The sequence below is a fragment of the Xyrauchen texanus genome, chromosome 22, assembly GCF_025860055.1.
Source record: "Xyrauchen texanus isolate HMW12.3.18 chromosome 22, RBS_HiC_50CHRs, whole genome shotgun sequence".
Taxonomy (NCBI): domain Eukaryota; kingdom Metazoa; phylum Chordata; class Actinopteri; order Cypriniformes; family Catostomidae; genus Xyrauchen; species Xyrauchen texanus.
This window is the reverse complement of record NC_068297.1, coordinates 35,902,831-36,047,009: the sequence shown is the minus strand read 5'-3', so window position 1 is coordinate 36,047,009 and position 144,179 is coordinate 35,902,831. Positions and strand designations below refer to the sequence as shown.

The 144,179-nt window shown below is 40.6% G+C and overlaps 1 protein-coding gene across 1 annotated transcript; it reads right to left on the bottom strand.

The window, feature by feature from the left end:
* Window positions 1-52,796: 52,796 nt before the first annotated feature.
* Window positions 52,797-143,212, bottom strand: kcnk5a (potassium channel, subfamily K, member 5a). The gene is made up of 5 exons (XM_052154065.1): window positions 142,754-143,212; window positions 55,975-56,086; window positions 55,644-55,810; window positions 55,288-55,456; window positions 52,797-54,831 (listed from the first exon to the last, which is right to left on the bottom strand). The coding sequence occupies exons 1-5, from the start codon at window positions 142,937-142,939 to the stop codon at window positions 53,942-53,944; spliced, it is 1,524 nt and encodes a 507-aa protein (XP_052010025.1). The 5' UTR covers window positions 142,940-143,212; the 3' UTR covers window positions 52,797-53,941.
* Between the last annotated feature and the right edge of the window lie 967 nt (window positions 143,213-144,179).

Here is a 144,179-nt window from a genome sequence, read left to right as displayed (position 1 = left end):
AAACCCTTATCTAGATTATAAAATCTAACAACGTATGCAAAGAGGACCATCCTACCACCATACAGATGTCCTCCAAGGATGCACCTCTAGCCAAAGCCCATAAGGATGCCATGCCACTTTCAGAATGAAATTGAATGCCTGAATGCGAAGGAAAACCATAAGCTTCATAAACGCTTGAAATTGCATCAGCTAGCCAATGATTCAGTCTTTGCTTAGACACCAAAACACCCAGTTGTGGCCACCAAAGCACACAAACAACTGCTTTGACTATGCCACTGTCTAGTATGGTCAACATAAACTCACAGCACCCGAACTGGGCAAAGCATATGCAATCTTTCATGCTCCTTCGACTCAAATGGGGGAGAATAAAAAGCCTGAAAATGAATAGTCTGCGAGCCAAATTATGTAGAAACAAGCTTTGGCAAAAAGCCCAAGCGAGGTCCAGACATCAGCCTTGAACACCCTGGCGCAAAATCCATACATAAGGGTTTAATCAACAGGGCATGCAAATCACCAACCCTATTAAACGACGCCAATGCCACCAGCAGGGCCATATTAAGAGTTAAAACTTATCAGCAAAGTAAGGCTCCATTTGAGCCTTTGGCAACAGCCAAAGGCTCAAATGGAGCACCTGAGAGCCCCTCTAAAACAACAAATAAATCCCATAAAGGAACGCGGACGGGTCGAAAAAAATCAAAGCCTGCGTACCCCACACATAAAATGAGAGGCAGAGACTCCACTGATAAGCGCATGCTCAGCCGCTATAGTGGCAACATTTAAGCAAACCCGGACCCAAAACGCTCTTGCAAAAAAAAGATGGCCAAAACGACGTCACTAACAGAAGCCGAAACCGATCCTCCTGAACTCTCTGCAGAACTGCGTGCAGCAGACTGATCAGTGGAAAAATGAGGCCGAATTCGATCAGGCAGTTGTAAAAAGCAGTCACTCTGAATGTATTTACAGCAGAGGATGCCAGATAAACCATCTTCCCTAGCATAGAATGGGGAAGAATGTGCGAACATGGAGGGGCACTGAGACCAAGCATGCTCGCCACAATGGTTCAAGCTTTCTTATGGGGGGACAATGTGTGGTACTTATGTTCACTGTGTGTTTTGTGTACATTTGTGCTTGATGAACATCGAATTCTGTTATGCATGTCTCGAGACCCTCGGTCGTGGAGACAGAGGCTGAATTCAGGAAGCGTTTTTTTTTTTATAATGTATGCTCCCCAACAAGCTGTGGGGGAAAACTGAACCATATTCTGGTTGTCGGACGTTTGAGGCACGTACAATGGCGATTCTGACCAAAAGGCAAAAAGGAGAGAAACGGATATGTTTATACTGTCCAATTTCATTCACTGAATATGGGCTCATCCTTCATTACACAGCAAGCCCGACAGGCTTGTGTGTAGACCTATTTTTTATCATACATTGTGTATTACGCATGCTCCCTTGGTCATGAGACAGAGGCAAAACTCCAGCTGAAAAATATTCCATGCTTGTTCACCAGTGTAAATTACAGGGGAGACTGAGCTAAATTGGTGTACTGTAAAAGCGGGTTAGAACTATACCGGTCCCAACATATAATGGGGAAACAACGCATACACAGATAGGGCGAAACACCCTCGTGAAAAAAGCATGGCCTTGACCATCTCGTTTCTCAGCACAAGCTATTGGGGAAAAACAAGTGAAATTCCAAACGGAGCCGATATAGCGCAAAGTCATTCCTTAAAGCGATGCACTAGGTTGGACTGCAAAACCATTGTGTGTAGATCCAACAGCTGACTGAAAAGAGCAACATCCATGTCGCCACCAAAAAATCAAGCAGTGATAGCAGACTCTTGTCTCGTCGAACACCCGTGTGGTCCACAAATTATATTTTTTTAAAATACCTTGCATCTCTTGACAGCATCCCAAAAGAATAATGGCACTGACGAAACGCTCACTGTTTACCATCACTTATCCCCTATGCTGCTTTGAATGGGGAGGAGAGATAGAGAAAGGTAGAGGCCACTCCTTCATTACCTTATTCATGTGCATTCTCCCAGAACAACAAAGAAGACAATATGGAAAATGGGGCCATTTTGTTTCCTTACCTTCAAATGATGAATTCTCTAATACAGCATTTTTAATAGTGACAGTTCAAGACGTGCATGGTAACTGTTTAGCACGCTTGTACATCAGAAAATGGCCGCCTCAAAGCTTATCTGACAAGACTTGCACTTTTACTCAAGGGAAGGGCGATATATACATATAAATCACACTTTTGACCCTTATAATGTTTTGAAAAAAAAAACATAAATATTTCTCAGAAATAATGCTGTATGAAACAACGTTGCTTCTTAAATTCCATCCTGTGTTGCTACTCAAAAGGGAGAATAATAATGATCCTCGATTCGACGCAAGTCGTTGGTACAACATGGCAGGGCCGGCCCAAGGTTTTTCAGGGAATGTGAAGTTTTCCTTTATAGGCAGTGGCCCTCTGCTTACCAGATCAGTCCTTTCTGAGTCAGACAGGATAGATGACCACTCAGCTGGGTCAACTGGAGGAGCTGCTGAACCATGGTGTAGGCTGGAAGTTGCTAAGGGGGTAGATGTGACATCGATCCCAATGACCACAGAAGTAGAAGGACCTATAAGGACATTACATTAATAATTATAATTAGAAATATTAATCTCATGATATTCTACAGTAACTGAACAAATACAAAGGCTGCTGTGCTATTAACTTGCCAAATCCACTGAGGTTGAAACAGACATGGAAGGAACAGCAGGATCAGTGGATGTACGTGCTGGGAAGTGCTCCTTGCCTGCAGAGGATGGACCTGATGAAAGATGAAAATAATAATAAAAGCTAGCCATGTTAGATGTCATATTAGAAGGTAATGCATCTGTCTGTCAAAAACAAAAAAAAAAGGTCTCACAAAAGGCATGGTTTATCCATATAAATATATTGATCTGGGCTTGTTGAAAAATCATCATCAGATGTAGCACTGGCACTTGGGGCAGGTGGCGTTGGTTATGCCCCACCTCCAAAATATTTCAACAAAGCTCCTAGGGAAGTTTCATAACAGTACATATTTGACAGAACAGAATGTATTTTAATAACAAATTATTATACTCGGCAGCAAGTCATCTGTACACATAAACAACAACTCTTAATCTATAACTTGCTAACTGAGGCATAATAATATTGGAATATAATAGCAAAGTCCCCAAAATGGTAGACTAATGTAAATAATGTTAAGTTGTTATCAGTACCAAGTTTATGGAATAGAAGCTTATTTTCTTTTTACAAAAATATATACCCAGGAAAGTTATTTTACACAGAAGACAAAAACTTTAATCTAAAACTAGCAAAGTAATATGTTGTACTATAATATATTAAGATGTCAAGACTATTTACGGATGTTTAATCAAACTTTCCTAAAAAAGAAGATATGCTACATAGGCTATGTTAACTAATTAGCCAGCTAATGTTAGCTCATAACATAGCCTAGCTACTTAACATACCTTTATCTTGCTGTTTTATTCTTTTTCCTTTTCTCTGCACCAGAGGGATATGTCCTTTTTTGTGACATTGCTGATTTGCTGTCTGAATGTGCTTGCATCCTGCGTTTCTGTATAATTATCATTGTCCATTGACATAGTATATCACAAAAACAAAAACAAAATCAAGCTGTCATTTCATGTGCTCTTGGGGGACCCCCTGGTGGCCACGGGGGCCCTAAGCAGCCGCTTAGTTCGCTTATGCCTTGGGCCGGCTCTGCAACACAGGCCAGACAAGATCATGCACTGACGAACAGAATATCTAACTTGATTGTGTGAAGCGAGCACCTTTATGGAGCTTATGAATTAGCTCCCTAGGGGCATCACTTATGCACCATCAGCCAATTAATTGGAGTGATTATGTAAGGGCTTCAGACCACGTGACACTCAGTGTGTGTCCCAATGCGATTATGTAGCTCAACTTCCTACAAAAGGGAACCATTCACAAAAAGGGAAACTAAAATTATACAGCTCTCTTTGGCATTTAACATATTTGTTATTAATATCTTTGGGAGAAAAGCACCTGATGTGCATTGCTTAATCGTCAGTCTCCACACAACATCAAGAAATCACACTTCTTGGCACAGGAAGACACTATCTTGCTACTTACACATGCTAACACAGGAAGAAGGGAAGTCAGATGGGCTCTCATTACTAAAACTTCCCCAGTTCCTCCATATCTCAGGAGGGTTAGTGTTAGTTTGCATGTTTTTGCCCCACAAAAATCACTCTGTGACACCAAGAAGGGAGTCAGATGGGCTCTCATTACTAAAACTTCCCCAGTAATTGCTGAGAGGAGCGACCATCTTCACTAAGCTTGACATACGCAGCGCCTATAATCTCATTCGCATCCGGAGGGGAGACGAATGGAAGACGGCATTCGTTACCCCAACTGGCCACTACAAATATCAGGTGATGCCGTATGGCCTGGTCAATGCCCCATCAGTGTTCCAAGGCTTTATGAATGAGGTATTGCAGGAGTACCTCAACCAGTTTGTCATCGTTTACATTGACGATATTCTTGTTTACTCCGCAAATGAAACGGACCATCGTCAGCACGTCGAGCTTGTGTTGGGAAAACTGAGCGATTACCATCTATACCTCAAAGCCGAAAAATGTTCCTTTCATCTGCGGACCCTCCAATTCCTCGGTTACAACATCAGTCCTGAAGGTATCCAGATGGATGTGGGTAAGGTAGAAGCTGTGCGAGCCTGGCCCACTCCTACAATTATTAAGGAGCTCCAACGCTTTCTGGGTTTCTCCAACTTCTACCGCCGGTTCATTAAGAACTTCAGCTCCCTCTCTTCTCCGCTGACATCACTCCTGAAATCCAAGCCCAAGTCCCTTGCCTGGTCCCCCTCGGCCTCCTTTGCCTTCCAACGACTCAAGGTAGCTTTTACCACGGCACCCCTTCTCTACCATCCGGACCCTAACAAACCATTCCTAGTTGAAGTAGAGGCCTCCACCACTGGCGTGGGAGCTGTCCTCTCCCAGCAGCAGGGGAAACCGTCCAGACTCCATCCTTGCGCCTACTTTTCCAAGAAACACAACCCAGTGGAACTTAATTACGATATAGGTAACCGGTAGCTTCTGGCAATCAAGTTGGCCTTAGAGGAGTGGCGGCACTGGTTTGAAGGAGACAAATACCCCTTAGTGCTAACAGACCATAAGAACCTGGAATATCTCCGGGAGGCTCGCCGCCTAAACCCTCGACAAGCACGATGGGTACTTTTCTTTCCCAATTCACACTCCCATTTCGACTTCTATATCACCTATCGCCCAGGAAACAAGAATGTTAAAGCAGACGCACTGTCTCGTCTATGCTCCAGAGGAAGTCCAGGAGGTCCCAGATACCATTCTTTCTCCCAACATAGTGGTTAGTCCCCCGAAGCAACTGTTACCGACCCAGCTCCTCCTAACTGTCCTGTAGATAAGACCTATGTTCCCTCTTCCCTACGTTTAATCCTCATCGATTCTCTTCACTCCTCCTTGGGCACTGGTCATCCGGGGAGTAATAGAATCCTCTCCCTTCTCCAGGACAGATTCTGGTGGCCCCGCATGGAACAAGATGTTCGAAGGTTTCTCCAAGGATGTGTTGAATGTTCCATCTCCCGAACCCCGCGCCGACTTCCTGCTGGCAAACTCCTCCCTCTGCCCATTCCTCATCGTCCCTGGTCACATCTAGGAGTAGATTTCATCACTGATCTACTCTCTTCTGAGGGTTATACCTGCATCCTGGTCGCAGTGGATAATTTCTCCAAGGCCTGCAAACTACTCCCTCTCAAGGGACTTCCCACCATCCTAGAAACTGCTGAGGCTCTTTTCAATCATGTATTCCCGGAATCCCTGAAGACATTGTTTCCGACCGCAGACCTCAATTATCTCCTGAGTCTGGAAGGCCTTCTTTTCATCCCTCTAGGGAAGGTGCCACTCTCCTCTTTAGCAATCTGGCTCATAGTCTTAATAGTGATAGTATTTGACTAACTGGGGCCCAGATTAGGAACCAGACAGAATGGCTTAACCAACAGTCTGCTAGCTGCTAGCTAGAGACACCACACAGGTCACATAAACTACAACACATAGAGACTGTATCACCTACATCATATTGAGACTATGTCTATTCTCCCAACTAAGAAACACAAACCCCTCACTAAATAATTTAGAAAAAATTTGAGTCAATAAATTTGTAAGATAAACATCATACAAAGGTAGGGCTACTAAACTTAAGATTTATTTTAACCAAATAAATTTGTTATTATGTTGAAAATACTATAAAAGTTAGTATCCTCCCAACTATGTTCATTTCTATAGAGAAATGGTATTGCACCTCTTCTAGTGCTTTTATATCTTAGTGCTTCCTTTGACTCCATGGATCAAGACATTCTCTTAGATAGGCTTGAGGACAGGCCCTGGTAGACATTATCAGGAATTGTGGAATAAGTTTCCACTGTTATACTTGTGGCGGAGCTAAAAACAAAACAAACAAGCTTTTGTTGTTGCCACCCTCGAAGAAAATATGACCGTAATTAACGGATGGGAGTTAATGGACGCGTGTATATATAAGGTGGAGTCATCAAAGGAGGGTTGTTGGGAAGTAAGGAGAAAGAGTGCAAAGCGAATACCTGAGTGGAGAAAGACGCCGTCTCATCAGCTGAGTGCATGCGGTGTTTAGGGCTGGAGCGATTGCGAGAGTGTTCCGAGGAATCGTGCTCGAGATTCGAATTCCAGTGCAGAGCGTGGGTGAACTCAAGAGCGGAAGGAATTCATCCCAGATATCCTCACTTTCCTGGTAAACGTTACTTGCGATTTCCCGATCAAAGCTGTGACCCCTAATTATCAAGAGTAGCGGTTCAGCTATGTGGCTTGCTTCACACATACACACACACACACAAACAAACACCAGCGCCACTTCCGCCAACGCATTCATTCATGCCCATCAGTAAATAGTTGCGTGAGTATATGAATTTCTTTTTTTTTTTCCTTAATTACTATTATCCTACCAGAGGGAACAGTACTTGACATTTAATATTGTTGTCTTTTCCTTTTTATTTCTTTTTTCTTTTATGGTTGTTGATGAGATCTGGACTCTCGAATCTACCAAATTAAATGCGGGATTGGAGCGGCTCCTCTGCCATACATTTATTTATTTCTTTATTTCATTATCTTTTTTGTTGTTCCCCTTTTTTTTTATTATTTGCAAGTGTTTAAATCAAGGTGTAAAAAGGTACCTGTAATATGTTGATGTTGGTTACAAAAAATATAACTTGAACTTGACTTGAAACCTATTTCTCTTGCCTTGTTATTTATGTTAGTGTAGAGAGCCAAAAAGTACAAAGTAAAAAGATAAATAATTTTGTATGTATGTAGCTGGTGGCTTTTAGAGTTTATCCGTGGCATCATTTTGTATATTGACAGGCTTACTCCTGTCTGGCACCCGAAAACTTTATTTAGATCAATTTATTTACTTATTTGATTTAAATTGTGCTTCCTGGGAGCTGCCACCGTTACAGAAGTGGCACCCAAACAGGGACCTGAACTGAAACAACAAAAACTCTAACCTTGAACTATTATTGAAGAGAAAAAAAAAAAGAGGAAAAAAAACAACTAATAACTTTAACACTTTGTTTTATTAAATTCTGCACTGCGTTGCAAATTGTCAGTGTCTGCTAAGGTGTTTTTTTAAAGGGGGGAAAGTGTGAACTTGGAAAAAAAAAAGCGTTTGACTAATTACTAGTTTAAGTGAATTCTTTTTGGGTCAAATTCTGTGAGGATTATTATTGTTGTGCTGAGAAAGTTGCAAACATCAAACACTTCCCTTCTGATATTTTCTTTATTTCCTTTATTGCCCAAAAACTTTACACCGACATACTGAACTTCATTTATTGATCTTATTTTTTATTACCATTTCTATTACACATTACAAACATGGCCACTTCCACTCCCCCTCAAACAACTTATGTGGAAATTGATCCCCAGACATATCCACCCCAGTCTGGCCACCTGTGCAACAAGGCCAGCAACAACCAAGACTACTTCCTCCCCCTTATGTTCCCACCATTCACCCCACTCCATTCAGCAGCACACCTTCAAGGGTCCGGGTGGGTTTTGCATCTCCCCCACTTAGTGTTAGATCCCCTGTCCAACTCGATCACATGCAACTGTGTACTTCCTCTGAAGATTCACTGCCATCTTCAGGAGCACAGTATAACCTGCCTGGTTTCCTCCCAACTCCTGGAAAGGAAATTTTTCAGCTTACTGCACATGCACAAGGTAACTGGGATTATTTATTTGACTGTCTGAAGCAGCAGGATGGAGCGGTGAAGGAACTTACCCAAGACATCACCAAGACCATGTCTCTTCATAATGCCGAGCTTAAGACCTTGACTGCAAAAATGGAGTCTAACCATCAGCAACTTCTGAACACAATAACGGCCACTAAACATTGTGAGGAAGAAAATGCAGATCAAATGACCAAGGCCATGAAGGTGATGGTGACAGGAGAACTACAAAAATGTGAAGTTACCTTAATTTCAGAAGTTCGGTTCATGGTGGAACAGCTCCAGCTGGAGCTGCAGCAGGACATTCGATCCACACAGCAAAACTCTCGAAAGGACTGTGAACAGCTGTCTCAGGAGATCAATCGCTGTAGCTCACAAATGAATGCCCTACGAGACCACCTTAAAGAGCTGCAACTGGAAATGAATAACAACCGTAAGACAATGGCAGACCTTAAAAGAAGTCTACCACTATCACCTCCCCACACAATTCCTTCACCTCCACCTCCCGTGAGTGCAACAATCTCACACCCTACACCTGCTGTCAAAAGTGATCATTTAAAATTAACATTCCCCACATTCGGAAAACCATCTGATGATTCTGATCCATTGTTGTACTTGACTCAATGTCAGGACTTTTTGGCCTTGCATCCCCTAGCTGATGTTGATATTTTGGCTACCTTCCGCACCGTCCTGTATGGTACAGCACGTGATTGGTGGGAAGTTGCTCAATCCACCATTACCACCTGGGATGATTTGAATCCGCTTTCCTCTCAGCCTTCCTCTCTGAAGACTATGAAGACGAGCTGGCTGAGCGAGTCCGAAGTAGGATACAGGGAGAAAGAGAATCAATTAGGGATTTCGCCTTCACATACAGAGCCCTATGCAAGCGATGGAAGCCTACCTTAACTGAGAGTGAGCTGGTAAAGATGATACTTAAAAACATCAAGCCTTACCTTGCCAGCCAACTTCGCAGCCGAGTAAACACTGTAGATGAGCTAGTGAAATTGGGTCATCAGCTGGAAAAGGATATTGAGCATCAGTTGCACTACAAAGGACACCTAACAACTCAACCTATACCACAAAAACCCACCCCTAACCGCCCTGCGGAAAAGGCTCCAGTCCAGTGCTGGAGATGTAAAGGACAACATCCCCCTGGAAACTGTCCACGCTATTCTACACATTCTCCCCACCAGCATTTTTCTGCTGGAAGTAAGCATTCCTCCCAACCTCAGATGTCAGGAGGTCCGCCTTCTAACAATGCAATGTCTGTCACAATTCCCTCAAAATCATTCACCGGGTCCGAACACTCCACATTCAAAGCTTCTAACGAGTTTGTTTCCATACCTCAACAGTTAGTTGTTCCCATTAGTATTGGAGCCTGGAAGGGAAAGGCCATATTAGATATGGGAGCAAGTTATACACTCCTTCATGAGAGCCTATGGAAGGAGCTCGTGCCACATGATGACCTCCATCCCTGGTCCTTGGGTCCACTCTATTTGGCCAATGGCGAGGCCGAAGTACCTTTAGGATGGACTAATATACAGATAACCCTTCACAACAAAGGTTTCACCATACGTGCTGCCATTCTCACCTCCAAAGCACTGGCTTATTTTGTAGTCCTAGGGCTGGACTTCCTCTTTTCCAGTGGTCTATAGATAAATGTAGCTGACAGGAATTACTCATTCAAGTCAACCCCCGAAGAAGAGTATCCTTTTAAACCAGGCCAGGCTAGCATTCCGACTGAAAAACCCCCGCATCTGAAAAAGAGACAACACACCAAAAGTCCAAACCAATCCCTCTCTCTACTCAGTTCCCTCCCTCCATCACAGCTCTCACAGGTATCACAACTAATAGATGGCATGGATGACCAAACCGTAATAGAGGCAGCAGTTAACAAGGCACACTTACCGCTCGAAGGAAAACATCAGTTACTTCACCTCCTAGAATCCAACCCACAAGTCTGTACACTTCATCTTGGAAGAACGACTGTTCTTCAGCACTGCCTCTACACCACTCATCCAGTACCTATCAAACAACGGCCATATCGGATAACACCTGAAAAACAAGCTGTCGTGAGAGACCAGTTAAAGGAAATGTTGAAAAATGGTATAGTAGAACCATCTCACTCTGCTTGGGCCTCACCTGTTGTTCTGGTCCCGAAAAAAGATGGAAGCCTAAGATTCTGCGTAGACTACCGTAAGGTTAATGCCATCACAGAGAGGGATGCATATCCTCTACCGACCATCACAGAGATCCTAGAATCCCTCTCCGGAGCAGTCATCTTTTCCACCATAGACTTGAACAGTGGTTACTGGCAGGTAACTATGGACCCAGAGAGTAAGCCTAAGACTGCATTTATCACTTCCTCAGGTCTCTACCAGTTTAATGTTATGCCTTTTGGTTTGAAAAACGCTCCCGCAACATTTCAGAGATTGATGGAGACAGTTTTGGGAGAGCTACGGGGACAAATATGCTTCGTATATATTGACGATGTCATCATATACTCAACATCCGTGACCCAACATTTCCAAGATCTCCAAACTGTCCTCTCCTGATTACAAACAGCAGGCTTGACCATAGATCTGAAAAAGAGTCAATTCTGTCTTCAGGAACTGACATTTCTTGGACATTTGGTAAACCTTAACGGCATTTCCGCAGATCCCAGCAAAGTGGAAGCCATACGTTCTTACCCTGTACCCGCGAATATTAAAGAAGTTCAGCGCTTCCTCGGATTGGCGGGATGGTACCACAGGTTTGTACCCAGCTTCTCACAAATAGCTGAGCCCATCAATGCCTTGAAGAAGGGGTGTGTATTTCAGTGGTCAACGCAGTGTCAGAAAGCTTTTGAACAACTGAAGGCTTGTCTCATTTCTCCTCCTATCCTGGGTCATCCAGATCTACATCTGCCATTTGTGGTGTATACTGACGCCAGCAACACTGGACTGAGTGCAGTCCTGACACAGCGGAGAAGCCAAGGTCTCGAAGAGGTTATCGCCTATGCCAGTAGAACATTAAATAAAGCAGAAATCAATTACTCTGCCACTGAAAAAGAATGTCTTGCTGTAGTTTGGGCACTGGAAAGGTGGCAACATTACCTTGAACCTACACTATTCACCATTGTTACCAACCATTCAGCTTTGCAGTGGGTAATGAGTTCCACAAAGACTACCAGTCGTCTTATCCGATGGGCTCTCCACCTACAAAAATTTGACTTTGTTGTCGAGTACCGCAAAGGAAAGCTCAATGTGGCACCGGATGCTCTTTCTCGGATGCACTCCAGACCAGGATGTAGCCTGTACTCCACCCAAAAGGAGGATCCAGAACTTCCCATCTCGGTTGCTGTCATCTGGGAGGAACAGCACAAAGATCCAGAGATCACAAGAATATTTCTCAAATTAGCAGAAGATAATTCATTGGAGGATCAATATGAGGTAATCGAGGATAAACTATATCACACAACACACCTGCCCAGTGGCCAAGTCCATTACAGGGTATACGTTCTTCGGAGCCTCGTCCCAAATATTCTGGAACACTACCAATCACATCCGTTAAGTGGTCATACAGGAATCTACAAGACATACAAGAGGTTGCACAATGTCGCCTTCTGGCCTGGAATGTGGATGGAAGTGAAACAGCATGTTAAAAGGTGTGTGAAATGCCAGACACATAAAAGTGAGAACCAAAAACCTGCTGGGAAGATCGAACAAGTCACCACCTCACATCCAAACGAAATGCTAGGAGTAGACATTATGGGTCCTCTGCCCTGCAGCACTCAACGAAATGAATACCTCTTAGTTTTTGTGGATTATTTCTCACGATGGGTTGAAATGTTCCCCATGCGGAAGGCCAATGCCCAGACCGTGGCATCACTTCTCCGTAAAGAGATTCTTACCCGGTGGGGCGTTCCTGATTTCATTCTGTCAGATCGAGGTACTCAGTTCATTTCGGCTGTGTTCCAAGAGATCTGTGCAAAATGGAAGGTCACTCAGAAAATGACTACGGCATATCACCCACAAACCAACATGACAGAACGAGTAAACCACACTATAAAACAAATGATCTCCGTATATGTAGATGACAACCACAAAAAGTGGGACCAATACCTTCCTGAACTGCGGTTTGCCATCAATTCAGCAGTCCAGGAGACCATTGGAATGTCCCCAGCCGAGCTCCAGCTGGGAAGGAAGTTACAAGGACCCATGGATAAATTAATACAGGGCCAGGATCTCTCTCCCACCGTTCCCTCCTATGAAATTGTCGAGCAGATAACTCAATTGCAATCCAGAGCAAAAGAGTGCTGCAGAAAAGCCCAGATAATACAACTTAGGAGTTATAACCAAAAACGAAGAGAGAGTAACTTCAAAGAAAAAGACAGAGTGTGGGTGAGAAATTTTCCCCAATCCAGTGCACTTCATCACTTCAGTGCCAAACTAGCGACCAAATGGAAAGGACCTTACCGAGTGATAATGCAGTTGGGCCCTCTGAACTTCCGGGTAGCGCTAGAAGCAACTGGAGAAGATGTCCGCACTGTCCATGTATGCAACATGAAACCGTGTTTTCCCACTGCCGAAGAGTTGGAATCCCGGGAAAAGCAGAAACTGCTTGAAATCTTCCACGAATCCTCCGAAGACGAGGATTTTCAGGGTTTTGAGTAACCCTATCCTCTAACAACCTGGGGTTGTTTTCTCTGGGGGGGGGGGGAAGAGTGTGGCGGAGCAAAAAACAAAACAAACAAGCTTTTGTTGTTGCCGCCCCTCGAAGAAAATATGACCGTAATTAACGGATGGGAGTTAATGGACACCTGTATATATAAGGTGGAGTCATCAAAGGAGGGTTGTTAGGAAGTAAGGAGAAAGAGTGCAAAGCGAATACCTGAGTGGAGAAATACGCCGTCTCATCAGCTGAGCGCACGCTGTGTTTAGGGCTGGAGCGATTGCGAGAGTGTTCTGAGGAATCGTGCTCGAGCTTCGAATTCCAGTGCAGAGCGTGGGTGAACTCAAGAGCGGAAGGAATTCAGCCCAGATATCCTCACTTTCCTGGTAAACGTTACTTGCGATTCCCCGATCAAAGCTGTGACCCCTAATTATCAAGAGTAGCGGTTCAGCTGTGTGGCTTGCTTCACACATACACACACACACAAACAAACACCAGCGCCACTTCCGCCAATGCATTCATTCATGCCTATCAGTAAATAGTTGCGTGAGTATATGAATTTCTTTTTTTTCCTTAATTACTATTATCCTACCAGAGGGAACAGTACTTGACATTTAATATTATTGTCTTTTCCTTTTTATTTATTTTTTCTTTTATGGTTGTTGATGAGATCTGGACTCTCGAATCTACCAAATTAAATGCGGGATTGGAGCGGATCCTCTGCCATACATTTATTTATTTCTTTATTTCATTATCTTGTTTGGTTTTTGTTGTTCCCCTTTTTTTTATTATTTGCAAGTGTTTAAATCAAGGTGTAAAAAGGTACCCGTAATATGTTGATGTTGGTTACAAAAAATATAACCTGAACTTGACTTGAAACCTATTTCTCTTGCCTTGTTATTTATGTTGGTGTAGAGAGCCAAAAAGTACAAAGTAAAAAGATAAATAATTTTGTATGTATGTAGCTGGTGGCTTTTAGAGCTTATCCGTGGCATCATTTTGTATATTGACAGGCTTACTCCTGTCTAGCACCCGAAAACTTTATTTAGATCAATTTATTTACTTATTTGATTGAAATTGTGCTTCCTGGGAGCTGCCACCGTTACATACTGATGATACCCAACTTATATTTCTTCGAAACCCAACAAAATGTCACAATTCTTCAAATTAGCAGAGTGTATCAATAAAAGTTCTTCCTAATTAATTCCGACAAAACTAGGTAGTAATTATTGGAACAAAAACCTCTTAAAAATAAACTGCTAAACTATTCTGGCAACGTGTACCTAGCATGAGAGGTGCTGACTTCTTGTGGATATCATAAAATAGTTTCAGTAATATGCGAGATATCAGCTACTAACTGAAACTCATATTTGGTTTAAGTTAGAGTGTTTATACTCTAATAGGAGCATGGATACCTGTTGTGACAGGACAGAAGTCTAGTTAGTTGCATGCAAGTGCAGTCACCGGCTTTCTCTTAGAAATTTCCACTCAGATAGGGGATCCCCGAATTTAGTGGTCAGTCAGTGATTAAAATAAATAAAAATAGAGATAAATAATATTTTTTTTTTTTATAGATTTAAGAATGGTTACATCGAGATCTGTCCCAAAGTAAATTAGACCATAATTCGATCAGACCAGTGGGCCAATATCATAAGAGGATCTTTGCTAAATCCAATGTGCAGAAGTTAAGCTCTTTTATTTTAATCTTAACTATTAATTGAAAAACGGCTATTGTGAACATTTCCTTTGGGTTGAAATTGTGAATCAGAAATGCCTTTAACCCCCGACGGGACCATCTTAGTATTTTATAGTTGTCATGATTTTATGGTGATGTGTGATAAAATTACAGAAATGTCTGGGACAAATGTGGGATATGATCTGAGTCAGGTTCACAAAGGGCTGGCTGTGGTTGTTGAAACAATAGAAAATAGTAAGACCTATAAAAAAAGCAGCTTTTTTTGCCTGTCCCCTCTGCTCCCGAGCTTTCTTATCAGCTTGCTCAAGTGGTAGCTGCACTGAACACCATCCCCCAGCCAGAAGAACAACCTAAGAGTCTCTATGATAAAGTTATGGCGCTTTTCCACTACACAGTACCAGTTCGCCTCGGCTCAACTCAACTCGACTTTGTTTGGTTTTCCACTGTGTAAAAGTTGTACCTGTACCTGCTTTCGGTTACTTTTTTTCGTACCACCTCCGGCGAGGTTCTGAGCGGGCTGAGGCGATACTAAAATGTGACGTAAAAACAATGCCGACTGCTGATTGGTCAGAGAGAATCGTCACTATTCACTGCGTCATCATTGCGCGCGCCAGACGGAGTAGCCAGAATAACCCCGCCATTTTTAAATAGTTTAAAAAGTAAACACAGATATAGCCTACAAAACTATTATTATGGCAACTCGGAAGAATACGCCGTGGTCAAACGAGGAGGTGCAGACTTTTCTTTGTTTGGTTGCCGAAGAAAGGATCCAGCGAGAGCTTGATGGGGCAACGAGGAACGAAAAAGTTTATCGAGAAATCTCCGAACTGCTGTCCACACATGGCTACAACAGGACTTTCCAGCAATGTAGGGAAAAGTTAAAAAAACTGAAAAGTGACTACAGAGCTGTAAAGGACCACAACGACCGCAGTGGTTCAAACCAGCTGGAAGTGGTATGAACAGGTGGACGGTATCTACGGCCATAGACCGGCGAGCAACGGGGGGGGGGGGGAGGGTGGACTTGACTCGGCCACCAGTTTGTTGGAGTCGCTGATGGAGGATGGTAAGTGTTTTAAGTTTACATTACATTAATTCTGTAGGCGCACTCAGCTCGAGAGTTATGTTTTCTGTAGGCTGGCTTTTGAAAAGCTGAAGCTCACTTATAACAACGAAGACTGTAAACTTGTGTCGCAGATAACAATTGCTGCTACCTCTAGCTAGCTGCTAACTCTGCCATTGCTATTTTCGTATTGTGTTGACTTTTGTATGATCTTTCTATCTAAGATTCATTTTCGACGAGGGAGAATGGTTCAGTGACACCCACTGATGCCACGTTGGCACCAGAACCAGCGGCACCATCGACACCAACAAGATCAGTAGCGTCGACACCGAGACCCGCAGCAGCGTCGACACCGGCAACCGGTTAGTATAATTGAGAAAAAGTAAACCCTTCTAGCCTGTTGTCTGTGAATCCATACACACTTATTAATATATCATTAATCGTATCAATAACTCAATAACGTAAACTTACTTGCATAACAACAGGAAGCATTCCCAGTTATGGGAATACAGGATTCATTAATATACCTGTTCAGTATTTTTATAACTTTCCAGACGTACACAGTGTACACCTATACTGTACACATAGTATTTTAATGTTGACATTTACTAAAATAGTTGGGCTCAGATGTTAAGTCGTTACATATACTATATAAGTAATAGTAAGTTGTGGGCTTGTCTTTTTTTGTGTAGCAGCTGTAATGATAATACATGTGAACAATTTAAAACACACACAACCTTTGAATGAAACGTGACTGGTCCGTTTTTCTTTATAACTCATTCATTGTAATTATTTTTTGGCCAGGACGGAGGAAACGAAAGAGGGAACAGGAGCTTCTGACTGTCCTGAGGGAGATGCAGACATCGGATGTCGAGCAGCTGGAGTTGAACCGGGCACTCGATGATGCAGCACATGCCCAAGAACTCGAAGCGGCTTTAAGGAGAGAGGAGATTGCTGCAATGTCGTCCTTCAACCAGGCCTTTCTGGGAACCCTGAGCCAGCTTGTCCAGGCACTGAACCGGCGGGATGCTGTTCCACCGCCCCTGGACTGAAACCCCTTTGTTTATTTTAATTTAATGTTTGCACTACATGTAACATATGTATATAGTTGGATGTGTGAATTTATATTAATATTATATTTTTTTCTATTTGTATGCGTGTTTAAATAAAACCTTTTTGAAACTTATTACAAACAGTGTTTTTTTGGATGGTTTGCTTTTTACAAGGGTTTGAACAAGTATTTTCAGATTGTATACTGTGATAACCTTTAATGAAAAACAGCAGAGACAACATATTTAATGATAATGTATTTATTTAGCAATTAAAATAACGCATCAGACCCTCTCGTACATCTCTGCCCTCCTCCTCAACACCCTGTGCCACTGGCACCACAGGCTCTGCTGCTGCAGGTGCATCCCAGTCATTGTCATAGTCCTCTCCGTGACTCTCACAAAGGTTATGCAAAGCACAGCAAGAATCATAGATTTCACAATTGTAACATCACAGTCATTTCTTTTCATGAGGCAACGCCACCTTCCCTTCAGTCTACCAAAAGCGTTTTCAACCACTACCCGTGCTCGACATATTTTCTTGTTGTAGATCTGCTGTTCTACTGTCAGCCGTCCAGTGTCAGTGAATGGCTTTAGGAGCCAGTTCTGCAGGGGATAGGCAGAATCTCCCAGGATGTAGCAGCCAACATTCACCCCACCAATATTCCTGGTGTAAGTTGGAAAGTGGTTGCCACGGCTGGCCAACTCCCACAATGTGGACAGTCTTAAAACACGAGCATCATGCAAGCTGCCAGGCAGTCCTGCAAACACGTTCCAGAACAGTCCTTTTCCATCTACAACACCTTGAAGGACAATGGAGTGCCAGCCTTTACGGTTGAAATAGTCACAGTGGTACTCCTGTGGTGCCAAAATGGGTATGTGTGATCAATCAATAGCACCAACACACTGCGGGAGCCCCCATCTGTTCTCAATGTAGGCAGCCATTTCTTCAAACTTCTCCTGGTCTGGGTAACGGATTTGTTCGGGAACCAACAACGTTTCTGCAGCAGCAGTGAACTCTTGAACACACAGGCAAACAGTTGTTATGCTTACTCCGAAAAGATGGCCGATAGTTCTGTACTCTGAACCGGCTGCAAGCTTCCATAGTGCGATGGCCACTCTCTTCTTTAGAGGAACACACTTGCGGAAGCTTGTGTCTTGTCTCTCCATCACTGGACGCAGTTTGTTGTACAAATATATGAATGTTTCTTCCGACATTCTGAAGTTCTGAACCCACTGCGCGTTTGTGAAACCAGGAACAATAACATCCCACCACTCGGTAGCTCGGTTGAAAGCCCAAACAGACGGTCTGTCACGGCGACTTTGCAAAGCTAAACGGATCTGAAACACATAAACCATGCACATTTTAGTACGTAATACTGGTAGCTATAAAGTTGATTAAATACTTTGCATATAGTATAGTATTTACACATATGCAAACGTTAGCTATGTTAGCATAACTTACCCTCTTGCGTCGGCTTTGAACAACCGGATTCGTCTCGTAGTCTGAACTCTGTAGTAATTCCCAAACTCTCCTGTTTTTTTCAGCAGTGTTTCGTTTTGCTGCCCTCAGCCTCTCATGAAACAACGTTTGTCTTCTTGCTGTGAGAAACAGCCACATCCCGAGGATCAAAAACAACATACACTCGATTTCCTCCATTGTCCTGTGTGTGTGGGTAGCGGATATGTGTGTCGCGCATAAGATTACGTCACGGCAGTTTCCTGCGGCGTCGCTATGACGACCGGGTACTATTTGTGGCGGTACTGTCTGCAATGGAAAACAGAGCGAAAAGCGAGCCGAGTTGAGGCAAGCCGAGGCGAGGCAAGCCGAGGCGAGCTGGTACTGGTAATGGAAAAGTGCCATTAGAAGACTGCTGAATGCAGTTATAGGAGAAGCACCTCCGCCTTATGCTGATAAAGTCAAAAAACAACAGACACAATTTTCACCAAAAGGGTCTCAGACAATTAGGAATGTTAAAAAGGCAACAAAATTTTGGCATATGTGATGTCCAGGTCATTGTAGAGTGTCTTGTGCCCCCGAGTAAATTACAGTTAATTCAAGCTGTTGATATTCACCCCAGAGCTGCCTACAAACTAGAAAGGAAGACACCCTGTTGGTGCTACAGCAAGAAATGTTCTCTCCTCTAAGTCTAAAATGTTGATGGGCTAGGTGTTATTGACAATAAATACTAAGTACAGTGTGGAGACATTGGTCTCAGGTGAAACCCACCAAGAAAGGTCACAACCAAATAACTACCATACTTCATAAGTTAGCCTTGAATGTTAAAATGCATTCATGTGTTTGTATTTGAATGTTTAACTAATCTGATTCTGGAACCAGTCTCTTGTCGATACAGATAGCTTACCCATAAGACTTACTGAAGTTGCTAATTCTGCAAGAAGAAATTCGTAGAGAAAGAAGGCTGAAAGTGAGAGGGGTTTTTTTCTGATTGGTCATCCCTCTCTCACTTGTGCTGGAAATCATGGTTGCATTATCATTTCTCATGTGGATTAAAATCTCTCTCTGGATGGGTTGACTTTATACATTTACTGTGAATTGGGATTGTGAGGGTTTAGTTAGCCATCCATCATGACTCAAATATCCATGCCTAAATTTACAAGAGGGTCTAAAAATAATTCCAGTACTATAATCGATCTTTCCTAGAGCCTACTGGCAAACAGAAATGTTTTCGTTTGAACGGCATTAGCATGGTGACCTATTGGCTTGGTCAATCCCCAAATTTTCCAGAGAGTACCCTCATATTACAGAAAGGCCGGTGGGAGAATGAAAAGTATTGTATGTGTTGCGAGTAATTTCAACTCACTTAGCTGTATTACTCTAACGATGGCTCATGGAAATTACAGTGCCTGTCTTTATCCTGTTGAAAGAACCAACAGATATGTGCTCCATCAAAAACCTCCCATAGAGGACAGGAGGATGCAAGGGGCTGTGACGGTCTCGCAAGACAACAGGTGCGATCTATCACGCTCTGTACACAGCAAAAACAAAAACAAAAACAGACCAATCTACATTGAACACTACTATTACAACTTCCATCATTCTAATACCAGAACCGGATCAAAACCCACTGTGGAAACCTACAAAAAGTTTATAGACGACTACTTCAGCAGACTGACCAGCATGCCACAAACACAAAAGGAACAACCACGCCGGGAATACTCAGCAGAGTCTGAGAACTACAACAATAAAGGTAGGTCTCCTAGAATCAATTAACAACAAACTGGCAATTCCTGAACTACTCCATCAAGATATCAAAGATCTTAAGACAGCCTTGAATTTAGTCAATTCCAGATAGATTAGTTGCAAAAAAACTATGTAATGTATACAAAGATATCAGAACTCACAGCAACAAACAACACTCTCACAAATGACAACAAACTGCTAAAAGAGTCTTTAAGGGTACACCAGAACAAATCCAAGATAACCTGGAACAAGCGATCAAAGATTTCATGCATTCTACTTTTAAACTCCCAAAAGAGACTGTAAACAATATTACCTTTCACCGTGTCCTCCGCCTCAGATCTAACAACAATAAAAATGGTGACACTAAACGTCCACGTCCCATCTTTGCCAAATTTGAGCACTACACACAGAAAGAACTGGTCAAGAGCAAGGGTAAAGAGCTGTGAGGAACTAACAATTAATTTCCACGGGAGATTCAGCACCGACTAAGAATATTGATCCCGATCATGAAACAATTTAGCCAAAATGGAATGAAAGCGGTCCTCACTGTAGACCGACTATATGTAAATGGCCAGCTTTACAGAAAAGATGCTATATACTGGTTATAATCCATTACGAATTGACAGAACGTTAAAAAACATAATAATAAAAACATTTCGGCAATAAATGCAATACAATATAAGAAAATATATCTGCAGACTTTTTGGTTTGGGTGAGCATGTGAAAGCAGCGTTGTCTCAGGCTCCCACAGTGGTAACTTTGAAAACTTAATTTTCCTCAAACCCCCAACTAACTGAGAGTGCAAGAATTAACATTAGAACTTTGAACACCCTAAGAAATGTCAAAAGCATCAAAAGCGTCTAAAAAGACTGAAGCAGACGCCTCTCCTACGGGCAGCAGCACATCGCTAGCTGGCATAGCTAGTATGCTAGAAGACCACAGAGCTAGTATTGCAGCCGACTTCAAAGCAACATTCGCTGCTCTGGAATTGAGATTCAACAAAATCCAGACAACGATAACAGAACATGGTCAGCGAATGGATTCATTGGAATCCCACGCTGAACTGCAAGCCAGTTATGTGGTGTAGACTGTACCAGTTTTTTTGTAGACTGTAGTGGTCTACACCACATAACTGGTAAACTGGTAATCAGAAGATCACTGGTTCGAGCCCCACAGCCACCACCATTGTGTCCTTGAGCAAGGCACTTAACTCTAGGTTGCTCTGGGGGGATTGTCCCTGTAATAAGTGCACTGTAAGTCGCTTTGGATAAAAGTGTCTGCCAAATGCATAAATGTAAATGTAAATGTAAGCCCAACGAATTCAAGCTCTGGAGGAGAGGTGTGTCGCATCAGCAGATAACAACGCTAAGCTAACAGCGAAGACTATCGATCTGGAGAGCCGCAGCCGCAGAAATAATATTAGAATAATCGGCCTCCCAGAATCAATCGAGGGACTCAGGCCCACAAGCTTTTTCGCCAAACTCTTGGCTGAAGTACTGGGCGACCAGATCCTTCAGGGTCCTCCTGAATTGGACCGAGCGCACAGAACGCTCACCGCAAAACCACAACCCGGCTCACGGCCCAGACCGGTTATACTTCGCCTTCATTGCTATCAGACCAAGGAGCTGATCATTCGGGAGGGTCGTAAGAGACGTGGGAAACTTCAGTACCAAGGGACACCAATCCAGATCTTTGAGGATTACACACCAGAAGTCGCCGGGGAACAAGCTAAATATCGAGCAGTGATGGCCGATCTTTACAACCTCACTTTTCGGCCAGCGCTTCTCTTCCCGGCCCGGTAACAGATTACTCTGGAGAGCGGAGCGAAGAAGAGATTCTCATCCCACGAGGAAGCCACCACCTTCGCAGCCAAATATCAACAGGCCCCAGTGCCCGACTAGCTTGACTGCTATTTTACCCACTCTTTTGGGGAACATGACAGGGGTGCCCGCTATCCCCGTTATTATTTGCGTTAGCGATTGAACCATTATCAGCTGCTCTAAAAATGGAGGAGGGACTTGGGGGGGATTGAAAGATGGGGCATAAGACATCAAGTTTCGTTATATGCAGATGATCTGCTTCTCTATGTAAGTGACCCTTTGACAAGTATCCCACGTATCCTGACTTTGTTGAATTATTTCGGTCGTCTGTCGGGATATAAGCTAAATATCTCTAAAAGCGAATACTTCCCAATCAACCAATTAGCTGTAGCCATATCACCATCAACTATACCCTTTAAAATAGTCAACACAGGATTTAAATACCTTGGCATTACAGTTACACGATCCTTGCAAACAATGCGAGAGCAAAATCTTACTTCATTAACAACGACAGTCAAGTCCGATTTACAAATATGGAATTACCTTCTGTTGTCCTTGCCCGGTAGGATACAAATGATAAAAATGAATGTGTTACCAAGATACTTGGTTTTTCTTCTTTTTTTAATTTTTTTTATTAAAGACTTTCAAATAATAATAATAACATCAAAAACAAAGACATACAGGCAAACAAGCCAACAAAAAAATAAAATGTACATTGTACAAATGTGTCTGTTTACAAAAAACACAAGTCAAAACAAGAGAAGCCAAAACCTTCTCAAAATAAACATTTCAAAATTTGTATACGAAGGATTGGAGAGGATCCCAAAGACTCGTAAATTTGTCCTGTTTGTGGTTGAGGTCATAAGTTAGTTTCTCCAAAGGAAGAAAGGCTGACAGTTGAGAAATCCACATAGAAATAGTAGGGACCATTTTAATAGTATACATTTCTTAGCCAGGAATATAAGGGTTGTAAACAGAGGATTGAAGCCTGAGTCAAGCAGGTCTTTAGGAATGTCATTCAGCAGAAAAAGTGAGGGAGATAAAATAAAACGTTTTCCTATTATCTCCTGAATTGCAGAGTGAACCCCTTTCCAAAATGGTTGGATATGAACACATGACCAAAATACATGAAAAAATGTGCCCTTACAAGTCCTGCATTTAAAACAGAGGTCGGAACAATCTGGGAACATTTTATGCAGACGGACAGGTGTAAAATAAATTCTGTGAAAAAATTTTACATTTTGTTCATGTATGGAAATCAAGGTGCATTTTGGAAAAATACCATCACAAATCCTGGTCCAATCTTCGGAGTTAAATATAACTCCTAGGTCCCGTTCCCACAGTGTTTTCAAAGAATCGTAAACTGAGGAATCAGAGTAAGCTAGTAAGGTATAGAATTTGGAAATAAGCCCTTTGAATGAATTAACTGACATTATGGTTTCTTCCAATTTTGATAATTTGAATCGAAATTTGTTTAGCTTTATAAGAGACTCTATAAAGTGCCGGATTTGAAGATATTTAAAAAAGTCTTGGGAGGGTATACCAAACTCTAATTCTAGTTCTAATTTGTGCAAATGATCTCAAGGTTTCAGAGGTAAACATTCCTGAGAAGTCAGACAAACCTCTAAAACTCCAGTCCAGCAACCCAATGCTCCTTATCTGAATGGGAAAGTCCGGGTTCAAAGCCAAAGGGGAGTGAATGGATATATTTGGAGGGATATTCAGATGTTTTTTCACGTCCTTCCAAACCAGTAATGTGTTATAGACCATCACATTATCAGTGAGAGAGTTTATCTGAGTTGTACTGTTAATAAAGCACAGGGAGTCTAAACTTCTTGGATGACAAAATGAAGCTTCAAAGTCAATCCATAGAGTGTCCTGCCTATTCATATCCCAGCTTGTTATCATTTTGATCTGAGCAGCCCAGTAATAAAGCTGGAAATTGGGTAAGGAGAGACCCCCGAGGTCCCTTGGTTTACAAAGTTTAGAAAAAACAACTCTCTGTTGCTTATTGCTCCAAATATATCGAGTTATGACAGAATTCAAGGATTTAAAGAACGAGGAAGCTAAGTAGCATGGGAGATTCTGAAAGAGATAGTTTAAACGAGGAAGTATGTTCATCTTAATAACGTTAACTCTCCCAAGAAGGGAAATTGATAAAGGTGTCCACATTTCTAAATCTTTTTTAACTTTTTGAATTAAAGGAGAATAATTTGTTTCAAATAAATTAGTCAAGTCAGGGGTGAGGAAAATGCCCAAATATTTAAAGCCTTTTTTAGAAACCTCAAAAGGAAATTGTTTCGGGGATTTATCGGAGTAATTATAAGACATAGAAACAGACTTTTCGATATTGACTCTATAGCCCGACACTGAACTGAACGAAGCTAAGGAATCCAGAACTGCAGAAGCAGAAGTCCATAAAATCTCTAAATATAAAAGAACGTCATCTGCATACAGAGAGATGACGTGTTTTTTCCCTCTGATTACAATTACGGATATATCAGGATTGGTCCTGATAGATTCTGCCAAGGGTTCAATGAATAATGTAAACAATAAGGGTGATAAAGGGCATCCCTGTCTGCAACCTCTTCGCACTGGAAAACCTTCGGACATCAAGCCGTTTGTGTTGACAGAGGCAATAGAGTCTGAATAAAGAAGCTTAATAACATTAGTAAAATTAGAGCTTAGTCCGAATTTTTCCAAAACCAAAAACAGGAAAGGCCACTCCACGCGATCAAAAGCCTTTTCGGCATCCAAGGATAATATCATTGATGTCTTTTTTTGGGTGCGAAAATAATGTATAGCATTAAGAGCGCGGCGTACATTATCTGAACCATGTCTGGATTTCACAAATCCTGCTTGGTCAGGATTCATCACCGTGGGAAGAATAGATTCCAGTCTGTGGGCCAGAACTTTTGCTAATATTTTATAGTCCACATTAAAAAGGCTAATGGGCCTATAAGATGAGCAATCCAGAGGATTTTTATCTTTTTTTAGAAGTAGGCTAATTGAAGCATGTCTCCACGAAGGGGGGACTTCACCTTTCCAGATATCATTGAACACAGGCATGAAAATCGGATGTATATTGGGCCAGAATTTTTTTTAAAAATTCCAATGGGAAGCCATCTGGACCGGGACATTTCCCGTTCGGCATAGATTGAATTGCTGGCCAAACCTCCTCTACTGAAAACGGGGCGTTTAATTTAAGACGGTCTTCCCCGGAGCATAAAGGTAATGTGACTACTTAAAAAGGCAACAATGCCAGAATCTGTCGCTTTTGATTCAGAACTATATAGGGATTTATAGAATTCCTTGAAAGTGCTGTTTATGGTTAAAGGGTCTCTCGAAGGGTCACCATTTATATTTCGTATCATATTAATTGAACGGTTATTGTTTTGATTTTTTAGTTGGTATGCTAGTAACCTACTAGATTTATTGCCAAATTCGTAGTATTTTTGTTTAGTAAAGAGCAGAAGCTTCTGAATATGAGAAGTATGATCCATATTAAGCTTAATTCTTGCATTCGTCAAAACTTTTAAGTTCGACACAGTAGGAAATTGCTTATGTATTTGTTCCAGTCTGGTTACCTCATTTTCAAGACTTTTTCTATTACTGTCTTTGACTCTTTTTAGATGGGAGGTATAAGAAATAAGGTGACCACGTAAAGTGGCCTTGGCCACATCCCAAATCATGGCAGAGGACACAGGAGAATTCCTGTTGTCCAGCCAAAACTGAGACAAACTATCTGAGACAAAAGATGAGAAAGGATCATTGTTTAAAAGAGATGTATTAAACCTCCAATTTGAGGTTCTAGGAATGCTAAATGCAGGGTCAATCTGCAAGCTTACTGCTGCATGATCTGATAGGGCGATGGAGTCAATATGACAAGACTGAACTGCATGCAAAAATTGTTTAGGAAGAAAGAAATAATCAAGCCTGGAATACGAATTGTGAGGGTGAGAATAGAATGTATAATCTTTCACTTTAGGATTTAATTGACGCCATACGTCTATTAAGCCAGAATCTGAACATAAATTGTTGAGCACCTTAGATGATTTAGGGTTTGAAACATTTGCAGATGAAGATTTATCTAGAGAAGCATTCATTATACAATTTAAGTCTCCTGCTAGAAAACCTAAGCCTTTGCAATGGTAAGTGAACAGTAAGATCATCTGAGATATAAAGTTGGGGGAATCTACATTTGGAGCATAAACATTGAGAATAGTTATATTCTCATATTCTCATATAATATATTCTTATATATAATAAATCTCCCTTCAGGATCTGTTTCCTTATGTTCTAAAATAAAAGGTACATTTTTATTAAAAAGAATGGCTACCCCTCTTTTGTTCTGCGAGTAAGAGGAAAAGTAGACTTGACCCACCCAGTCTCTTCCCAGCTTCGAATGCTCAACGTCGGATAGTTTTGTTTCTTGAAGCAGTACTATGTCGGGTTTTTGTTTTTTCAAGTAAAAAAAAATGTCCTCTTAATGACATGCCCAATCCCCTGAACATTCCAAGTTACAAGTTTAAGTGAACCAGCCATAAAGGTTGCAAATTAATCGCGTAGATAAAATGAGAATGTTTGGCATAAAAAGATGGCAGAGAGTTGACTTACAACAGACAGATAAAACATCGAAAAACAGCTTGCAGTGCACACCCACCCCAACTCTGTCCCCAAACGACAGAGTAACATCCTCCAAAATGAAGTCAGTAATAATAATCAAATACAAATCCAAACTCAATTCAAAGACCACTATAACAGTTCGGACGTCAAGAACAGTGGCCAAACCACGAGATGAATAAAAACATAAAAACCCAGTCACATAGGAGTAAAAAAAAAGAGTCACATAGGAGTAAAATGAGAGCTATATTACAAACAGGGAACTATGTTTAAAATCAAATCAAACCTTGCTGTATGTACCTCTTCAATAAGGTTAGCTCTGATAAATATAGTCAAAAGGAAGTAAAAGATAATAACAAGGACTCACTAGATCAAAACAATATTCCTGTAATCATCTCAACAACAGAAAACAAACAAGAAAGAAAAAGAAAACAAGAGTGAAATATCTCAAGTAAGAGTTTCCAGGAAGGCGGCGGCCAATTCAGGGGTATCAAAAAGACGAATTTGCCCGTTGTAAAGACAACGGAGCCGCACTGGATAAGTGAAACCGCGATACATATTACGACGGGCCATCAGCTTCCCCACAGAATCAAACTCACGGCGTTTGCGAAGAACCTCCGCTGAAAGGTCGGAGTAAAACCTTATTCTGGATCCACTGTAGAGGATGTCACGCTTCTTCAAAGCTGCCCTGAGAACCGCTTCTTTCTGAGAGTATCGGAGAAATCGCACGAGGATACTTCTTGGCGGCTTGCTCGCGTCCGGGCTAGGGACCAGAGCACGGTGGGCACATTCAATCTCCAGAGAAGGAAAGTCCGCAGGTAGGCCAACCAAAGTTGGGATAGTCGTTTGGAGAAAGACCGTGAGCGAATTGGAACCCTCAGCTTTTTCCGGGAGATTGACAATTTTTAAATTTTTCCGATGCCCACGGTTCTCTAGGTCGTCAACCTTCAGCTGTAGTGTATCAACTATCTTTTGCATAGCTGTTATTTGAGCACCATGGTTGTCGCAACTATCCTCCACAGTAGAGACCCGAGTCTCGGCTTCATCCATTTGCCCTTCTAGATCTGATGCCCGGTTGGACAAATTGGAGAGAGAGAGCTCGACCGATGCGATGGATGTTTTTATATCGCCCAAAGTACTGTCTATCGTGTCCAAACGGGATTCAACAGATTCATCCATGTTATTGACGCGTGAGGCTACGGATCGGATTACCATCAAAATCCGATCCGTAGTTGCCGTGCCGATAGCCGTGAGGCTAGTTTCACCATGTTGATCCTCAGTTGTTGAGCACGCGGTAGGTTGAGTCTTCGCTTTCTTCTTCCCGATAGACGGGTCGGGTGTTGAAAATATAGGAAAATCTTTGTCACGGGAAGGTTTAGGCATACTTGAGATGAAAGATAACTGATAAAATGATGTTTGTTTTGGAAAAAAGGGGAATATAATCCGTGGTTTAGCAAGGAGCGAAGTCTCAAGCGTCCATCCTGCTCTGGGTCACGTGACCTCCCCCCTTGTACGTTTTTCAATGTCTGCCCATCTTCCTTCCCAAGTCCTTTTTCACAGCTATAAATGACATTATTTCATCATTCATCTGGGCCGGTAAATGGCCAAGGGCAAGTCGTACACTGTTTTGTAGGGATATATCGGCTGGGGGACTGGTTCTGCCCAATCTAATGGGCTACTACTGAGCAGCCAACGTGCATAAGATAGTATCTTGGTTTACTTCCCCTCAATCCAGTTGGTGCCAGAGTGAATCAGCCTCTTGCTCCTCGTCGCTGCTAGCTTTAACATGTAGCACCTTGCCCTTCTCCCCTTCAAACTTTACCTCTAATCCGGTTGTTGTTGGAACTCAAAAAATTTGGACGCAAATAAGACGCCACTTCGGATAGCTCACCCCCCCTCTAGCAACTCCTGTTTGCAACAATCACCTGTTCATTCCAGCAAAGACTGACTCACGAGTCTCAGTTTTGGAAAACAAAGGGCTGCGTAGTTTGGGAGACCTGTACATTAATGGTATATTTGCTAGCTTCAACCAATTAATTTCTATCTTCAATCTACATAAATCAGACTTTTTCCGGTACTTCCAGTTGTGGGACTTTGCGAAAACACACGTCACGTCATTCCCACAGATACCAACAGCCAGCGGGATGGACCTGGCTTTTAAGGCTAGAACCCTGTCAAAGGGCCTCATCTCCTTTTTTTTATAATTTATTGGCCTCAGCCAGTGAATCTATTTTACATAAGATCAAGATGAACTGGGAGTCAGAACTCCAATTTAATCTCTCTGATAAATTCTGGGAGGGAGTCATGGGGGTTGTTAACTCGTCATCCAGCTGCACAAGACTGTCATTAATACAATTTAAAGTCTTCCACAGGTTACACTATAGTAAGGACAAACTATCAAAGCTCTATCCAGACAAATTTTATGAGAATTGTAGTAGATGCACTCAGGCTCAATGCAATCTTACCCACATGTTTTGGGCATGCCCCAAGTAGTCTGAATTCTGGCGACTATTCTTTAAAACAATTTCAGATATATTAGGCATAACTTTAACTCCAACCCAACATATCACCATTTTCGGCAAGCCCCCAGACGGTCTCCGTACCACAACCATTCAAAATAACGTAATTGCCTTCGCCTCTCTTATTGCTCGCAAGAGAATTTTGTTAATGTGGAAGTCTCCTCAACCACCATTAATCAAAGTCTGGCTGCACGACATTTTAGGTCTTCTGAAACTGGAGAAGATCAATTTCTCACTGAGGGGGTCATCTGGCAGGTTCTATACTCAGTGGAGACCACTACTTAACTATCTAGATAAGCTGCCTGCTCGGGAAGTCTCTTTATAGAGTCCCACTGTATGGTTATACACTCACCTAAAGGATTATTAGGAACACCATACTAATACTGTGTTTGACCCCCTTTCGCCTTCAGAACTGCCTTAATTCTATGTGGCATTGATTCAATAAGGTGCTGAAAGCATTCTTTAGAAATGTTGGCCCATATTGATAGGATAGCATCTTGCAGTTGATGGAGATTTGAGGGATGCACATCCAGGGCAGGAAGCTCCCATTCCACCACATCCCAAAGATGATGTATTGGGTTGAGATCTGGTGACTGTGGGGGCCATTTAAGTACAGTGAACTCATTGTCATGTTCAAGAAACCAATTTGAAATGATTCGAGCTTTGTGACATGGTGCATTATCCTGCTGGAAGTAGCCATCAGAGGTGGCCATAAAGGGATGGACATGGTCAGAAACAATGCTAAGGTAGGCTGTGTCATTTAAACGATGCCCAATTGGCACTAAGGGGCCTAAAGTGTGCCAAGAAAACATCCCCCACACCATTACACCACCACCACCAGCCTGCACAGTGGTAACAAGGCATGATGGATCCATGTTCTCATTCTGTTTACGCCAAATTCTGACTCTACCATCTGAATGTCTCAACAGAAATCGAGACTCATCAGACCAGGCAACATTTTTCCAGTCTTCAATTGTCCAATTTTGGTGAGCTCTTGCAAATTGTAGCCTCTTTTTCCTATTTGTAGTGGAGATGAGTGGTACCCGGTGGGGTCTTCTGCTGTTGTAGCCCATCCGCCTCAAGGTTGTGCGTGTTGTGGCTTCACAAATACTTTGCTGCATACCTCGGTTGTAACGAGTGGTTATTTCAGGCAAAGTTGCTCTTCTATCAGCTTGAATCAGTCGGCCCATTCTCCTCTGACCTCTAGCATCAACAAGGCATTTTTGCCCACAGGACTGCCGCATACTGGATGTTTTTCCCTTTTCACACCATACTTAGTAAACCCTAGAAATGGTTGTGCGTGAAAATCCCAGTAACTGAGCAGATTGTAAAATACTCAGACCGGCCGTCTGGCACCAACAACCATGCCACGCTCAAAATTACTTAAATCACCATTCTTCCCATTCTGACATTCAGTTTGGAGTTCAGGAGATTGTCTTGACCAGGACCACACCCCTAAATGCAATGAAGCAACTGCCATGTGATTGGTTGATTAGATAATTGCATTAATGAGAAATTGAACAGGTGTTCCTAATAATCCTTTAGGTGAGTGTATATATACTATTCTCTCTGATCCGGTCCACCAGCGGCAGATAGCCCCCCCATGATCTGTTCACCCTAAGACATTCCAACATAACAGATAACAACAGATAACTTGCTTTGGTGAGGAGTGAGCAGCAATTGATTGATATTTACTTTGTACAGTTAATGTCTAGCACCTTACATTGGTATTTTAATTATTACTGTGTAGGTATAGGTGTATATAATTGTATGTATGAGTACATATATATATATATATATATATATATATATATATATATATATATATATATTTTTTTTTTTAATGTTTAAGTGGATCATGGGAGGGAGGGTGTAATGACTGCGGGAAGCAGGAGAAGGCAGACAGGGGTTTAGGATCCAAACGCAGTTTATTCGTGATAACACAAAGTAAACAAACTCAGGAACAAATTAAAAGATCCACGATGGGAAAAACACAAACTAGAAATACTGGATTTAACACAGGAGGGGTGCAGGAGTGACTGGGTAGAGAACATCCACAGTGGGCAGGGTAAACCTGAAACGACAGACAGCAGGGTAACCTCGGACGGAACAGACAGGGAACAGGGGAACCACGAGCGAACATGAATGACACGGAGTAACATGGGCACGGACATGAAACATCACATACAATCAACGAAAGACAGGGACTAAACCAAAAACCAGGATATATATACATGAACATAGAACTAAGGGGCCAATGAACAAACAGAACACCAAACAAGATAACGAGGGAAGAAACAGAGGCAAGTGGCAAGTTAATGACGGACAGGTGAAAGCAATGATGGAAAACACGAACGCTAACAAAGAGACTATGGAGTTAGATAAGGGACAAAAGTGAAAACTAAGGAATGCAAAAAGTGACGAAAATGGTAAACAAGAGGGAACAGTGAAACAAGACAGGGTAACCGTTACAGAGGGAGGGGAGAGGGAGGCGGGGGGTTGTTAATTTAAGTTCATAAAAAAGAAAAGACATTGTATTCCTGTATGCACTTTATGTCTGTTTTTGTACTTGATAAATAAAAGCTATAAAAAAAAAAAAAAGAAAATATATCTGCAAACAGGAAGGTTGGGGTTAAACCCTCCCGATGGAGGAATTCTAAAAACTTGTCTTTCTGTCTGAATCCTAAACGACAAATATGGCTGTGGCTGGATTTGAACCTCTGACCCTTCACTTACCAGCACATCAAGTTAGCTATTCACATTGCTGAGTATTTCTGCTTTCAGTTTCTGTATAATAAAATAACTAGTGGCTAGCATTGTCAGATTTGGAACAAGTTCATACAGCTGTAACTCAGTCATCTATTGAAATATCAAGGTGAAATTTTGCACGGTACTTTAGAGTGATGTCATCTTGAAGAATTTTTGGTTTGAAAAACCATCAGTCAAAATGACATTTTATTTATTGACACAATATATTGAGCCAATGTGGACATTTACATGAATGCGCCCCTTTCAGCCATTTTGTGTTGTTTTCATTTCTGCTAAGTTAAAAATTGAAAGACATCGATTCTACACATTGGTACCAAATTTCAAGTGAATTGAATCTACGGTTCGAGAGAATAAGATTTTTGTAGGTTTTCCCAAATTTTCAGTGTACAGAAAAATCCATCATGGTGGATCCATTATGGGTCCTTTAGGCTTTTTGTTCCCCATGAGAAATGAGGCATGTACGCCATGTTTCAGAGGAATTGGACAAATGGGGTAGAAATGACATCATTTTGAAAATGGGACATTTGGGCATGGCCTAAAGCACCCCCTAAGGGCAAATGTAGGCCATTCTTGGTTTAGGGGTTCCCGTTGGCCTGTAGTATCAATGTACCAAATTAGAAAATTTTTGACAAGAAAATGGGACTTTTGGGCATGGCCTTTAGCACCACTTAAGGGCGAATATGGGCCATTCTTTGCACAGTAATTCAGAGTGATGTCATCTTGAAGCATGTTAGGTTTGAAAAACCATCAGTCAAAATTAAACTAGATTTATTGACAGATATATATTGAGGCAATGTGGACATTTACATAAACACACCCCTTTCAGACATTTTGAATTGTATTCATTTTAGCTAAATAATAAATTGAAAGACATAAATTCTACACATGGGAACCAAATTCAATTGGATCTACGGTTCAAGAGAAGAAGATTTTTGTAGGTTTTTCCAAATTTCTACTGTTCAGGAAAATCCATCTTGGCGGAAATTATGGGTCCTCAAGGCTTTTTTGTTCCACATGAAAAATTAGGCAAGTACACCAAGGTTCAGAAGAATTGGAAAAATGGGGTGGAAATGGATCACTTTGAAAATACATTTTTGGGTGTGGCCAGTAGCGGCCCCTATGAGTGGGCCATTCTTGGTGTTGGGGTACCCGTTGGCCTGTAGTATCAATGTGCCAAATTAGAAAATGTTTGACCTGTGACTTTTTGATATATTGGGGCGCAAGGAGAAGAGGAATGATACTACTAATGATCAAAATAAAACCATCAATAAGAATAGATTTCCTCCTACCAGAGGAATCCAATAATAATAATAATAACAAAACCATCAATAACAATAGATTTCCTCTTACCGGAGGAATCTAACAATAATAATAAGTATAGCTACAAGAAGCAATGAGGATTCCTCCTTAAAATGGCAAATCATTTCAACTGGATCATTATAGGTTTGGGGTTAAACCCTCCCGATGGAGGAATCCTAAAAAACATGTCTTTCTGTCTGAATCCTAAATGAAAAATGTTGGCTGTGGCTGGATTTGAACCACTGACCCTTCACTTACCAGCACAACATCTTAGCCAAGTTAGCTACGGTTTAGGAGAAGAAGATTTTTGTAGGTTTTCCCAAATTTTCACTGTACAGGAAAATCTATCATGGTGGAAATTTGGGTCCTTGAGGCTTATTGTTCCCCATGAGAAACAAGGCATGTACATCAAGTTTCAGAATAATTTGACAAATGGGGTGGAAATGCCATCACTTTGAAAATGGGACATTTGGCTGTGGACTGTTGCGCCCCCTAAAGGGGGAATGTGGGCCATTCTTGGTTTGTGGGTACCTGTTGGTCTGTAGTATCAATGTACGAAATTAGAACATTTTTGACCCAAAAATGGGACTTTTGGGCATGGCCTGTAGCGCCCCTAAGGGCGAACGTGGGCCATTCTTTGCACAGTACTTCAGAGTGATGCCATCTTGAAGAATGTTAGGTTTGAAAACCATCAGTCAAAATTACATTTGATTTATTGACACATATATTTTGAGGCAATGTAGACATTTACATAAATACGCCCCTTTCAGCAATTTTGTGTTGTATTCATTTTTGCTAACAAATTGACATCAATTCTACACATGGGTACCAAATTTCAAGTCAATTGGAGCTATGGTTTAGGAGAAGATGATGTTTAGGTTTTCTTAAGATCTTAAGAGTAGGTTTTCCTAAATTTTCACTGTACAGGCAAATCTATCATGGTGGAAATTATGGGTCCTTGAGACTTTTTGTTCCCCATGAGAAATGAGGCATGTACACCAAGTTTCAGAAGAATTGGACAAATGGGGTGGAAATAACGTCATTTTAAAAATGGAACTTTTGGGCGTGGCCTGTATCGTCCCCTATGGGCCGTGAATGTGAGCCATTCTTTGCAAAGTACTTCAGAACTAGAAAAAAAGTTTGTCAAGACAAAATTTGATGTTGGCTTGAGAAGGCCGAACCTTGAACCAAGACTGGAACTCGATGATGACAATAAAACAAGATCACAGCAAAAATATGAAATTACTTGAAAATTATTTAAGCTCTACATGTCATTATACCACATACATAAGTAAATGAGAAGTTGTGAGAAACAGATCAATAATTAAGTAATTTTTTACTATAAATCTTTACTTTCACTTTCATAAGCGCTTTTCTCTCTTAAGAGTTATTTTTCTGTTTTTGGTGAGTTACATAAGCATATCACCCCCTACTGGACAGGGGGGACAATTTATAGTAAAAAAAATCTATATTGATCTGTTTCTCACCCACACCTATCATATCATTCTGAAGACATGGATTAACCCACTGGAGTGGTATGGATTACTTTTATGTTCCATTTATGTGATTTTTGTACCTTCTGAGTTCTGATCACCATTCAAGTGCATTGAAAGGACCAACAGGGCTGAGATATTCTTCTAAAAAGCTTAATTTGTGTTCAGCAGAACAAAGAACGTAATACACATCTGGGATGGAATGAGGGTGAGTAAATGATGAGAGAAATTTATTTTTGGGGTAAACTAATTTTATTTGAAAGACTATCTAGGCACATAATAACTCTGTTTAGCTGTTACTGTTTATATCTCTTTCAAGATGTACAGGCTCACACTTTAAATGGTCAGTGCTTTGTATTTTAGATCATTAAAATAACAACAGATTAAGTGAAACAATGGAGGTTGAGTGATAGTTTTTACATTTTACATGCCATTCAAAACCGTGGCATTTTACAACGTAAGAGTGAAAATTAAAATCTGTACTTTTCATTTACTTGGAATGTCAATGTTCAGGACGAAGGCTAAATTGTTACTGTCTCTTTAAGAGGGTTTTATCGCATGATACGACATTCAAGGCACAGTCTGTGCAGTTTGTTTCATTGAGTTTAATCTTTTGAGAACTGTGAAGTCTCATTATTTTCGTACTGTGTCGTGCTGTTGCATCTGTATTCCTTTTTTTTAGATTAATTGATTGAGATTGTGAGACTGCAGTCAGTATTAAACTTGTGATGATGTTGAACCTGAAGCACATTCAGCTATTTGTAGTTTATCTTTTCTCGATGGATCTTCCGTGATCCTTCATTAGTTTCATCTCTCACACCCTCATTTTTTTGGGTGTGAAGTGATAAAATACAGACTGCGTGAATGGTATAATATCGCTTGAATATTCAAAATGGCAAGCATTAAAACACATACAACAGACAAATCTTTGTGAAGACGCAAGCAAAAATGATCTCGCCTCACGAATTGCGTGTTGTCAGAGACAACCCTGATACAACATCATTCTCGGAATTATTGATAATTTAGGATCGATCCGCCCATCCCTACTTTCTTTAGACATATGTTTCATGTTTGTGTGATAGTATTTGCAGTTTCACTTGATATTTTTTGACGTGTTTCAGAAAGATGCTCGCGAAGACAGAGACGGCGCACCCTGTTTATTTGCTTTATTTTACAAAAGCACAAGGTTTTGTTGTTATTGTATGTGTACACAAATAAAAGTAGACCTTTTATAGTTTGTAATGTCTTACATGTATCTGTATGGGCAAAAATGACGCAGTATTTTAATTAAGTTTTTTCGCTGTTTTGAGGGAAATATCCAGCAGGACATCTCACCGGCGCGTGGATCGACCCCTGGAACAATGCCAGAATTCAATATAATGATACCTGATTTCTTTCTCAGCTGTTTATGTTCAATTGAGACATAACAGACTCCCCAATATATCATGTATTTTGACACTTTGTTGTATGCATTTGTCCGATCAAATGAAAGAAGCGTAAGAGATCTCTCATCGGGGTGCATGCGTTAGACGCGACGTGGCTCACTGTGTCACACAAACTGCTCGCAAACATTTATTTGATTTGTTTTGCCCTTTGTTGAGTTGAATAGTGTAACATCGCTTGAATGTTCAAACTGGCAAGCATTAAAACACACAATTGACAGATCTTCGTGCATACGCAAGCGAAATTCATCTGGCTTCTAAGGTTGGAGCTCCACCCACTAGTAGACAGAATTGTTCCATTAGAGAGATTGCTCCAGTAGAGGTGCATTTGGTAGACAGAGTTACTCCAGTAGTGGGAGCCTCTTTGCTCAGCCAATGTAAGTGAATGGGATTTTACTTGTAGACCGTATTAATCCAGTAGAGGGGGCATTTTTGCTCAACCATTGTAAATCGATGGGATTTTTTACATTTATATTGTTATACATATTGTAGCGTTAAAGCTCTTGGAGGTAAGGGTGTTGAAATTTTAGCCTCAGAAAAATACAAATAGTATTAATAATAATAATAATAATAATAATAATAATAATAGGTTTACGTAACATAACAATATATTGGCTTTGTCAAGCCAATACAGTTGGCCAACATACAATTCTACACATGTGTACCAAATTTTAAGTCAATTGGAGCTACGGTTCAGGAGAAGAGTTAGTTTTTCCCAAATTTTCACTGAACAGGAAAATCCATCATGGTGGAAGTTATGGGTGCTTGGGGCTTTTTTGTTCCCCATGAGAAATGAGGCATGTACACCAAGTTTCACAAGAATTGGACAAATGGGGTGGAAATACCATTACTTTGAAAATATTTGTTTTGGGCGTGGCCTGTAACGGCCTACCGGAGGAATCTAATAATAATAATAATAATAATAAAACTGTCAATAACAATAGATTTTCTCCTAGTTTGTATTCTCAAATGTAATCACTTTGAAAATAAATGTTTTGGGCATTGCCTGTAGTGCCCCCTATGTTCGAATGTGGGCCATTCTTGGTGTCGGGGTACCCGATGCCCTGAGGTATCATTGTGCCAAATGAGAAATGTTTTGACTAGAAAATGATAATTTTTGGCTTGGCCTTTAGTGCCCCCTTAAGGGCGAATGTGGGCAATTCTTTGCACAGTACTTCAGATCGGTGTCATCTTGACATTTGATTTATTGACACAAATATATTGAGGCAATGTTGACATTTACATAAATACACCCCTTTCAGACATTTTGTACTGTATTAATTTTTGCCAAGTAACAAATTGAAAGACATCAATTCTACACATGAGTACCAAATTTCAAGACAATTGAATGTATGTTTCAAGTGAAGAGGATTTTTGTAGGTTTGCCCAAATCTTCAGTGTACAGGAAAATCCATCATGCTAGACCTTATGGATCCTTGAGGCTTTTTTGTTCCCAATGAGAAATGAGGCATGTACACCAAGTTTCAGAAGAACTGGACAAATGGAGTGGAAATGACATGTGGGCATGTCCTATACACTAGAAAGTCTTCTTGGTGTAGGGTTTCCCATTGGCCCAGGGTATCAATGTACAAATGTAGAAATTTTTGGGACATTTGGGCATGGCATGTAGCGCCCCCTAAGGGCGAATGTGGGCCATTCATTGCATGGTACTTCAGAGTGATGTCATCTTGAAGCAAAAAATTTCATCTGTGGAGCATTCTTGGTGTGGGGTACCGTTGCCCTTTAGTATCAATGTGCCAAATTAAAAAAAAATTTGACTAGTGAATTTTTGGATATTGGGGTGTAAGGAGAATAATAATAATAATAATATTTATGTACACATTTAAATTCCACCAGTTTAAAAAACAAGATATATTTGAAAATTATAATTTGTCATATTGTCATGTTCTGTATATTGCATATATCTACAGTAAATAATTGACGTTTTTATATCAGTAAAAACATTTATGAACACTTTCAGCATACAAGTGTTCAGCATATATTACCATTTTCAGATCTGTTGCCTACAAGAGCACGGGGCAGAAACTAACACATGGTTAGTTGTCTCACACATGGTTTAAACATTTCCACACACACTGGTTAGAAGAAACTTCATCTGTTTACTCATTGCCATATCAACACTGCAGGTAAAAAAATAAAATAGGGATTTTTCAACGTCTGTTAAAAGTGACACTTCCTTCCACCAGTTGGTGGCGCTACACTTTAGGAAGAGCTCCCACCCCTGATTGTTTGTAAAGCTGCATATCACAGCAACTACAGCCCGAGTAAAAACAGCATGAAAAAGTCAATTTCTCACAACATCATATTGGAGGTTGACCGCACAGCCTGACGCATGCTACCTAGGTCAATACCCAAATGGATGGCTAGGCTTAAATGGGAGAGGTTTTGGTGCCTGTGAATCGATGTCAGAGTACAGAGATAAGAAACAGAATCAAGGAAGCGTTTATGCTTTCTAACTGACTTGGGACCAGTGTGAGAATGGCCAGCCATACCCCAAAAAATAAGAGTAACAGTGTTAGTGTTTCTGTGAGAATCAGTCATATGAGAAATAGAAACAAACAATACATACACATTCATACATAACCAGTTTAGGGCTGCACGATTTTAGCCAAAATCATAATTGTCGATTATTGCACTTGATATTGTAATCGTGATTATTTATGTTGATTAAAATATTAAATTACCGTGATGTCACAAAGTAAGCAACCCTGTGGATCTTCGGAATAGCAGATTTCAATGGTGGATATGAACTGTGCTCCAGTTTCTTTTAAGCATTATATTGTATTGTATTTTATATTGTAATAATGTTTGTTAAAATAAGGCAAATATATATATATATATTTTTAATGGATATCTATGATATGGAATAAATTAAATTATTGCTAAATTACTGCTTAAATTATTAGTTCACGTACAGTAAATAATATGGCATATTCAATATTCAAACTTATAACAGCCAATTTAAATCGACCAAGTTACTCTGTTCAGTAAGACCTCTGGTGGCGAGAATGGTGCCCATTGATCCCGTTAGATCTTCAATGGTGATCTTGTTTATGTAAGATCATCGTTAGATCATTTTTGCTATCGGAGTTTGTGCGATTTGTGAAAATTTTCAATCTGCCAATACCAGCTGCGTATTAGAGCAGGCATGATTACAATGACGGTGATTCCTGACATATGCTATTCCGAGTGGTGGTGGCGTAGTGGGCTAAAGCACTGAACTAGTAAGCAGAAGGTTGGTGGTTCGATCCCCACAGCCACCACCATTGTGTCCTTGAACAAGGCACTTAACTCCAGGTTGCTCTGGGGGAACTGTCCCTGTAATAAGTGTAAGTCGCTTTGGATAAAAACATCTGCCAAAATGCAAAAATGCAAAATGTAAAATGTACTTTATTGTTATTTTGTACAAATCAAATTCATATTGGCCTACTTAATAACATGACAAAACAAAACTGTTCGAACAACGCAACAAACTCTCCCATCACAATGACTGCTGTCACTCACTGCAGGTTTACACTGTTAGAGATCTGCTTTTTGACGCGAGCTCAGTGATGCTCCGCATACTGTTCTGAACTCTCACGAATGCTCTCATTAAAAACAAAGTCTAATCAGCATAATAAATCAATTATTTACACCGAGTCTGTGCCTTGATTAGAACGGGAGTGTTTTAGTTTTGTTGTGTTGATCATTTTCTGTGTATTTAACATCTACATTCAATGCAATGAATCCAAAATAAATACAAAGTGCTTTTCGACTCTTGTTCTACAGCTTATTTTCGAGTGTCAGGTGATGTTTCTTCAGTATTAATTTTCGTGTGCCACCACGAACATCTGGGCATTCAGAAGGTTTAAAAAAAAAAAAAGCTTAAAATATTCTGCACAGCGTCAAATAAAAGGACTGAACGTCTGCTCTCTGCCTTCAGGTAGATTTATCACAAACGACAACATTGGCAAAAATAAGTTATTGATATTTAGTTACATAGTATTGCTAACTAATGTTTATTTAGCAAGTTTCACAGAAATGTGCTTAATATAGAAGCTAGCTGCCTTTCTGATGAACGCAGACGGTCATGTCATTTTTTCCAGAAATAACTAGCATTACTCATACAAATAAATGCTTCGTAACACAAACGATTTTCAACAGACAATATTGAAAAAACATCTTAAATAATGTATCTTACCTCGAAAGATCGCCTCAGTTTTCAATTTGAAGCAGTAAATCCAACACTGGAGTAAATCTCCCGGGATATCCCCTCTGTCTCTGCCCAGGCAAATGAAGGATGACGATGATAATGATACATTTATTATTCACGTCCAGTAACCCCTTAACCAATAATATGTGCCTTTAGCTTATATTTTCATGATTATCTGGCAGTTTTCAGAAATAAAATCGGTGATTAGATGGCGAAGAAACTGAGACAGGAACCATTGGAATAATTGTTCCCAAATTTGAACACTCTGAAAGGTTCCGATCCATCCATATAAACTATATGTTTTATTTCACAAAGATTGCATCTGCACCTGAGTTGATGTATATATATTGAGTGGAGACTCATTTGTTTGCATTTTTCGATGGGATTCGACTGGAAAAGAGCTCAAACTTAAACACATCTTTAGTTTATTTTTTGAAGATCTCATGCAAGGTTGCCAGATTGATTAAATTGAGTATGACAAAAGGCGAAATACTTCCCATTTGAACAAGTATAAATGTCTGCTTGGGGTGTTATCTGGCAACCCTGAGAGAGAGAGCCCAGTGTTTGGAATTCATTCAACAATGGAGCTTGGATGCCCTCTATTTGACATTTCTTGTAATTGCCAGTCAGAGAATTACAGACAGTGGATTAGAAATGGGTTCTCTTGTATTTTTACATTTCAGTTGATATTTTTACTATATTTTATTTATATAAAATGCTAGCACTTCAGGCTTGAACCCCTAATAATAATACTAAAAATACTAACAAAATCAATAGGTTTCAAGGCCGTCAGGCTTGAACAGCTAAAAATAAAAAAAAATAAAATAGGTTTAGCCCTTCGGGCTTGAACCCCTGACAATAAAAATCCTAACTAATACAATAGGTTTTAAGGCCTTCGGGCTTGAACAGCTAATAATAATAAAAATAAAAATCCTAACAAATATAGTAGGTTTCTAGCCCTTAGGATTTGTATTATTATTATTATTATTATTATTATTATTATTATTATTATTATTAGGGGTTCAAGCCCGAACCAAAAACAATAGGTTTCTAACCCTTTGGGCTTGAACCCTTATTAATAAAAATTCTAACAAAATCAATAGGTTTCTAGCCCTTTGGGCTTGACCCCCTAATAATAAACATCCTAACAAAAACAATATGTTTCTAGCCCTTCAGTCTTGAACCCATATTAATAATAAAAATCCTAACTAAAACAATAGGTTTCTAGCCCTTCGGGCTTGAACAGCTAATAATAATAAAAATCATAACAACCACAATAGGTTTCTACCCCTTCATGCTTGAACCCCTAATAATAAAAATCCTAACAAAGACAATAGGTTTCTAGCCCTTCGGGCTTGAACCCCTAATAATAAAAATCCTAACAAAAACAATAGGTTTCTAGACCTTTAGGCTTGAACCGCTAATAATAAAGTTCTCAACAAAAAAAAAAATAGGTTTCTAGACCTTCGGTCTTGAACCCCTAATAATAATAATAAAAATCCTAAAAAAAAACAATAGGTTTCTAGACCTTCGGTCTTGAAACCCTAATAATAAAAATCATAACAACTACGATAGGTTTCTAGCCATTCATGCTTGAACCCAAAATAATAAAAATCCCCAAAAAAAACAATAGGTTTCTAGACCTTTGGGCTTGAACTGCTAATAATACATTTCTTAACAAAAACAATAGGTTTCTAGACCTTCGGTCCTGAAACCCTAATAAAAATAATAATAAACCTAACAAAAACAATAGGTTTCTAGCCCTTCATGCTTTAACCCCTAATAATAAAAATCCTAACAAAAACAATAGGTTTCTAGCCCTTCGTGCTTTAACCCCTAATAATAAAAATCCTAACAAAAACAATAGGTTTCTAGCCCTTCGTGCTTTAACCCCTAATAATAAAAATCCTAACAAAGACAATAGGTTTCTAGCCCTTCGGGCTTGAACCCCTAATAATAAAAATCCTAACAAAAACAATAGGTTTCTAGACCTTTGGGCTTGAACCGCTAATAATAAAGTTCTCAACAAAAAAAAAATAGGTTTCTAGACCTTCGGTCTTGAACCCCTAATAATAATAATAAAAATCCTAAAAAAAACAATAGGTTTCTAGACCTTCGGTCTTGAAACCCTAATAATAAAATCATAACAACTACGATAGGTTTCTAGCCATTCGTGCTTGAACCCCTAATAATAAAAATCCCCCAAAAAACAATAGGTTTCTAGACCTTTGGGCTTGAACTGCTAATAATACATTTCTTAACAAAAACAATAGGTTTCTAGACCTTCAGTCCTGAAACCCAAATAAAAATAATAATAATCCTAACAAAAACAATAGGTTTCTAGCCCTTCATGCTTTAACCCCTAATAATAAAAATCCTAACAAAAACAATAGGTTTCTAGCCCTTCGTGCTTTAACCCCTAATAATAAAAATCCTAACAAAAACAATAGGTTTCTAGCGCTTCGTGCTTTAACCCCTAATAATAAAAATCCTAACAAAAACAATAGGTTTCTAGCCCTTCGGGCTTGAACCCCTAATAATAAAAATCCTAACAAAAACAATAGGTTTCTAGACCTTTGGGCTTGAACCGCTAATAATAAAGTTCTCAACAAAAAAAAAAATAGGTTTCTAGACCTTCGGTCTTGAACCCCTAATAATAATAATAAAAATCCTAAAAAAAACAATAGGTTTCTAGACCTTCGGTCTTGAAACCCTAATAATAAAAATCATAACAACTACTGATAGGTTTCTAGCCATTCGTGCTTGAACCCCTAATAATAAAAATCCCCCAAAAAACAATAGGTTTCTAGACCTTTGGGCTTGAACTGCTAATAATACATTTCTTAACAAAAACAATAGGTTTCTAGACCTTCGGTCCTGAAACCCTAATAAAAATAATAATAATCCTAACAAAAACAATAGGTTTCTAGCCCTTCATGCTTTAACCCCTAATAATAAAAATCCTAACAAAAACAATAGGTTTCTAGCCCTTCGTGCTTTAACCCCTAATAATAAAAATCCTAACAAAAACAATAGGTTTCTAGCCCTTCGTGCTTTAACCCCTAATAATACAAATCCTAACAAAAACAATAGGTTTCTAGACCTTCGGGCTTGAACACCCAAAAATAAAAAAATAAAAATAGGTTTAGCCCTCCGGGCTTGAACCCCTAATAATAAAAATCGTAACAAAAACAATAGGTTTAGCCCTTCGGGCTTGAACCCCTAATAATAAAAATCATAACAAAGTCAATAGTTTTCTAGTCCTTTGGGCTTGAACAGCTAATAATAATAATACAAATCCTAATAAAAACAATAGGTTTCTAGCCCTTCAGCCTTGAACCCCTAATAATAATAAAAATCCTAAACAAAAACAATAGGTTTAGCCCTTCAGGCTTGAACAGCTAATAATAATAATAATAATAATAATAAAAATTGAACTCCTAAAAATCTTAATTACAATTGGGTTTCAGCACCAAGCGCTTGAACCACTAATAATAAACAGAAGAAAGTCAGTACGAATACAATAAGGTTCCTGCACCTTTGGTGCATGGACCCCTAATAATCAGTATGAATACACTAGGGTTCCTGCTCCTTCTGTGCTTGGACCCCTAATAATAAACAGAAAAACAGTACGAATACAATAGGGTTCCTGCACCTTTAGTGCTTGGACTCCTAAAAATAATAAAAAAAAATCAGAACAAATACAATAGTGTTCCTGTGCCTTCGGTGTTGAACCCCTAAGAATAATTGTGAAAAACATAAAAAAAAACAGTTCTCGGGTCCTAATAATAATAGAAATCTTTAGATGAACAATAGGGCCTCGCACTTTCAGTGCTTGAGCTATAATAATAACTGTGTAAAAACATTACAAAAATAATATGGATTTAGCAGCTCCAGTGCTCGGGCCCAAATAATAATCCTTAGAAGAACAATAGGGCCTGACACTTTCAGTGCTTGTGCCCTACAAATCTTTAGAAGGACAATAGGGTCTCACACTTTCAGTGCTTGGGCCCTAATCATTGTGAAAAAGCATTCCAAAAACAATAGGCCTCTCGGCCTGCACCTCCAGTGCTCGGACCCTAAGAATAATAATAATAGTTTTAAATAACAGTAAGTTTTAAGTAGTAAACAGAATCACTGTTTAAATGTTACAATTGCACCAGTCCAAGGCTCTTTGACATACATTTTTCCATCATACAATACATACAATGTCTTGTCACCCACCCAAGCCTTTTGATTTCCAAACAATTTTTATGTCTGACTTGTCAGGACCAAGTTGTTTGATGGCCAATTTGTCTGAATTTGCAATAGAAATGCTATTGCACACATATTTAGCGATAGTGCTCACCATGTTCACAATCGGTCACATAGCTGCAGTGTTCTAATATTGAAGTTACCTTTGGTTTGGCTCTACCTTTATGGGCAGATTAATTTCTACCCCAGTGCGTCTAAATAGGCCCTTTCCCACTGCAGGGTCTAAAGACCATTTTACACACCTGAGGAACTATACTTCCTCATAGCTGTTTTAAGGAAAATTTAGATCCCACTCCGGGGAAGGTACTTTTGGGTGTGTAGAGGGACCGTGGGAGATTCTGCAACCTGTGATTGGTCAAAAACCTATGACGCACAAAGCATCGAGTCCACAGCTACCATTTGACAACAAACTTGTAGCTTGTAGCAGAAAATAAAATAATTTCGGGATTACTACATTAAATTTTTCCTGGTATGACATATACAGGTGAAACTCTAAAAAATTTGAATATCGTGCAAAAGTTCATTAATTTCAGTAATTCAACTTAAAAGGTGAAACTAATATATTATATAGACTCATTACAAGCAAAGTAAGATATTTCAAGCCTTTATTTGATATAATTTTGATGATTATGGCTTACAGCTTATGAAAACCCCAAATTCAGAATCTCAGAAAATTAGAATATTACATGAAATCAATAAAAAAAGGATTTTAAATACAGAAATGTCGGCTCTCTGAAAAGTATAATCATGCTTATGTACTCAGTACTTGGTTTGGGCCCCTTTTGCATTAATTACTGCCTCAATGCGGCGTGGCATGGATGCTATCAGCCTGTGGCACTGCTGAGGTGTTATGGAAGACCAAGATGCTTCAATAGCGGCCTTCAGCTCTTCTGCATTGTTTGGTCTCATGTCTCTCATCTTTCTCTTAGCAATGCCCCATAGATTCTCTATGGGGTTCAGGTCAGGCGAGTTTGCTGGCCAATCAAGCATAGTAATACCATGGTCATTGAACCAGGTTTTGGTACTTTTGGCAGTGTGGGCAGGTGCCAAGTCCTGCTGGAAAATGAAGTCAGCATCTCCATAAAGCTTGTCTGCTGAAGGAAGCATGAAGTGCTCTAAAATGTCCCGGTAGACGGCTGCGGTGACTCTGGACTTATTAAAGCACAGTGGACCAACACCAGCCGATGACATGGCTCCCCAAACCAACACAGACTGTGGAAACTTCACACTGGACTTCAAGCATCTTGGATTGTGTGCCTCTCCATTCTTCCTCCAGACTCTGGGACCTTGGTTTCCAAATGAGATGCAAAATTTGCTCTCATCAGAAAAGAGGACTTTGGACCACTGAGCAACAGACCAGTTCTTTTTTTCTTTAGCCCAGGTAAGACGCTTCTGACGTTGTTTGTTGTTCAGGAGCGGCTTGACAAGAGGAATACGACATTTGAAGCCTCAGTCCACTCCTTGTGAAGCTCCCCCACACATTTGAATGGCCTTTTCCTGACAATCCTCTCCAGGCTACGGTCATCCCTGCTGCTTGTGCACCTTTTTCTTCCACACTTTTCCCTTCCACTTAACTTTCTATTAATGTGCTTTGATACAGCACTTTGAGAACATCCAACTTCTTTTGCAATTACCTTTTGAGGCTTTCCCTCCTTGTGGAGGGTGTATATGATGGTTTTCTGCACAACTATCAGGCCAGCAGTCTTCCCCATGATTGTGAATTCAACTGAACCAGACTGAGAGACCATTTGAAGGCTCAGGAACCCTTTGCAGGTGTTTAGCTGATTAGAGTGTGACACTTTGAGCCTACAATACTGAACCTTTTCACAATATTCTAATTTTCTGAGATTCTGAATTTGGGGTTTTCATAAGCTGTAAGCCATAATCATCAAAATTATATCAAATAAAGGCTTGAAATATCTTACTTTGCTTGTAATGAGTCTATATAATATATTAGTTTCATCTTTTAAGTTGAATTACTGAAATTAATGAACTTTTGCACGATATTCTAATTTTTCCGAGTTTCACCTGTAAGATGTTTGTCGAGAGAGGGTAATTCTATTATAAACTAAACCGTTATGAAATCTAGTTTACATCATGGAAGCATTGCGTGCCGGTTACTGCATGTCAAGTCAATGAATGACTATTTCAGAACAGTAGTTAATGCTGAGTCATAAAAGCCTTTATTGTAAAAGATTGTGTAGATAAATAGATTTATGGTGCATTTTCAACATGTTTTCTGTGGAGTTCAGCATGCGCTTCATTGTAGGCTGACTGTCTACTCTCTCCTCTCACTCCGGTGGCAGCACGGATAACGCACCCCGTAAAATGTATCCTGAACACAGGCTGCATCAGAAAACTGGTAACTGCTGCAGAGGCTGTATAAGGAGGTATGATGAAGTAAGGTGCTCTTCAAACTGTTCTGAAACCAGTTAAAGGAGTTACAGTACATTCTTCCAAAAACACTTTTGTTTAAACCATGAAATGAACAGGCAGAAAAGCAGCTGCTCCCATTTTCAGATGCAGCCACAGTTTGTGCAAGACAACCCTAACAAATGTGTAGATCTGATCCTAGTGTCCTCTTTCTGTGCTGTTGATTTTGTTGTTGGCCACTCCATTGGGCATTATCAATCATGGCATCCTACTTATCCCCGTTCCTGAATTGGCTACATCACTCTACTCTACTCTCTCCAAAAATAGCTGGTGTGTGGTGAAAATACTGGCACACTATGGCTGCCATCGCATCATCCAGGTGGATGCTGCACACTGGTGGTCGGTGAGGAGATTCCCCCTATAATATGTAAAGTGCTTTGAGTGCCTAGAAAATTGCTATATAAATGTAAGGAATTATTATTATTATTAAAACAACAACAACAAAAGCTTAGGATGGCAGAAAATATGGCATCTTTAAAAGTTTATATTAAGTTTTTACATGACCTTTGTGCTTGCAAAAGGTTGACTGCTGACTGTTCAGATCTTTTACGCCCACCATTACGCCCTTGAGCAAACCCTTAATTTTGTTCTAATGGAATGATCCCTGCTGAAAGCTGTCCTTTAATTAAACATGTCTGTAAATTACCTAGCTAATCAATTAATGCTCTTCATTTGAATATCAATGAGGATTCACAGAAGAAATCACAGACATGCAGTCTACATGACAACACTACTATAATTATTAAGACACTAACTGTTACTGGTTATGTAACGCCCTCACCACCTGATGAGGGGAGAATTTGATGTGAAATAAAACAAGACACGGAGCTGCTGCTTCACCAGTGTATTATTTGAGCAGCGTGCCCCCTCCCCAGTGAGGTGAACACTCTTAAGGCAAAAGCAATCAATGATTGACTGATCATTCAAGGCGGAGAATAGACAAATGTATTAGAATTTATAGACACTGTTTCTTAAAGAACTATTTAAATTTGAGTGCATTCCCTTTTTTTTATATTTCAATTACACATATTTGTTTAATATGATTTATAGTTTTCACATTCAGATTGGGAGGCAGGCTCTTAAGAAAGACATTAAGAGCATAATTCTGCAGAGGTTACTAGACCTTAACGTTCTCTTTTTCCCTCTGGTTTCATTATTAGTATGTTCTTTGCATAAAATGTAAACACCCTATTCAGTTACCTTTGACTTTTGTTACAGTGGTACAACTCAGATTAAATTACCTTTTTATACCGTTTACTTGCCTGGTTGCTTTTTGTCATTTGCCAACCCAACACACACCTTAAATCCATTTACATAAAATGTCACCCCCTCATATCCTTAGACTACCCTAGGGGTCGTAACATTTATGGGGTTGTCTAAGGGTATGAGGGGGTAACATTTTATGTAAATGGTTATTTACATAAAATGGTTATTTGTACTGTGATAACTTGGATTGCTTTTGTAAGTCAATACTTTTGAGATCAGTCAATAAATGCTTCTGGTATTGACTTATATGCTGCCCACATCTTTATATTGTTGCTGGACATATCTTTTTAAAAATGTGTCCCGTTTAGCTAATTTACATCACACAACATTGGATTAATGTAAGTAATGAATAAGTGGAATAATTAATTGTGGAGCCATGTAATTTTGGCTTATGAAGGCTCCTGGATGCTAATTTCTTACATGGCTTTCCACCTGTAACTTACGTAGCTAGAGGGGAAATCTGTACCATTGAATAGGTCACCTTAATCATTATCAGAAAAATTGCCCCCCGAGAATTTTTTCAGGAGCCGCCACTGGACAGGGATAATAATAATTGAGCGTTTGAAGCAGCATGGGATTTCACAATGCTCCAGTGATCTATTGAAGATCTGTGTGAAGATGGGGGCCAGTTGGTTAGCATAGGAATGAAGGCCGCTGGTGAGTCGCCATCTGGGCCTGAAACCTTCCTTGACCTTTGCTTCCGAAAGACATGGCACACATCGTCTTCACAGATCTTAAGTGCAGGTTGTGTAGCAGGAGGGGGGTTGCAGGTGGTGTTAATGTTTGTGTGAAGTGAAGGTCCGAGTGCATGTGGGGTGTGAAATTGGGCCTTTTGAATCTGTAGAACACCACATTCAGGTCGTCAGCCAGTCGTTGGTCCACCAGTGTTGGGGGTAGGAGTCCTGTAATTAGTAAGTTGTTTCAGGCCACTCCACACTGATGCAGGGTCGTTAGCTGAAAACTTGTTTTTCAGCTTCTCAGAGTAAATTCTTTTAGCCACTCTGATTTCCGTTTGTCGAGGGGCCTGTATTCTACATTCAACTTGAACAGAAGTATGTTTTGGCACATTGACTCTTTCTTTTGTGGTTTTGACTACAAACTCACAATGTGCTTCTGCATGACTCGCTCAATGAATGCTTGAACCTTGTTTCCTTCAAAATTAGAATTGGCTGTCACCACTAATCCACTGATATTAGGCTGGGTCAACATGCTCCTGTTTGCTATCTGTTCAATCACATTGTGCCCGATGATGGGATGATACAAATGCCTTCCTCTCATCACCAGCACAGGTATGGTGAGTTCCATGTCATTCTGCTTGTTAGGCACTAGTCCAAAGGTGACTTCTATACATACCATGTATGGTATATCCTGACAATTTGCAGCTGAGACGGAGTTCTTCAGGTGCATCGATTGCCTCTGAAACATATCTTATTCTCACATTCGGCAAGTGCTCATTTTTCCACATCTCACCAACAATGCACACTTGAGAGCCTGTGTCCCAAAATACATCTACTAGTAAACCCTGAAGGTAGCATTGCACAAAGCACTATTTTCCTACGAGCGCAGCACAAGTGGGTTTGTTTGAATTTAGCATCTTTGTAGTCGAGACAGGGTTCACGTTTATCTTTGAATATGGCCTACACTGTTTCCTATGATCTTTCCAATTATCTTCTTGGCATGCTTTTGGACAATACAACATCTGCTTACAAGTCGCACAATGTCTTAATAGTAGATCATAACAGATTATGCCACAATATGCACAGCTTTGAAGGGACTCTTCCATAGCACTGGTCACTGCCTGTCCCATGGTCATGACCCAGCCTCGTTTAAAGGACCATACCAATGTGTCATGGGCATCCGTGCTCGACATCCAGCTGTCACTACCACCACACTTGTAACAGTGAGAACAGTAGACATATAATCCACTTTGTTGACATGCAAAGCATTTCCTTATACGAGATGCAGGAGTGTGATAGCGTTGTGATGGAAACCATTGTGGTCACGGAACTGATTCTCTCCTCTGGTTGTAAGGCTGCCAGTGGCATGGAGGTGGGTATTGAATCTGTGGCAGGGATGCACTGGTTACATCCCTCACTGGGAGATGACACTGAGTGTATATTACTTGAGGTTGTTTAATTGACTCTCTAATTTGAGAAACCTCTGGCACTGAGGTCTTTCAACAGAGCCATGACTGAACAAATCTCCCTCAGCTCATTTAAGATCTCAAGTTCAGTTTTCTCTGGGTTTTTCCTCGATGGTCACTTCGCTGGATTGGACTGGCTACACTTTTGCATGGCATGGTTGGACAACAGGTTTCTTTTTGGTTTGACACTCAGTTTCGTGTGCACATGCAAAGTTTACTTTATCGTAGAGCAGTTCGTCACTTACATCAGCTTGTGTCAGGTAAGGTCGCAGATCGCCTCTTATACTGTAATTTTGTAAGCCGGTCAGAATAGTGTGGAGGAACATACTCTGTACTAGTTTCAGCTTCCTGTGATGCGAACAGAATCTTTTGTCATAGATCTAAACAGCGAATAAGGTAAATGTGTGGGGTCTCTTTGCTACTTTGCACTTGTTAGTTGTTTATACAGCTCAGACACCTACTTTTCTTGGAAATGAGCTTGGACTATTCATCTTAACGTGGGCAAGGTAAGATTTGACACAAGACACGGAGCTGCTGCTTCACCATCGGAGTCTCTGTATAATTTTTTTAACATTAAAACTGGTTTACATTTTTTTTTTTTTTTTTTTTTTACATAAGTTTTACATGCATCAGCGTTAGTAGATTTGAATAAACAACATGTCATTTTAACTCAACCAATAAAAATTTTCTATTGTCATTTCACATGCTGGGATCTCATATCAAACTCGTATACTTAATACTAATCTGCTAGTAAACAATAAAATTTTGGTGAGTATTGGCAAAAATGACTTCTTGCAGGTTTAATTTCTGTGGAAAAAGTCCACCAGTTAACATACGTTTTGTAAAAAAGGGCATGGTGCATGTAAAAATGGAAATCCAAATAATCTATGTATGCGTTATTTTCCTTGCAAAATAATAATCATAATAAAAGGCACCTCAAGTTTAAGATTGAGTAGAAAGTTGTCATTAACATATTTCCCACCAACAATAATCTTGTTCAATCGTTGTTTGCCTAGTTGTAATCCTCTAATGCTCCTTGGAGTTATAATTATCATTCCTGGTATAAGTTTTACCACTCTGTTTGTGAGCCCTTATCAATTAGGAGTGTCTTTATGAAGCAAGACCGTTTTACAGTTCTATGAAGCAGAAGTTCTATGACCTTAAGTCCCAATACAAGCAAAACAAAAAGCAATCTTTATTCTATTTAGACATGTTTTCGATTTGTATTTTAGTGAGGAATGGGTCACAAACATAAACATTCAGGAGACTATCGGTCCAACACACTTCCTGAATTGAAAGTTTGTGATCAGTCGCTCCTAAATGTTATATTACACAAGCATGTGACTATTCAGTACTTATGACCACCTTCAGAAATAAAAAAGTGGCCTTTGTTTCTTAGCGATAGAATTAATGCATAAAAAAGGGACAACATGCTGACGTGGACAGACAAAGCTTTATAACTTTATGAGGCCATAAAATAGCAAACTATTGGCTCTTTTGCGAGATAGAGATGTTTTCCACTGCTGTTGCTGCGGAGATAAAATTTAATAACTTTTTTGCTTAATACTTTACATAGTCAAAAAGTAAAGTTTTTCAGACATGCCATAATATCAGTAAAATAAGCGAATAAAGTAATAATGCTGGAGTAAAATTTACCCACACACGATGCCATTTTGACAAATTCCTTCAAGAGGCAGATGTACCTTTTGCTAAGGCCAAGTGCACATTTTAAATTATTGCACCAGTATAAAAATAAAATAAACAAAATCAACAAAAGATTAACAAGACAGTTCATACTTTTCATTCATCAGGATAACCAATATTCAAATTCAAAGCGATCATCTAAACAGAGCAAAACAGCACCAGCAGAAAGGAATTGAATTAAATTGTAAAATGAAAGCAGTATTTCAGTTACCATTTCAGTCGAGAACATGTTGCCTTCAGAAAATATCAAAGGCACTTTACCCTTTTACCTGATTTACTGCACAAGAATAAAATGTATTGCTTTGTGGTAGAATTGGGAGAAATGTTGCAACATGACCAAAACAATACCCAACCTGACAGGCGCTCCTTTCAATGATCTGACAATAAGGAGTACAGTAAGTTACACGTTAACATGTTTTTGTCATTCATGTAATTTAACTCACAACAAATTCAACAGACTACAAAGCTATGGCCTGAACAAACCCACCAGTGATGGCTACTGACAGGCCCTTTTCAAATGTTTACATAGCAAACACACATTCTCTCAAGTGAGAGTGCCTATGCATAAAAAAACTGAAGGAATCCATGGTTAAAAAGTAGTGTGGAAAACTAAGGGTGGGTCTTGTTTTTGCTCGGGCTGTTTGGTTTGAGTTTATGCTAAAATCCTCTCTAAAAGAGTGCTCTCGAATGAACTGGATATATTAAACGCCCAATGGAAAGGCAACTTTTACAACTTCTGAATGATTGCAATATACAATATACATTGCATATAACACCTTTTTAATAGTTACATCATAAAGACAAACAAAAAAATAGGTAAATTGGTACAGAATTCATCAGAACTGAATATTAGAATACATAACTATAGGGGTGTTTTCGATGTTTACATTTTTGAAGACTGAAAAACCTTTCTACAAGAGACATATACAGGTTTGATTTTGAGAGCTTGTCTTTATAACACCCTTGACATGCAAACAATATAATTACAACTACAACAGGAAATTGACCCAGGATGCAGGTCTCTGAACAATACGGTCATTCAGTGATGTGAGACAAAGTCAGTGTGAAAAACACATTGCTAAGATTTAGCAGTGGGGAACTACAACCAGGATGTCAATTTTATTTTTCATGGGACATTAAAAGTACAGTGAGTTAGCCACTTCCATGTAAAACATTTTAAACATTCAAATGAGTCAGACACTAAATCGGTGGTTAGTAAAACTAAACCTCGCAGACTACAAACAGAGGGGAAGTTTAATTTCCTATCATTTCACTTACCACAAAAATATTAAAGTATCTTGGTTGAATCAACAATGGTCTTCGGTGACTAAACAGTCCAAGACATCATACGTTTTGAGATAATCCTTCTAAAAGCATGACAGGAACTCACAAACACAACTGAGGAGCAATAAAAATAATGCCTGAATAAAAAATAAATAAAAAAAAAAGTAATTAATTCTCAACCTTAAAAAAAGCCAATGCTGCAATAAGATTAAGCTTTGACAAAAGTTAAATGGCATATATAATCTTAAAAAAAACAAACAAAAAAACACCAATATGGTGGAAAAAAAAAAAAAAAACATGCAAATGGCCAGTCCATATAGTTTTTTTTCCTATGAACCAGTTCAGTGTCAATCAGAGACATACAACGACCAATCCTGCAGTTCAGACAATTTAGAAACACAATTGTTTTTTTTTGCCATACAATAAATAAAAAAACCTGTTAGACTAGAGCAGCTAATATATTAGTTTATTATGTTTATGGATAAAAATTCTCTATGCCAACAGTTGCCTATAGTTTATTTATTTATAAGTGAACATTTTTGTCAGGATAGACATTTTGAAGAAAGACTCATGCGTCTTTTGTTCTTGTTGCAATATCCAATGTGGCTTGGCATAACACTAACAAAAAGTAATTTCACAGAATCTAATTTGTACAATCATTTTTAAACTTGCTTGAAAAGACTAATAAGATCAAGCGTCAGTGTTGTCCTCTTTGAAATATTCTTCCACCAGTTGCTCATAGGAATGGCCGTGGTCCGACCCATCTGTGGTGAATACAGAGCTCTCTGACTCAGAGCCCAGTTCCTCTTTGGAGTCCGTCTCAGATTCAAAGTTCTCATCTGAGGTTGAAAACCTAGGCACAGTGTCATCTTTACAATCCTCCAGGTTGTGGTTCAGCAAGTTCTCCTCATCAATGAAAGTGATGTTGGCATTGGGAAACATGATGCAGCCTCCAGATCTGAGACCTCTGTGGTCCTCTCCTGCTTCCTTGTCCAACTGATTCTCAACAAATTGTTCCAGGTCAGTATCTTGCTCTCCTTCCCCATGAATCTCATTCATGAGAAGACATTCCTCTCGGACAAGAAGGTAGTTCTTGGATTTTGAGAGGGCCACAGTAACTCTATCACTAAAGCTATAACGGCGCTTCTGCCGAGGTGAGCGATCTAAATGGAGGATGGCATTTCCATTAATGGAAAAAGCATCACTACAGCTTTTTGAGCGGTTTGGTGCTTTAGACTTGTTACCAGTAATGGAGCTGACACAATGCCCTTCTCCTTCTTTCTCAACACCTATCTGCTTAATGTGGTCATTGTAACCCTCTTTTTTCTTGGATAAAAAGCTGAATATGTTGACGTCATTGGGGGTTGGTGGCAGAAGGGACTTATGGCTCTCCTTATAGTGCTCTAGTTCATCCAAAGAAAGTTTGCGCCTTTTACGCCGCTTCTTTAGAGCTTTATGAGCCTCCACAACCATGCGAACCTTCCAATTGAAGAACAGAGAGAGCCATGCCAGACCCAGATAAATCCACACCTCCACAAAGTAGCGATAAAGAGTAGGGTAATCAGCATTTGGGTCAACACCTACAAACACAAGAGAAAATAAGGAGCAGAACTAATTAATACTATACAGATCAGATGAAATTTTATATACTTATCAAATCTGATATGTGTTTTTATATACCCATGAAAAAAGTATTTAATATCTGTGAAAGATGCAACTTAACATAACTTTGACCATATAGGTCACACTGGTAAACACATACCTCAAATCAAGCATATCTGCAGCAGTTTTCATACAGTATGTTATTATCAACAAGGTGGAGATTACATTGTGTATTATTCCATCTATTATATGGGTGTAACTTATTTGAAAACACTTCACAGTAACTTTGACATTTTTCAAAATTGCTTGGCCACTGTTCAGCATTCAATAGCAGCGTGTGCATATCTATTTTCAAGAAAAAAATATAGACCTCTTAGCCTAGAAGTTAGTGATTGGTAGTGAAAAAAAAAAAAAATTAGAACTAAGATACCCACCTGCTACAAGATCACCAAAACCAATAGTTGTCAAAGTTACAAATGAAAAGTACAAGCCCTCAATGTAAGTCCAACCTTCTTGAGACATGAAGACAAATGGAGGGATCACCAAATGGACCAACATGCCCCACAACAGAAAAATGGCTGTGCAGGTGAACTGTGTTTTCCGCTGCAAGAGTGAAGCACAAAAATATTTCAATGTAAAAAATGTTTTATAAAAAAACCTCACAGAAACCATAATGGAATTGCAAAATGTAGAAGTTATACTGTTAATATAGTGATGTAAACTAATTCTTTGTACATACGACCATTCACCATATTAACAGAACACAATAGAGGAGTGCATTCTTTCTTACCAGTGTTACCCCCTTCTTAGTGAGATATTGCCCAAGGTGTTTAGCTCGTCCTCCAAAAAACTTTCCAAGTTCACTGATCCAAGTAAAACACAGCGGCACTCCAAAAAGCCCATAAAAAATACAAAAAATTCTCCCAGATGATGTTTTGGGGGCAATATTTCCGTAACCTGTGGGGGAATTTTATTTTGTTTTACATGTGGGACTGTAAATATTCCTCTTTTAACAATTTCCTGTTTCGTCTTTGCCTAAGATAATAAATATTTCCTTTATTTATCAAAAGATAAAGAGAATCTCTAAATTATTACAGTTATGAAAAAGAGCAGAGCCTTACCAATAGTTGTGATAACTGTAGCCGCGAAGATGACGGCATTGGGCCAATTCCAGTTGTTAAAGGTTTTATCCCCTGTTATAGTGACGCCATGTCCTGCAGCATCAGACACCACCTAGTTAAAAAAGAAAGAAAAGAAATTGATCAGAATGGCTGCATACATACCAACTTAATTTACTATCATTTAAATTTTCTATAGTATGTGGATTTTTTGGTATCCGAGGCTACAGCTTCTACCACATCCTCTATGCATGTCAATAATGTTTTCAGTGACCCCGAAATGAGCTTGACATAGCCAAACAATCACCTCTGGGACATCGGTCGGCCATCCCTCACCTAAAGGGTTATTGACATTGGTTCAGAGCTCGAATCATGCTCTCACAGAGATACAGTAAACAAGGCGAATACATCCCAAAACACTTGTACGTACACTCACAGATAAAAGGACGTGGTGAGAGCAATTATTCAGGATTCTCCTCTACACAGAAAAATGTTCACTTGATCTCAAGAGTGGACTGATTCTTCCAGATAAAAACTGCAGAATCACTCACCTGAGACCTTGCCTTACATGAAAATCTAGAGATTAAATTTGACACTTTCACAACAGTTTGCTTACGGACTCAGTGGTGATAATTTTTCTTCAAAGCAACAATAGACAACTGGATGATGTCAAGCTGTACAGTCTAACCAATTCAACAATGGGGAAAATCCATCTATAAATAGACATAACCCATAGCTCTAAATCTACTTGGTTACATTTAAAGATCCTTGTTAGGGCCCAAGCACTGAAAGTGCAGAGCCCTATTGTTCTTCTAAGGATTATTATTAGGGATCAAGCCCCGAAGGGCGAAAGACCCCTATTGTTCTTGTTAGTTTTTTTATTATTAGGGCTCAAGCCCCGAAGAGTCAAAAGACCCCCATTGGTTCCGTTAGTTTTCTCATAATTATTATTATTAGGGGTCATGCCCCGAAGGGGCTAAAGACCCCTATTGTTTTTCATTAGATTTCCTATTATTATTCTTCTTCTGCTCGAGTCTATGGCAGCCCATAGAACCGCTTGCAGGAAAGTTATGAAATATGGCATACAGATAGAGGACAGTCTGATGCGTCACCAGAGCAAAATTGGCATCTCGACCTCAAATCCTCTAGCGCCACCAACTGCCCAAACTTCCACTCACATTGAGTGAGTCCAAGAAACGAAATAATTTTTTCCTCTGATTCCATTTCATCCTATGACATAATTTTCCGTCATGAACATTCTTCCACCATTTTGAATTTTCTGAAAAACCTACTTTTTCAAACTCGTCCTAGGCTGTTTGCCCGATTTGCACAAAAATTGGCCTGAGTCATCTAGGAGGCAAGCACGACAAAACGTTATTCACAGAATTTCATCCAATGGCACTTCAATGAATTTGACAAAGAACATGCAAAATTTAACTTGAGGCTGTATCTCTGCAATGCTTTGAAGGATTGGGACAAAACTTGGTACGTGTCATCACCATTAGGCCCTGAGGTTACCTACAGCATTTTGGCACACTGCCCCTACTGGTCAGGAGATGGCAAAAACTTGTTATTTTTGGCTTACAACATTTGAACACACTTGCTGAAAAATAAAGAAAATTGTCTCTTTAGATCAAGTGCTACATACTGAGTCGAACGATACCACATTTTCCTATGTCGGCTATTTTGGATGTCTGCCATTTTTAATTGAATCATAAAATACTGCATTTTACCAACAACTTGGTGTACAGTTATGAAACTCGGTATGTGTCTTTGGCACCATGCTCTGAATGGACTAAAAAAGATTTGAGACAGCGCCGCCTTGTGGTCAAAATTTATACCGCTATTTCTATAAATGCTAATAGCGATTGAATCCTTTTGCCTACCTGTAATGAGACTGGTCTTGATAGATTACACGGTTCATGCCGAGAACAATGATTCCAATTATGTCATGATCAAGCTAACTTCCTGTCCGCCACTTTTAAATGTTTTGAAAAGCTACTTTTTTGAACTCCTCCAAACCGGTTTCTCCGATTTGCACGAAAATTGTTCTGCATCATGTAGATGCATTTACGACAAAAAATTTTCACATTTTGATAAACGATACAATTTTCGAATGACTCTACAATGAATTCTATGAAGAATGCTGAAAATTACACTTGAGGCTGTATCTCCACAATGCTTTGAGGGATTGGGAAGAAACTTTGTACGTGTCATCACTATTAAGTCCCAAGTTTACCTGCAGCATTGGCACACTGTCCGGATACTGGTCAGGAGATAGAAAAATAGCGGTTTCTTGACCGCTTTCTTTCATAACCATCATGCCCAGATAGTACCTCAGCAGTTTCAAAACCGAGCCAGATATTGGACAAAAGGGAACTAGTTATTTTTAGTTATATTTCAAACAAATTGGGTTTTTTATGATTGAAAGTTAACTTTTTCTGACTCCTCATACACGGTTTATCGGACCAAAAACATATCACAAAGCTTCTTTTGCTGCACATAGTGCCGATAATTGGCTTGACCACGTTATCGCTGCTTACAGCTATATTTATTTTTATTAATATTCCACTTTCAAGGTTTTCGGTACTTTTTGGGTACTAACATATGTGAAAACTCTTGAAAGTTTGCACACAAATCAGAGTCGCTGACCATTAGGGCATGTAAAATACATGCCAAGCTCCATGCATGATTCCCAATTAACACTTTGAGAAGAATTTTTGGGTCCTGTCTAGAAGAGATCACACATTCGTCCATAATGTATATGAAGTATGTGTATCTACGTTCTTCAGTTAACTATATTTCTCATTTCATGAGTTAAACATCTCCAGTTCTTGAGTTGGAGTTTCTGTTTAATCTCATCTGTGTATGTTTTGTTTGCCGATCTTGCGCTGGAATGTGTTATTTTGAATTTATGATAAATGTTTTTTTTGTGGCTGTTATCAATGTCGTTTCGTGTCAGCAGTTTTTTCTGCAGATCATTTTCCAGGTAATAGAAAAGCTAAATATATAAAGTTCCCCATTGTGATTGCCTTCTCGTCCGTATTGTTTGTGTATGTAGAGCATGAGTTTTTTCTTTATCTCTCTCTCTCTCTCTTAATCACTCTCAGGTGATCTGTGTTTCATGAGAATGATGTTTTTATTTTGCTAGCCATCTGAAACGTATCGGTTACCTAACGTAACCTCGGTTCTCTCTAGATGAGGGAACGAGTATTGCGTAAGCTAGCTTACGCTACGGGAAAGATTCATCTTTTCTGAGATATTGAAGCCAAAAAATATCCTTAATTTTTGTATCCATTGTCAACGCAGTGCGGGCTATCTAGCGAGCTCATAGGTTGCTCTGCGGCAACTGCTGCAGCCTATAGATGAGCTTGGGCGAACTCGCATCCAATGAGAGGCGTCCGCGCGCTCACTGCATCAAAGCCCGCCAAAATGGGCGTGACTAGAGTGCATATAAGCGTAGTTCGTAGGCTGGAACCCTGGTTTTCATTGACTGAAGCTGAAAAGTCGCCGTGGCGCTGAAGCACGGCCGGCTACGCAATACTCGTTCCTCATCTAGAGAGAACCGAGGTTACGTTAGGTAACCGATACGTTCTCTTACGAGAGGTTCTCTCAGATATGCGTAAGCTAGCATACGCCACGGAACCCATTGTCAACGCTGTGCGGCCAAGCATCCACTGTATGAGCCCCAGGGAATTAAGGGGGACCCGGGGAGCCCTTATGAGTGGGGAAATAATATTTGGCCGGCAAGAATGCGGGTCATTGATTGTGTAATACATAAGCACATAGTGGGAAGGGAACGACAGAGCGGCGGTGCCGGTCTGTGTGGAATGTGACCCATCAGTGCAGCTCACCAGGGGAGCTGTAGCGTATGAACCCGCTAGTAGTTTTGCCTGCAGAGCGGGCACTTCCATATTGTAAAATCTGACAAAGGTGGAGGGGGAAGTCCATCCCGCTACCACACATATGTCGTGAATGGAAATCCCGCTGGACCATGCCCACGAGGATGCCATGCCTCTAGTGGAGTGAGCCCTAATGCCCAACGGGCATGGCAGGTCTTTTGACGCGTATGCAGCAGCAATAGCGTCCACTATCCGTCTAGATAGTGTCTGTTTCGAGGCGGCGAGACCTTTGGTGCGCCCTCCGAACGAAACAAAAAGCTGCTCAGAGCGTCTGAAAGAGGCGGAGCGCGCAGTATACAATCTCAGTGCTCTGACCGGGCAAAGGAGATTGGCGTCGCGTTCAGCTATCGGAAGCTGGCAGCGCCGATAGGGAAATGACCTGTGCTCTGAAAGGAGTACCGATCACCTTGGGAACATAGCCGTGTCTAGGCTTTAAAATGACCTTGGAGTCACTTGGTCCAAACTCAAGACACGCATCACTGACAGACAGCGTGAAGGTCTCCCGCGACGCTTGACTGATGACAGGGCAGTCAGAAAAACGGTTTTGAGTGAAAGGTATTTCAAATCCACGGATTGAAGTGGTTTGAAAGGGGGGCTTTCATAGTTTCGAGAACTATAGAAAGATCCCAGATAGGAACCGATGGGGCGCTGGGGTTCATCCTTCTAGCTCCCTGAGCAAGCCGGATGACCAGCTCGCTTTTACCCCATGACTGGCCGTGCAGGGGTTCAGCGAACGCCGCAACGGCCGCCACATACACTGAGCGTGGATGGGGATCTGCCCTTATCCAGCAGCTCTTGTAGGAATACGAGCAGCGACTACACCCCACATGTCCGCGGGTCCAGGTCTCTGTCGGTGCACCATTTTGAGAACACAGACCATTTTGACGCATAGAGTCTTCTCGTGGAAGGGGCTCTAGCGTGTATGATGGTGTTTATTACTCCTTCTGGCAGTGCGACGGGTAGTCGCTGATCACCCACGCATGCAGCGCCCAGCTCTGGGTGGGGATGCCAGATTGTGCCGCGAGATTGAGAGAGGAGATCTGCTCTCACTGGGATGGGCCACGCGCTGTCAGTGACAGCTGCGTAAGCTCCGGAACCATGTCTGATTCTCCCAACGCTGGGCTATGAGGAGCACTGAGTGACGCCGCTTCCTGATCCTCTGCATTACCTGTGGCAATAGCGCAGACGGGAGGGAAGGCGTAAAGCGGGCGCCTGGGCCAGTCCTGGGCCAGCACGCCCTCGCTCGAGAAAAATATTGGGCAGTGAGAGTTCTCTTTGGACGCAAAGAGGTCTATCTCTGCTCTGCCGAATAGGTGCCATAACGCCTGGACTGTTTGAGCTTGCAGGGACCATTCCCCTGGGGGAATATTGTCTCTGGACAGTCTGTCCGGGCCGCCGCTCAGGTGGCCTGGCACGCGCGTCGCCCTCAGCGAGCGCAGGTGGCACTGGGACCAACTCAGTATGCGTTTCGTCAGATGGAAGAGGTTCCTGGATCTGACACCGCCCTGACGGTTTAGGTAGGATACCACAGATCTGTTGTCCGAACGGACCAGGACGCGGTGACCCTGAATGACCGGGAGAAAGCGCACGAGCGTGCATCGACCGCTATCATTTCCAGACAATTTATGTGAAGGAGCTTTTCCTGAACTGACCATAGGCCGAAAACCGGAGAGCCCTCGCAGACCGCGCCCAACCCGTGTTGGACGCTGCCTGTCGAGATGACTTTTCGGCGAGATACAGCTCCCATTGTCACTCCCCGCTGATACCATTCGGCCACTGTCCAGGGCTGCAGAGCTGATATACAGGTCTGAGTCACCTTGATGGGCTGGCGCCTGTGGCCCAAGCCCGGCGAGACGCCGGGTGTTAAGCCAATGCTGAAGCGGGCGATGTGCAGTAAACCCAGCTGAAGTACTGCTGCGGCTGAGGCCATGTAACCTAGCACTCTCTGGAATTTCTTCAGAGGCGTGAGGCTGTTCATCTGAAAAGATGCGGCTAGTCGCTGAACACGGCGCAGCTGTGTAGATAAGCGAGCCGTCATTGCCACGGAGTCTAGTTCTATTCCAAGGAAGGAAATTGTCTGACTGGGCTGTAGTGAGCTCTTGGTCCAATTGACTGCAAGACCCAAACTGTTCAGATGGCTGAGGAGAACTGCTCTGTGAGACAGAAGCTCCATATGTGACTGCCATAATCAGCCAGTCGTCCAAATAGTTCAAAATTCGCAAACCCTGACTCCACAGGGGTGCGAGCGCCGCATCCATGCACTTCGTGAAAGTACGGGGTGCTAAGGACAGGCCGAACGGGAGGACGGTGTATTGATAAACCTGGCCGTCGAAGGCGAATCTCAAGAATGGCCTGTGACGGAGATTTATCTGAATCTGAAAGTATGCATCTTTAAGATCGAGAGAAATAAACCAGTCCCCCTGGCGAACATGCGCGAGGAGTTTCCTGATTGTAAGCATTTTGAACGGTCTTTTTGCAAGCACCTTGTTCAAAACCCTGAGATCTAATATGGGTCTGAGGCCGCCGTCTTTCTTGGGAACAAGAAAATAACGGCTGTAAAGCCCCGACTCGCTCAGAGAGGGTGGCACTTTCTCTATGGCCCTTTTGCACAGAAGGCTTGCTATTTCTAAACGAAGCATGCACGCTGCTTCCGTGTTCACAGTGGTTTCGAGCCAGCTCTGAAGCGAGGAGGGCGGCGATCGAACTGTAGCAAACAGCCCTGTTGTATTGTGCTTAACACCCACTTGGATATCCCTGGAATAGCTTCCCACGCTTTGAAGCGTAACGCTAGAGGGTGAATGGCCAATTCGGTCTGACTGCCGCACACAGAGCTGAACAAAATGTGTGAGCGCGTTTAGTGTGTTCATGCATGATTGCTCGCAGACAGCATGAACAGGCTGTTTTGTGAGTGACTTCCGATTGGAATGAATGGGGAAAGAGTCACATCTGTTACGTGATGCGCAAGCATAGCCATGGGCACGGGACTTACACACAGAGGAATGTTTGCTGGCCGTGTAACAGAGCGGGCAGAGAATGGGCGCACGACGTATTCGTGGGCGCATTTATTGACTCTAGCGCCGAGTGGTTCAGTAATCGCTTTATGTGAGCGTGCTCTGGTGGGGACACGAGACATGCAGTGCTTGTGTGCAGAAGTGAACACTGGATTGTGGGCACATTTTCTACACATAGGGCTGGTCGTGTGACAGAGCGGCCAGAGAATGGGCGCACGCACGCATTTGTGGGCGCCTTCATTGACTCAAAAAACTTCATTGTTTGAGTGCAGGCAAGCGGGCAGTGTCACCGGCTTGTTGGCTGCTAAATTCACCACTGTAGTAGCCTGAGAGAAGGGGACTGACAGGGGGCAAAGCTTTGACGGTGATCCGGCCGCGGCGGACTGAGCCGTCGTTTGTTCAACAAAGTTAGGAAGACTTCGGTTGCTCTTGTTTCAGCGTTACCTTAAATCGAGGCCCGCGGGGGGGCGGCGGTCTGCGGCAGCTGTCTGAGCGCGATCGAGGGCGGCCGCCCTGTCGACGCTGAGAAGTCTGAGATTGTTGAGCTGGGCGCTGTGAAGAGGCTCGTGCAGGAGGCTGATCACGTGAGCGGCCTGCAGAGGCGCTAGCGCGACGCGGCAGGAAGAGGTTCATGGCTTGAGTGGCTTTCTGGACTTCTGAGAAGCGGTCAACAATGCCACTCACCGCGGAGCCGAAGAGACCGGTCAGAGAGCGGTGCGTTGAGGAACGTGGAGCGCTCTGCTTCTCCCATGTCGGCTAGCGTTAGCCACAGGTGTCTCTCGGTCACAGTCAGCGAGGCCATGCACTTCCCTAGGGCTTGAGCTGCAGCTTTGGTAGCACGAAGGGCGAGGTCTGTCGCGCTTCGTAGATCAGTAACAGCCTCTGGGTGCCTGCCTTTCTCATCCCACTCCCGAAGAAGGTCCGCTTGTAGGATCTGTAAAACGGCCATGGAGTGCAGAGCAGATGCGGCTTGGCCGGCGGCGGAATAGGCGCGGCCAACATAGGCGGAAGTCGCTCTGCAGGCCTTAGACGGGAGCACAGGCTTAGACCGCCATCTCGCGGAGGGCGGGCAAAGGTGTGCTGCTACCGAGTCCATACCGGAGGGATGGAGGAGTAGCCTCTCTCGGTGGCGCCGTCCACCGACGCGAGAGAGGTGGAGACGTGGGAACGGGTCCTGGCCGAAAAAGGAGCGTTCCACGACTTTGCAAGCTCCGTGTGTAGTTCCGGCAGGAAGGGAGCGGCCCGGGCCACGGGTGTAGAGCGGCGATGGCTTTGAAGAAAGCAGCCGTCGAGTCTGTTGGGTGCCTGCTCAGGGGGCGGTGACCACTCTAGCCCGAGGCGGTCGACGGCCTGTGTGAGGAGGTGTGTTAACTCCCCTTCGACTCCGGCGCGGGTCCTGCTGGATTCCTGGGCCGAGGAGGAGGCTTGGGAGCCTGACGACTCCTCGCTGTCCGAAGCCATGATGGAACAGCAGGCCTTATCCTCCGCCTCGTCATCCGAGATGGCAGCAGTGCGGCCGCTTGGCGGCAACTGCGCGTCCCGGGGGGGCAGGGAGGGTGAAAACGATGCTCGAGGGAGAGGCTCCGGCGAGGCAGTCGCTTCAACCACAGTTTCCAGCAGCCTTTGGGAGCGGCGCTTCTTTCTGCGTGGCGGAACGTAAGGCGGCGCGGCGGCTTCTGCTTTGAGCGCTTCGAGTCGAGCCCGCAGGGTCTACATCGGTAGCTCCTCACAGAAATCGCATCCGCCCTCAGCGAGGGCGAGCTCTGCGTGCCCCAGTCCCAGGCAGAGAGCGCAGATGATGTGGCGGTCTCCGGTGCTGAGAAGGGCGCGACATGAGGCGCAAGTGGAACGAGGCATCTTGAAAAAGACACTCGTACTCTTTTGTGAGTAGTTCGTAAGAACTAGCTTGCTGAATAAAAAGGATACGTCGTCGGATGGCGTAGCTCGCAGGATGGCTGAAGGTGGCTGAGACGGCCGGCTTCTCCTAGCGCTGTCCACGCTTGCTTGATGCCCCTCGAACGGCGACGTGGCTTCCAGGTCAGCGATGCGAAGAGCTTCGCTGAAGAGATGAAAATCAGGGTTCCAGCCTATGAACTACGCTTATATGCACTCTAGTCATGCCCATTTTGGCGGGCTTTGATGCAGTGAGCGCGCGGACGCCTCTCATTGGATGCGAGTTCACCCAAGCTCGTCTATAGGCTGCAGCAGTTGCCGCAGAGCAACCTATGAGCTCGCTAGATAGCCCGCTCAAGGTCTGCAGCTGCCGCACTGCGTTGACAATGGATACAAAAATTAAGGATAATTTTTTGGCTTCAATATCTCAGAAAAGATGAATCTTTCCCGCAGCGTAAGCTAGCTTACGCAATACGAGAGAACCTCTCGTAAGAGAACTGATCATTAACTTCATATGTCGTTCTTTTGATAAACACAGTTAACTGATTAACAGTTACATATACTTAGACTATACATAAGAGTTTACATGCAGATGGATTCACAATTTATATTATTTATAAATTTATTTTAACAAATAGCATCAAAACATTTACATACAAGCTTGTCCTGCCTAATAAACTTCTGTTAAAAAACATTTGGCATAATATTAGCGGACATTTCAGGTGATTAAAGCTGCCAAATAATCACATATGCAAAAATAGTAACAGAACTTAAACTAGAAGATAATAATGCTACTTAACCAATCTGATGTGGTTTTAGTATTTTTATCAGTTAACCCTCACAATGAAATGCATGCTGTTTTTTCTTCAGTCATTGGATCAATTCATAAGCAGACAACATGAAACAGAAGTACTGACCCTCACACGTTGCATGTTTTAAAAATGCACCCTTTTAACATTTTAATACGTTTTCACTGTAATGTTCTGATTGCAAAATAGACTGCAGAAGATGAAAGAGGAGTTTAAGCTTTAATTTGATTCAAAGTTTCTGAACATTGATGACATTTTTTATAATCAAACAAAGCACTCAGAGACAGCCTCCGTAGCACCCAATTTTCACCTACGGTCACCAAAATTGTTACATATGTAGTTCTCATAAACCAGGACAACGTCATCGCTGCTTGCAGCTACATTATTAATATTATAATTACGGGTCAAGCACTGAAGATGCTGCGGCACCTATTGTTTTCATTGGTTTTCTTATATCATTATTATTAGAGGCCAAGCACTGTTCTTATTCATCCCAATGGAAGTCTATGGTAGTCCATAGATCCATACAAATGTAAATTTGGCACACTGATTATGGGTGTGATTATGAATAGACCCATACCAAATTTGGAGTCTCTAGGGCCTACTCTATAATGCCATCACCATGCCAAAAATATACTTTTCTTTTGTGTGTATCTTTTGAATGGTTTCAAATTTTTGACACAAATTTTTTTTTGTCTGATTACTTTCCTCCTGATGATTCAAATGGATCCCATATAATAAAATGTTGCCCATTACAGTGGCAGAATTCTTGGATTATGATGTTTACAGTTAAAAAGTTCCATGTCCTACAAACGTTGTCTGATTTTTCAAAACAATGCCTTGAAATATTCTCCAGATCGAGCTGCACAGAAATCACATGAATGAATTTAGATTTTTGGCTTTTGAATAAAAGTTACAGCATCACAAATTTAACGAGGTCCATGTGAAATGGATTTGAGGCTGTATCGAAGCTTGGTATGCTTCATGAAAACCATGGCCTGAGGGCACATTTAGAGTTTCATGATTTTTTTAACCATAACTTTTGAACCCTATGTCTTTAAATCATAGGATTCGTGTGTGTGGATTCCTTCAGTCATGCAGATTTCACCGCTATCAGATTTTCCCATATTTGCCATAATTGATTCCACCATATTGCAGTGTAACAAGGTTCTTCAGATGGGAAAGGAGGAGGCAGGAAAAGGCTGAGCAGTCAACTTAAATTTTAAATAAACAAATTAACAAAAAATAAAACTGCTTTCCAGCAGAACACAAAACACAGATTTGTGCATTTGTCTCTCTCTCAAACTGGTGTCTCCAGCTCGTCCTTATCCCCCTCCCGGCTGATTATGACGAATAAGCTCCATGCGTGCATCCTCAAGGCCCGGCCATGTCCTCCTCCACCACCAGATTCAGTGTGGGGAAACCTCCAGCTTGATGTACACACCTCCCCTTCTTTCCTGGAAGGGAGGTGTTGCACTTCCGGCTGTCCTTCTGCCGGCAGGTCTTCCCCACCTCTTTGGGCCCTGGGAGCGACGAGGGGAGGGAGAGGGGAGAGGGAAAGAGTGAGGGGGAGAGAGAGAGAGAAAGTCGTTTGCGATCCCCAGACACACTGTTGCCTGGTCCACAGCTACTCTTCGGACCCATGGTGGACGGCAGTGGCTCCTTCGGCTCCCAACAGCGACGGCGGATGGCAGTGGGGAGGACTCCAAGACAGTCCATCCCTCCTCCTTCCCGGGTATCGGCACCATTGCAACGAGGTTTTTCAGTGGGGCAAGGAGACGGCGGGAACCGGCTGAGCAGTCAACATAAACTTTTAATAAACAAAATATAACATAAACCTGCTTTCCAGCAGAACACAAAACACACACAACTTTGCTCTCAAACTGGTGTCTCTGGGTGTGTCCTGGCTACGCCTTCCTCCTAGTCACATGCATTTAAACAAAATTTGATCCTATATATATATATATATATATATATATATATAAAAACACACTGAATAAGGAAATCAGAGTGGCTAAAAGAAGCTACTCTGAGAAGCTGAAAAGCAAGTTTTCAGCTAACGACCCTGCATCAGTGTGGAGTGGCCTGAAACAACTTACTAATTACAGGACTCCTACCCCCAACCCTGTGGCAGACCAACGACTGGCTGACGACCTGAATGTGTTTTACTGCAGATTTGAAAGGCCCGACTTCACACCCCACATGCACTCGGACCTTCATTTCACACAACCATTAACACCTCCTGCAACCCCCCTCCTCCCCCCTCCTGCTACACTACCTGCACTCAAGATCTGTGAGGACGATGTGTGCCGTGTCTTTCGGAAGCAAAGGACAAGGAAGGCTCCAGGACCAGATGGCATCTCACCAGCTTGCCTTCGTTCCTGTGCTAACCAACTGGCCCCCATCTTCACTCAGATCTTCAATAGATCACTGGAGCAGTGTGAAGTCCCATGCTGCTTCAAACGCTCAGTTATTATCCCCGTCCCTAAGAAACCTAAAATCACCTGTCGCCCTGACATCTGTGGTCATGAAGTCATTTGAGAGACTGGTGTTGGCCCACCTGAAGGACATCACTGGACCCTTTCTGGACCCCCTTCAATTTGCTTATCGAGCAAACAGGTCTGTGGATGATGCAGTCAACATGGGTTTGCATCATATCCTGCAACATCTGGACAGACCGGGGACATACGTAAGGATCCTTTTTGTGGACTTCAGCTCGGCTTTCAACACAATCATACCAGATATACTCCGGACTAAGTTAAACCAACTCCCTGTTCCCACCTGTAGTGGCAGCAGCTTGTGAGGCAGGGAAAATTCACTTCCACCACCTGTACCATCAGCACTGGTGCCCCCCAGGGATGTGTGCTCTCCCCACTACTCTTCTCCCTGTACACCAATGACTGCACCACCAAGGACCCCTCTGTCAGGCTCCTGAAGTTTGCAGATGACACCACTGTCATCGGCCTCATCCGAGATGATGATGAGTCTGCATATAGAAAGGAGGTTGAACGGCTGGCTTTCTGGTGCAGTCAAAACAACCTGGAGCTGAACACGCTCAAAACAGTGGAGATGATTGTGGACTTTAGGAGGAACACCCCAACATAGTCCCCCCTCACCATTATTAACAGCACTGTGGCAGCAGTGGAGTCATTCAGGTTCCTGGGCACTACCATCTCACAGGACCTGAAGTGGGAGATACACATCGACTCCATTGTGAAAAAGGCCCAGCAGAGGTTGTACTTCCTTCGCCAGCTGAGGAAGTTCAACCTGCCACCAGTGCTGCTGAAACAGTTCTACTTAGCAGTCACTGAGTCTGTCCTCTGCACTTCAATAACTGTCTGGTTTGGTGCAGCTACGAAATCAGACATCAGAAGACTACAAAGGACCCCCCTGCCCCCTCTTCAAGAACTATACACTTCCAGAGTGAGGAAAAAGGCTGGTAAAATCACTCTGGACCCCACTCACCCTGCCCACTACCTTTTTGAACTGTTGCCTTCTGGCCGGCGCTTCAGAGCTCTGAACACCAGAACCGTCAGACACAGGAACAGTTTTTTCCCTCAGGCCATCCATCTAATGAACAATTAAATTGCCCCATTGAGCAATAATTATGTGCAATACACAGTTTAATTTTAATTTTTATTATCCAACATATCCACTTCTGCCATTACTTACATTGCTCTGTACATAATATACAGGTTTTTGTTCTTTATATAACAAGATTGTATTAGATTTGCACTACGTGTGTGTATGTGGGTATGTATGAAGGTGAGTGTAGGTACGTATATGTATAATTATTTATTTTGTGTTCTTTTTTGTTTTTAATTACCTATGTCTTGCTGCTGTTTTTGGTATTGGTGTATTGTTGTTGACTGGAAGCTCCTGTCACCTAGACAAATTCCTTGTATGTGTAAGCATACTTGGCAATAAAGCTGATTCTGATTCTGATATATATTGACGGATTTGAAAGGAAATATGCATGCATCATCGACATCATATCTTGAGGACACTTAAGCAGTTTGGATAGAGCACCACCTATAGTTTGAAAGAACCCACACTTGTGTGCTGAAGTTTGAAAAGTCCTGGGTTCAAACCCTCATCTAGACAAGCATACAGTTGATTTTATTGTATTACAGGTCTTTGTATTGTGCTTACTGAATAGTTTCAGGGCTTATACCTGACCATTTCTGCTTGCAGATATTTTTTTTCTTCTTATTGTTCTCCTGATATGAATGTTTTTTTAAACATATCTTTTGAATGCATTGTTGAATTTAAAAGACAACTCTTATGCATCAAAATTATGTCCTGAGGACACATTTACTGTTTGGGGACAGTAACACCAAAGGTTAAAAAATTAACCCACACTTGTATTCTGACTCTAAAATTGGCATGTCTCTTTACCATAGCCCACTATGTCGGCTGAGTGACAGTGTGTAAGGTTCTTGACTATAGTTCCAAGAGTCAACGCCACCTATCTTTTAAAAGATAATAAAATGTTCTGTGCATTTACCCTAGCATTACCATGTCTCTTTGACACTGGTCAGTTAAGCTATAAAGCAATGTGTTCAATCATATCCTAAACAAATAGTCTGGATTACATTTGTAATATGAATTCCTTTCATTTCTATTGTGCTTACTCAACATTTGCTGGGCTTTTCGCCAGTCTAATTGTTATTTTGATCTTTGATGAAGTCACATTACATTTTGAATGGTGACTACTGTGCTTGTCTGTAAAAAAAATTCTTAGCCATGAAATGTCAATTTTCTTGGTTCAATCCAGAATTGGTTCATCTATGGTTAGATGAATGTTGGTGCTACTTTGGTATGCATCTCATATGTTTTACTTGGGTTTTGCTTAGTGTTGTGAAGTGGTTGCCATGCTGGTGCTTGGACCTGTAATAGCTTCCTGCAGCTATATTTATTTTTATTATTATTCCCCAATGAGATTCTATGGCAGCCCAATGAAAGCCCCACAGGAAAATTATGAAATTTGGCACAATGTTGGTGTGGGCATGAATAGTCCCCATAGCAAATTTAGGGTCTCTAGGCCAAATTCTATAGTTCAGTTCTATAGTTCAACAATACCAATTTCTCATATCAACCCTACTGTCTCTCCACCATATTGCTATGAAATACAAAATGATATATCTTTAAAATACACTCAGATTTCAAAGAAAATTGGTATGCGTCATTGACATCATGTCCTGATGACACGTGAACCGTTTGGAGACAGTGCTTCCTATAGTTAAAAAGATAAACTACACTTGTTTGCTGACTTTAACCTCAGGATGTCTCTGTCACTCCATTCAATGGGCATTCCAACGGAGTGTCTCAGTGTGTTAAAACACTGATTTATAGCTCAAAGAGTATTGGTTTCAAATCCCATTTGAACCAGTGTTGGAGCTAGGGCTGGGTATTGCTAAAACAAATTGGATATCGATATATCTTGACTTCGATACCGGTTCATAAATTATACTATATTCAATACCAATTTTATGAAATCCGTTTTAACAAAATTACAAACATTACCTAAAAAAAGTCAACAAACTGAAAAGATCAAACCAGACTCGGACTCAAAAGACTCATCTCCTGAGCATTCTGGTCTCCTCATGCCAGGGTCTCCTCGGCAGGGGCGGAGGCAATCAAATTAATGTGAAGAGGAAAAAAAAAACAAACAAGAAAGCTAAACTGTTAATTCAGCCAACCCAAAGGATAAGTAAGGGCCAGGGGTGGCTCAGCAGTTAAGGCTCTGGGTTACTGACCGAAAGGTTGGGGGTTCAAGCCCCAGCACCACCAAGATACCACTGTTGGGTCCTTGAGCAAGGCCCTTGAACATATCTGCTCCAGGGGCGCTGTTTCATGGCTGACCCTGCGCTCTGACCCCAGCTTAGTTGGGATATGCGAAAACAGCTGCATTCAGATTAAGATTCAACTTTGTCATTGTGCATAGTACAGGTACAGAGTGTACCTGTACTCTGCACAATGACAATAAAGTTGAATCTTAATCTTAATGAGAGTTAAAATTGATCAGTTACCATCAACCTTAAAGTATTTTTAGCATTGATTTAGCTAGCCATTTATAGCCATACAGCCAAACAATATCTAACATTATGTAGGTCCCAGTTTATAAGACTATGTCACCGCACACAGAAACGTTAATTTAACAAGTACACAATCATACAATGTACAAGTTAGCCGATTTTGTTAGTTAGTTTGTTTGCTAAACATTAACCTACCTGTCGGAGTCCCAGTCATAGCGCTGCTGAATTCATCAGTAGTTTTGGAGGAGGACTCGTGTAGTGGGCATGAGTACGCTGACTGCACCGGCTCGGTCTCGATTCGATGCATCTTGTCCTTCAATATCTTTAATTTTTCAGTTTCTTAAATACATTTTTTACTCTATTTTTTTTCCCTATCAGCTTTTTATTTAACAGCCGTTTAAAAATCTGAATGAGTCACATTACATAAACTGGCCTTTTACATTCAGTATAAGCTGTGAACAAAACATGGAACATCCACAAGATTAAATAAATGGTTCTAAAATTTAAAATGGTCAGTTTCTCAGTTTTTTTTTCTTTAGAACCTTTTAAAAAAATCTCTTAAAAAGCACACACAAAAACAATATTGGTTCTCCATCAAAATTCATTACAATTAAATTAAATCATCACCAACATCTCCCGAACCACTGCCTCGTCATTATTTTCTTCAGCGTTTTTCCCTGTTGTGTGCAAATCAGTGCAATTATGGGTGCAAGCTCATCTTATCACGAATAAACACTCCCGTTGCTATGTGCGTGGGTTTGTGAAAGAATTGAGAACGTAGTTTCATTTAGGCACAAAATCATGTGTTTGATACAGCTGGTCTGCAAACAGTCGTGTTTGTGCACTTGACTTTAGTGTATGCACTTAACTCATGTTTCCACATCCGTCTTTGGTGCGCACCACTGCTCTGCCGTGATTTAAACTTAACTCATTACCGATTCTGATTCTTTTTAGAATTGATTCAGAATCGTTTGAGTAGCCGAAAGATTTTTCCAACAGCTCTAACACACGCGCATGTTCAGCACACACATGCCTGTCAATCAAACAGGGTGCACCTTTTACTAGATTGCTAGCAACTTTAAAAAATTACGTGCTCTGGATAACTTTCAACAGCATAAGAATATGAACTAAGTGACAGGCCTAAGCTACCACAAATATGACCGGTTATTCTTTCGTTATTTACGTTCTAAAAATTCTACAGAACACCACTATCCCACATAGGATAACCATTGTCAATGTTTTTCCTTTTCAAGAACTTGTCCATGTGTTCTGTCCATCTTAGTAGCGTGTTTACATGTAATGTTTGAAATTCGGCTATGCAAAAAAAAAAATATATAGGTAGGCTACGCTGTGTGAGGTCACAGGGGGCAAGAGTGCTAAATGGGTAATGAAAAACAACAAATTTACTTATGTTCTAATTTGTAGATTTGTTCTTGCAATGCAACAACAAATTACAGGGATGCACACTCATGAGGGGAAAAAAAAGGTAAGACAAATCACTGGTCCACAAACTTTTTTTTTTAAATAATAAGCTAAAAGCACCAATTCTGCTAGTTTAGTGAAAAGACCACAATAAGACAAATAATAATAATTGAGTTTCCATAATGTTCTTTTGTCATTGTAAAACGCATTTCACATGAGTTGAGTCGAGGCGTCAACACCATCGTCAAGGTCTTGCCCCAAGAGTTGCAGAAAGCATCAGAGGTTTTACGAGTTTGCCACGTAAAAAAGCAGGTGGTGTGCACAATAAACATTGAAAACATGTATTTGGAAGAGAGAGAAAAAGCTTGCAGTCGCTTTGATCGTAGAATAGAACAATAACTTGGATCTCTGATATTCGTAAACAATAAGGTAATATTTAATTAAACAAAATTATGAGATATTCAATGTCTTCACAAATTTTGACAGTTTTTAAATACTTCTCGTTAGTACTCTCAAAGACATTATTGGTGAAGCAAAAACGTGTGTAAAACACTTTGGTGTAAAGTGGCGTCACTTCATAGACTTCAAAGTATTCTGCAGCGCTGACGTGAGTCATGTGAAAGACCCTTAACGTGTATAAATATAAGTAACTTTTGCACATTAATCATTGCTCTTCACAAATCATAATTGACCGATTATGGTTTAAAAATGGCAAATTTCTCAGAAAGTTGAGGAGTTTAGATCCCTTATTTTTTTTCATGCATTTATTTATTTTGTGGAATTTAATAACTTTGGTAATGGTTGGGAAACACTGCTCTAAAGGGTATCGTAATAAGCAAAACCTATATTATTAAATTCTGGTTATGGTGGCACTTGTGTGAGGCATGTAAGACAGAGTCTACTTCAAAAGGTATTTTATATCACACAAGAATTTTCTTTACTGCAAGACATGCAGTAAACCAAATGTTGGATAGATTTGAGCATGCCGGCTTCAAGAAAAGCGGACAATAAAAACATTGTTGTATAAAAGTATCCATTCGTCATGTAAAGACACCTTCATGGAATTGAGAAGTAAAAGTTGCTCATGAGAAAAAGACTATTAATTTTACTTGATGATCTTGAATCTACTTGGGTATCAAATGTCAAGTAAATCACATTAATTACAGCACAGCCAATTATACCCATGGCAATTTAGTTGAGTGGTGGTGCCATGCTGGAGTCTATTTTAGGAGGAGTTAACTCAAGAACTGCTTTGATCAAGTAAGCGAGTAAATGTTCTACACATCTGATGCAAAATAAACAATAGAATTATTGGTGCATGATGTCGGAATGATCATATTTACAAGAGGAGCACAAATGAATGGCACCATAAAGCCGTAATAACCAGTGGGATTTTCTTGGAGCCCAAGTATCCGACTTGAGGGAGTGCAAGTAAAAAAAATCATGGCAAGAATCAAGAAAATTGGTATCGGACATAATTTTGTTTTACTAGGATTTTGACTGAATAGTTTAGATTGCTTGCATTTTTGTACTGCTGATGAAGAATAAAGCTTGCCAGAAAATAAGACTCATTTAGTTGGTTTATGAGCTGACAGGCATGTGCAACAAAATAACATTTCCCATCATTAATGTGGTGGCACAAAAATGCTCAAATAAGATATATAAAGCATCAATTAAAATTATTAAATCATGTGAATCATTTAATTTTGTTGCATTGGTGCTAAATGAAAAAGCGAATGAGAGAGAAAAAACAGGAAATTGAAAAACAGGCCTTTTCTACTAAAATCACTTGAACGAACATTTCAAACGAACACATCACAATTATGACTTCTGAACTCGTAAGTACGAACTTCCCAGAAGGACTTGAACACAGCATAAACCACAACATAACTGAAATAGTCTTTATACTAGTTATGTGTTGAACATATTGAATATGTGTTGAATATGTATTTGACATTAAAATGAAGAAAAAAAGCAGTTCATAACAAATTGGAACATTGGAGGGGGGACCGGAGCTTTTTTTTAATAGTGATAATGAAAATAGAGACTTGTGGGTGGGCTCTTTCCATTTGGGCCAGTAAGCAACCACCCACCCCAAAAACTGCACAGCAATGTTCTAAAAACACAACTTAGCAACAACCTGGCAACCACCCAGAACAGCCTAACAACTGCATAGCAATGTGCTACAAACATGGAGGACAACATAGCAACAACCTGGCAAATACCTAGAATACATTAACAATCATATACTGTAGAAATGCGCTAAAACATATAGGACACATTGGCAACTCTATAATATGCCCCAGCAACCACCCAGAACACCCTAGTAACCACGTGATAGCTAAAGTACTGAGAAGGCCTTAGCAAACACCCAAAACACCCTCGTTATGCTTAGGCAAGCACCATTCACATCATCTTGAGAAAATGTAGACTAAAAATAATTATTCTCCTACTATCTGTTTCAGGTTAAATGCATTTTACAAATGTTATTGCTAGGCATGTATTAGACATGAGCCATAAGTTCATTATATACACATCTTACCTTGGTTTAATGCAAAAGCTAACTGCATCGATTCACTTAATATGAACAGGTCTCTTGTAAAGTTGGGAGACAGATTGCACACTTCATAATTTCACAATGTTCATAATGTTTAAGCGAAAATGTATCAAATGTATCAAAGTAAAAAAAAATAAATAAAAAAAGAATAAAACTCACATGAGCGTTTTCTTCTCTTCCCCAGCAGAGATGACATAACATGCGTTATTCGGTACAGGTTTCCCTGTGATTGTATTTCAGATTTGTGATTTGCAAAACAAATCATTATTTTTGACCTATTCAAAGAAATCAAATTTAAAAGATTTGACTCAAATTATTTTGTGAATCAGACATTACCATCACCGATAAGCATGCTATTTACACAAAGAGCTGTTATTTTTTGCAGTGTTTAGTCACAAAAGTAACAAAAGGGTTGGGAGAAATGTATTGGGGTAAAAGTACAAATTTTCTCTTTAAAATGTAGAAGTAAAAGTCATCAGAAATATTTATACTCAAGTACAGATATTCAAAAACTGTCCTTCAGTACAGTGACAAAGTATTTGTACTATATATACTCTATTCTTATAAATATACGCTTCTAATAATCTCTGCTCTGATGCTGGCATACAGAACAGTCACTGGGTCTGCTCCAACATACCCAAAATCATTTCTGCAGAGCTACACGCCCACTAGAAGCCTGCGGTCGGCTAAAGAACGTCGCCTTGTACAAAAACAAAGAGGCACCAAAACACTTTCTCTGACTTTCAGCTTCATCATACCACGTTGGTGGAATGACATTCCCAAAGCCATCCGTGAAGTCTTCAAAAAATTACTTAAAACGCATATTTTCCAAGAGCACTTAACTAGGCACTAAAAGATTTGTACTTTGTACATAAAATTTGTACAAATATTTGCACTTGTATATGTTTTGAATACTATTCTGATGCTAGTGAAACTCTGTAATATGGCACTATTTTACCACTGTCTCCATAAGATGATTCGCTAATGTTTTCCTCTTTTGTAAGTCGCTTTGGATAAAACCATCTGCCAAATTAATAAATGTAATAAAAAGGATGGAAATCTGAAATACTCTTGCCATCGCTGGACCTGCCGTCATGGTTTCATGCAGAAATAGAGAGGGGTTTTACGAGAATCTAGGATGGAATTCATGAGCTGGCTTTACGAGAATCTAGGATTTAAAAAATCTCTGAACAAGATCACAGAGTCCATAGAGAAAAATCAACAACAAATAGCAATGAAACTAAAGATGGTGGACTTTGAAACCATGGTAGAGGACATCCAAAAAGACATTGGTGACGTTAAAATGGCTAACGAGGATGAAACAAAACAACAAAAAAATAAGATGGATGAACTGGAAAATCATTCACAGTGCTCAAATCTACATCTTGTCAGGTTTTCAGAAAGAGTTGAGGGCAAAAACCCCATGGCTTTTTTTTAAAGGAAAGGCTGCCCAAAATGGAAAGTAGGGTGAAGTACACAAAACTAAATCAAAACATATAAATTAGTTTCTCTAAATAAACTGGGAGAAATAATTTCAATATTTTTTTATATATGCACTTTTATTTTAATAATTCATATACAATGATTCATAGTAGCGTCATAAAAAACATTATTTACCTTAATATGGTTTTAGTTTGTGAACAATGTGTGCACAGCTACTTCACTGACTTATTTTGAAACCCAGTTGAACATTGCATAATACAAAATTATCACTGTGGGTCAAGTCAACTTGATTATTATAATAGAATACTAAATTATCATTATTATTATGAATATTAGATTTGCGTTAAGTAAGGCTGTGTGACAAACATCTTTGTTCTCCAGTTCTGTGAGATAGAAAAATAAGACATTGAGAAAAAGGAGGGCGGATCATTTTGTTTTTGATAATTATTTGTTTAAGGTTTATTGATCTACACACCCTGAACTAGTAGAGCGCAGTGATTCCATTTCTTTGATTAGATTTGCGTTATACAAAAGTGATATATTTTTGTCCTTATTACTTCACCTGGGGCTTTTATTTTGACACAGAAAAGGCAGATTACTGTTTGACATTTTACAATATTCTGTGTTTCCTGAAACGCTAATTGAATGGCAAGCCACAAGCTGTCTTGATGCGTTTGCTCAGTTGCACAGGTATGTGGACACTAACAAAATTCTTAATTCTGTGAGAGAAAAGGGCCAGCTCACCTGCGGCAAATCTACCATAATGGTATTCCATGATATGTTGTCAACATTGTTCAAGAATTCACTGCTCTCAGGAGAGAACTCCATGACAAAAGTGTCACCTACACCATGCAACGAACACCACACTCCCTGATACTCAAGATCCATCTACTGGAGGGACAAAAGGTCTTTCAGCTCTAAACACTCCACAGAGACTTCCCTTCGACAGCATCATCCAAACTTTGTCATGTCCTAAAAGGAAGGCCCAAGCTTGGATATATCACAATACAAATAAGGACTTTGATAACCTTCAGGGACTTTTAGTGGAGGTTAGTTGGCTGACTGCATATTGTCGCCCTCTGGATGAGTGTAACTGCCTGAATGACTATTACATTTGTGATATGGTGAATACGTTGAAAGTTAGTTATACCAAGGTTCCTTTATCAAATGTTCTGATTTTAGTGCGATGCATTCCCCCTACACAGTTTGAACAATTTAATTGTGAAGATTGGTTAGACTAATATAGCCATGCTGGCAGACAGACGCATGTGGAAGTTCACACTTAATGGGAGTTCAATCAAGCATTCTTGTCTCTTTTTTTCGTAGGGTTTTGCGACAGGAATTGACTTCGATGTCATATGTTGTTTTGCAAGTCACAGTTATGTTGAAACGGTTAAGAAACATGAAAAAGGGAAGTCGAGTTTGACTGCATGCTGCTAAAAATGATCAGTCCTGATGGTTTAAAGTTGCATACTATGTGCAAGGAAGTGGTGGGATTAAAAAGGGATATTTCACCCAAAAATGAAAATTCTCATTATTTACTCACTCTCATGATATCCCAAGCATGTATGACTGACTTTCTTCACCAGAACACATTTGAAGAAAAATTGAAAAATATCTTAGCTCAGTAGCAGTGGTTGCGTTAGACTCTTTCATCGTCTGTCATTTTGACGGACAGGATTGTAAAAATTCCATCATAATCTATTATTACCAGTCATTTAAATTTTCATATTTTAATGATAACACATTTAATAGCTTTTATTTTCATTCACATTTTAATCATGAACTTACAGGATGAGCATATAGGAGATTATCCATTTATTTATTTATTAAGAGAACAGATGAATAACAGAGACACAACACGAAGCAGATGAATGTTTTTTTCCCACTGTAGTGATAGTGGAGGACACTAAAACACAACATATGAACAACGCAATATTACAAAAAACAAGTATGATTAAAATATGAACAAACCAAATAAAACGTAAAAAAAAAATAATAATTAACTGAACAAAACTTATTCGACAACTCAAACCTGCCACACTGGAGACTGGAATTACCAGTGCCACTTAAGCCAAAATTTTGAAGTCGGGAAACATTTATCCCAGGGAAGCGATTAAAAATTTGCAGGACTCTCTGAATGTGGGATTGTCACTCACTTCACTGGGAGGAAATCCCACAGCATGCACTCCTTCTGCACCAGTGGCGCAGCCGCACCCCTCTGTGACCCATAGTGGTGAATGTTTATGAGGTAGGGACAGTCATTCTGACGCAGCTGTGGTGCAACTCCGGCATTTCGACCCACCAAACTTGCTCCATCACTTCCCAGTCCAACTACCCGAGCTCACACCACGGGCGGTCAACACATCTTTTTGTTTTGTTGCTGTGATGCATTCTGCAGTGCCATTACATGATTTCCTATTAACACAGTTTCAGGCTCCCCTCTCTGCTGAAGTGTCAGGTATGTGATCAGCATTTTCTCAATCGTGATATTACTGGTTTCATCTACTACTATCCCAACATATCTGCTGTTGGCGAGGCGGTCATCAACTGCGCTGGTTCTGGTCATTGCTATAGCCTCGTCCATCTGACTGACAGTGTTATGGTGGGTGTACGTGTGTGCACTGTTCAGGTTTGGACAACCAGCAGACTCTAAGAGGTGTATTAGGTTAGGATATAGGTGGCTCAGGGTTTTTGTATTTGCCATATTCAACAAGCTTAAGTTGTGTTTTGAATGCCTAGTTACAGGCAGCCTGTGATTTCTCTACATGCTTGACCATTGGCACGCTTTGGTTGACCACCAGTGAAGCTTCGAAGTGGCTGTGGCTACTTTTGTAATCATTCAAAGCTGATTTCTGCATCGTCGTGTACCCTCGGACAAATCCGTTACTCATGTTAGCTTTTATTCAGATGTCACAGAACATTTTGCCACCTTCCCTCCTCAACCACGTGCACTCTTGCTCCCACTGAACCCAGCACTCTCTCCTGACCTCCTTGCTGCCACTTTCTTGCCACGTAACATTAACTGCCGGTGATTGATAAACATTGTCTGTTGTTTGTCCATCATCCACTGCATGTGCATCAGCCTCTCTTTTTTCACCTCTTATCAACATCACAACTATTTGGCCGTTTGAAGAAACTTTTCACACTCAGCTGCCATGATATTTTTACAATTGTATGTAGCGGTGACTAAAGCTATATGGGACAAAGACGTCATGCACTGAGATCAAAGAGGAGACAATACTAGATAGATAGCTAATTAATGTGCACTTGTCACCAACTGGACAGGGGTGGGAATTACAGTTACAAGTTACAACAGATAGCCCTCCATGTAATCCGTCAAATTGTCAGACGGCCTTCATATTTTTCCGTCACTGATAACAAAATAAATAAATCTGTAAATGACAGAAAATATTCGGTTAACACAACCTCTGCTCAGTAGGTCCTTAAAATGTAAGTGGACGGAGATTTCTCTTTTGAAGCTCCTTAAAAATAAAACAAAAATTTAAATAAAAAAAGATTCCAGCAGTTAAATTAATGTCTTTAAATAATATGATCACTTTGTGTTAAGAGATAAATATTTAAGTACTATTTAACTATAAACCAGAGATACAAAGATTAAACAGATTTAAACTAAACAGATTTTATGAACATGGGGATAACATTGGGAAAATATTGGCTTGGCAGCTTAGAAAATATGATCGTCTGAAAATAAGATCACATACCCCAAATTAATTAATCATGAGTTTTTAGACTTTTACAAATTACCACTTCTCAAGAAGTAGATCAAAATTTAATTAAAAACTTTCTAGACAAATTGACCTTTCAAACTCCGTGATAATGATCGGGATGATTTGGAAAAATAAATCTCAAAAGGAAGAAATTCAGACATTAGTTTATCTATTGCGCTCTATGTACAGTTGAAGTCAGAAGTTTACATACATTTAGGTTGAAGTCATTAAAACTATTTTTTTAACCACCACAGATTTCATATTAGCAAACTATAGTTTTGGCAAGCCGTTTAGGACATCTACTTTGTTCATGACAAGAGTAATTTTTCCAACCATTGTTTCAATGGTTGGACATTTGTTTCACTTTTAATTGACTATATCACAATTAAACAGTAAAGCATATTTCAGCAAAAAGACATCAGCAAGTTGAGTGTTACATTTTTTTGATGAACTTACAGCATAAATTGAGTTGTTAACAAGACACACACTCAACTCTCGGCATACAAAAAGCAACAGTGGTGACAACAAACAAACCTTAATGTAAAAAAGTAAATGCTGAACATTAAAATATAAGTAACTGAGACTGCAACAAAAACAATGCCAAAATAAACAAGTAAATAGTAAAGAAATCTAAGTAATTTCTTCATGTCACAGTGCATGCTGGGAACTTAACTGTTAATTTCAACAATAGTAGATAGTATGTAATTTGACTATATGCTATATGCTGCTAAATTACAGATGTATACTGTAGCTGTAAAAACAGTATCTAGTTGTTAATTTCAGCAACAGCAAGACACCATTAATTTTACAGTAACTTGCTGGCAACCCTGCTGCCTGTTCTTTACAGTTATTTTTTTAAGGGAAAATCTATAAATGAAATTAACTGGGCCATTAAGCAGCTTGGAAAATTACAGAAAATGATGTCAAGCCTTTAGGCAATTAGACAATTAGCTTCTGAAAGTCTAATTGGTTAACTGGAGTCAACTGGAGATGTACCTGTGGATTTATTTTAAGACTAGAGCCCAACCGATTTATCAGTCAACTGATATTATCCTTTCACAGATGCAGTGCATCCGGAAAGTATTCATAGCACTTCACTTTTTCCAAATTTTGTTATGTTACAGCCTTATTCCAAAATTGATTAAAATTCATTATTTTTCTCCAAATTTTACAAACAATGCCTCAGAACGACAACGTGAATAGAGTTTGTTTGAAATCTTTTCAAAATGACAAAAAAAAAAAAAAAACACATGTACATAAGTATTCACAGCCTTTGCTCAATACTTTGTTGAAGCACCTTTGGCACCAATTACAGCCTCAAGTCTTTTTGTGTATGATGCTACAAGCTTGGCACACCTATTTTTGGGCAGTTTCTCCCATTCTTCTTTGCAGGACCTCAAGCTCCACCAGGTTGGATGGGGAGTGTTGTATGGTAGAGTTGCCAGACGGAAGTCACTCCTCAGTAAAAGGCACATGACAGCCCGCCTGGAGTTTGCCAAAAGGCTCTGACCTTGAGAAACTAAATTCTCTGGTCTGATGAAACAAAGATTGAACTCTTTGTCCTGAATGGCAAGCGTCATGTCTGGAGGAAACCAGGCAGCCATTTTCAGATCTCTCCAGAGACGTTCATTCGGATTTAAGTCTGGGCTCTGGCTGGGCCACTCATGGACATTCACAGAGTTGTCCAGTAGTCACTCCTTTGTTATCTTGGCTGTGTGCTTGGGGTCGTTGTCCTGTTGGAAGATAAACCTTCGCCCCAGTCTGAGGTCCAGAGCGCTCTGGAGCAGGTTTTCATCAAGGGTGTCTCTGTACATTGCTGCATTCATCTTTCCCTCAATCCTGACTAGTTTCCCAGTTCCTGCTGCTGAAAAACATCCCCACAGCATGTGCTACCACCATAACAAAATGTGGAAAAAGTGAAGCGCTGTGAATACTTTCCGGATGCACTGTATATCGGTATCGGCGTACATGTTTTCCAATATGCTCCGATATTAAAATGTTTTTACCAGAACATATAATACAGAAAACAATGCTTGGGTGATTTAAATTGTGACATTACATAGTTTGTCCAGCAGAGCACGCTCCGACTCCATCGTTTACAGAGTTGAACAGACGTGGTTCTGCAGACAGTGCAGAATTAAGCAGTGTGGACTTAAGTGGTGTCTTCTCTGTAAGTTGCTAACTAGTTTGTGAAAAGCATACTAGAAAGTAAATAAACATCCATCTTTTACTCTCCATGACAACAAGCTTATAGCTAACTAGCTAACCACATAACTACTTTCATACCTTGTCAGCTGAGTGGAAGCTAATGTGTAAACATGTATTCACCAAACTGTTTTGTTTGGGTACAGTTTGGTACCCCCTTCATCCGAACAATTCAAGTCATTGCATTTACAAAATGTAATATTTAAAAGTCTGTTATTCCACTGGAATACGATGCAACACTGCAGCCGCTGTGAACCATGAGTTTTTATTTGTGACCGTTTTGTTATACATTAACAGCGAAATATTGCTGATGATGTTTTGATAAGCAAGAAAGCTAGATGCACCGATCGACCGGCCGGTCAGCCTCAAGTCTTTCCGATTCCAAGCCGGTCCGTTTTGTTGCCAGCGGTGCAGGCAATAACGTCACAGCCGCACGTAAACATGTCATTGGCGTGGAAGATCTTCACTGTGAGTGAAGAATACATAAAGTTCGAAATGTGTAATAATTGTAAGGCCAAAGTAAACCGTGGGGGAACCACCACAATAACTTTCAGAACAACAAACCTAATTAGCCATTTAAAACACCATAACCCAGCTGAAAATGCCCATTTTAAAAAAGAAGCTAAAAAGGGAAAGCGGCTAAAGCTAGCAAGAGCTTAGAGCCATCCGCAAGTCAGCAGCCTCTCCTATCATCCCTTGGAATGAGCAGCGAAAAGACCAAAGCAATTACGTGGAAAATTATGGAATTCATGGCCCTGGATGACCAGCTGTTCTCCATAGTTGAGGACAGAGGGTTCAGAAATCTGATAAATTTCCTTGATACAGAGGAGGAGGTACTTTCCGAAGTCGCGTTGCTCAAGTTGTTTAATCTCGTGTCATGTCACACACGCAGCCTGTTATCTGTCAACATTTGGGTACACAAATCCGGGTGAGGGGAAGTGGGGTGCTGGATGGCAGAGGCAGGCTAAATACTATAGAAATTGTGCCGTTGTGATTTAATGTGCTGAGTAACGTAATTTTTCCCACTGTGTCGATATTAAAATCAGTGCGACACACATTGCAAAAGGCGTGGGCATTGTCGATATGGCTTCGGGAAATTAAATTAAATTCTTAGATGTTCATGTATATTTAGTTTTTCACCAGAGCACCAGCTGAGTCTTCTCCTCCCATCTACCAGTGATGCTTGATTTAACATCCCGCGTCTACTGCCTGCGCAGATCTCAACAGCGCAACTGGGTTGCAGGTTGCCAGGTTGAGATCATAAATGATTTGTAATGTGTATGATGTGTCGATTGTGTGAGTAGGATGCTTTTCATACAAGATCTGGCAACTGGTCCACCTTGGAATAATATATTGATGTGATTATTCATATATATATATATATAAAACGTGGTTTGGGCCATACAAATTACGGGAGTTTTTTTTTGGGAGAAATAACAAAACGGGAGACTCCTGGGAAAAACGAGAGTGTTGACAGGTATGGTTACAAGCCGTTCCCGAAGCAGTGCTCAGTTTTACAACTGATATTTGGACATCTAACGTAAGTTGAGCGTATTGGACACTTCAGTTTTTCAGATCTTTGGAATTGTTTTGTTAGACGAGTAATAAATAATGAAAAACCCCAAAATCAGTATCTCAGAAAATTTGAATATTGTGAAAAGGTTCAATATTGAAGACACCGGGTGCCACACTCTAATCAGCTAATTAACTCAAAACACCTGCAAAGGCCTTTAAATGGTCTCTCAGTCTAGTTCTGTAGGCTACACAATCATGGGGAAGACTGCTGACTTGACAGCTGTCCAAAAGACGACCATTGACACCTTGCACAAGGAGGGCAAGACACAAAAGTTCATTGCTAAAGAGGCTGGCTGTTCACAGAGCTCTGTGTCCAAGCACATTAATAGAGAGGTGTAGGGAAGGAAAAGATGTGGTAGAAAAAAAGTGTACAAGCAATAGGGATAACCACACCCTGGAGAGGATTGTGAAACAAAACCCATTCAAAAATATGGGGGAGATTCACAAAGAGTGGACTGCAGCTGGAGTCAGTGCTTCAAGAACCACCACGCACAGACGTATGCAAGACATGGGTTTCAGCAGTCGCATTCTTTGTGTCAAGCAACTCTTGAACAAGACACAGCATCAGAACACAAAAAGGACTGGACTGCTGCTGAGTGTTCCAAAGTTATGTTCTCTGATGAAAGTAAATTTTGCATTTCCTTTGGAAATCAAGGTCCCAGAGTCTGGAGGAAGAGAGGAGAGGCACAGAATCCATGTTGCTTGAAGTCCAGTGTAAAGTTTCCACAGTCAGTGATGGTTTGGGGTGCCATGTCATCTGCTGGTGTTGGTCCACTGTGTTTTCTGAGGTCCAAGGTCAATGCAGCCGTCTAACAGGAAGTTTTAGAGCACTTCATGCTTCCTGCTGCTGACCAACTTTATGGAGATGCATATTTCATTTTCCAACAGGACTTGGCACCTGCACACAGTGCCAAAGCTACCAGTACCTGGTTTAAGGACCATGGTATCCCCGTTCTTTTGGCCAGCAAACTCGCCTGACCTTAACCCTATAGAAAATCTATGGGGTATTGTGAAGAGGAAGATGCGATACGCCAGACCCAACAATGCAGAAGAGCTGAAGGCCACTATCAGAGCAACCTGGGCTCTCATAACAACCGAACAGTGCCACAGACTGATCGACTCCATGCCACGCCGCATTGCTGCAGTAATTCAGGCAAAAGGAGCCCCAATTAAGTATTGAGTGCTGTCCATGCTCATACTTTTCAGTTGGCCAACATTTCTAAAAATCCTTTTTTTGTATTGGTCTTAAGTAATATTCTAATTTTCGGAGATACTGAATTTGGGATTTTCATTAGTTGTCAGTTTTAATCATCACAATTAAATGAAATAAACATTTGAAATATATCAGTCTGTGTGTAATGAATGAATATAATATCCAAGTTTCACTTTTTGAATGGAATTACTGAAATAAATAAACTTTTTGATGATATTCTAATTATATGACCAGCACCTGTATAAAGCAACTGATTTGCAGTTAATTGTTATTTCTACCTCTTTCCAGTCACAGAGCACTTTATTTTGAGAGTTGTTTAAGTGAGAGAAGATCCTGTAACTTAGTGCAGTTTGGGGGAAATTGTAATGTTTAATAATTTATTTTATTATGAAAATAAAATGTTGCATTGAAGAAAGGTAGATTTTGTTTGTATATGCGGCCAAAAATAGTTCTTAGAAAGAAAATCGGGAAAAAAGCAGTTTTTCCAAAATTGACATTGTATAATAATAAATGTCAAATATTCTTTAATAAAAATATTTGTTTAAGAAAGCACCCTTCTGAGTACCTTTTTATAGTCCTGTCGGTGCACAATACACATAGAAAAGGTCAATTTTCATTCCAGTTCAATTCACTATATCGGCCACCATATCGGTAATCTGTGAATTTCCCCCCTCTAAAATCTGTATCGGTCTTGCAAGGCTGGTTTAAGATGTCATAAATGTCAAAGAACTCTGTGAGAACCAAGTCATATAAACTCTTAAACAGATGAGCATCTCCACCTGAGTCAACATCTGCTGAGAAAGCATCATAAAACGAAAATCTGTGCCCATCCCGTTTTCCTTCAACTCATGACACCTCAAACTCACCCAAGATCTGCATGTTACAAAATATAATATCTGATGTATACAAATAATGTTACTAGGCATGTTTGGTACCATTTCAAATATCTCCCTTTCCCATGTTGATAAAACTAATGGTAACAAAGTTATAATAAAGTTACATAAAGTTATGCCAAATGCTGTATAATTCTGGAGGTCTGTCCCCCTCCCTGCCTGTATGTTAATAAGGTATGAACCCAGGACTTCCAAACCACCTAAAATTCCCTTTGTGATGTTTTCTCTGGTTTGGATATTTAAGGAAATGTGACACATTATTCACGGTTTTGTAGTCAGACAAACCCACACATTGATGTGTGTAATTTGAATAATGGGTATCTGCATTCAGATCTCCCTCACAGTTGCTGTTTGTATTAATGTATTATTACTATTACCTGGTAAAATAAATAATAACCATAAATAAATAAATTGACTTTTTTAGTATATTTCTTATTAACTACAAATCTATGGTCAGAGTTGGCTTAATTAAGCTACTTCAGAAGAAACCCATTAGTTAAGTAAAAGGCTAAATGGCAAACCGAGAACCTGTAAGGACTTAAAGTAGAATTAAATGGGAAAACTAAGAGTAGGAATGAGAATCTGTAAAACAGAACTTAATTGACTGGGGCTAAATGATGTGTCGAGAACCTGAATAAATTGGCCAAATAAGACTAAAAGGGTCAAACAGAGAACTAGGGCTGAAAGATTAATCGAAATCGCAATTTGAAACGTTAAAGGCTGCGATATGAAAAATATGCAGCGAGTCTGGAGCAAAAGCATAACTGCCCTCTTTGTGTGGCAGTCTTACTAACCAATTGTGTGAGCGCACCTCCGTTCTCCCCAATCAGCGCTGCCCTAGCCAACTACGTAAACGCCCACCATTAAAAAACAAACAGGAAAGCACGGTGGAGTGGGATTATGGAGTCTGCAGAGTCAGAGCGATCATTAGGCGAATTAATACCAAAGAAAATCAGCACTTCGGTAATATGGGATAATTTTGGCTTCGAAGTGACAGACACCGAACAAAAAAAAAGGTAATTTGCAAGAGCTGTCGTGGAACTGTTGCTACAACACGTGAGAATACAACAAACCTCCACCAGCACTTGAAAAAGCACCACAGGCGGCTTATTTGAGGAGTGCGTTGTTAAAATGTCCACTGAAAATACTTCCAGTGACACTCAGTCTAGTAGCAAGCAACAACAAAGAACAATTTCAGAGTTGTTTGCGGCTGTTACACAATATGAAAAGACCTCACGAAGGCACCAGAAGATAACTAACGCCATAACCCAGTACCTCACTAAAGACATCATGCCTTTTAATGCAGTGACCAAAGAGGGGTTAAAAAAACCCACATCTGAACGCAGGATAGGAGATATACAATTCCCTCTCGCACATATTTTAGCAGAGTTGCAATCCCACAGCTGTACATTGAACGTAGGAATAAAGTGGAGACTGAATTGACACACGTGGAATATTACGCCACAACAACAACAGACTTGTGGTCAAGCAGGACGACCGAACCGTATCTTAGTCTAACGGTGCACTTTATCAATGATGACTTCAAGCTGAAGACTCGCTGTCTGCAAATGGCATACTTCCCTGTAGACCACACGGGACAGAATATTGCCCATGGACTAAGGGAGTGTTTATCCAGTTGGCATTTGAACGAAGAGGCACAGACGTACATAACCACTGATAATGCAGCAAAATTGTCAAATCTGTGGAGTTAAACGAATGGACCAAACTTCAGTGTTTTGGCCACAGGATGCATCTTGCCATTGGTAAGTAGACCTCTTCCTACGGGTGTGTAGCTAGAAGCAATATGCTTGTTTATTATCTTTTAAGTGTTGCTTTTGTCTTTTAGATGTTATTGTTGAAATATAACCACTGCATGAAATTGTTTATATAACTTAATTACCTGCTTTATGATTTATATTTCACTTATTGTTAAATGCATTGCTTTCTGTGAAGCACTCTGCTCTTGTTAAAAAAATATATACACGGTTTTAATTATTATTGTTGTTGTTAAATACATTAAGTCTGGAAAATGCAAAACTGTACCATACACAATATTTTGTTCATGTTTTTTTTTTTTTTTTTTTTTTAAGAAAATGCTTTGAAGCATGATGTAAGGGTAAATCGGGCAACATGACTTTGTAAGCAGCTGGTTGGCCATTTCTCTCACAGCTGGAAAAAGAAAAATGCACTGAGTGAGGCACAAAAACATTTGAATCTGCCAGAGCATTCCTTAATCACAGAGTGCCCAACAAGGTGGGGCTCTAGACAGAAGATGATAGAGAGGGTCTTGGAGCAGAGCCAGGCTTTTTCTCAGGTTCTGTCTGAAGACAGGAAGACACGTCACTTGGTCCCCACCTGGCAAGACACAGAGGTCCTCGAGTCTATCAATGCTGCCCTACATCCTCTCCAGGACTTTACAGATGCACTTTCTGGTGAATCATATGTCAGCATATCCTACCTGAAGCCAGTCCTGCATCTCCTGAAAACAGCAACCCTGGCTGAAAAGGATGATGACACTGACCTAACGAAGGCCATAATGTCAAAGGCACCTGGCTATATGGAGGACAAATATAGTGACCAAGTCACACAGGAGCTTCTTGATGTAGCTTCATTCCTTGATCCACGATTCAAAATGGACTACATAAGACAAGCGAGTATTCCAGAAATTAGAGCAAGAGTCAAGTTTGAAATGGAACAGGAGCCACAAAAGGTAACTTGTTTTGATTTTATGTACGTCGATATGCAACAGCAATAGAATGTGATAAAAATGTGAGAAAATAACATAAAATAGCAGCAGATGACAACATTTAAGTAGCTCTAAATTACACTACATACAATATGTTATAATAGTTTGTTATTAAAATACATGCAACCTAAGCCATTTTGCTTTTTACATTGACAGGCAATTTTAAATGCATACAGAAAAATGCCCAATTGCTCAAAATGACATTAGACTGAAAAAGACAGTTCTCTGTTTTTCAGGAGAAGAGGGCTCGTCTCAGCACCACAGGTGGCGTGCATCAAAGTGCAGCCGAGGCAGAACCATCAACATCCACAGTGAAGGGCAACTCCTGTGCCCCCCTGCTGCTTCTGTGCAGTTGGAGGACACAATGGAAGCAGAGCTAAACAGCTACCTCATGACTCCTGCTATTGATGGAGAGCAAGATCCCTTGGCTTGGTGGAAGGTACATAGGGTTAACTTTCCAAGGCTGAGCATACTGGCTCGCAAATACCTATGTATACCAGCCACAAGTTCCCCATTGGAGAGACTCTTTAGTGCTGGCGGAAACGTTGTGATATGTGATCACTCATACTCAATCAAGTATTGACTTGGGGAGAAGAAGAAATTTCAGCAACTGATTGTAAGGCTTCGGTTGGAGTCAAGATTTGTGCTGCACTTTATTTTGTAATGCCACTTACTGGCAGCCTTTATTGTGTGAAGAAAATGTAATGGTATTTGTACTTGAACGTGTGCTGTTCAATATTTTAAATACTGGTTATCAGTCCTGACTGTTTTAGTTGATTGTGAATATTTTATGTAGCATTTGTGATCATTGTCTTGTGTTTAGTTAATATAAGCCAGACCTACCCAATTCAGAAAAGCTTGTTTACAGAAAGGTAAGGTCACTATTTGTTCTAACTAGAAATTGTTTGCACTGGATATTTAAAAAGAAATGGTAATACATGTTGAAATCAGTTAATATCTTTTCTGTTCTATTTCTTGTATTAGAATGCATTGTGTAGGCAATAGTACTGACTGCATTTTAGCAGCAAGAAGCTAACCATCTATTGGATAGAAAGGCACACTGCATCTGCTAGACTACAAGGTAGTGGAGGGGTCTACAGTTAAAGGCATGTTGTACTCCAATTTAGAGTGTGTGCGCTAAACACTACTGAGAATATTGAACTGAAGCTTGACTTCACAAAATTAAAATCAAATTGCAATATCTGTCAGAAAAATCGCAATTAGATATTTTTGCCAAATCGCACAGCCCTAATCGAGAACCTATTGGGACTTAGTCTAAAACGTACTAATATCTGAAATTGATGAGTTTCTAGTTAAAGGACCTGCGTCCAGCCAGCACAGGACCCAAATAACGTTGAAAAAACAAATGCAGTCTAGAATAGAGAATTACTCAAATAATCAGATACAAAACTTAAATTCAGGGCATAGGTACATCAAGTTTTTTTCATAATTGAAGTCAGATGAAATAAAGAAAAGAATAAAAGATTAATAAACCATGGAACTCAAATCAAATAATCAAAGTATTTAATGCACATGATAAGACGGAACATGCAGGAGACCTTCAGCCATGCCATTGGATACAGTCCTTGGGCCAGTTGGGTGCCTTACCTATTCCTTCTTTACCTTATTCCCCTTCCACTTACGGTCTCAAAAATCCCATATCGGTCAGGCTCTATTTAAGACCTACCTTCAAACTCAGTGCCTCTTTGCTTGACATCAATAGAACATCAAAAGAAATCAGAAAATCCCAAAAGATTGTGGACCTCTACAAGTCTGGTTCATCCTTTGGAGCAATTTCAAAATGCCTGAAGGTACCTCGTTCATTTTGAACAAATTGGCCTGGGATTTTACATAGCAACTTGCCCAAACATTATTGAGAGGGGGTTGGGGAGTGTTCCCTGTCCTTTTCTGCATATCGCAGCACCATATTGTGGTTCGTTCTGTATAACGCTGCGGCTCATTTTAGATTTTCGCAGCCGACCCACCATCCCGCTCTGTTCTCACGATGGACAGTCCACCCCTGATCGCCCCAAAAGTGAGTCTGCCCACCGGGAAAATGCCCGGTATGCCAGATTACCTATCCAGCCCTGATAGTAAGCACGTATAAACACCATGGGACCATGCAGCCATCACACCGCTCAGGAAGGTGATGCATTCTGTCTCCTAGAGATGAACGTAGTTTGGTGCGAAAAGAGCAAGTCAATCCTAGAGCAACAGCAAAGGACCTTATGAAGATGCTGGAGGAAACAGGTAAACAAGTATCTATATCACAGTAAAACTATATCAACATAACCTGAAAGGCTGTTCTGCAAATTAGAAGCCACTGCTCCAAAACTGCCATAAAAAAAGCCAGACTACAGTTTGCAAGTGCACATGGGGACAAAGATCTTACCAAACACCCTCTGGTCTGATGAAACCAAAACGTACCCGTTTGGCCATAATGACCATCGTTATGTTTGGAGGATAAAGGGTGAGGCTTGCATGCCGAAGAACACCATCCCAACCATGAAGCATGGGGTGGCAGCATTATGTTGTGGGGGTGCTTTACTGCAGGAGGGAGTGGTGCACTTCACAAAATAGATGACATCATGAGGAAGGAAAATTATGTGGATATATTGAACAACATCTCAAGACATCAGCCAGGAAGTTAAAGCTTGGTTGCAAATGGGTCTTCCAAATGTACAATGACCCCAAGCATACCTCCAAAGTTGTGGCAAAATGGCTTAAGGACAACAAAGTCAAGGTATATATGGAGAGGCCATCATAAAGCCCTGACCTCGATCCGATAGAAAAGTTGTGGGCAGATCTGAAAAAGCGTGTGCGAGCAAGGAGGCCAACAACCTGACTCAGTTTTACCAGTTCTGTCTGGAGGAATGTGCCAAAATTTCAGCAACTTATTGTGAGAAGCTTGTGGAAGGCTACCCAACATGTTTGACCCAAGTTAAACAATCTAAAAGGCAATGCTACCAAATAATAAAGTGTATATAAACTTCTGACCAACTGGGGATGTGATAAAATAAAAGTTGAAATAGATAATTATTTCTATTATTATTATGACATTTCACATTCTTAAATAATGATCCTAAATGACAGGGAATTTTTTCTATGATTAAATGTCAGGAATTGTGAAAAACAGATTTGGCTAAGGTGTATGTAAACTTCAGACTTCTATTGTATACTGAAGCAATAGACAAACAAGAACCACCAGGAACTCTAAAACAACCATCAATAGCTGTTTTGTTGAAGCCCAGTAAAATTATTTGCCTCATACAGGCCAATTTAATTGCTTGTCTGCAATTATAAAATCTTCAAATGTTTGACTGGAAGCAAACATTTTTAGTTAAAGTTTTATATATTGATCTGTTTCTTAGACACACCTAGCATTTACCTTCAGAAGACTTGAATCCACTGGAGTCGTATGGATTACTTTTATGTTGGCAATAAGTGCTTTTTTGGCCCCCATTCACTTGCATTGAATGGACCCTACAGGGAGGTAGCTAGCTGAGGTATTCATCCAAAAATCTTTGTGTCATAAACATTTTGACTCAAGATGGAGCCGAGTATGGCTGCTGCGTTGCGAACTCAGTTACAACACTGTGGTTTATTGTTTGTTTTGTTTACAGTTCTTTGTTTTTTTGTCTGCGATGTTGTCTGCCTTATTGTTTACGACAGACAAACGCTTTTGGGCATTGGTTCTACAATTACACATCGGAAACTGGACTTCAATTCCAAATACAACTGCAAAGCCCTGCAAAGGGTGGTGCGAACTGCCAGAAACATCATCGGAGGTGAGCTTCCCTCCCTCCAGGACATATATACCAGGCGGTGTGTGAAAAAAGCTCGGAAGATCATCAGAGACTCCAGCCCGAGTCATGGTCTGTTCTCACTGCTACCATCAGGCAGGAGGTATCGCAGCATCAGGACCCGCACCAGCCGACTACATGACAGCTTCTTCCCCCAAGCAGTCAGACTGTTGAACACTTGATCTATCAGGATCAATAATTAGCACTGAACTTTATTCATCTATAATCTCACACTGGACTGTCAACATATTCTCCTCAATACAACTACTTGTATATATATATATATATATATATACACACACACACACACACACACTTCATATACCCTTTACTTATTGTATTGTATATTGTGTATTCTATATTGTGTGTATTGTCTACTGTACATTGTATATAATTATTGTGCTGTGTAAGTATGTGTAAATTTGATAGTTAAATTATGTTGTGCAAGTATGTTGTTTACTGTAATTGGTATATGTCTCGTCACTGTCAAGACTGCTATGTTGCTCGGAACTGCACACAAGAATTTCACCTACTGTTGCACTGGTGTACATGGTAGTGTGACAAAGTGATTTGATTTGATCTGGGATGGCATGCGGGTGTGTAAATTATGACTGAATTAAAATTTTTGGGTGAACTATGCTTTTTAGCTTTTATTAATTACCATATTTATCTTATTGGTAGTGATCGAGCGTCATCGATATCGCCCAGAATGCTAGATCAGAGATCGGAGGTGAGAAAAAACTAAATATGATCCGATACCTATCCAACACAAACCATGGGAAAATCTAGCTTAAACCATCGCCTAAATGCTTGTATATTAGCATTTCCCGTGCTGCCACATCCAGTTAAGCGGCACAGCCTGTCACGTGATAACAGTAGTAGCCAATTATAGTCACATGAGTATGATAGTTAGCTAACTTACAGAAGTCATGTCGGTGGTGTGGAAGTATTTTAACCTTATAGGAGGAAAAAAGTCCAATGGTCGAATGCAAAATTTGCAACGCAAATATTTCGAGGGGTGACAGTGCTGTTTAACACCACAAACTTATGCATTTGGAAAAAAAACACACGGAACAACACCGGGAATTTCTGCAAGCAACGGCTGCAAAGAAGAGCAAAACGCCCCAACAGCAGACATTGCTGGAATCAATAAAAAGTCGAGAGAAACTCCCCCCATGCAGCAACAAGGTGAAATTGATAACGGAGAATCTAGTTCAGTTTATTGTCCTGGATGACCAACGCCTTTCAGTGGTAGTAAATGTGGGGTTTCAACGCTTAAGAGCATATTGAGCCTCGCTACACTTTGCTCAGTCGCCATTATATATCTGAAAAGGTAATCCCTCATATGCACAACGAAGTTCGCGATTTCATCTCCAAACTTTTGGAGAATGAAGGTACGGTTAGTCCCCCAACAGACATCTGGAGCTCAGACGTGAGTCCAATGTCCTTGTTGAGTCAGACCGCGCAAACGGATAGATTCTGATTTTACCTTGAAACAAGCTGTGTTGCATGCCCAAACGTTTCGTGGCTCACACACACACACACAGGTGATTTCTATTACGGCAGCCATTGAGGAGATGCTGCGTGAATGGAAGATTAATAAAAACATCTAGGTTACGTATGTAACCTCCGTTCCCTGATGGAGGGAACGAGACGTTGTGTCAGAGAAGCGACACTAGGGGTCTCTCTTGAGCGCCGATATTCACCTCTGAACTATGAAAATAGGCCAATGAGAGTTGGCAACCAGTATTTGCATGTCCCGCCCCCGGACATACGGGTATTTAAGCGGCGCAAATACGGGAGTTCATTCAGGATTTTTCCTGAGGAGCCGGAAATGGTCCGGCCACAACAGTGGCTCGGCTCAGCGACGTGGCAGGGAAGACACAACGTCTCGTTCCCTCCATCAGGGAACGGAGGTTACATACGTAACCTAGACGTTCCCTTCTGTCGCTCTCTCCACGTTGTGTCAGAGAAGCGACACTAGGGGTCCACTTATAAAAGCGCCATGCGCTGAGCCGTGTACGTGAACTGCTGATACAGGAGCGAGCAGGTATTCTTACGTGCAGGACGACCAACTGTATCAGGCTGCACGTACCCTTCCCCAATGCCCCATTTAAGCCATCAGGGTTCCTTATCGTTACCCTGGAGGGGGGGAACAAGGTGCTGGCCGCCAACCTGGGAACGGGCCAAGCCTGGCCAGGCCACTTTTCTCTCTATGTTTCTCGCATAGAGCAACTTAGGCCCTTACACGCATTGAGGGAAGGGGGTCTTAGCCCTTATTCAGGGCAGAGAAGACCCTGCGGAGGCCACGCCTACCCGAGAGGGGAGGCAAGTTTAAGTGGCAAAACCATCAGAGGCCTGATTTAGGGCCTATGTGGAAAAGTCGGTGCGGTGGTGGATCCAGCCTATGGAGGGGGGAACATACAGCACGGCAACCGAGGCAGCCGTGGCTGCCTAAGGGAAGCACGGGAGTCCACTCACCAGAGGGGACAGAACCGTGGCGTTACACAAAGGGGGGGTCCGGCGAGTTCCTCCGCTGAACTGCGACCCACGAGGGCTAGGGAGGAATCAACCAGTGTCCCAAACCGGAGATCTCCTGGGAATGAAGGCGCACTGTTTCCCCTGGTTAGGGGGAAGGGCGCTAGATGCAAGCGATTCACCCGGTCAGATTGTGGGCGTGCCACCAAGTTCTACGGGCTCGATACTGACTCAACTCGGAGATTGTAGAATCTCGCGAAAGTGTTAGGTGTTGCCCAGCCCGCTGCTCTACAAATGTCTGCTAGGGCGGTGCCCCTAGCCAATGCCCATGAGGACGCAACACTCCTGGTGGAGTGGGCTCGGACCCGCAAAGGGGGGGGGGCACGGCCTGGGTGTGATAAGCCAGGGAAATGGCGTCGACAACCCAGTGGGCGAGTCTCTGCTTGGAGACAGCATTCCCTTTCTGCTGTCCCCCAAAGCAGACGAAGAGCTGCTCAGAGCGTCTAATGCTCTGTGTGCGGTCCAGGTAGATATGTAAGGCACGTACTGGACACAGCAGTGAAAGGGCTGGATCTGCCTCCTCCCGGGGCAGCGCTTGCAGGTTCACTACCTGATCCCTGAAGGGTGTGGTAGGAACCTTAGGCACATAGCCCGGTCGCGGTCTTAGGATCACGAAAGTGTCTGCCGGACCGAACTCCAGGCAAGCGTCGCTAACAGAGAACGCATGCAGGTCCCCGACCCTCTTGATGGAAGCGAGCGCGATCAGCAGGGCGGTCTTGAGAGAGAGGGCCCTGAGTCCAACTGAGTCAAGCGGCTTGAAGGGGGGTCTCTGGAGTCCCGTAAGGACGACCAAGAGATCCCAGGAGGGGAACAGGTTAGGCCGGGAGGGAGTTATCCTCCGGGCACCTTTTAGGAGCCTGACGATTAAGTCGTGCTTACCAAGAGACTTGCCATCTATCGTGTCGTGGTGGGCCGCGATAGCGGCGACATACACCTTGAGGGTGGAGGGGGACAGCCTCCTCTCCAGCCTCTCCTGAAGAAACACGAGCACTGACCTAACTGCGCACTTCTGTGGGTCTTCGGCTCGGGAAGAACACCAGTCCGTGAACAGACGCCACTTTAGTGCGTAGAGATGCCTGGTAGAGGGGGCTCTGGCTTGGTTGATTGTATCTATGACGGTCGGTGGTAGGCCGGCTAGATCTTCCGCATCCCGTCCAAGGGCCAGACGTGGAGGTTCCAGAGGTCTGGGTGCGGGTGCCAGAGCGTGCCCCGTCCCTGAGAAAGAAGGTCCTTCCTTAGGGGAATTCGCCAGGGAGGGGCTGTCGTGAGGAGTGTGAGGTCCGAAAACCAAGTCCGGGTAGGCCAGTAGGGGGCTACCAGAGTGACTTGCTCCTCGTCCTCCCTGACCTTGCATAGCACCTGTGCAAGAAGGCTCACTGGGGGAAATGCGTACTTGCGCAGCCCCGTGGGCCAGCTGTGTGCCAGCGCATCTGCCCCAAGGGGAGCCTCTGTCCAGGCATACCAGAGTGGGCAGTGGGAGGTTTCTTGGGAGGCAAACAGTTCTACTTGGGCCTTGCCGAACCGGTCCCAAATCAGCTGGACCGACTGGGGGTGGAGTCTCCACTCTCCGCCGGGCAAGCTTTGTCTTGACAGCGCGTCCGCCATCACATTGAGGTTGCCGGGAATGTGAGTGGCGCGCAGTGACTCCAGTCGCTGCTGACTCCATAGGAGGAGACGACGGGCGAGCTGTGACATGTGGAGGGAGCGTACTCCGCCTTGGCGGTTTATGTACGCTACGACCGTGGTGCTGTCTGTCCTGACTAAGACGTGTTTTTGCCGAATTAACGGAAGAAACTTCTGCAGGGCCAGAAAAACAGCCAGCAGCTCTAGGCAGTTGATGTGCCAGCGCAGCGGGCCTCGGTTCCACCGGCCTGCGGCTGCGCGCCCGTTGCACACGGCACCCCAACCCAATTTGGAAGCGTCGGTCGTGACCAGAACACGTCGGGACACCTGCTGCAAGGGTACTCCAGCCCTTAGAAAGCAAAGGTCTGTCCAGGGTTTGAAGGTCTGGTGGCAGGCAGAGGTAACTTTTACGTTGTGCGTGCCGCGGCGCCATGCTCGTCTCGGGACTCGAGTCCGGAGCCAGTGCTGAAGTGGTCTCATATGCATCAACCCCAGCGGCCGCGGAGGATGCCATATGCCCCAGGAGCTGTTGGAAACGTTTTAGCGGGACCACGGCGCCTGGCTTGAAGGAAGCGAGATATTTCAGCACTGACTGAGCACGCTCATTGGAGAGACCTAACTCCAGACCGAGAAAAGAGATGCTCTGGACCGGGGAGAGCTTGCTCTTTTCCCAGTTGACCTGAAACCCCAAACGGCTGAGGTGGCTGAGCACCTGGTCTCTGTGTGCACATAGTAACTCTCGGGAGTGGGCCAGTATGAGCCAGTCGTCGAGGTAATTGCGTAAGGGGAGGACTTTGTACTGATACACCTGGCCGTCGAACACGAACCTTGGGAAGGGGCGGTGTCGAGGGCGAATTGAGACGTGGAAGTACGCGTCCTTCAGGTCTACCGCTGCGAACCAATCTAGATGCCGGACGCCAGATAGAATTTGTTTCTGGGTGAGCATTTTGAACAGGAGTTTGGACAAGGTCCGATTGAAAACTGGCAGGTCCAAGATCGGTCGTAAGCCGCCGCCTTTCTTGGGTACAACAAAGTAAGGGCTGTAGAAACCCTTCTTCGTTTCGGTTGGAGGGACAGGCTCTATCGCGTCCTTTAATAGAAGGGAGGTGATTTCTTCGCGCAGGGAATGGGCATGTTGGCCGTGTACTGCGGAAAAATGTATGCCCACGAAGGGGGGCAGAGACCTGGCAAACTGAATTGCGTAACCGAGTCGAATGGTCCGGTGCAGCCAGCGTGATGGGTTGCGCAGTGAAAGCCATGCCTCTAAACTCCGTGCTAGGGGCACCAAAGGGACGGGTTTTTTGGACGTACCCGGCGGGGCTTCGCAGCGGTGCGGAACAGGTAACGTGGCGTCGGGAGGCAACGTGGCATCCCGAGGCTCCCGGTGCTGAGAATAAACTCAAAGCACTTACCTTGCTCCGCGCACCCGGCGGGGGGGCGGGTTCGTGACTGAGGAGGAGGTCTGATGCTGGCGTCCTCTGGACTCGTCGAACCGGCCGGCCGGGGAACAGTCGTGGGGCTGAAGGCGGGGACACCGCGTCCATGGAGCCGGGACTGTTGAGGCCTGAAAGCAGAGTGCTGTGAGAACGGCATTTGCGGGCCATATGCCCCAGAGACAAAGGAAATAGCTCTTTCATTGAGAATTTGGGTACCGCAGCCCCCGTTAAGGGGTGCGGCAAATGAAAAAACAAAGGATTCTCCTCCCGGCCCTCCACCGGGGGACGGAGTGGTCTTACCACCTCCGGAGCTAACGTCTTGGACTTTGGGTGCGTTGTCTCAGGAGTGCCTGGGAGCCTTCCGGGTCCTCGAGGGGGTCCGTGAGACAGGGGGCGTGCGCTTCCCGCGGTTTGCTCGACGCTGGGGCTGAGAGCTGGGCCCGGGTTGAGGCGGAGCAGGAGCTTGTCTTCTGGCCGCGGGAGGACGCCCTCGGCGAGCAGACGGGGCATGGGCAGTGGTGGCAGGCTTGCGGCGAGGCATGATGTGAGAGATGGCCTCCGTCTGCTTCTTTACCGTGGAGAACTGCTGGGCAAAGTCCTCGACGGTGTCGCCGAAGAGGCAGAACTGGGAGACAGGGGCGTTGAGGAAGTGAGTCTTGTCGGCTTCACGCATCTCGACCATGTTCAGCCACAGTTGACGTTCCTGGACCACTAGCGTGGCCATCGCCTGCCCAAGCGCTTGCGCTGTGACCTTCGTCGCTCTCAGGGCGAGGTCGGTCGCTGAGCGCAGTTCCTGCAGCGTGTCGGGATCAGGGCCACCCCTGTGCATGTTGCGAAGTGCCTTGGCTTGGTGGACCTGCAGGAGAGCCATGGCATGCCGGGCGGAAGCGGCGCGTCCGGTGGCGCTATAGGCCTTCGCTGTCAGCGAGGAGGTTGCTCTACAGGTCCGGGAAGGGAGTACGGGGCGACCTCACCAGGCGGTAGGGGTACTGGGGCATAGATGGATCGCAACCGCCCTATCCACCTGGGGAATCGTCGCATACCCGTGGCGCACTCCGCTGTCGAGGGCGGACGAGCCTGTGGCGGTGTGACGAGTGGAGAGGGGTGCTCTCCACGAAGACGTCAGCTCGTCATGCACTTCCGGGAAAAATGGAACCGGGAGGCTGTGAGCGCGCGCAGAACCCAGGAACCAGTCATCCAGCCGTGATGGCTGTGGGGAGGATGGAGGGTTCCAAACCAAGCCCACGCTGTTGGCTGCCCGGGAAAGCATGTCGGACATCTGTGCATCAGCCTCAGCCTGGGCGTGCAAGCCCGAAGGCGGCAGCCCAGGGGAGTCCTCTGCATCAGAAGCCGTGCCCTCCGATGTCGCGGCGAGCTCATCGGCTTCCATCGCAAGAGGGTCGGCTGACTGGCTGTGAGGCGAGTCGCCGCCGCCTCGAGCACTGATGGGAATCAACGAGCGTGCAGGGGCACGGGTGGTCCGAGGGGGCGTATCCGGCGGAGCTGCACCCGCAGCCATCCCCAAATCGCCTCCATTGCCAGCCACATCGTCCTCAATCCCGTGGGAAGAAGGAGCAATACGGAGGGCGGCTGGAGTGGCTTGCTCACGGTTGTAAGCAAGCCGCGACTGCAACGTTGTCATGGTCATGTTCTCGCAGTGAGAACATGAACCATCCACAAACGCAGCCTCAGTGTGATCACTACCCAGACACACGAGACAGCGCCTGTGGCCGTCGGAAGCGGAGAGCACTCTACCGCATCCAGAAACAACACAGGGGCGGAAGGGCATGTTTATAAAGACGCGTCCTTAAAAGGACGTTCAATGCCGCTCTGTTTTGCTCTTTTAGAGGAAATTACTCTTAAATAAAATCACTCTTTTAGGGAAAAAACTTGTGAGAGTTTTTAAATCTGCACTGTCGATGCGCCCAGGGGCAGGAATGCACAGCCGTGCACACAGGAGAAAGCCGCTGTTGTGCGCCGTGGAATCCAACAGCATGCAGCAGAGGGATAACAGGAACTCGGTGTGTAGTATGCAGCAGTTGCAGACACGACCATCGGCTCTGAAGAAATTTTCTCGTCCGGGGGAGGGACATGCAAATACTGGTTGCCAACTCTCATTGGCCTTTTTTCATAGTTCAGAGGTGAATATCGGCGCTCAAGAGAGACCCCTAGTGTCGCTTCTCTGACACAACGTGGAGAGAGCGACAGAAGGGGAACAAAGTCTATGTAGTTTTAAGGGACAATGCAAAAAACATGAAGGCCATGGATCAACTTGGCGTGGTGAGTTTAGTATGCGCCGCACACACTCTAGCAGCTAATTGTACACGAGGGACTGTTGTAGCAGCGCAATGTAAGTGACGCATTGGCCAATGCGAAAAAAATTGTAGGCCACTTTAAACACTCACCCTTGCCTATTCACGGTTAGAAGACATCCAAGTAGAGCTAAATATTCAGTATAAGCGTCTGCAGCAGGACATCCAAACTAGATGGAACAGCAACCAGTACATGATTGAAAGCCTCATTGCGGAAAAACAGACACTATCTGCATATACAGCTGATTACGACCTGCCAGCCACAGTGACAGCAAACCAGTGGGGGCTGTTGGAGAATGTTTCCATTATGGAACCTTTTGAGGAGATGACAAGTGAGGCAAGTGCCTCCTCCGCATCTGTAGCTGATGTCATCCCCATTGTGTGTGTCCTGAAACATGTTCTCAGTCAGGAAATCAAGGTTAATCAGGGGATTAAGACAATTAAAATTACCCTCCTTTACGCGGTCAACAGATGTTTTAATGACGTGGAATCTGAGCCATTATACTCGGTTACAACTCTGCTGGATCCACATTACAAAGACAGGTAAGGGAATTTGTTAAGTTTATTTAGCCCTATCTGATTCAATTGTGTGCTTGTGTGTGTGTGTGTGTGTGTGTGTGTGTGTGTGTGTGTGTGAGAAACAAATCCCTCAGACCTCTGTATGGAATTAGCACTACCATTTCATTATTTTCACAAATCACATGTCAAGTATAAGTCTTCCGAGCAGACAAATAACTTGATATTAAGGAAATACTAGACTATTAATTTATTATAGATTATTAATATTTGATATATTTTATCACACCAGGTACTTCACAAATGCAGACACTTTGAGAAATGGCAGAAGTAGGAAAGATGGTGGAAATGTTGAAGACTACATCTGAAACTACAGCTTCCAAGCCAGCAGACAAATCTCCACAGATAGAGGCTTTAGGCACAAGAACCAGCAGCTTTGGCAGCATCTTTGATTAAATCCTGGAAGACAGCCAAGTATTACCTGTTCCTAATCTGTGCTCCCTGCACAGGTGTAGAGAGTGAGAGGCTCTTTAGCACAGCCTCGAATGTTATTGATGAAAGGAGCAGGCTGACATCGGAGACCGCTGAAAAACGAATCTTCCTAAAGAAGAATCTACCCCTCATGCTTATGTGATCAAACAAAAAACATGTTCAAGAGCTGTGCTACAGCATCTGTGAAAGTGATTTTTTTTATTTTACTTATATAATTGTTAAATATAAAGCAGCTAGGTCAGTAAGGTTAAGGTTTAAACTGTTTAAGGTCAAGGTAAGGTTTAAACGGTTTGTTAATGTTATGTTATTTCTTTGGAATGTTATACATATTTATGTCTTACAGTGCCATTTTGTTATTACTACTGTGCTTTGCACATAGCCGCACTGTAAGGGATAGTTTTGTATTTATTTGTTTATTTACAATAATGAATGCTGCTGTCTAAATTATTTTAATTTTAAACCTGTTGGTAGCTTTAAGTACTGCAGTACCTGTTTGTGTTTTTGTAGTGTTTGAATAAAGGGTGTCAGTCTTTCATAATCAATTTTGTTGTAGACTACTCTGGAGAAATATTTGTTCTCCATTTGAGTGAGATGTTTTTAGGTGGCTAATTGACCAAAGTGCTTCCATATATTTTATTATTAATTCAAGAATAAAACAAAATATCATATTGATATCGGCCGATATCCTTGGCTTCTTTTTGAGATTAAATATTCAAGGACGATAGCAACAAAGAAATGTATTGCTGTACAGTGGAAGTCTACTGAACCTCCTAATATAGTCATGTGGCTTAGAGAAATATCCTCTAATGTTCCAGTTGAGAAAATAATATTTAATCTCAAAAAGAAGCCATCGCAGTTAAATAAGAAATGGGGTAAATTTATTGATTATATTGAAAGGAACTTAATGGCTGTATCATGTTTGGAAGGATGCGTTTGTCGGCCGAATAATTGTGGATGTCTCATTTCAGAAAAGAGAGTAGGACACTTCGATTACAGCCTTCGAATGATGCCAATTTGCCCACAAATATGTTCAAATGCAAGGAATGTTAATTCCCAAGTTGAAGTACCTCAGTATATGGGTGCAGAGTATATAATGTGTATAATGATATTAATATATAATTAAAATAAAATATTAGACTAAAAGTAGACCTGTAATGTTTATTTTATTTTCTCTTTACATAATTATGTCTCTCCTAAAATGTACCTCATACATTCCCTTCTAAAGATACTTTAATCCCTTCTCACTCAAAGTGCTCATGCTTGTTAAAGAGTGGCGTGCTGTCATAGCAACCATGTTACCTTCCGTTTTCATTTGTCCTACGAAGGCTGTCTCATTTAAACAAGGCCGCTCTGTATACTGCAGCCTTCAAAAGGAAGTGTCCTACCTAGCATGCAGACTTCCAAACAAGACAAATTGAAATATTTAAAAATAATAAAAATCGCATTGCTGAATCTGGTTTTTGTGTAGACCAAAGGCGATTTTAGTATTTCAATATTAGGGGGCTCAGCCCCAAATTACACTATATGATGTGCATATTTAATGTATTGTACTTTGTTGTATAGATGGTGTTTTGTTCATAAAACTGTTTCCATTCAAGTATTGTCATTTTCTATAATAAACACTTAGTTATTTAAAATAACAAAAATCGCTTAAGGAATATGCACAAACCATATATTATTGTAACTTTATATTTATTGGCAACACGTTTCTCTGTCTTAATCATTCCTTTTTTTTTTGTTCTCCATTTATTAACCAAATTATAGAACAGGGGTCGGCAACCTATTACACTCATGCCAATGCTGGAGAGGTAATCACTGGCACAGCAGCAATGGCAAGAGAGGAGTACACTATTTTATTTATATACAAACCGCTCCTGCATTTCAGTCTACATCTTGATGTAGTCCTAATAGGCGTTCACAGATTTGCATGCTAATTGAAGAGTCACACATGTTTAGGGGAGTTGAGATTAAATTTGAAGCCCCCTTAAATAGGGTATAGCAACACCTGGTGTTGACAGACTCGTCTATATAATAGAAGGAATCTTGTTTTGTGCAAACTAGATTTGTTTTGTGCAAACCAGAGTATGTTTTGAAAAACAATTTTAGTGTCGACATTATATTGTCTCCTAATTTATTTCAGCAATAATACAGAATAAAATTAATTGTAGTACCCTACATTTTTCCCCTTTTTTAATATTTCAACACAAGTTCTTCAGCAGTGAAAGTTCAATAGAGCATGCAAGTACAGGCTTAGTGTTGTGCAGTGCTTTGATAAACAGTGTTTGACAAAACCAAACTGACAAACTCCAACTGTTATCAGACAGCAGACTCTGTAGCCCTGTGATCCTTGTGCCGGTATTTTTCCATTCTATCACAGGACCTGTCGCTAAAAGCATTTAGGAACTTCAAATAGCTACTAAATGACAGAACCATGGGCAGTTTACTTCTCAGCAAACTGATCTACAAAACCAACAAAAATCAATGCAAGTTTAATGATTAATTTGTCAACTTGATACCTTGCCAGTTAATTTACCCAAGTGCAGGTGTTCTTTATAACACTGTGTTTGGGAATTTCAATCAAGCAAATGGAAAATGTTAAACATTTAACAGCTCAAAATATTTAAATAAGACCTTATGTGGTTTACAGAATCACAAAAACATGCATTAAATAATTTGTCCTGCACATAATTACTATAAATGTAGTGTTTTCATAGACACTGTAATGTAGCCATCTCCCATCCTGTCAGGCTTGTGATATGTTACAGATTATCAGTTTTTTTTTATAAAAACAAATGACTGGCTTTGATTTGGAATGACTACCCTCTGCAAACTGCCACTGTTAGGATTTTTAAATGACTAATTGTGGGTTTAAGACTTAACATGTTTTCTCAAATCAATGACAAATCTTATATGTGAAAGTTATAAATGAAATGTGTATTCACATGTTCATTTGAGAATGACAGACAGATTAATCCATAGTATGTAGGCTACTTATTTACTTTAGATTTAGAAAATGAAAATATATGGACAGTAAGGCGTTTTGTATCACCATTATAAGAAGGACAGTTTCTAGCTATAAGCAGCCGCTTAGGGCCCCATGTGCTCAGACACGGCAAGTATTCCAGCCAGTGTTGGGTCCAAGCTAGTGTTGTCACGGTACCAAAATTTCAGTAGTCGGTACCAATACCAGTGAAATTTCACGGTACTCGATACCATTTTCGGTACCAAAGCAAAAACAGGTTACTAAACAACACTCTTTTAATAACAAAGTCTACAAAACTTTAGCAGCAGAACTAGAACAAAAATATGCCATTGAGCAACACTATTTTAAATATATCATTTTTTGAATTATAACAAAACTGAACAATGTATGCTTAAAGTATTTTTGAACACTTATATAAGATTTTCTTCAACTTTTGCAACTTAAGTTTTTACCAAGTACAAAAAAAAAAAAGCCTAAATAAACAAGCATAGCCTACAATAGAATTAATAAATAATTTCCAAACTAATGTGCAAAGTGCTCTCTTATTAATAAAGCTGCATATTGCCAATTTTCTTCATGATAAGAAATGCACAGTGACATATATTATGATTAAATAAGTCGCGAGTAAGTTCTAATTTAGCTGCATTTAGCGTGCGCGCGCGCGCGCGAGGGAGGAGTTCCCCGAGGCAGAGTCTCTCTCAGCCGGTGATGTTTCAATCTCTCCCCCTTAGATCGGGACATTCGCGCAATTTTTTATTCGCGCAGAGTTCTCATAGAAGAGGCACCGACCACACAGAGAAATGGCAGTTTCTGAGTTTATAGTTATTAACATGGCCTGCTTCTGTATTATTTGAACTTTAATAAAGCAATTTTACTGCATTTATACGGAAGCTCAAAGAGGCCTTGCGTTATTATTATTTTTCTGTCTCGTTTTCTCAACATAACAAAAAGTTGTTTTCTCGTGATCTCGACATAACAAAAAGTTGTTTTTGCCTTTAGTTTTCTAGTTTTTAATTGACCTACAGGATTTACAATTAAAAGTTTATTACAAGGTATGAAGGGTGTAATGATGGTGTAACAATGAGAGATTCTTGGCAGAAAAGTACAATTTATTATATGTAAATGTAAAGTTATTTTAATTAATTTAACTTTGGTTATAAAATATTCACCTGCCCCATCCAAGAGTATTCTAACCAGTCACCTTTCTCATAGGCTAAATCAAACGTATTAATAAACACCAGGCAGCACGTCACAAACACTTAATAAACGCTTTTTCATCAATAGAGTAAGACTCGCTTTCTTCTGTAATCAACAGAACAAGAAGCACGTCTTTCTGTGCTTTCCGCAAAGTACCGTCATAACTGCAAAATGCGCGCACTCGGATCTAAATCGCGGCTGGCTTGCAGACGTTCCGGTCCCTCAAGTTGGCTGGCAATGAAATTGAGAAGATTAAGTCACGATCACGAGAAAACAATCTTAGTTATGTCGTATGTTACATAACTAACAATCTTAGTTATGTATATTATTATATACAGAAAAATAATAATAACGCAAGGCCTCTTTGAGCTTCCGTACATTTAAGATGTTACGCTGTGATGTTTCCTTTAAAGAGCTCCGCCTCCGCTTATTCCACGACGGTACATGCTTCGGAATGTACTTTTTTTTTTTTAATCATTCCCTAATACTTTGGGATCTACATAAAATAAACTGTGAAAGTTTAGAGTGCATCTGGACTGAACGGTGTAATTCTTCCTCCATCAGGCGTGAATTGCTGCGCTCACGCGACATCGTTACAGTTTAATGTGATTTCATGTTATGTTAAATGAGATCAAATGACTATTCAACAACGAACAATTTTCTCATCAATTTTGTATTTTCGACGATGTCGATAATGGGGGGTAGGCCTATAGTAGGCTGTGTTATGTATCCTGATTGACTTTATGATTAGTTAAATCTGTTTTGCACATGCATCGCCACAGAGTTAACCATTTCAGACAGTACCGGTCAGCCTCTGTCTCACACGTTCACTTCACGTCTGTGGGCGTTACGCACAGCTCAGTGTGGCCGCTCCAATTTACCTTCAATGAAATCTAACCTTAGTGTAATTGACAGAATTACAAAAAAATATTTTGCTACCTAAATGTTTAAGATTTTTAATAAAACTCAAGAGATGGTGGATGTGTGAAATTTCATGATTTATGAGTGACGTAGTCTAGTAGAATTTTCTAAAAAATATTTTGCTACCTAAAAGTACCTAAATATTAAATATAAAACGCATGTGGACTGATATTTTTCCAATGTCTGGACTCCTTTATTAATGGAGTATATAAACAGATGTTTCAATATATTGGTATTAAATGCATTTTCTGAGAATTTATATTTCAAGTTTTTACTGCAAATGTCGAAATGCGCGCTCTTTGTTCCATCAGTGCTTGAGTCTATCGGAAAACATTTGGAATGGGTCAGACATAATTCTGACCACTTATTGTTTTGTTTTAAGTGAATTTCGTTTTGTATAAATTGTATCTTCATTTTAATCAATGTTTTCATCAACAAATTGACTGGATTAATAAATAAGAAGCAAATATAGTAGACAATATAATTAGGACACGGAGGCGCCGGCGCGTGAACTGGAGCGCGTCTCATAAATGAACCGAAAACTGACAGAAAACACTAGTTTATTAATAAACAATTTAAATGTTTAATGCATAATCCTTACTTTGGCCGGTTCTTTGTGTCAAGCTTTATGCGTGCGTTGAGATGCGGAATAGGCAATATAAAAATGCTGTCATTATAAAAGGTTTCTAGTGTCAATGTATTGCTTGTTTATCGTTATTTAGAACGTGTAACTTTATGGTTTCCATGGTGACGCATCATTGCTTGTCACGTGACACACCGCAGCAGGAACAGCGCTGAATGAATGATGATCTGCTTTTATGTCATTTTTCCTTTTTTAGTCAGAATATTCACAAATATGTTAGCTATGGCATGAAATATCTGATATTCCGATTGTCAAATACATGCAAGTGGAAGTGTATTGTTGTTTAAACACCTTTATAACGATCGCGTTAGTTCAGCTGTATGCGCGATGGGTGCCGCCATGTTAGTTTGTGCCGCAGACGCAGTTCAGAGAATCGGATCTGTTGGATTTACAACACGTGAATTCATCCACTCCCGAAATACTTAAAAGTAAGTGGCTGGGGAACTGGGAGAAGAATAGAGTAAACATTAAAGTTACTTACACAATGTGTATCTGATATGAATAAAACGCGTCGAATTATAATGGAAAGGATTATTATTACCTCTTACATAGACAACATCAGTCTGTATTTTACAAACTCTAACGTTAAATGTATTGTTTTTTTAGTACTTGGGTGAATTTAGGGAGCGGCCGCCCCCCGCCCCCGCTGTTCCAACGTCTATGCTTTCAGGTGCTTTATTAAGTTGTATGCGTTTCCTCCTTTCGTCAGAAAATTGTGAAAGCAGCGTTTACAAATAGTTTTTTCTGATCTATGATGTTTCCCTTTTCATCAGCCTCAAATTACCTGGCTTTTTCCCCACTTTTCATTTCGACATGATTCAGTTGAGACTGAGCAGCAGCTTTGCTTGCCGCAATCTTTTGCTTGTTGTGAGCGTTCGAAAGTTCCCGCCTCTGCGTGGGTACTGGGTAGACCCGGTACTCGGTACCTTCAGAAATTCTGGTAGGCTACGTAAATCATTTTTTGTTTGAGTACCGACTTGGTACCGGGGTACCAGTATTTTTGACAACACTAGTCCAAGCTACTTTGAAGTTACAAACTAATGTTAAAGTACAATTTACTACAGCCAAAGCTACCCATTTTTCAAGGGTCACGGAACACTTAACTACATGATCTAAAAGCTTAACAGATATGAATATTGCACATGACAGAAGCCAACATTAGTATCCATTAAGAATATATTTTTTTAATTTTGGGACTGTTTAACAAGTACTGTTCATTAAAGTGCAAAATGATCCATCAGGGATGGATTCAGCCAAGCACAGGGCAAATGGCACACCAGAAATATTAAAATATCTACCCAGGTTATAATACAGAATTATACAAGATACTTGCTTGCATACACACAGTCACTAATTACATACATTTTAAATGTTTAAATTATTAATTTTCTGTTTTTAAAATAGAATAGTTACTGATAACATAGGCTACTTCTACTAATATATATATATATATATATATATATATATATAGAGTAGAAGTAGCCTATGTTATAACTATCTATATATATACATATATATATATATATATATATATATATATATATATATATATATATATATATATATATATATATATATATATATATATATATATATTTTTAATGGCAGTGTTTGTTTATCCAGTAAAATAATTAGGGATGCACCGATACCACTTTTTCTCTTCCAATCCGATTCAGATATCTGAAATCTCAGTATTGGCTGATACTGGCCTGATACCGGTGTTGTTTTTTTGCATAATCAGATTACAATATCTTAACCTCATTGTTTAAAACTAATTGGGGGTACTCTTTCATGTACAGAAACACAAACATCTAACTACACATTTAAATATAAATGTACATAGCACAGTCTACTGGATAATATAGCAGCAATATTAACAGTAATTCCAGTCCAAGTCTTCAGTAGAAAAGAAGCCAGTGTAGGGTATTACATAATTTAGAGATGTGGACGGGATCAGTTAGAATGACCACATTCTCACATCATAATATGTAGAATACTTTGCACGCATACTACTACTACCATTATATGTATTTTGCACGCATTCTACCACCATTATATGTAAGGATATTTGGTATGCTAAACTTAGAAGAGAATTTAGGGTCTTGAAATATGTGAGCTATGAACTAAATTAAACTGTCCTTATTGTACCTTATTAGGTAATGAAATGTTTAGTCACGTTCGACAACCATTATAAATTAGATAAATGACAAATAATTAGATTATTTGTCTTAATAGATTCTCCACCATTGAAATCAAAATACAACATCTAGTTGTATCAGCTCACAATTTCTACTACAAGGAATTAGCTTTAATAAATTAATTATGATTAATTCACTTAGTGGAGTGATATTATTCTCATGGCTTATTAAATATAATATAAAATGTATTTAGGTACAGCTTTGAAGCGAAATCTTTTAGAAACAGGGATGAGATTAAAAAAAAATATTTAAAAAAATACACACCTGTGCAGGCAAGTGAAAGCACCGATTACAGTATAATTATTGTATTTCACTACAAACACACAGACGTGTGTGTGTGCGTGATTATACAACAACAAAATCCATATCAATAAAACATCTTACCTGTTTAGTAAGAAAAAAACGCATCTCTGGCTCGCTTTTTTTATCCTTTCATATCTCGGAGTTGTCGCCACCTCTGAAAAGCCAAGCCGATTTTTATTCGGGTTTTATTACGAAATCTGTCGCTTTCCCCTTTTGCTAGTAGATTCTGCTCTGTTTGGGGTTTCTTTGTTTTTACAAAGGGATTCATTTAGAATTATCCATGGTTATCCTTTGGTTTTTCTCGTTCGTTGTTGACAACAAACTTTCAGCTTCAGCTACTCCCTGCGTAGCAGGATCCGTACGCGTTATTGATGCTCGCACGCACGATAGAGCCACGTGAGGTATAGGGTTACAGCGATATACCGGTTTCACGGTATACCACGGTTTGAAAATTGAAGGTTATCATACCATGTACATTTTCTTATCTAAGGTATTGCGAAAAAAAAAATGCAACCGGAAGGAGATTCTCACATGCGCATCTCCTTTCCTTCGCGACTGTCTGTCAGAGTTGTCATCTTGCACAGACACACATGCAGCAGATGTCAGAGAGAAGCGAGGTGAGGGGTCTGACATGAGGGTGTGTGTGTGTGTGTGTGTGTGTGTTAAAGCAGTGTTTCTCAGCTGGTCTATTCGGACTGGGTCGCAGACAGCAGGGAAATAACAATGCCATGGTACCTTCTCCCATTGAAGATATTTCGGCGGCCGCTCAAGTGATCCGAGTATTTAGCTAAAGACTTCTCATCTGCACTTTTGCGAGTGTAACGAGCTCGCGCTAATGATCTGCTCTTCTCTCTGGCGCGCGCGTTCAACAACTGGGCTCGATATTGCGGAGCGCAGACATCAAAACTGTGACCAATTTGAATTCTAGCGAGACTTTTGTAGTTTAAAGGGCACCTATTATGGCATTTAAAATGTTCCTAATATTGTTTTGGGAGTCCCCAACAACAGTTTTACATGCATGCAATGACAAAAAACACTTTTGTTGTCTTATATGCATTTATGTTTACCTGATTTGCTCACCGACTCCCAAATGATTCGTTCAACGACTCATTTTTCCAAACCCCTCCTTTGCGTGACGCTAATCTGCGGTGATTGGTCAGATGACCCAGTCAGTTGTGATTGGTATACTCTGTGCAGAGATTGTCGGAAACAGAACGCCCATCACCGCTTTGTGGTAAAAAAAAAAAAATCAAAATCAGAGAAGGAATTTGAGTTGATTTATGTTAGCGATCATAGCCCAAAGTTCGGTGGTAAACACCCAATCAGTTATTGTTTGCGTTAGCCCAACGCATAAACATGTTGGTAAAGCACTTGCATTACTACTATTGCTCTATTCTTTATGACAACTCCAATAACATCGACAAACATTTCACACATTTCAAAAAAATTGACATTGGAGACCTAGAAGCTGCGCTGAGCGTAACTTACACAACAACACACAAATACTTATATTAAGCATGCTAAAAACACATAAAAAGCAACAATTATTAATAATACTTACAGGTTGTGATTCGGAGGAGGAAGCTGATCCAAATAAACTTGGTACTGAACCTTCCTTCAGTATCAACCGGCTCGCGAAACCACACTTGAAAGCATTCATGTTCGTAAAGCAATAGTCATTAAAATGACCCGAACACAGCACAAGGTTCGGGCTATACTTGTGTGGTATAGTTGTAAATATAAACTCTAGGCACTGATTCTTCACATGCTTGTCCCTGGGCAGTGAAAAAAAGGTCGCTTTTGATATGCACTTCAGAACACAGCGTCTTGTTGTCGACATGATGTTTTCAAGTTTTCCCTGGTGTTTGCGCGCGCAATGAGTGGGCGTGGCCAATTTGATAATCTTTCGTCTTGACGTCACAACGAAAAGGAAAATGACTCGTTGGAAATACGATTCATTAAATTGACTCAGAGTCGACTCCTACTTTTGAGAGACAATAACTTTTTTTACGGTGAACTTTCATATATAAAACTTGGCAGGATGTTTTTGTTCACTTAAATCTATGTTACACGCTACATGAAAGGTAATTTTCAAAATTCCATAATAGGTACCCTTTAAAGTGTTACGGAGATTGTCAATTCGAACCTCTCAATCAGTAGCAGCCCTGACATGCCAAACAGCACTGAGGAAAAGAGCAACACTGTGCTATGCGCCAAAAAAATAAATACATTTTTCATAAATGCATGAATTTATTATTATTATTGGTATTACTATTATTTAAGACTAGCACACTGACATAACCATGGTAATGAGGATCCTTTCCTTCTTTGTAATATGTGTATACATATTTAATATTAGGTAACAAACAGGATAATAATGGGCACCAAGTAAATATGCTCTTCAATTTTTAAAATGAGGAGAGACAACTTCCTGTATATTTTGACATCAACAACAAAAATAATGTCACTTGATGCATGTCCTTGTACTGGAAAACCAAGAACAAAACTATACAACATAAAAGGAAATGCAACCCAGGATACATTAAATACAGGTTATGTTTAATCCATAGGTCGACACTTGATGTCCAATGTAAAATCTGCCCTGAAGCAAAACCAGTTGATAAGCACAGAGTCTGGCTGTGCTGTCATGCACCTACAGTATATATTAACTGTTAATAATCATAGGACTTTACTTTAAAAGCTCACACAGCTGATGTTATTTTTCATTTAGAAGTTAATTTAACATGCTATGCTAACATGCTTTAGTTATATAACATGTTATAGTTACATGCTATTTTTTTTTTATCATGTTTATAATTCTGTTAGCTTTCTTATTTTTTCTATTTATTTTATTTTCAAAAGGGAGACTTTTTTTACACATATGTACTAAGAGTGGACGCCGCATCATTCTTAAGTGTAACACATACTTCAATAAAATAAATGGTTTCAAGTTTCAATTATAATAAAGTGTTTGCTCAAAAATAAATAGATAAATAAAATAACCCTTTTGTTTTCACTGATAATAGTAATTGTGTAATACCGTGAAACCGTGATATTTTCCGAGACGTTATCATACCGTGAAAATATCATACCGTTGCAACCCTAGTGAGGAAAAAGGAAAAACTTGCGTGCATTATTGACACTTGCGCATATGGAAAGCCATAATGGTCAAAATTCTCTTGTTTTGTATCGCCGTATTAAGCTTTGAAACGCTGTTTTCTACACGCCATAAGGCATTAAGTATATGGCGTTAGGTGTTATATAAACTACTTATGCCATGACGCCCAAGTTAACGCATGTTATTTTAGCGCCTCACATAACTTAATTAGCTCATTAATTTGCTCATGTACATAACTCCTCCATCGCGTTTGAGGGATCTACGGCAAGTCAGAGGATTCAAATCATTAACCGCAACGAGAACTTTTGTTTCCGATTTACTAAATTTAATTCACAAATTGGTATTTACTTACTGCAGTGTGTATGTGTGTTGTTATTACATAAGTATTTATTGTTTACAGACATAATTGTTATTGCATGAGATATTCAGATTAACATTGAAATCTTATCAAGATTGTTTATTTAAAAGTTTAATCTGCTGCTCTACAGACAGTCCTGGACATCGACCATTGCTGATTTGTAGTGGATACATAGTTTGATTAGGGGTTCAAGCCCGAAGGGCTGAAACCCTATTGTAATTGTTTATTTTTATTATTATTCCCCCATAAACCTGATCGTGCAGACCAAACCGTAAGGCCTAGAGACTTGAAACTTGGTCAGATTGTAGTAGCTACTCAGAAACACTGACTCGCTACAGCGATCAAAATTCGTAAATGTTCATAACTCCTAGACCATTTGTCGTAGACTCAAGTGCTTTATATCACTGGAATCCTTGGCTCAAACCAATCAAAATGTATATATCCATTTCGGTCTATAAAAATTTTCCGTAAAACCTAGTTTGCAAAATAAATTTCCATTTCAAACTTTTTTCGATACGTTTTGATCTTTCGACTCGTGATGTATCAATAGTTATCAAAAATATCTTTACCCTTTGGATAGCTATAAAAGTGTCATTTAGAAACTGGGTTTGGCAAAATATACTGAAAAGCCTATAAATCCAAAACGAAAAGTAAAAACTTCACGAAAATAGGCAAGCACATGCCTATAAAGAAGAATACAATACTTGTATGGAGTAAATTACCTGTATTAGCTGTAAATTGTCTTTTCCATCTATGATCAAGGTGATTACATACTTGCTAAATAAATCGAATACCTTTATGCATGTGCTTAAAAAGGCCATAAACCGCTTGAACCCCGTTAATTGTTGCTTGCAGCTATATTTATTATTTTTATTATTATTCCCCCATAAACCTGATCGTGCAGACCGAACCATAAGTCATAGAGAGCTGAAACTTTGAGGGAAAGTAGTCCCCCCAGAGAACTAGAGTGTAACATTTTCGGAGATTTTCGGCCCCATCAGCCTCTAGGTGGCGCTATATTGATTAAGTTTATGTTTTGGCCTATAACTCCTAAAGCTTTTAATCACACACTCAAGTGTCTTACATTGTTGAATTCCTTGGCTCAAGATGAACAAAAAACGTGTATCTCCAATTTAATTTCCGTCATGGAAATGTTTACACTAATTTGCATAATTAAAAAAACTACTTTTTCTAACTCCTCCTACTCCTTATGTCAGATTCGCACCAAAATTGCTGTGTCTACAATGTACCCTCCTGATAAAAAGTTAAAGGGATTTTGATTTGAAGCGTTGCGAAGATATAAGCTAACGAATTGGTCAGGCGTCTTCCATTTTGTACGTATTGACCAATATCAACCAAGGGAAAAGGCTAAATGTTGCGAAACTTGATAAACAGACAACAGGACATTGAGGATGCATGCAAAGTCGCAAAAAATGTCACCTATAGGGGTGCTACAAATAAATAAATACTAATAACTCCGCAAACGTACGATCAATGCATTTGAAAATTGCAATGCATCTTGTAGGTGCCAAAAGGCTAACATATCCTACAATATCAGTAGGACAAATAAAAAAATAATATTCATCAGCTAATAACATCAAATATGAATGGCCGACCATTACTAAACTTGAGATATTTGTAGACAGTGAGGCTCTGTACCATGTTTTATGAAAATCAGCCACAACTTGGTTCTAAAACAAGGACATTTACGTTTTCAACAATAAATCCGCAACCAAGTTGAATAATCTCAAAGTTCTTTTTTTCTCTAATTCCTTGCACCGAGGCCAACAAAATGTATATCTTTGTTTTATGGCATTTTATAAAATCTTTCCGCTATTCACATTTCCTAAAAAAGCTACTTTTTCTAACTCCTCCAAGGCCGTATATAACCCATTCTCACAAAAATTGTGTTTACTATGAACCCTCCAGACAAAAATTTATCAAAGGAATTTTGATTTGTCGAAGTGTTGTGAAGATGTAAGCCAACGAATTGGTCAGGCGTCATCCATTTTGTGTGTATTGACCAATATCTACCAAACCAAAAGGCCAAATGTTACGAAACTTGATACACATGTATAACAGCACATTTTGAGTCTGCATATAAAAAAAAGTCAAAAAGTTGAAAATTTTTATTCTTCTTGAATGGGCCAAATACTTACATATTCTACTATGAGTCAGACAAATAAAAAACATGGCCACCAGCAGCCAATCATATTTCAGCTAAATGGCTGTATAAATGGTGTGTAGATTATTGTATATTATTCAATGTTACCTACTATTGTGGACTACATCTTGGACTCCCTAGGTCAATAATTATCAAATAAAAGTTTAAATTGATTTATTTAGGGGTTGCATTTATCATGTGGGTTTGACCAAGTGTATCCAAAAGCCTATAATTCCTAAAATAAATATTCAAACTTCTAAAACCTTTTTGGAGAGTGCTTAGAGGCTTTATAACAGTTAAAAAGTAAAAAAAAAAAATGACCACCATAACAATTATCCTGTTTCAGGATCGTTGAACACAAGACATCAGTAATATTTAACACCACTTTACAAATTCAGCAACTTAAAGTACATATACATATGCATTCATTTTTTGCATACTTTTGAAGTTCTTAAAAGGCTTGAACCCCATTAATTGCTGCTGGCAGCTATATTGTCTTCTTGTGATTGTTCTGTAACACAGATATTCTACAATATATATTTTTTCTATTATCTTTTCTATATTTTTATATAATTATCTGTAGTCAAAAGATGCTTAAGGTAGTTGTGGTTATATTATATAGTGATATTTCATTGACCACACACTTTAATACTTGTATTTAAGTATTAAAGGCTTTATTTGTATTTTGTCCTAGGTGATACAACAGTGGTCTACGACTTGCAACATTAGCGTAAATGCAGCATCATGCCAAAGCATTCTTTTTTGATTACTGATGCCATTTTAGCGAAACTGTATTTTTGTATGTTATATTTTTCTTTATTTTACTTATTTTTTGTAATTTATTGTTATGATGTGGAGATTGTGACGTGTAAATGAAATTGTAATCTCAGTCTGTGTTTGTAAATCTTTCAGGTATGACTGCCTTTGTTGATGTTCATACAAGAAAAAAAAAAAATTCCGCAATGACATTTTAGTTTACAATCAAAAGAGCAAAGGTCACCCCACGACTGCCAAAAATAAAAGTGCTGAGCGAACAAAAAGAGCAGATGATATTTGATTGAGCGGGAGACTTTGGGAAATTGTCTTGCGTGTGCTGTTAGGCATGTCCTCACGTGTAAGATCTTGTATTGCGTGCACAGGAGATGTCATGCACGTGCGGGATCCTCCCATTTCCTCACGCGGCAATGAACTACTGTGCACAAGTGTTAATGCACACAAGGGTTTAAAACGTGCCTGCAAGTTATTTTTCCCCGCGTGGCTTTAATCTAAATCGCACGTGCCAGCATCAATAACGCGCACGGATTAATGGTGTTGAAATACCTTCATAATAATCATTATTATAGGTTTATCAAAGTGTATTTGGGTAAAGTAAATACATTGTTTGGAAGATGGATTTTTGTTGCACTCATTAAATGACATTGTTATTTTTTAACAAAAAAGTTACATAGTGTAGCTTTAACTTTAAAAGCCTCGTGCTTTTATTTTGACAATCCTAACACTTCAGGAAGTCCTGTAAGCAGGGCTCGACAATAAGAACTGCCCGATGGCCCTGGGCCAGTGTGAGAAAGATTCGGGTCAGATGCTGCATTTATAACATTACTCCTCTTTAGGACAACAATGCCCAGAGTGCCGCTTTGTCCACATCCAGATGTGTTGGCTTACATGTGCGTGACCACATATCAGAGGTTGGGTAGTTCTACATCGTCAGTGTATAGCGTGCACGTGGATGAGCGGAGTTTTCTGTTGGATAGATGAATACCTACGTGAAGTTGGCACCCCATATAATTAAAATCACCAAAACGATTCCACTCGTTTGTGCACCAATAATGCATTTATTTGATCCAAAATACAGTAAAAAACATTGTGTGAACTCATTTTACAATTTAAAAGAACAGTTTTCTATTTGAATATATTGTAAAATGCAATTTGTGATCAAAGCTGAATTTTCAGCATCATTACTGCAGTCTTCAGTGTCACATGATCCTTCAGAAATCATTATAATATTCTGATTTTCTAATATGGGCATATTTATAGTGCATTGTACTCATTTACATCTGAACAGATATTTGCAAGCACAAGCATTGATGATAATGAGGCAGCATAAACACTAAATAAAATATATTCTAAACATTCATATCATTTTATATCATATTTATATCATACAATTTAAATACCTGCTTTAGCCGAAACAACATTTACATGTAACTAAAACTTGCTTGTATTTCAAATGTCAATTGAATCCTGGCTGGCATGTATGGAAACAGTCCCATTAGTAAAATATGTACATGTTTATATAAAATAACATGTCAACAAAAGAAAACTAAATGACTTACTCATCCAAAATTGTATCCTTGGCTGTATCAAGTCTCTTTTCAAAATACAAAACGCTCATCGGAGTCCCGCTTTTCTTCTGAGGAAAATGTTAACTTCCTTACTATCCAGGAGTTTCCTCGCCTGTGTATCGTTACAAACGCACACAAAAATGAACGGACTTGTTGTTTTTAAGGCACTGTCGGGGCGTTCACCATTTGCATTGATCGTCTCAGCACATTAGCGTATAAATAGCGTGCTCTGCTGGTGGGTGCGATCACATTAGCTATAATTAGATGAACCGGTAAGAACCGGTAAAAACTGTACATCGCTTGGTTTCATACAGATTACATTGCAGGAGAATATTTGTTTTAAATTTGAATTGTTTTATTTAAAAGTAGAACTCTTAAGCTTTCTTTAGACATATGTTTTAGGTTTGTGTGATAAGTATTCACGGAGTTTCAGTTCATTTTTGTGACGCGTTTCAGAAATATGCTTGTGAACACTGAGACTGCTGAAAGCTCACCCTTTTTTATTTTACAAAAGCACAAGGTTATGTTGTTATTGTGAGTGTACACAAATAAAAGTAGACCATTTATAGTCTCTAATGATGTTTTACACTTATCTGTAAGCCCCAAAATGACAGAGTATTTTAAGTTGTTTCTGCTGTAATGACGAAAATATCCAGCAGGACACGCCTGTGATCCATCGACCCCAGAGGGTTAAATGAGTATGTCAATAGGCTAATAGAAATCAAATGGGAATGAAATGGTCTATGGACTATTTCTGTTATTGACCAACTTATTTCTGCAGAGGCCATAACAAGATACTGATTAACAAAACTTTTTAGTCCTCTTTAGTGAACAATATGATGTGGGGTTGTGTTATGGTTTTTGCTTATACTGTTGTGACGCAGTCACACAGGTCATCATATTTCTCCCAGCCAACAGATTTTCTCCTGCAGTAAGCCACAATGTCCAAGAGAATCCCTTGTTGGTCCTGGAATGAATTGTCCAGATCCATGTTCACAGGGAGTTCACACAGTGGATGGTTTGTACCAGCACTTGTTTCAACACAAAGTAGTAAGACATCCAGTGATGCAGCTGTGTATGACTGATCCATTGCAGAGGAATTTCATTGATGAAACATCCTTTAATTTCAAGTTATCTAGGCACTCTTGAGACTTCAGTGGCTTCAGACACTTGGACCTATTGAGGTGTAGTCCATCTTCCAGTGCTGCTTGGAGTTTACCCAAACCTTTAGTTTGGAGAATATCCACATTGACTGGTAGGAGAGAGATGGTCCTTGAAAATGTTGTATTTTGACTGCAGTATGGAGAAGAGCACTCAGTTGTAACTGTTGCACTTGATACTGGTTTCATTGTTGATATTACCATGTTCGTAACATTGCACTCAGCATTGACCTGCCTCACACCTGATTTAAGGTGAACATCTTGAAACATTCCCAATGGCATTTTTGCCCTCTTTGCACAAGCAGCTACTTTTGTGACAATGGTCTTCACCAAATCAAACATTTAAGTTTTTGTGTGCTCTTTGTTTAGATAATTGCAGAATGATCCACTGTCACAGCAAAGGTACTGGCAAAATGAGTCAAATGTAAAAGTATTGTTGACACATACAAGCATTTTGTATAATCTAAGCCTGGTAGTTTCCATTTTTTAAGAGATTAATTTTGGCCGCATGCAGTCACTCTGCACAAGGGGTCAGGTAGGACCTTCTTCCAGTGATTGTTGTTTAGTCTCTGTATCCTGCTCAATACAGTCAGTTTTTGGCTCAGTCTTTGTCTTGGTGTACCCACATGGCTTCCCTGGAGCAGAAGAAAGCCTTCTGTATGGTATGCATGGCAAAGCAGTCAATTCGGATAGGGAGGCTTTCATGTTTGAAGAGACAATGCTTTATGTTTTTAAATTCAGCCTCAACATTTGCAGAGCTTGCTGTATTGTGTACACTTTTGAAGTGTGGAATCACAGCGGTCCTGAGAGGTAGGTAGTATGCCATTCTTATTATATTTGGGACAAGCTCTGGGAGGAAATGTAGATTGTCTCGGTCGCCATGATGTGCAGCAGTCATCTGACTCTATGCACAGACTTCCGTTACCCATGTTTTCAGATCTGTGTGAAGTGTCTCCTCATGCTCCATCACCTCTGTGAAATTGTCATCTTCATCGACACATGGCAGCACCCCCTCTGCAATTAGTCTCTTCAGTTGTGCTTTGCATGTTTCAGAAACAACAGGTATGCCTTTTTCATTCTGAGTCACTGAAGGAAACAACAGTAATTGAGTGAATGAGCCATCTTGCATCTTCCAGTGAATCAGATTGTAAAAGTTGTGCCATTGCTCTGAGGTAGAATTCTCTAATTCTGTTTCCTCTTTTCTTAAATCACTCCCACCAGATAATGAGGCTGATGCAGTGTGCAACATCAACCCTTATAAAGCAAGGTGGTAGCTTTGAGTCATTCCTCGTCAACAATCCAAAGCACTAATTTATGTATGTTTTCAAGTCTGAATAAGGAGTGAAGGTCTTAACTAACGCTCCAAGCAAAGCCAGGGAGAAATCACAGACTCTTTGGGCATAGCAGCACCTGCTCAGTTTCATTCTGTGAGCCAGTATGCAATGGAATTGATGGTGTGCTTCTCAGAAAGCATTTGCACTACTGGGACATAATCTCCCTGTGAACACAAAACTCCTTGGCACAGAAACAAGTGTCCAGAACTGGCACAGGGTCTTCTTGGTTTGTTAACGCCTGTATCAATACTCACAATGGAGCCTGAATGTTTGGATTTTTTTTATAAACTTGTATCTGAGTTGGAGTACAGTAATGGCAAAAAAAAAAAAAACGTATCAAGGCCTTTGTCATGAATGTTTCCATTGTGCACACTATTTCAGCAGATGCAATGACATTATTGGGTCCCTGTCGCCAAGCTCTTTGTCACCCACCCTTTTGGCTTTTCTTAGTGTTGCCAGATTTGGTAGGTGGCTAGGCTGTGGGTCACCAACATCCATAATTTTGTAAGCCTCAGCTGCTCGCCATACATTTGCTGGTTTTTGTCCTTCCCAGAGTTCCTTAGACCCCTGTGTTCTCAGATCTCCAGATAACTTGCATTTTGCTTTCCCAGTATGGAAACTGTCATCAACTTTCTGGATAACACATTTAAGCACTATTGGTTCGTTAGCCACTGGCATATCTTCAACTGTTATAGACAGTTGTGTGTCACATTCAGTGCAGTTCCCAAATATGTCTGTATAGTGAGATGTAACAATTGGATAGATTTTTGCTCTCCTAAATCTAAGAGTGCACGAGGTCTTGATATTTTTTCATATCTCTTCATACAAAATATGAGTCCATACACCACGTTTCAAGATGGTGTATTCTCGTTTACATGTGTTGAGTGATTTGTTGTAAACAAATTTATCAGGCCAGATTTCTACCCATCTCTGAAGAGAGACTAATCTCAAAATTAATGTCATAGCATTGACATTGCTGATTTGTGACATGGGTCACAAGTTTGAATTTTAACATGGATAAATGATCTTCTGAGCAGTCTTCAGAGTTGTCACTGTTTGGATGTTCATCTTGGATTTTTTTTTCTTTTCATTATTGCAAAAGGCCAAGGACTTGCCATATATTGAGTTTCTGACTTAAATGTACCCACACCTTGTCTGAGGGAACTGCTATGTTCTGCCCTGTAATAATCTGATCTTTTGGAGCACTGATAACTTTGATGATATTATCCTCGGCATCTAATCAAAACAAGAATTATTTTTTAATGTATCCCTAGGTCAAGGGCACCAACACATTTCTAACATGAAATGCTGAGGTTACATGCTTATTCTTAAAGTGTAATATACAATTTTAGTTGTTGAGAATGACTGCCTCATTTAGTTCACTTTCACTGCATCTTTTTCAAATCAATGCAAGTAAATGGTGGCTTTCAGTTCCTTATATTCTGCCTAGCATCCACTTTTGTGTTCCACATAAGAAAGAAATTCATGCGAGTTTGGAACGTCATGAGGGTGAGTAAATGACAAAAAAATACAAATTGTGTCATAATTTACTCACCCTCATGTCAGTCCAAACCAATATGACTTTTGTTCTCCCATAGACCACAGATTAAAGTACATGTTTGAAGAATATCCTGGCCACTTTTTACCCCATATAACGAAAGTAAAGTGGACTGGAGTTGTCAAGTGCCAAAAATGTTTTTTTTTTTTTTTTTAATAAATAAACAAGCCATATATTATCATATTTTAACTTGTGCACTTTATTCCAAGTCTTATGAATGTTTTGATAGCTTTGTGTGATAAACAGACTGAAATCGTGCCATCCGTCTAGATCAGTTTGCCATTTTCACAAGTAGCAATGACTTTTTAATAAATTGGTTTATTCAGTTCACAAAAGCAGTCTTAATGATTTGTTCATGAATAGAGGTCGACCGATATTGTTTTTTTCAGGCCCATGCCGATCTTTTGAATTCCGGGTCGGCCGATGGTCGATTAATGCTGCCAATTTATTTTGGCCGATATGTGCTTGTTTTTATCCTCTTATTTGAACCTTTTATTTGAAAGATAAAATGTAACAAATAATTACTTAAGAGACAAAATTCCTCAACAAATACATTTATTTAACACTTGACCAATCTGCACTTGTACACTTAAATTAAAAATGTATAATGTAAAAACATGTTGTATAAATAATGTATAACAAATATATTAAACAAAGCAGGTGTTACGAACTGCTCCGAGACACGAAGGTTGAGATCCAAATGCAGCTTTAATTAAGGGGCAATCCAGACACGTAATCCAATATTCAGAGCATCCAAGAGAAGCACAGGCATAACTAGGGATGGGTATCGTTAAGGTTTTAATGGTATTACTATCCTACCGATACTGCTTATCGATCCGGTACTTCAACAGTATTCTTAACGGTTCTTTTTGTTATATATATATATATATATATATATAAATAAAACAAAGATAAACAAAAGATAAACAATTACACAAAGATAAACATTATATAGGCACAGGGATTTAATTTCAGGAAGGTCTACTAACATTACTGTTCAGGTGTGGTCTAAAAAGAAATTAATAAAGTAATCAATTGTAAAATAACACTGCATAGTTTATCATAGATAGATTAATGCTTATTAATGCAGAAGTTATTCATTCAAGAGCTGTAAATGATTTTCTCTTTGCCTTTTGTTGTTTGATTCGCAGTAATGGCTCAATCGTCAGCATGTTCATTAGACAGCTTCCCCTTTAAAACCGAGTTCAGATCTAATAGGCTCCTGATGCACACTATTTCCATAACTACGTCCATTTAAGACATAAACTGTGTTTAAGTGAATCTCCAAGCCGGTCGTTTTGACATATTTTTGTGTATAGTTGATCATTTAGACGCACACATGAAACCCAAAGTAGCCTATACTTTGCTTGTCTCGTTGCTGTCTGTATCGGAGCGCGCGCCGCCTTGGGAACGGTATCTCTTGCGCTCTTTTTATTATTAAACTCGCCCCGCAATTTAGCAACAGTAGCTAGACTGCATTTTAAACAATCACCGATCGTGCTGATTCTGACGTTAAGTTTGAGTTTTAGGGAGAAATGTCAGTGCACCGCTGTGAAGGGAAGGAAGTTGTGCTAGACAGAAAATCTAAAGGCGAAATCTAAAATAAAATCAGACTAATATCACAGATCTAAACCAGGCTACGTTTGAATGTTTAGTTCTGTCACTCATTATGCAGGGCTCGTGTTGTGTTCGCTGTGGCACCGCATGAGCGATAGCGCTCTCTCTCTGACTGCGAATAGCTAAATTGCATCACAGACAAATGGTTTAATAGAATTATTATACGTAGGAATGGCTGGCGAGATAAAATAACTTTCTCTTTATAGCAATAATAAATTTATCTTCTTAATTTCTCCAGTACCGACAGCAAAACCGATAACGTCCGAGCTTACCAAAGCCAGTCCTTCAATAGCCTATAGTGCTTTGGTATCTTTTTATTACTTATTTCTCTGCATTGAGTGACAACCCTCTCAAATATAAGACACACAAACAGAACAAATAAGTCTCAGATTCACTGTCTGTAATTGCAAAATTATTGCTTACTTATTGTGACATGATAGCAACCCTTCTTCTGTGATAATGCAACTTCAACTACGCTATCAATATCTAAAGTAGCCGAACGTCATGTCGCGTTTTTTCTCGAAGTTGGCAGTAACATATCAAAAGTTTTTAATTAAATAAAGAAGTTATACAAATTTAATCCTTACTGTTTTCTCCATGGAACTTAGCTCCTTCCTTAGGCAGTGGATGAGGTCTGCTCACTCTGCTGGAAAATGACTCTAGGGGCAGCGTGCCTCGAACACGTGTTCCACAACAACACTAGGCTGCCCACAGATGCGCCTGCCTAATAATCGGCTTGATATACTTGGATATTAGAGGAGGATGTCCTGTTTTGCCAGCCTCTTCAGTCGCACACTACAGGAGAAGCCATTTTCAATGTCCTTGATATTTTTATCCGTGAAAATGGTTTGGCTTGGGACCGATGCATTGGCCTATGCACGGATGGTGTGCAGGCAATGACGGGGCGTGAGCGTGGCCTAGCTGCTCGCGTTCAACAAGTAGCTCCACTTGTGAAATGGACACATTGCATGGTCCATCGCGAAGCACTAGCTGCTAAAAAAATGCCAGTTCTCTTTGACTCCGTGCTGAACCAATCAAATCACGGCCACTAAACTCTCGCTTGTTTGGGGTCCTCTGCCAGGAGATGGGGTCAGGGCACAAACAGCTGTTCGCTGGCTCTCCAGGGGCCGGGTGTTACAGCGGTTGTATGAGCTGCGAGAGGAGGTGAAGTGGTTTTTGACAAATCAAATCAGATCTAGCGAAGCATCTGAATGACACTATGTGGCTTGCGTCTCTGTCCTATTTGATCGATATATTTGACCGCTTGAATGGCCTCAACCTGTCTTTGCAAGGCCGCGAAACTCATATTTTGCTCCTTGCAGACAAAGTGCACGCCTTCACACAAAAACTAGACCTCTGGCATGGCCGCATCAGTTGAGGGAACTGCGACATGTTCCCCAGCCTTGCAGACTTTATTACTGATGCAGGCACGTCACACGATTTCTCCTCCCTATTTCAATCAGCGTCTGAGCACCTGTCAGCAATGAGAAAACAATTTGCAACGTACTTTAAAGAGAATTATCGCTCTTTTGCGAGGGTTTGAGATCCGTTTGTGTGCACAGCAAACGAGCTATCAATTGATATGCAGGAACAGCTTATTGAGCTGAGGAGTGACAGTAGACTGAAGGAACTCTTTAGCTCCTGCCCTCTTTCGTCATTCTGGGCAGCATTGATGCAGGAATACCCTGAACTCTGTGACGTCGCCTTGAAGATTCTCCTTCCTTTCGCGTCGACATATTTGTGTGAGGCAGGATTCTCAAAAATGACTGCACTCAAAACGAAATACCGCAATCGTGCATAAATCGAGGATGATTTGAGGCTATGTTTATCAAAAATTGAGCCAAGAAATTAGGATCTTTGCAAGGCAAAGCAGGCTCAGGTCTCACATTAACATCACCTACCAGCAAGCTTCTGTTAAAAATGCAGATGATGCCTACTATTAGGCCTAGTAATAATAACAATAATAAAGCAGAAATTAATATCAGAGGTCTGGTGCCAATTCCCAATTATAGCAATAGCCTAGTAATGATAATAGGCCTACTGATGATGATGATTTTTATTTTCACATTTTATAAAAAAGCCACATTTCTCACTAATAAACCTAATGCCATCAATATTGGTTTCTATGTAAGCTCTGGGTGAATGGAATTTTTTTTAATACATATTTTTTTCTTTTACCCAAAAGAAAAGTATAGTTTATGTAGTTCAGAAGAATACATATTTTGAAATATTTAATAGGTAACATTTGTGAATAAATCTAAATATATATTTCACATATGCATTGTGTCATATATATTGTTATTTTTTTCTTACAGGTAATCGATTAAGCCCTGTTCACTTCACCTTGTCAGTGATTTTGTCGCTAGTTTCTGTACTCTGTGCAGCTTGTGGGCGTTCCTACTGCTGTTGCTCTAACATTATTTGTTGGCCGCATAAATCACCATAGTTTTAGAAAGTCTGATCACAGTTGAGACATATTTCCAATAAAACAAAAAAAATCATTCTTTTTTAAAAAGGAATAATTTGTTTTGTCTAATAAATGAACATTCTACAGTTTTTCTACAAACTACAGCTTTACTCAATTTCGACAAAACAGAGGTACTATTTATTGGACCAAAAACCTCTAAAAATAAGCCTCTAAAATATAATTAAACTCTCGATGGATGGACTGTTACATTGTCTTCTACAGAAAAGAAGTTAAGCGTTTTATTTGATACCAATCTGTGCTTTGAAAATCTAAATTCCAGTGTTGGTAGAATAGCATTCTTCCGCCTTAAAAATATTGCTAAGTTACAACTGTTCCAGTGTTGGTAGAATAGCATTCTCCCACCTTAAAAATATTGCTAAGTTGCAACCGTTACTCTGTTGCTGATGCTGAAAAATGAATTGATGCACATTCATGACCTCAAGACTAAATTATTGTAATGCATTACTGGGAGGATGTTCAAAAAATAAATTCAATTGGTTAAAAATGCAGCAGCCAGATTGTTTTTATCACCTGGAAATATGATTATATTAGCCTAATTTTATCAGTTACATTAATACTAAATTAAATAGGTAGCCAATAAAAAAAATTGTTAACTACGTACAAAGCTTTGAGTGGTCTAGTACTTAAGTGAACTTCTACCATGCTATATTCCATCACGTTCATTACAATCACAAAATACTGGCCTGTTAATAGGTCCTAGAATATCAAAATCCACAAAAGGAAGTAGATACTTTTCAGCTCCTAAACTATGGAATAGTCTCCCTAACACGGTTTGGGATGCAGACTAGGGCTGCACGATATTGGAAAAAACTGACATTGCGATATTTTGTTTTTCTGCGATATAAAAAAATACAGAATGATTTCACCAGATGACATGAATATTTGATCTATTTGAGAAGAATTAATTATTCTAGAATGATTGGGGTGATTTTGTAGGGAACTGCATCTTCATGGAAAAGCAACTGAAAATGACTTTTTACTTTGACTTATTTTGGGTAGATTATTTTATTATAATAATTAATACACTGTTTAATTCACCATGGTTCCATTGTATTCATGTAATACTCCTCTATCAATTCACCCTAAAGTGAATGATCTAACATGTTATGATATTAATAACGCATGTTGCTTACCCTAAAATAAAGGGGCTCATTTGTGAACGAAGTGTGGTGTCTAGAAGGGATTCGGGAGATTACAGGAGGCTTTATCTCTGTACTGCAACCAGGTTAAAACAGAGCATTACACTAAAGAAGTTTCATTATCACAATATTTAATGTGAATGACAAATAAGTAATTTAACATTTTATTATATTACAAATTAGATTACAAACCGCTTTTTTTTTCTTTTCTTTTTTTTAAGAAATGTAAACAAAAAATATCTTTCAATTTAAAGTGCAGCTATACACCAACCCTGAGTGGTTTACAAAAATACAACATAAAATAAAATGTTTATAAAAGAAATAACTTAAATAGTTGCGTGATTGTATTACATACCGCTTGTCGAGCGACCGGATCATGTTTTTATAACCCTCTTTGGTAAACGTGTTAATTGTTACCAGGTCTTTCGCAAGGTGAAATGTTACTGAATCTGTGATTTTTTTTTTCTGCTGTTTGGAAACTTTCTCGTATGGTGTAACACTGGCAAAGGCATCTGAAATAGTTTTCTGCTTTGGACGGCATTCAGATCTGGCTTTGCACTCGACATACAAAGATTTGGCAACAATTACAAGACAATCTCGACAATGTACCTGTTTTTGGTCAACATCATCCTGTCTATAGACAAAATATTTCCATATAACTGACAATGCATTTCGCAACGAAATCCTCCATTTCTTTTGGCGCAAGCAGAGCCTGCCCATTGAACGTTTTAAATTTTTTTTATAATAAACTGTATCTATGAACCCATAAATCGGAGTAAATTACGTAATATCAGACAGATATAATGCTACATTTCTTATTGGAAAAAAAAATATTGTAGACTATGTGTTTATCTTACTACATCGCCCCGTCCAATGCACTCATGCGCTGTCGGAGACCAGTTGTTATGGGAACCTTCAACATGCACAGCGAGAGAAGAAGCGAGGTTGATAGAACTTGCACATTGCACAGAGGAACGGGGAGTGGAGATCCTGGGGGTCCAAGAACATAGGAGAGTGCACACTGAAGACCCGATACTGTACCACAGAGTGGAGAGAAGCACGTTCATTTCCGCATCAGCGTGGAAGAACGATGCCCAAGCCGCAACAGGAGGTGTAGGGTTAATGCTGGGCCCACGGGCACGTAAGGCTCTACATCGGGTTTACCACCACACCGACAGGATTATGTGCGCAGAGTTCTCGGGTAACCCAGTAACAACAGTCATAGTCATGTACTCACCCACCAACGTGGCGCCATCTGACGAGGTGGAGAAGTTCTTTGAGGACCTTGTAAGAGCGGTCCGCGGCATCCCAACGCACAACTTCCTGGCAATCCTTGGGGACTTCAATGCGAGGCTTGGACCAGAGGATGTACCCTTCCCTTTTCACGACTCTACCAACCGCAACGGCACCTACCTCACTGCCTTCCTCACAGAGCACAAGTTACTGGCGGCAAATACCATCTTCCGGAAGAGAACAGGAAAGAGGTGGACCTTCCGGGACCGAGCCTCAGGAATGCTACGGCAGCTAGATTACATCCTAGTGAGGAAGAAGTGGAGGAACTCCATCACGAATGCTGAGCCATACAGCACCTTTAGTTCTGTGGGCTCAGATCACCGCGTGATCTCAATGAGGGTTCGTTTGAGCCTCAGGGCCCCCAAACCAAGTCCCAAAATCCGGTATAACTGGAAAGCTTTCTCAAGTGACCCTGGCCTTCTAACCAGATACACAGAGGAGGTGAGGAGACGATTCCAGCAGCTGGACAGGGGAGCGGAGGCAAGCAGCGAATACAGGAGATTCGTCACAGTGAACGAGGAGGCGACCAGACTCTAAGTGCCTAAGCTGGAGAAAGTCAGAACCTCCCTGCGATCAAAACATCCAGAGGTCATAGCAGCACGTGGGATGGTGGAGGAAAGCCGCCTCAACTTTGAGCGGGAACCAACTGAGGATAGGCGCAGTGAGCTGAACGAAGCCAAACAGTTTCTTTTCAGAACCTATGATACCATCAAAGGGGAAGAACTGATGGAAAGAGTGCGGAGGGTGCAGGCGGCGCATGGGGAACAGCAGTATGGGGAAGCATGGAGGGTCATCAATGAAATGACGGGGCGGAAGAGGACCAAGGAGGGACAGGTGAAGGGACACAGCCCGGAAGAGAGGGTGGTGACCTGGTCAAGCCACTTCAAAAGGCTGCTGGGAGAAACAGCAGACGCAGCTGAGGAAGAGGAAATACCATCAGACCTCCCAAACCTGAATGTCAATGACGGTCCCTTCACACTCGGTGAGCTCGTCAGGGCAAAAGCCACAGTAAGAGTGGGAAAAAGCGCTGGTCCGGATGGCATACCCCCAGAGGTGCTTAAGAACTGTGATCTTGATGACATCATTCTAGAGTTCTGCAACCTTGCTCTGCTTCACAATCGGCAGCCTGATATGTGGTCTCTATCAAACATCGTGCCATTGCCCAAATCCGGAGACCTCTCGAAGCCGGACAACTACCGAGGTATCAGCCTGACCTGTATCACTGCGAAAATCTACAACCGCATGATTCTAAACAGGGTCTGGCAAGCAATCGACCCTCACCTGAGAGTAAATCAGAATGGCTTTCGAGTAGGGCGAACTGCTACAACCCAGATCTTGGCACTCAGGACATTGATAGAGGAGGTGAGGAAGGACAACCTGATTGCAGTCTTATGTTTCATAGACTTCAAAAAGGCATTTGACTCGATTCATCGAGGCATGATGGTGAAGATCCTGAAGGCATATAGAATTTCTCCGAACCTACTCCGGGCAATAGAGTCCATGTACTCAGGAACAAGGGCCAGGGTGGTGACTCCAGATGGTAACAGCGAGGAGTTTGACATCCTGGCTGGAGTTATGCAAGGGGATACATTAGCCCCCTTCCTCTTTATCATAGTCCTTGATTATGCGCTCAAGAAGGCAATCAGTGGGCGAGAGCAGGAACTTGGCTTTACGTTGACACCAAGGAAGTCAAGTCGGCACCCGGCAGTAGTCTTGACAGACCTTGACTATGCGGATGACATTAGTTTGCTCTCCAATAACATGGAACAAGCTCAGGAACTACTACGCAGGGTGGAGCTAGAGTGCACTAAGGTAGGCCTTAGGGTAAATGCAAAGAAAACAGAGGTCATGACCTACAACGCACCACCGAACATCAACCTCTGATAACAGTAGGAGACACTGTGCTGAAAGAAGTTGAGGACTTTAAGTACCTGGGCGCATGGGCCAACTCAACTGAGCAAGATCTAAAAGTGAGGAAGGCACTTGCATGGAGGGCCCTGAACGGCATGAACAGTGTATGGAACTCCAACCTCTCCCACCAAATCAAACTCAGCTTCTTCTACGCGACGGTAGAGTCTGTTCTCCTCTATGGCAGTGAATGCTGGACCCTGAATCCAACCCTAGAGAAGTCCCTGGACGGGTGCTACACCAGGATGCTGCGCGCAGTGCTTAATTTCAGTAAGAGTATGCATGTAACCAACAAAATCCTGTATGAGGGAGTATCAAGAGTGAGCAACAAGATTGCTGTGAGGAGAATGAGACTTGCAGGACATTGCCGAAGGCATCGCGAGCTGCCAGCCAGCAAGCTGGTGCTATGGGAACCAACACATGGCCATCGGTCAAGAGGACGTCCCACGCTAACATACGTGGACATACTCAAGAGGGATACAGGAGCCCAGAGCACCAACGAACTGGCCGGATGCATGGAGAATCGGGATGCCTGGAGGCAACGATGGAAGGCTCGTCTGAGGACGACTTAGAGATCGCACGTTCTGCGATGTGACTATTGCGGATGCGCACATCGCGATGTCAATGCTGAAACAATATATTGTGCAGCCCTAATGCAGACACAATCACTCAGTTTAAGTCTAGACTAAAGACTCATCTACATAGACAGGCATACACCCAATTTATCCAACAACTCACAATAATGCTGCTTTAGTTACATCTGCTGGAACCAGAAACATTTATCATGATCTATAAATCTGCAAAAAATTTAAAATGGCATCTATGCTAATATTATTCCATTTGAACGCGGTCATAATGAATCCCTAGGTTACCAGAGCTGGCCAGATCCAGCTCTGTTCCTGCTTGGTGTCGGACTTCAATGCTACATGTCTCTGAGTGATGACTAAATATGGCCAGTGCCAGCCAGAAAGTCTATTACGATGGACTTCAGAGGATGAACTGATGCCAACTCAAAGCATAAGACATAGGATACATCATATGCCACTGCCTGAACCTTGGACTTAGTATAGACTAGTGTTGTCAAAAATATCGATATTTCGATAAATATCGATACTGAAATATCTGAACGGTACCAATACTAATTTCCCTAAGTATCGATACTAGCCGAGCTGTCACTTTCACTTCTCTCCAAAGGCGCGTTGTCAAACACCACACACACTCGCACTCCTCTCATTCGCTCTGGTTAAATAGCAAAAGTGAAGTGAATGTAAAGATGGCGAGTGCATGCGGCGCTCACGACCAGTTTTGTTTGATAAAGAACACAGCAGGAGTGCCATCTGGAAATATTTTTGATATGAAGCCAGACATCCCAAGTCTCCCGGAAGTTCCGGAGTCTCCCGCATATTGATAGCTTCTCCCTGATGCCCGCAATTTAGTTCAAATCTCCGGAATCTATAAGCACATGCGAGACAGAACATACTGCACGCATAACATAGATAGCGCGCACACAACATACATAAGCGTGCACGCAGAGAGCGAGAGACCTTATGAAAGCTAGTCAACCCCCCTTGACGTTTAAGTATCTTTTGTTGACATTGAGATTGGATTTGATTTGGAAATACAAAAGATTGCACTTTTTATTTACTTGCACTTTATTGGTTTTTGAATGTATGGCAATCTGAGAGGCATTTGAACAAGTGCAATACCTCAGGACATTTTGTGCATGTAAAATATACCTCATTGTCATGTTCTAGACAGTTCTACCCTCTTAATATTGTGGCAGTTTTTTTCTCTGTGGTATCGAAAATGGTATCGAAAATCGATATTTTTCAAGGTATCGTATCGAAGTTAGAAATTCTAGTATCGTGACAACACTAGTATAGACCTCACCTAAATGACCCTGCCGATGAACTGCAATGCAGCATTACCTTGGTCTAATAATGGACTACACTCTTAAAATGTAATACATGGACAGTCAATGAATTGCCAACAAAAGCCTTCATCAGCCATCTAACAAAGGACAATGCCTCTATGTGAACTTCTGCAGTTTATCCAGGATGAACTTCAAAAGACATTAATTAATCTTACAGTTCATACAAAATCTTTGTTTAAACACTGGCCCTTAACACTTTAGTTTACAAATTTTAAACCATGGACACACATGGACACCACTGCACACAAAAAACTAATATTGATATTATATTCATGTTGTTTAGCCAGAGGGGAACTGGCCCCCACAGTGATTCTGGATTCTCCCAAGGTTATTTTTCTCCATTAACCAACATCTTATGGAGTTTTGTGTTCCTTGCCACAGTCACCTTCAGCTTGCTCACAGGGGTTCAAATTACAATTATTTAATTATTATACACAATTTACAATGATATTCAATCAAACTACACAATGAAAGACTTTATAGATATTACGGTTTAATTTTTAGTTTTTTCCTGCAAAACAGCTTTGAAACTATGTGTTGTGAAAAGTGCTATACAAATAAAAATTATTAATAATGAATTTTATTAACGAATAGTTGGATGTAAGTGGTGAATACAGAGAAGCTCCTTTAGTGATGTCACTTTAGAGTAGTGAAATATGTGTTTGCATGATGAACCTTGTTAAAAAATTTACAGGAGACAAGTTGAAGCAGATTTAACATGAACCAAGTTGTACAGCACACAAGAGCACTTCATAAAGATCATAAGCATACAGTTGAATGTTTACCAGTTGCAGTGTCAGGCAATTTGAGAGTACTTGTGCTGCTTGATGTGCTTAAGGGCATACTCGCACTAGGCCCGGTTGACTTGTACCATGCCCAAGCACGACTGTTCCCCCCAACCAGTCCCCTGCTGGCCTGCACTCACATTGAATTTAATATTCTGGGCCTGAGCATGCTTACGTCATTACAATGTGACTTTATGTTTTGAAGAAAACAGGTAGGAAAGTGCTCTCGCACAGCACAATGCAGTCCTAATTTTTATGCAACATTACTTTGTGGCTCATTTGGAGTCGTGACACACGGCCCTCTCACATGCCTAATTGTCGACAGCATCGCACCACTGGAATTTACAGTACATCCGGAAAGTATTCACAGTCCTTCACTTTATCCACATTTTGTTATGTTACAGCCTTATTCCAAAATTTATTAAATTCATTATTTTCCTCAAAATTCTACAAACAATACCCCATAATGACAACGTGAAAGAAGTTTGTTTGAAATCTTTGTACATTTATTTAAAAAAAATTATAAAATCACATGTACATAAGTATTTCACAGCCTTTGCCATGACACTCAAATTGAGCACAGCTGCATTGTTTCCACTGATCATCCTTGAGATGTTTCTACAACTTGATTGGAGTCCACCTGTGGTAAATTCAGTTGATTGGATATGATTTGGAAAGGCACACACCTGTAGACTTCTAAGACAGGATTGTATCGAGGCACAGATCTGGGGAAGGGTACAGATACATTGAAGGTCCCAATGAGCACAGTAAATCATCTGTAAATGGATGTTTGGAACCACCAGGACTCTTCCTAGGAGGTGACCAAGAACCTAATGGTCACTCTGACAGAGCTCCAGCGTTTCTCTGTGGAGAGAGGAGAACCTTCCAGAAGAACAACCATCTCTGCAGCTCTCCACCAATCAGGCCTGTATGGTACAGTGGCCAGACGGAAGCCACTCAGTAAAAGGCACAAGACAGCCCGCCTGGAGTTTGCCAAAAGGCACCTGAAGGGCTCTCAGAAAATGAAACAAAATTCTCTGGTCTAATGAAACAAAGATTGAAAACTTTGGCCAGAATGGCAAGCATCATGTCTGGAGGAAACCAGGCACCTCTCATCACCTGGCCAATACCATCCCTACAGTGAAGCATGATGGTGGCAGCATCAAGCTGTGGGGATGTTTTTCAGTGACAGGAACTGGGAGACTAGACAGGATCGAGGGAAAGATGAATGCAGCAATGTACAGAGACATCCTTGATGAAAACCTGCTCCAGAGCACTCTGGACCTCAGACTGGGGCAAAGGTTCATTTTCCAACAGGACAATGACCCTAAGCACACAGCCAAGATAACAAAGGAGTGGCTACGGGACAACTCTGAATGTCCTTGAGTGGCCCAGCCAGAGCCCAGATTTGAACCTGATTGAAAGAAAAATGGGGGAAAATGCCCAAAAATGGGTGTGCCAAGCTTGAAGAATCATACTTTAAAAGACTTGAGGCTGTAATTGGTGCCAAAGGTGCTTCAACAAAGTATTGAGTGAATACTTATGTACATGTGATTTATTTCGTTTTTTATTTTAAAAAAATTTGCAAAGATTTCAAACAAACTTCTTTCACGTTGTCATTATGGGGTATTGTTTGTAAATTGAGGAAAATAATGAATTTAATCCATTTTGGTGGAAAAATTTGGAAAAAGTGAAGCGCTGTGAATACTTTCCGGATGCACTGTATCCTTTTCGTCTGATGAGCTGCCAGATTTACCTTCAGATACTGAACCTGCAGGTTTTTCAGCTTGTCAAGACATTGCTCAATGGTTCTTTGGCATCCACGACCATGAAGCAAATTTTACCAAATATCTCAGAGTTCTTGTGTATTGTATCAAGTTGTTCCTGTATATTCTCGTCGGCCCAAATTTAGTAACCTCTGCCGTAGACCAAGGTGATCCTTTTGCTGCCATGTTTTTTTTTTTATCTCCCTTTTCTCCCCATTTTTTGGAATGCCCAATTCCCACCACTTACTAGGTCCTCGTGGTAATGCGATTACTTACCTCAATCCGGTCGGCGGAGGACGAGTCACAGCATGTGGAGGCTCATGCTACTCTCCGCGATCCACGCACAACTTACCACGCACCCCATTAAATCGCGACCACTGAGCACACCCTGGACTCGAACTCGCGACTCCAGGGGTGGTAGTCAGCGGCAATACTCGCTGAGCTACCAGGCCCCCTGCCACCATGTTTGTTAAATGGAACAGTCGCATCACTGACATCATGTTTCAAGTTCCGTGTTCGGCCACGGTAAGTGATCGCACAAGATGCGTACCATGCCGGAGCCCACCTCTCCAAGTGGGCAAGGCACGGTTTAGCGTACAGAGTGATCACTCTAGTCAAACGAACTGGACTTTGGGGGTCAAACGTGCTCGGGCATGGTACAGATCACCTAGGGTTAGGTTACTTAGGGTACACACCAAGAGCTGTTTTATAATTTAGTATATTTATAATTCCGTTTTATAATTTAGACATTTTAGGAATTCAAAATCAGGCTTGAATTTCGATTTCGCAAAACTGTTTGTCTTCATCACAAGTGGGTCTCTGTTAAAGGAGCTAGTGCATCCATGTCAATCAATCCAATGGAGAAAAGGAGCATTTTTTATTGAAACTGAAATCATAGTATGAAGTTGCACAAGTTTAATGTAATTAATTGTGCAGCTCTCATGGAAATCACACCCATGTCTCAGAGGTCAAAGTGTAGGGCCCTTTGATTTCAGCTTTGCAGAAAACACGGACGGAATCGCGGAATCCAGTGATAAAAATTTACTTAACTATATATTAAATATTACTGTATAAACAATGCAGCCCTACATATTTTAAACCAGCAGTTAAATCTGACAACAATAGTATCATAAAATGTGCTTCTTGAGCTCATCAAGCTAACAACATAAAACATGCTACATGATAATGAGTAAAGATACATAGAGGTAGATTGCCATGCAGAGGCGAGGGACTAAATAATATATCTAGCCACTTCTGTTGAAGATATGAGCTCACTGGCTGACATTTAATCATAGAAAATATTCCCTGTCTTAGGTCAGTATTGAGAGTATTGACGCTGACTACCACCCCTGGAGTCGTGAGTTCGAATCCAGGGTGTGCTGAGGGACTCAAAATTAAAAATTAATAAATTGGCCCGGTTGCTAGGGAGGGTAGAGTCACGTGGTAATCTCCTCGTAATCACAATTAGTGGTTCTCACTCTCTATGGGGCGCGTGGCAAGTTGTGCGTGGATCGTGGAGAGAAGCATAAGCCTCCACATCCGGAGTCTCTGCGGTGAGATGCACGGTGAGCCACGTGATAAGATGCATGGATTGATGGTCTCAGATGCGGAGGCAACTGAGACTTATCCTCCGCCACCCAGATTGAGGTGAGTAACCGCGCTACCACGAGGACCTACCAAGTAGTGGGAATTGGGTATTCCAAACTGGGAGAAAAGGGGATTGATGAAAAAATTATATTTAAAAGAAATTAGACAGCAGTAAATAAGTTTACTTACTGGTTTCGAATTTATTTTAAATGTTATTTTCCAAGAAATTACTTTTGTATAGCCTATAGGCCTATCCATGCTTTTATAACTTTCATAAAGTCTATCCCTCACAGCCTAATTTTCGTTCATGAAAATTTAAATATGGTGTCTGCCCTGACTAGGATCTATTTGTTTTGAAGTTATGTGCAGACCCATCAGGAGCAGTTGCCATCATTGCTGTAGAGGAGGAAGAGGGAACATTGCCTTTCAACCCACTGGAAGTATTTATTGTCTTTGAAGATGAGGTGGTAATGTCTGCCAAGTCTTGGGTCAGTGCAGTGGTGCTGCTGTTTTGGCTACTTTATGCACTATACATAATCTACCCAAAGAAGCAGACACATTTTTTGAGTTCATAAAGACAGTGCTGTTGAATCTTGAGGATGGGAAGGTCAGGTTTTTTGCTTGCACAAAACATTTTTTACTTTTGAATTAGTATGAAATTCACCCTGTTTCTGGTGGCGTTAGCACACAGCAGTTGAATTTCCAGTTTTTATACATTTTAAAACAGCATTTTTTTTATTATATTTTAAAATGTCCCTTATTGTGCAGTCTGTTAAAATGTTAAAAAGAATAGAATAAATCTAAGTTAAAATTGTTTAATGTTTTATATTTTGATTGCACAGCCCACTGATTTTGTTTTATGCTTGAGAATCTTAAGTAAATGTTTTATTTCAATAAATATTGTTTAAGAATACTCTCCTTTTCTGCATTTTCATCAATGCTATATACCAAAGTTAGTTTTTGCTTAGTCTTATGTAACTATTCATTTGAGTATAATCAACTTAATCCATTTAAGGCAATCGGTTTCCTTAAACCATTTGAGTAGATTAGTTGTTTAGACTTAGATTTATTAAGGATTTGTTTTCTTATAAACTGAATTAATAGAAGTAACAAAAAACTAGAAGTATACTCTAAATAATTGACCAAACCAACACAAAAATATAAGTGCATATGACTCAATGTATGCACGTTCAAAGTACTCGTACTTATTGGTATTAAAACTGAAATGATTTAAGGCAATCGTTTCCTCAAATGGTTTGAGAAAGAGATGAGATTTCAGATGTGATTTAAAATTATTCATGTCGCAAACGGTTTATCTGGAAAGCGAAGCCTCTGGCAAAAAAAGACACAAAGACACATCATAAAAGCATGTTTCAAAATATAAACTAGAGCCCTGAAATTGAAGAAATTGTGACAGAAATATATTACAACTGTATAGTAAAATCTAAATTTCACTGTAATGATAAAGCAATATATCACAAGCAAGCCTGTTGTTGAATAAAAGTTTGGCAAAAATTGCAATGATGATGTTGAAAAACAGTTATTATCAGCCGATATTAGCCTTTCATAGATATACTGGTATCAGCGTATATGTTTACCGATATGCACAGACATTAAATATGTTCTGAAAAAAGTTATTGCAGAAAACAATGCTTGGTGTGATTTAGAATTCGTGTCATAACGCAGTTTGTCCATCAGAGTGCGCTCCGACTCCACTGTTTACAGAGCTGAGCTGACAGTGGTTCTGCAGGCTGGGCGGAGTTAAGCGGTGTGGAGTTAACATACAATTGCCTCATGCTGAGTGACTCCAGACAGGTCTTATAAGCAACCAAATTTACTACGGTTACTAAGGAGGGTAGAGTCACCTTGGGTAACCTTCTTGCGGTCGCAATTAGTGGTTCTTGCTCTCAGTGGGGCAAGTAGTAAGTTGTGCGTGGATCACAGAGTAGCATGAGCCTCCACATGCTGTGAGGTTCCACGGTGTCATGCACAGCAAGCCACATGATCAAATGCACGGATTGACTCAGAAGCGCAGGCAACTGACTTGTCCTCCACCACCCGGAATGAGGTGAGTAACCGCGCCACCACGAGGTCCTAACTAGTAGTGGGAATTGGGCATTCCAAATTGGGGAGAAAAAGGGGATATAAAAAACAAAAAAAGGTATACAGTTGCCTAACCATGATGGCTTGTTTTGTTCTTGTTTATCTGAGATTACCATGGTCGTGTTCTCTCTTTATTTTAAAGTGATAGTTCCCCCAAAATTGAAAATTAATCTCAATTTCAGCAAGAAACTAGACTTCAGTAATAACAAGACTAAAGCAAGCCATCACGGTCAGGCAATTGTATATCTTAAGTAATGTATTACAATGTTATGTAATCAAGCTTGAAATCATGAGTTATATTTTGGTTTGTTCTCACCCAAAACTGATTGGATTACTTCAGAAGACATTGATTAAATGCCTTTGATGCCTTTTTGATATTTGGACCTTCAGAGTTCTGGCCACATGCATTGTATGGATATTTGTGTTCTGCAGAATAAAGTCATACGCATCTGGGATGGTATGAGGGTGAGTAAATAATAAGAGATTTTTAGGGGATCTATCCCTTTAACTCACACATTACAAATCTAAACAAGGAATACTAAAAATACCACATTTCTATATCTCAATTTCAGATGGAAAAATACTGTAGATTAATTCTAACTAACACTGAAATGAAAGTAATGTAAGCCATCGAGTAAGTGCAAAGATTTGAAGTTGCAGTCACAGATTTGAGAGGTTTTAAGTGACGATGTGGTTGTACTGCAAAAGTGAATTAAAGTTTGTGTCTGTCGTTATATTTATTTGAATGTAATTTTACACATGTGTGACTTGAATTCAAAACACAGGTTATTTGTCTGTGAATACAGATTGCAGCATTCGACTTCAGATTTTTATTTTACAAGATTTCACATCGGGGCTGTGAGTGTAAATTAAAATTGTAAATTATTGTTTCAAGTGTATATATTTAAATTTCATGATATTCAAATATCATGAACAGGTTTTTTTTTCTTTGTCAAATTTGTGAAATCGTCAGCTTATTGTTGTGCATGTAAATGGGCTTATTGTTTCAAGTGTGTATTTATGTTTTAATCTCCAATTTACAACCATAAAACTACCAAAAGTAAAATCTTATGAAATGTTCTTAACCTTGTTAAGTTAATGGAAAACTTTTATAAGTCTTAAATCAGTGTGTTTCATCATACATGCTTACAGTAACAAGAAGCAACTAGAATGTACATTTCCTGAAGAAAATGTGAGTGGTTCTTGCACTGGCAAAACTCGTCAAATAGCATGTTATAACTTCTTGAAAAGAACTAAAATTATGGTCATAAAACGTTGCCGTGTTATTCATGATGGTTGCATGTAGGTGTTATGTTTGTGTTAACATGATGTTAGCAAGTTTTTAGCATGTTTTAGCATTTCACTAGGCGATGCTAGCATGTGTTAGCATGATGTTAGCACGTTTTTAGCATGTTTTAACACTTTGCTAGGCGATGCTAGCATATTTTATCACTTCGCTAGGTGATGTTAGCACGTTTTTAGCATGTGTTAGCACTTCGCTAGGCGATGTTAACATGTGTTAACATGATGCTAACACGTTTTCAGCATGTTTTATCACTTCACTAGGTGATGCTATCATGTGTTAACATCATGCTAGCCGTTTTTAGGATGTTTTAGCACTTCGCTAGGCGATGTTAACATGTGTTAGCATGATGTTAGCAAGTTTTTAACATGTTTTAGTACTTCACTAGACGATGCTAGCATGTGTTAGCATGTTGCTAACAATTTTTAGCATGTTTTAACATTTCGCTAGGTGATGCTAGCATGTGTTAGCATGATGTTATCACGTTTTTAGCATGTTTTAGCACTTCGCTAGGCGATGCTAGCATGTGTTAGCATGATGCTAGCACATTTTTAGCATGTTTTAACACTTTGCTAGGCGATGCTAGCATGTGTTAGCATGATGCTAGCACGTTTTTATCATGTTTTAGGGTGTGGCTATGAAGATTTTAGGTCATTACTTATTGGCTGCTTGATAATATAAATCCTCTGAGGGAGAGAGAGAGGGAGAGATGCAGGGCTGACAGGCCCTTTTTGTCTGTGTGTGTGAAAATTTCAGTTGGGATTTAAATTTCTGAACATTCCGCAATGTTAAGTCAATGGGACTTTTTTGGCCGCTTTTCAGTCCGCTGTGCGAACATCGTACACCCGATCGCTTAGAAAACATAGCACACCTCTCCTCAATGAGCCGCACGATTTGACACCTCACTCAGGGGTCTGTGACAAAGCAAACTTTGTGTGGAATAATAATAATTATAAAGAAGAATAATAAGTATGCAAGAGAACAATAGCGATGCTTTGCCTTTGGCAAGCACCACTAATTATACTTGTCCATCTCCAAAATAACAATATGCATTTCAGGAGTCCATTTAATTAATAAAATAAGAAAATAAAGATAAAACAATTTAAACTTGGAATGTGTTCAATCATGATAATGCTTGATAAATCATAAACCAACAACCAATCCCACAAAAATACAGAACTAAGGAAAAGTTAAGCCAGAACAGTGCTCATGTAGGAATGATTATAAGGTGCTACACCACCCTATAATTATTTATTTTGCTTATTCAATATTAATGTTTGTGAGTAATACGTTTTTGATGAGTTGCTGCTGTGACATTCTAGTTTTGGTGTTGCACTGGTTGGGTTATGAAGCCATTTGGTGGACTGCATCCTCAGCTGACAGACAACCCCAAATGTCCCATTGAATGCAATGAAACCCCTCACAGTGCAATGCACAGTCTTTCACCACTCTCATGCATTGCAACAAAAGAGAACAAAGACAAATGAAAGAGGGGAATGTGACCACAGTTTGCAGACTCATTCTCACTGGGGGCAACATACACTGCTACACTTGAATGTCAGTTACTTCGGGGGAAGGGGGTAGGAAACATTTGACTTGTTTCTTCATGTCCTAGTTTCTTCATGTCCTCTTTTCTTGTTTCAGTCAGACTCAATAGACATGCATGCTATCCTGCAACACTCCTTCACATTTTGCTCAGCCCTAAAATACAACTAAAAACACAGTGGCGCATTTGATGCAAGGCTTTACCAACAGAAATGTAAACTATTTTTCATGGTTATGGCGATTTTCACATTTAATGTGCATTCTATGAAAGCTTTCTTTTGCTCTTCTATTGCTTAATCAATTAATTCCTTTTTACAAGGAGATCTTTCAGAACAGCACTAAATGCACACACATATTTCCCACAAAATGAATCAGGAGAGATGCCCAAAGATGTTAATTCAAATGCTTATTAAAACACCCATTCATTGCTTTTGCATATCCCTTCAATATTATTATTCTAGCAAATAATAAAAATTATTATAAAAGGAACATGATTTGGAGATTGGCGGTAGACATACATGTTGGAATAGTCAATCACTAAAAGTCTAATTAAGATCTATTTATCAAAAGAGCCATACAATGATAAACCAGAGAGCAAGTAACTTGTGGAAATATTATAATTCTAACAAAGACCTCAAATGTATACCTTTGATTGTGAAAGCCACAATTACTAGAGGTCACAATGCAAGTGAGTGAACTTTTCCCTTCATACTACAACAATAATTATAGGCTACCCCTAAATACAATTCACTATATGTGCTCATAGGAGGCTGCTACTAGAATTAATTATGTTTACAAGAGGCAGGTATTTTATTTAATTATATTCTTATTGTGTTACATTTATAAAAGTGACAACGCTCAAACAACAGTAACTCTACCTCAAGGATGTGGTCCAGGTCAGCCTTTGTAAGACATGGGTGTTGTTTCAAAATGTTCTCCTTTTCTGCTTTATAATGATTTACTGCGATCTCCCAGCTCGGTTCCTCCAGGATTTGGAATATTGCTGCCCCAATGGACAGGTAGAAAATAATAGCCGAAGTCAGAAGAGGACCCTTGTCCACCATAATGAAGTAAAGTGGAGTGACTCCCAGAAATCTACTTAATCAGCGCGCGCATGCTCTCCAGCTAATTAACTCAGCGCCAGCGCTAACTCTTTCTTCCTTACATGTTTCTTAATTTTAGGTACGGCAGAGTTCCATGAACAGAACAGGTGCGATTGGACATTGTTTGAAACTTTACATCAAACTAATCAAGTGTCTTTAAAAACAAAAAAAAAAACTTTCACAATGATAAATTGTTTTCTTTTGAAGTAGTCACCCGGAGAGTCTGCAACCCACGTGCGCCACTTCAACGGCTGGTGTTCAGTAGTGCTCTGATGAAACTCTTCACTAGTTCAACAACATGAGGTAAGGTGGAAGTTGGCCAAGAAACTCCCACACAACGGAGAATTACCCCTCCCCTTTTTTTCCATATCATTCATCACACCTTTTACTTTCTTTCTTTTTTTCACCATAAAAGTCTATTAAATGTTATTTAAATAAATTATGTAAAAATATATTAGCTAATGTGCACACACACACACACACACACACACACGCACACACACACACACACACACAAAACCAGTTAAAGGTTATGTTAAGTTTTTATGGTTAAATGCTTGAAATTAATTTTGAAGACATAAATTGTCTGCTTAATTTTCATTAGAACTAGTTACAGACTAAATTTATTTTTTAATTAATTAGTTGGACTGAGTGAAGGTAAACATTTCTCCTAATAGTTGTACCTTCTACGTTTTGTTCAAAAAGCTTATAATAGACTGTTTAATGGTCGTATATTTTGTTTTTGTGGTGGTAAGGTGGCAGGGGAACGTGTCCCCTCGAATGTTGCTGCCGGTTCAATGGCATGCTCCATTGTGACAAATTACCCCACATTTACCCCAGTATTTACCCACAGCGTTTTCCCAAAAAGTCAGTATGTGAACTGGGCAATAAAGGTGGAATTTTTGGATTTCTTATTTATTTATTTATTTTTTTTTTATTATTTGTCGCCAAGCAGGGACATACGGAGGCCTGGACAGGGGTGGACTGAGCCAACCCGAATGTGTAATAAATAAAATATATATATCTTTTTTTTTTTTTTAATGATTTATCCATTGGTTAAAAGCCGTTTGGGGCTGGGCAGTGTGTTGCAAACTTTAAGGGTGGGCTGTAGTCTCCAACAAGTCACAAATTAGAACAAGAAATGTATAGTATTTTTCTATTTTTGTAATTTCCTGAAAGCAATGATATGCAGTACTGCCGC

Excerpts from the sequence above, each read along its gene's own strand:
- kcnk5a (XM_052154065.1), bottom strand. The coding sequence starts at position 142,939 with ATGGTGGACAAGGGTCCTCTTCTGACTTCGGCTATTATTTTCTACCTG. Across the intron at positions 55,457-55,643 it reads CTAAGAAGGGGGTAACACTG|CGGAAAACACAGTTCACCTG; the intron begins GTAAGAAAGAAT and ends TCACTCTTGCAG. Across the intron at positions 54,832-55,287 it reads TTTTGGTGATCTTGTAGCAG|GTGTTGACCCAAATGCTGAT; the intron begins GTGGGTATCTTA and ends TTGTGTTTGTAG.